This window comes from Onthophagus taurus, chromosome 1 (assembly GCF_036711975.1).
Source record: "Onthophagus taurus isolate NC chromosome 1, IU_Otau_3.0, whole genome shotgun sequence".
Lineage (NCBI taxonomy): Eukaryota > Metazoa > Arthropoda > Insecta > Coleoptera > Scarabaeidae > Onthophagus > Onthophagus taurus.
In genome coordinates this window covers 36,319,620-36,439,223 of record NC_091966.1, presented here as the reverse complement: position 1 = coordinate 36,439,223, position 119,604 = coordinate 36,319,620, and the positions used below count along the sequence as shown (strand labels likewise).

Genomic DNA, 119,604 nt, shown 5'->3' with positions numbered 1-119,604 from the left:
TCGATATGGTCCTGCTTCAGAAATTATGGATTGCCCTGACAGATGCAGGCATCAACAGAACTACATTCATGCTGTGAAAGCGTTATAAGGTGACAGAGGTTCAGGTAGGAAAACTCACAACTGGTGCTTTCTCTCCTACAAAAGGTGTCAAAAAGAGATGCTGCCTCTCTCCCACAATATTCAAGATCTATATCCACTCAACCCTAAAACATTGGAAAACGAAATGCAACCCGATGAGAATATGGGTAGGAGACAGCCACAACATACACACAAGACGAAGAGGATATGAGGTATATGTTAAATAAACGAAGAATACAATAAATGGGGCTTGGAAATGAGCAAAGATAAGATCCAATATATGGAAAGTGGAGGATAAAACATGGCAACTTTGGCACAATAAAATATGTAGTCCAATGGGATAGTTATAATCGAAGACGGAAAGGACAATAAAGTTGTAATGAGGAATAAAGCGATAAAGGCAATGCATTCAATTCTGTGGAATAATAACATAACGATACAAACAAAGAAAAATATTTTTAGGACTATTATAGAACCATTAATGACGTGTGGGTGAGAGACAAAGACACAACTCGAAGACTGCTAACAGTAGACATAATGTTTTGGAGAAGATCCTGCGGCATAACCATGCTGGACCGAGTTGAAAATGAGGAAATAAGACGAAGACGGCACAAAACTCAATAATAAATGAAAAGCAACTAAAATGGTATGGACATCTACGCCGAATGAGTAAGGAAGGAATCCCACTTAAGGTTTGGAACTGGGTGCCAGCACGAAGAAATAAAAGAGGTAAATAAATTAAATTCGCTTATGTCAAACGCTGTCAAAAGCCATGAAGTTGATGCCCAGGAAGACTGCTGCTGTGCGTTTATTTTGTAAGTGTGCTGTTTCGATGTTGTTGAATAAGATTGAGAGAGGAAGGGAATACCCGAATTGGTATGTGGTACCATGTACCGTCCAAAATTGCTAACTCCCCGAGATAAACGAAGCATTAGAGAAGAAGTTATCGTAAATCCTGGGACACGTGCCCCAAAAATAGCACCAAGCCGGTTTTGTTCATATTCCAAATCCACCCCTTAAAATGGATGATGAAACAAAACTATCTTCAAAACTTCTTCTTCATCTCTCACGCTTTTTCTCTATCTTTTCTCCAATACTTTCATATTAATACAATACTTCGCGATTCCATTATTCAATACTTTGTACATTTTGTCTCTTTTCTGCTCTTAAAGATTTTAATATTCGATAGAATAGTTTCTGGTTTTCTACGCAACTCTTCTATTTTCTCTCCAAATGTTTCTTATTGTTAATTTTTGCAGCAGTTGTCGTTTTTATCTCTTCTGGCCTCCATGTCTACTTTCTATTATCATTCTTCCTATTTATTCCACACATCTGCCGTACACAATATCCCATATTTTAAGTATTCCCACTTATCCTCTATGTTTCCACATTCCAGATAAATTTTGTTAATCTCCACTTTCCTATGCATTTCTCGCTCGAATTTTTCTACTGTTTCTATAACTCTCTAGTTATACATTTTGATCGCATGATTTATTTATTACTGTCTTCTGTTTGTATTGTTCGCTGGCCTTAAATACTACAAATTGGTCACCTCTTTGTCATTGCTTTTGTTCCTTGCCTTTTTCCACTTAATATTAGTACGTTTCCTTTCGGTAGTTTATAGTTTCTGTTATTCCCATGATATCTACTAAACTCAACCAACTCCTTAAACTCAAGTGCCATTTATTTCTTTCACAGCATCTGCAACATTTCATACAATCAGCCTTTAAGTCCCTGTACCCTCTCTACCTACAGTTTTCGTTTGCCTATTGTATGGCAACTAAAGCAACTAAAATGGTATTATGGACATCTACACCGAATGAGTAACGAGGGAATCCCACTTAAGGTTTGGAACTCGGTGCCGTTCAAAATTACTAACTCCCCGAGATAAGCGAAGCATTAGAGAAGAAATTATCGCAAATCCTCGGACACGTGCCCCAAAAATAGCAGCAAGCTTTCAAAATCAAGTTAATAAAACTGTAAGTGCAGAAACTAGAGTACTTTTAAAGAAACACTACATTAGCGATGTGAATAGAAAGAAACGTATTGAATTTGCATAAATGCACAAAGAAATGAAGGATATGGATTTTTGGAAAAGGGTGATGTTTACAGGTGAGTCAAAATAGAACATTTTTGAATGTGATGGTAGGGATAAAATTTGGAGAAAAGACGGCACAGCGCTTATTAAAAAAAAATCTTCTACCAACAGTTAAGCCTTATGATAATATAATGGACAAATGGTAATATTTAAATATTTTAAAGGCCAATTTAAAACAAAATGCTATACAATTGGACCTTGGAAATAGTTGGATCTTCTAACAGGATCAAGACCAAAACATATAGCGCATGTAGTTCACGAATGGCTTTTATATAATGTGCCTAAGCAGCTGCATTCTCCACCACAGTCACCAGATATTAACCCCATAGAACACGTGTAGGATTATTTAGAAATAGCAATTACAAAACACAACATTGGTAGTAAGGAATCGTTAAAAGTTGCATTGCAAGCAGAATGGAGAAAAATTCCGATTTCTTATACTGAAAAGCTTGTGCAATCAATGCCGGGAGGATTGAAAGATGTACTAAAAGCGAATGCAGATTTCATCGTTTATTGCAACATTTGGAACTGTACGATTACTTTTGTGAGGTTGCAATGGAACAATTTTGAAGAATGATTAATTTATTTTGCTATTTTCTTGGGTTTAAGAGTTTTTTTACATATAAATCTGTTTAAACTGAATAATTATTACTATTAAAAAAAAGCTTTTTTTACAATCTTATTTTAGAAATCGTGCAAAAACCGTTGATGATGATTTTTGGGACTAACTGTACATATATAATTATGGACCTTCGGATTTAATTTTCTTGCGATATTTTTTCCTCTGTAAATACGTATATATTCGTCTTCGCTAATATCCGAGATAGACGTTTTGCGTGTTGGTGCTTTTAACTAAATTTTATAATAAAATATTTATTTTTTATAATAAACGACGTCAAAAATAATATAAACAATATAGCGCCATCTATTAAGAAATAGAAATAATAAATACATAGATAACTAAACTCTCTTTCTTTTATTACTTATTAATAACGCAATAATTAAAATATAATAATTAATTAATAAATCTAATTTTTTCTTACAACTTTAATTTAACTCAAACATTTAAATTAAATAAACTAATTGACTTATAAAAAATGCGCCATCTATAAAACCCGTTATTTTTGACATAACATTTTTACGTCAGATTTGAATAGTTAGGTTATGTTACGTCAATCAAAATCGAACATTTTAAGTCCGTATAAAGCGTTATCTATATATTAACGGAAGTGAATGTGATCAACATTTTAAACGTTTCCTTTTAAAAAATGAAGTTTTTAACGAAAATCAACGTTTATTTCTTTCTATTAACAATTTATTTTAAAACAACCTTGTGCGAATCCGAATGGATAGATCCGTTTAACATCGACTTTGTTGCAAACGAACGACTTAAAGAGCCCGAAACAACTACGAATAACTTAAGTGGGGCTTGCCCTGCTTCTTCGAGTGGTGCAATGCTATATTATAAGAGAACGATTAATTTGCTGTTGTCTTCGGTGGTTCATGATGAAATTTCTGGTAATTATAAGGGTAAATTGGTTATAAATCTTCACATGGACGATTTTAATGTGCTTAAAGAGTTTAGTAATGGTGAAATTGACGAACCGTTAATGTTGAAAAAGATTAATGATATTATAACGAATACCCTTGAGATGACTTTTGTTGATCAGATTGAATTAGCTTTCATTAATTGGACTGAAATTTTTTATAATATCTTTAAGAGCCAAACAACTTGGTTCGTTTTGATTACTTTATCAGTTATTTTTGTTGTTTATCGTTTGCTCAATGCAAAATTTAGTGCTAAAGAAGTTTTTTGTTATGTTGCTTTATTGGGGTATGTTTTTGATTTTTGTATCACTTGGAAGAGGATATTACAAGAGCATGAAATTAATCAATATGCTGATAGCTTGCAATATAAAAATATACCTTCGGATTGTTTTCCTAAGGATATGAATGGATGGCAAGTTTTTATGAGCTATTTTAGTAAGTTAGTTCTAACAAATTTAAATATTGTTATTATTTTTTGATTTTTTAGAAACCACAACTGATTGTAGGCAATACTACAAAAACATGATGTACGATTTTATTTGGGAAGTTGGACCATTAGATGTAATCGCACACCAAACGCGCGTTTTTATACAAATCTTTGGGAATATCGGCGTTGCTATATCTCAAATGGTTTCTGGTTTTATGACGAATTTTCCTTTTCCTTTAAATTTAATCCTTTTAATTCCTTTATTACTTTTTGTCCTCACCTTTATGTGTATTATTTTTACTTATTTTACAAACACCCAAATTTATATTAATTTGATGTACATAATACAATTTACTTTAAAAAAAACTCCGACTCCAACAGTCGTGTATCGAGAGGAAATTCAAGAGATTTTGGCGCCAGAGAAAGAATCGAAAACAATTAAAATTGCGCCTAAAAATAAAGAATCCAAGAAGAGTGTTGAAACGATAAAAATTGAAGATGTTGCAAATGAAAGTGATGAAAAAACAGTGCGTTTAGTTGAAGAACCTTAATTTTTAATTAAATCATTATGCTTTGCATTCCTCATTTTGAATTAGATTAATTTAATTTATACTTGTAAATATTAATTTTTGTCTAATAAAAGAAATATTAATTTGATGCATTTAATACAATTCACTTTAAAAAAACTCCAACTCCAATAGTGTCGTGTATTGAGAGGAAATTCAAGAGATTTTGCCCTCAGAGAAAGAAATTAAAATTGCGCCTAAAAATTAAGAATCCAATAAAGAATGTTGAAAAGAAAAATTGAAAATGTTGAAAACGAAAGTGATGAAAAAACAGTGTGTATAATTAAAGAATTTTAATTTTTAATTAATCATTATATTTTGCATTCCTTATTTTGAATTAGATTAATTTAAGGAAAAATTCAAAAATCATCATGTGGCTTCAAAATCGACAATGTGAAATGACCCAAAAAACACGTTAAAAATAAAAAGAAAGTGCGGAAAAGTGTAGAACATACCGAAAAATCAAATCAAAGTTTCAATGTGACGTCACAAGCATTTAACCATGCATTTTCCTATTAAAGCGGTCAACACCTAACCCAGAGATAATACTCTATTATTACCTACAAATTGTTTATTTTATAGCCACGCACAAAATCAATTTGATAAACTTAAAAGTAAAGTTATTTTCACTAAACTGGGTGAGATTACAACGTATACAAGATGTCAAATGTCTGGAATAACTTCGCTATTTGTAGTTTTAAAAAAAATGTTTCAAATAAAAGTTTCTTTATTAATTGTGGCGCATTTTTTGGCGATATTTGCTTGTTTACATTGTTTTTGTTTCGTTGCTATGGCAACCAACATTGTTATTTTAAATGGGATGCATATGTTTTTTTACATATTTTGATAGAAGATAAATCCCTCTACGGGATGAACATATCAAATCATATTGGTTGCATAAGAAAAAAATCGAGAAAAAATGCGTTCTCTGAAAATATTAAATCAGCAAATTACAATTGATTACAATCAAAGTAGGCACCGAAATAGCGCCGTTGACAGCTTTAAATGTCAAAAAATGGACTATTTAAACAAATATGGCGCAATTAAGCGAACGACAAAGAATCCAAATATTAATGCTGTACGGTGAAGAAAATGGGATACACAATCCACAGTATCCAAGCCGAAATCGCCCAAGGTTCATATATTAAAGTACCCTTAAAATTCACTAAAGAATCACCCCTTGAAGTTTGTTGCAGTCATTCAGATACATCCTGTATACGGATGAAACACCCTTGTTTTTCTTAGGCTTGCGATGCATAACAACTATCTAACGATAGGTAGTTAGATAGGCTGTGCTAAACAATAGACTCTGTGTTAATACTAGAACTAACACTAGACCGAAAACTAGAAACATTTAGATTTAGTCCCACGTCTCTCAAGACTGCTAAACCCGAATGAGTCTAGTTCTAGGTTTTACACTAGAACTAACACTAGAGCTAGAAACATTTTACAGTTTAAAGACGCACGGCTAAACCCGCTACTTTCTAGGTCTAGTGTTAGTTCTAGTTTTAGTGCAATAAAAGTATGCAACATAGTGATATCTTATGCTAACTAGCGCTACTTACCACTGTCACTAAAACTAACATTAGACCTAAAACTAGAAAAAAGTTTAGCGGTCTTAAGAGACGCACGGCAAAATCGAATGTTTCTGGTTATAGGTCTAGTGTTAGTTCTACTTTTCTTTCAATCAAAATATACCACAATGTAACGCTAAATACGTTTAACTTTTCGGAACACTCGCTCTTAATGATACAGTACACGCGCGCGGAGTTGAGTCCGCACATTCAAAATAATGTTTTGTGATGTAATTTTAAATGGAAACTTATTGTAAATAATAAAATGTTCATCAATCACTATAAGAATCTTATTTATTACATATAAAAGTGCAATGTGCAAAACACATATTTATTAAATTGTTTGAATATTTTGTAGGGCACCGCAGTAGCTACAGCAACCTCGTTTTGTAGTGTTTTCATCTTGAGATGTTGTTTCTTGTTGCGGTTCGTCAAACCCGGTGATATCTCTAATTCGCGATAACAGCGGTTTTGATAAAGAACGTTGACGAAGATAGCCATCGATCAACTGCAGCGATTAATTTCGTAGGAACAGTCTTCTTCTTTCCGTACTAGCTGTATTATGTTTATGGCCTCCTAGTGTTTCTTACGCAGTCGTAAGATGCGCAAAGTTTAGTCTACAACGATTTCTGGTTTGCCAGTATTTGTATCTATATTATCAACACGGTGTGTAGACTTGAGATGGGCGACACATTCTTGTGTTTCAGTAGCATTTTCACGAAAACTAAACATACTGGATTTATCTGGGCGAGATTTATGTGGACGTGAAAAGTCTTCTGTTATTTCCTTTTTGTTCTTTCGAACTGTGCCCAGCAAAGTCAATTTATTATAGAGTGCTTTCAATAACTTTATACTTGTAAAACAATTATCGGTGGTGATGTTTCTTCCAGACCGTTTTATAGGTTCATAAAGTCTTTTTACAACACCACTTAGGGAGTTGTTTGACACATCTGGCTGCTTTTCAACATAAACTATCAAATTTGATGTAAAATAACATTTGGAATCTGCCAACGCAAAAATTTTGTTTCTATATTTATTGGGTTTATTCGGGATATATTGCCTAAAAAAGCAGCGTTCTCGAAAACCCTACAACTTATTGTCTATCATCATGTTATGGAAAGGAGCGTAGGCATTCTTACAATTTGTAACAAATGCATCAAACACTAACTTGTCTATCTTTTTTAGCTTCTCTCGTGTTTCAGGATTATTAAATCGTAGGTTACATACCAAAAAAAGAAATCTATTTATTAACATTACTAGGAGAAATATCTCTATTCCAGTTCCCTGAGTAGAGAATAATTCCCTAATTAATTAACCTAACTCAAAGTGGAATTTGTACACAAAATTCTGAAATAAATTAGTAAATTAGGTATATCCGAATGTAACGTTTAAAGAAGGGGATATATAGATGCCCCATCCCCTTCTTTAAATTCTTCTTTTACTCGTTGTGCTTCGAAAATCTAAGAAACAACTGTATTTCACCTGAAAATATGCGTTTTTACTAAATGTACTGCGAAAATAAATATCGATGACGTCACGTCGAAACTTTAAAGTGATTTTTCGGTTAAGTTTTACACTTTTCCGTACTTTTTTTTATTTATAACGGCTTCCTTGAGTGATTTTCCGTCGATTAACAAAGTTGTCGATTTTTAACCGACATGATGACTCTTGAATAAAACCTCTTCTCAAACAAAAAAATATTTTGAATAATAATTTTATTTCGACATAATTCAAACATATCTTTAAGAGACAGTGACACATTTTTTTTCCATATCAATCAATAAACTTTAATAAACAAAAAGTAAAAATTGGAAACTAAAATTAAAAAGTCAACACTATTATTTATAATGCGTAATCAAGCTCGTATCTAATATACTGATTCTTGGGATCATTACTTATCCTGGGATAACCAGCAACTAAAGCATCTTGTCCGCCGATATATAAAGAATTATAAATTTTCCAATAAACATCCCTAACTTTTCTAGCTGGATGGAACAATCCTTGTAAAGTGTATTGTAAGATTTTAATCGGCCCCAAAGCGACTCTCATCCCTTCGATGGCATCCATAAATGCTTGTACTAAATGTGGGGATGTCTCAAAGATATTTGGCCAAACGTAATTTAATAAATGAATCAAAGCGTCTTCACAACCGAATCCATAAACACCGAGAGCCATGTGTTTTATGGCCGCGCAAGCGGTTTGTCTGTGTACAAGATCACGATCCATTAATGCATCTTCCAATAATGGGGCAACGGCGTAAATGTAATCTTTACCCATTTCGCCGATATACTCAAACAGAAATGAGAGCGATTTTAAAACTCCATTTTGTACGTTTAATTCCGGTACGCGATACTCGTTCATTAAAGCGGGTAAAACAGTGAATGGCGAACAAGTTTCAGCAACAATAGCAATCGCCACTGTTGTGCAAACTCGATTTTGTCTTTCTTGTACTTTTAAATTATTCAATAAAGTCGCCAAGACATCATGGGGACCAATCGCTTTAGCGATATACCCAAAAGTATTTACGGTTGCTCTTCTAATAGCTTTTTTGTGCGCTTTTAACAATTCTAATAATTCAAAACAAATTCGCATCCATTCGCGAGCTGAGACATATTCGGGGCCACGATCGGCGATTCTTCCAACTAAATCAATACAGTTTTCTTGTACTTTTTCGTGACGGTTCTTTAATATCGGTGTTAAACGCGGCAAGAGATCTTTTATTGGAGGGGTCATTTTCGTCATTCCAATTACGTTTACAATCGCTTTTAAAGCTCCTAGGATTGATCCAAGAACTTCAGGGTATTCTTCACCTAAATATTCATACAAAACTACACCTAAATGACCCATTAATTTTTCTTCTTGACAAGTTTTCATCACAACAGCTATCCTTGAGATTAAATCAGCCGCTTGTTGACGCACTTTAGCCGATTTGTTGTTTAATCTATTTAAAAGAAAGATAATTAGAAATAATTTAAGTTTGTGATTGTTTTTAACATACCTCCATAAAATTGTACCACAAATTTGGGGTAAATAGGGTTTAACTCGTTTTCCTAATTGATTAACAATGGTTCCAAATCCATTTAACATAACTACATCTTCCGTAGTTTGTTCTTGGAAAGCGTATAAAATTCCATCAATGAGTTGTTCTTCTAAGCGCGAATCAATATCGGCGGCGCCTAAATTTCCCATAATTTTCTCAATACTTTCCATAACCATTTTTCTGTACTGCTCATTTTCATCTTTAAGGTCATCAACGATGCGGTTAATAATTTCGGAAGCCCCGACCTTATTCGCAATTTCAACCGTTGTATCAACTAATTGGCGATAATTTCTTCGATCGAGAGCCATGCGGTGGTTCCAAAAATGTTTAAAGAATTGCGGAAGAATTTCCTCTTTAATATATTGAGCTTCAACACCATCAGTAGCGCAACATTGCTTCACTACTTTTAAAACGATCTTTTTCATTTCTTCATCAGGAGATTGGAACTCCCTTATTAAAATCAACATCACCTCCCTAGTGTAATAATTAGCGTACTCAGCGTCCATCAAAGGGATTAAATAACCGATAGCTTTCAAAAACGCGGCCAAACCTTTTCCTCTGTGCGTACGAATACCTTTCCATAACGGTTTCAAAACCGAATCAAAACTTTCAATACCATACGGTGTAGCAGCTTCAGCTAAAGCGGCGATACCCAAAGCTGTAATTGTACGAACTTTTTGCTGTTCATCAACGAGACCGTGCTCAATAATTTCTACTAACGATTTTAAATGGGGTAAAATTGCGCATCCCATTAAAATGGCGATTTGTTGAACGATTTTTATGCCTGTATGTCGAGCTTGCCAAGATTTTTTTGAACGACAAACCGCTTTTAAGAATGGTAATAGAGAGGGAATTCCCAAAGCTGATGCCACAACAGCAAAAGCACGAGCTGTGGTGTTTCTGACATATTCATCAATATTATCAATATCAGGTCGCATTGTTGAAATCATCGTAGCTAACCCAGCTGCTTTAGCTAAATTCGAAATAATTTCGCGACCTTCAACTCTTGCGTAATAATCTTCGTCGATTAATAATGGTTCGATGACGACCAAGATTTTATGGACGTATGGACGAACTAAATCGTCTAATTTATAAAGAATTCGATCAATAACTTTCACCAATAAATGTCGTTCTTGATCTTCAAGTGTTGGACTCATCAATAATGGTAAAATTTGATTAAATAAAGGTCCCGCGCCGAATTCTCTCGCTTTGTCAGTAATTTGTCTTAAAGCTGCTTTTCTCATGGGGGGTGTTCCGTTCTTTATTTTTAAAAGCAACTTCATAATTTTCCTTTCTTTTTGTTCTTCTGGGCTTAAACTTTCCTCATCAACATCCACTAATAACTTATCAAAATATTGTGCGTCTTCCGGTTTCATAAACGGCAAATCTTGCCCTTTCGGTTGATTATCCAAATATTTGGCCGTTTTATCTTCTTGTTGAATAAAAAATCCTTGGGGTGTGTTTCCAATTAATGGGGTTGGCGTAGCTGCGAGTTTCCTCGAAGGTGTTCTAATAGGAATGTATCCAGCTGGAGGTGGTAAAATTTTAAATCCAGGCGGAAACATTGCATCTAACTCTTCATCAGTGTAAGGTCGATTTCTTTCATCAATTTCTCGTTCCCAACGATAAGCTTGTAATTGTTCTGGTGTCATTGATGTTAAATGACCTGGAGTTGGAGTTGCCATAGCCATTGCTTTTACACCGACGGGCGTTGAACCTCCCGGAGTTAACATTGGTGTGCTGTGACCTGGTGTTCCATGGGGAGTTTGAGGTGTCATTGCTCCAGGTGTCATTGAAACTGAAGGGGTTGCTGCTGAAGGTGTTTCATCCCAACGTGATCTATAACAAAATGTATTGCACTTATTTCAAGCTGTTTAATCAAAACAGTGTAGAAATAGTGTTTATGAAAAAAATATCACATTTGGCACTACAAGAAATAATATAATTTAGTATTTATAATGATATAATTTTATTAAGGTGAGTTATGAAATATATAAAGTATTAATAAAAGTACTCCAGTTTCATTTCTAACTTTATCGATATATTTTCCCCAATTTTATTTATATCAACAACTTTTTCTGTCTCAAACTTGGTTACGTACGCCTACGAATCTGGATTCCTCGTATCATTAGAGTACTTAGAGTTTCGTTTTAAGCTCTTTCAAAAAGGCTAATATATATCCTCATGCTCTAATCTTTAGCGGTTTAGCACATTCCCCTCATAGTACAAACCATGTCCAGAGATGTTTCAGCAATGCAGCCAAGTTAATTAATTTCCTCAAGTCCATTTCTACACTACTTCGCACTTTCCTCGAGTGGCACTGTACTTCTGCCATCTAAGATTGTTTGGTTATGATCTAGTGCGGATGAAATGTCCCATAACTAAGGAGACGTAGTTTTAAAGTGTTTTACCCGTAAAGCTGAAGATCTGATAGCTACTTGATAGTTATCTTAATCCCAGATATTAAGATTGCAAAATACAAATTGTTAACAGAGTATTAAGCCAAACTGTCAGAGCCTCATTTGTTAAAACAGGTGTCTTCACATCTTTAAAACAATGCAACCACCATCAGTCAGCTATATTAACCCTGTAAGAACCAGTATAAGCAAAATAAAGTGTCTCATAGACCAAAACCATAGATAGATATCGCAATATCGAAGGCACATATATGGATCAAAACGACAAAATTATAATATAGTGATGATGCTACAGAATCCATAAGAAAATCTGTCAAATGGTACAAAAAAGTTTCTTTCCACTTACTTGACTTAGCTGTTCTCAATTTATAAGCCTTATACAAAATGATATACAGTGTGTCCCCGGATAGGTGAAACGACTCTTATAAAATGTAATTTTTTTTCGATATTAACTGTCACCTTTTGGGGTTCAGGCCTGCTTGATTAAAGACTAATTTTGAACATATTTTCAAATTTTAAAAAACAAGTGAGTGTTGATACTGAAGCTAAAACTTCTTGTGTGTCAGGTAAAGTACCTTTTCTGTTTACAGTATGGTAAAATGTTACTAAGAAATTTTATTCAGAATGAAAAGTTATGGCCATATGCAAATTTTCATCAGCCTACTTTGATAAAACCTATTGTTTATTATTTTCGTCAATAGTACCTTATTACGACTTTTTGTTTTGAGATTCAGATTATTAGGGAGAAATAAACAAACCGTTCTGAAAATGTTCACAAGAAATTAAGTGTGTGTTCGCCCACAAAGGAAAACAGTTGATCATAGTTAATCAGTTTCATCATAATTTTTTTTTCTTAGAGTGAATACTTCCTGCTGTAAGAAATCTTTTGATTAAACGCCAACAAGTACTTCTTTTAATTGCAGTATTTGGAAATTTTTCACAAAATAAAGCAATAATCGGTTTTTTCCCGGTTCCATAACACTGAATCACGTAAACTTTTTCCTGTAATGTTAACATTCTGTTTAAAAAACACTTTAAGTTTACTAAATTACAGTTTGAGAGATTAACAGTGACAGGAAAGCAATTTTGTTTTTCCATGGCAGTCTTTGTTAGAAATAAAATTGTTTGATATGGATTTTTTCAAAGTAGGCCGATCAATCCGAAAATTTGCATATGCCCATAGTTTTTTATTCTGAACAAAACTTCTTAGTAACACTTTCACGTACTGTAAACAGAAAAGGTACTTTACCTGCCACAAAAAGAGTTTTTCTTTCACTGTCAAGGCTCACTTGTTTTTTAATAATTGATAATATGTTCAAAATTAGTCGTTAATCAAGCAGGGCTAAACCCCAAAAGATGACAATTAATATCGAAAAAATTTTACCTTTTATAAGAGTCGTTTCACCTATCCGGGGACACACTGTATATGAAAAGTATCAATTTATTAGATTTTCAAAGAGGACCAGTCAAAAGATTGATAAGCGAACATAAAGGTGAAGCTGATAAATCTATAAAAAGCTCAAGATCTGATGAATCGCACTGTTCCTTGAGATTAACTGCCAGACACTTTTCATTCATGACCTGTGTTCCTCAGGGCTCAAATCTAGGTCCCTTATTATTTGTTATCTTCTTGAATGACTTTCTAGACATATTCTCATCTAGCTTATGCGAATGATCTGAAACTATTCAAATCTATTTTTTCGGACCGTGATATTGTCAGTCTTAAGTCGGACTTGGACGTCTTGGTGGAATGGTGTAAGCGTTATCAGCTAAAGATTAATGCCAATAAGTGCGGTGCCGTTAGTTTTACACGCAAGCTGTCTCCTCTTCTATTTTCTAATTATATAGGTTTTCTTCTTGAGAAACTATCTACAATCAAGGATCTGGGAGTTAGTTTTGACAGCAAATTGCCTTTTGTACCGCACATTGAAGATATTGCATCTTTTGCAGCGAGGACGTTTCGTTTTGCACTCCTTGCGTGCCTTTTCTGACTTCGGCGTGTACAAGTCCCTGTTTTTGACCTTTGTATTGTCCAAATTGGAATGTGGCTCTGTAATTTGGTCATCACAATATGTGTGTCATAAACTTATATTAGAAAGAATTCAGATGACATTTCTCAAATATTTGTCTTTACTCTTGGACGGATCATACCAAGTTTGCTGCAACTTTTCTGCACTGGACCTGAGAAGAGATGACCAATTTATCGAGCTTTTACAGAAGTTAGTGCAAGGTGAATTGGGTTGTGGTTTGTTGTTGTCGCGAATCATTTTCGCGGTGCCTACGCGTACAACACGTAGTACCAATGAGTTTTATCTGAGGAATTGCAGATCCAATATTTTAGCCAACTTTTAGGCATGTGCAGAGGATGTGTAAACTAGCTAACAATAATAGTGTAGGAGTGATCCTTGTTGGGCAATAAAGTGAATTATTATTGTGACCTCAAAAATGAAACAACTAGTAAAACTGTAGTCAAAAGATGTGATGTTTTTGTGTTTTCGGCGTAAGTCTATAAACAATAACATTTTTCTTGTAAGTACATAAAGTGTATCCATTTAGTACTACTCACAGATTGAATTCAAAAATTCGGAACATAAATGTATCACTCTTGGTAATTGCTTGTCCATATTTAATGAATGATAGTTTTTGATGCATGTGCAGTTCAATTTTACTTGAATTATTTTTATTGTCCAAGCATTTTCGTTGCACTAAGACACTTAGAACATTTTTAAGCCTTTGCTAGCTATCTCTAACAGCAAGGTGGCAGAATGTGGGATTTGTGTTTACTGCATAATCTTTCGGACCACCCTTCTTTTAATTTTTTTACTCTCCTTCCACTGGATACCAAAATCAAGTTTCTTTAAAAGTTCCTCCTGAATTTTATTCAACTTTTTTCTAATATATTTTTATTTCTTTTGAGGTTTTTTAAGATTTGAGTTATCCCCCACAACACCGGGACGATATTTTTCTGTATGACTAGACTGACTTTCTCCTGTTGTACTACTACAACTAAACGACATCTAAAGATATTTACACAAAAGTGGTTCCATATCCTAAACATGATCGACCGCAAGCGATCTTGGCAAAGGTAAGCCATCATATTCTTGTCACACAAATAACTGTTGAGTAATAAGGCAGTGAAGATAGATTAATGCGAGTCGCGAGATGTTGTTGAAATCAGTGTCACTTGTATCTGATGCGCTACAATCAAGACCCTTAGTGATAAAAGGCGATCGACCTAGCACCTCTAACGCAAGCGACCTCAGCGAAGATAAAACATTGCAATCTTGTCATACTAATAAGTATTGTATATTAAAGCAGAGAAGTTATATTTTTGCTGGTATATTTGGATTGTTTTCGGGTTTAAACGAATTACTTTCGGGTTAAGTTCCTCTCGCGGTGAGTTACTTTCTGGTTCAACAGCATTCAGGTTGACTGGCTTTGGAATTGAAAGGCTTTTGAGATATGCAGCTTTTGAATTGATTTCATTTCATTTATGGTTGCTGTTAAGATATGGTGCTTTTGGGTTTGTTTGCATTCCAATTGTTTTTGGGTTGACTTGCTTTATAATTTGGTGCTATCAAATAAGGTTTCTTTCTGATTTGACTTGCTTAAAATTGAATTGCTTCAAATTCTGTACTATAGGGTACTTTTATTAAATACCTAATCCTATTTTTAACGTTTAACAAATTACTAAAAAATAGTCTTATATTTTTACCTTCTTTTTGAAGCCCCTGGTGTTGGTGTATCTTGAATCAAATCAGCCCCAGTTCTATCTGTTCTCGGTGTTTCGGCCCATCCGCTAGAATGTCCCGGTGTTTCCCTTTCTGTTTTTGGAGTCTCATCCCAACGATTTCTCCTAGATGTGCCTTTATCATGTGCTGGAGTTTCCCTTCCAGGCGTTGCAGCTCCTGGTGTTGCATCCCAAAGCCTGGTGGATTGCCCAGGTGTAGCTCCCGGCGTTTCACTTCCTTTATGCCCTGGAGTTTCATCCCAACGGTGATCAGCTGGCGTACTCTGCAATAAGAACGATAATTAACACCAATAATAGGATTTGAAATCTAATAATTTACATCTGCGTCCCAAATTGGAGTGGCTGCGCTGTTTGCGGTTGTAACTTGCAAAGTTTTCTTTTTAGCTGGAACGAATGATTCTTCGACAGTTTGATCCCAACGAGCGCGTTTTTTTGGTGCTGTTTTTGCTTCGCCGTTACTTACTTTTAATGAGCCGTCCTTAGCCTTTTCCAAAATCTTCTTTTGAATCTAAATTAAAAAAAAAATTGTTTTGGAAATTATTACTTTAAAAAAACGGTATAAAAACCTCGATATAACGGATTAATATGGGGATGGCAGTGCCCATTATAGTCAAAAGTCCGTTATATGAAAAAATTTTTAATTTGCACTTTAAAGCCGGGTTTATACATAATTTAGCTGTAAATTTAAAGATTTAGATTTAAGGATTTTATTTAGCTTTAAGAAAATAAATAAGAAATACTTTAAGAAATAAACGATACATGAGGTTTCAATAGATTTAACTCTTACAGCTAAATTGTTTGTGTAAACACAGCTTAACCCTTTCAATAGGACTTTTGGCTAATGCAGTAAATTGTGTGTAATTAATGTAATGTTGTTCATTTAGCTTCAAAATGTATGTATGCAAAGTTTAATTCTTTTATCTCTTAGTATTTAGAAAAAAGGGCCTGGAATACATATCTACATATGTCCCTGCAGTAATAAAATAAAAGAACAGTTAGAAAAGAAATTTATCTACAATGAAAAATGAATATACAGGTCGCTGATATGTATGGAAACGATCGATTATTTCCTAAAGTAAGATAGCTAGCGAAAAATGATAAGATAGAAAAGTTTTAGTATTTTTTAAAGTCTATTACAATAAAGACAAATTACCCTGTACTGACCCTGTGCAAATTAAATGTACAGGGTCAGTCAAAAAGTTATGACGAAGAAGAAAGTTACGTTTTCTTTAATGGAACACCTGTATATTATTCCATATTTCGGTTTATCTTGAAATTTTAAACAAGATTCATGTAGCACATCATAAACCTAAACTCAACTGTTTTTCAGATATTGAACTTTTTGAAGGTCACTCTTATAAAGTACACAAAAATTTTTTAGTCGTTTATGTTCATAATTCATCAAGCTACCTTTGAAAGTTTTTCATCTCCATAGCAACGCAGTGACATAACACGTATCGTCACTAATTAGATAAATTCGTAAATTTTGAAAAGCTCGATATCTGGAAGACGGTTAAGTTTAGGTCTATGATGTGCTACATGAATTTTGTTTAGCATTTCGAGACGAACTAAAATATGGAATAATATACAGGGTGTTCAATTAAAGAAAACGTAACTTTGTTTCGTCATAACTTTTTGTTTTTGACCGACCCTGTATACTTAATTTGTCCTTATTGTAATATATTTAAAAAAAACACTAAAACTTTTGTATCTTGACATTTTTTGCTAGTTATCTTACTTTAGGAGATAACTGACCGTTTTCATACATATCAGCGATCGTGTATAACTTACCTTTAGGCAATGTTTATAGAAACTAAGAGAAATTTATGTAAATATTATCACTACAGGGAAATAATCCTAAAAACAATAGCAGTAGGAGCCCACAAACACCCAACTGGTCTGTAAAAATCTGCTGATAGGAGCCACACGTGTTCATAATCTAAACTAAATGTGATTCACACATAAAGTGAAGCCAGAAGTACTAACAAATCCCATCCCAGTGTATTTTAAAGCAAACATTCTTTGAGATATATACAGGTTGATTCATGAGGAATGGTACATACGTTAATACATTATAGATTTGGTCATTTTAAGCAGAAAAGTTCCCAAAAACATGTGCTCAACAGCCATGTGTGATATCAATTTATGCATTAACTGGCTGTATCTCAGTTACCTTTGAGAATTGAGCACATGTTTTTAGGAACTTTTCTGCTTAAAATGAACAAATCTGTAACATATTAATATGTATACCATTCCTCATGAAACACTCTGTATATCCCAGCAGTATTGAAAGGGTTAAACTGTTTGTATGAATAATTTTAATCCACACAAATTGGGATAGATATCCCCACTGTGGGGGAATAACCAAGTTGAATATTTTGTCTGTTCTAAGGAGATCTGTTATATCAAGGTTACACTGCAATAATTTTACCTCTTTTTCTTCACTTTTGAGCATCTGCTCTTTCATAATCTGGGTGTATCCCCTGGCATTGAAATCTGGTGTTTTCCCACCTGCAAATCCAAACAAATAAAAATAGAATAAACGTAACGAGTTGTACAAAACAGTCATTGCTGTTATTGCAGTATCTGTTCTTCCAGTTTAATTACTTAAGATCCGATAGACATATTCACTTGTTACTAAATTATTAATTATTTTATTGTGGGACAAATAATAATAATAACACAGGATTGATATTTGCAAAAAGTGAAATATGTTGCTCGAATCTCGGATACGTACGTGCTGTGATTTCCAACACAGGGCGATCTCGTAATCTTGGAAACAAATCGAACCTAGAAATAGGCTGGGGTAATTAATAATTTTTCATTGGCAATGCACGCGATCTTTCACTCTCTTTTTACTTGAAAGTAGACAAGATTAGTTAGATACACGTATATAGACGTTGATAATAACGGCATATACATGTATATTGGGTACTGTATTGGCATCGTTACCGATCGTTCGATCACTTTTGCGATCTACGCCGTCGACTCCACTACAACTGCGCTCTTTCAGCTCAACTCATTTTCAGTGCTGATTCCCTACAGGTCGATAATGATGAAGAACAAAAGATGTATTAGTTTTTTCAATACTCTCTTTGGCGCATAGTTTTATTATTTATTTATTTACTTATTTTTGTATCTTTAATTTGTGTTGCCTAATCTAAGACTCTACAAAGCATACCTCTTCTCCTTCGACATATTATTTTACAATTTCTTCGTGTTTTTCTCTTTCTATTAATAACATTTACTCACTCAACCATTCAGCATTCATCTACCCCAATAATACAGCAAATATATCAAAATATTATCTGATATAAGATATTATTAAAAAATATACATCTGTGTACTCACCGTCTGCAAAAGGATCAACTCTTTCTGGGGATATTATCATCCTACGCCTTTTCTGACGATATTCATCTTCTCTATCAGCTATCGTTGGACGCCTTCTATCAGCAAAGGGATCAAAATCACCCTGAAACAATTTTAAGTTATTATTATAATTCAAAAATTTTATTATAAATCTTTTACTTGATTAACATCATTAAGGGGAGCTGCAGCCCCCAACCCAGGTCTCTTCTGATTATACCCATCATCCTCTTCCTCATCATCAACTTCATCATTAGGAGCAATGGAGGTTACATATCCCTCGTACTTCCCCTTGCCCATGCCATCATCGTATATTTCGCTATCAAAATATCCGCTCTCTCCTAAACCAACGCCTTTATCATTTGCTACTTCCGGCGGAATTTCTTTCTTTTTCGACTGGATTTCGCGAATTTGCGCTTCAATGTCTACAAGAAATGCACCAAGTTAGGGATCGATAAATAGATGCAACTTTCAAAATAACTTACCCTCGTGAGTCCTCGGGATATTATCCATTGTGGACAGCACGGTTTATACAGATAATACTCGATATGTTTGGATTGTGAGCCTTTTAAAACCTACGCGATTTCATTAAAAATGCTTCAGAAAACTCCGTAATGGAAACGTTGTTTATTGACAATTGACAGGAAGTGGTGCCAATAGAAAAATTTAAAAAGAAACAACTTATTAACTACTTTATTAAAATCAGAATTAATAGATTTAAGTAAGATAATTTATATTTAATTAATTCATGATACAATATTGATTTTATTTTAATTAAATCTAAATGAATAATTATTTGTGCCAATTCTTTAGGGATTTTCTTTGTAAAAAGCGCCCTCTACTTAGATTCAATAATTCATAGAAAGTGATAAACGTCAATTTCTTAGTTGTGTAGAATTGCGCAAAAGTTTTTATTATTAAAATCAACGTAAATAAAACCCGTAAAAATGGGTAAAGGATTCAATAATTACATGTGTAAAAAGTTCTTCCATCCCGCATCGCGAGATAACCTGAAAAGGGTATGGATGGCAGAGCAGAAGGCGGAGGCCTATAAAAAGAAACAAGAAGAGCTTCGACAGCAATATGAAAAAGAACAGGACCTCCACGATAATAAAGCGATGCTTAGTAAAGAAAGCAAAGACAAACTAAGTATAAGTTTTATGTATGAACCACCCCCTGGAGCTAGAAAGGAACGAGAACGTGAAGATAACGAACCCGAATATAAATTTGAATGGCAAAGAAAATATAATGCGCCTCGCGAAAGTTATTGCAAAGGAGATCAAGAAATTCGCGATCAACCATTTGGGATTCAAGTACGAAATGTTAGGTGTATTAAATGTCACAAATGGGGACACATTAACACTGACAAAGAGTGTCCTATGTATAGTTTATCGATGAGTGCAGCAAGATCTTTAGAAGCTGGTCCAATATTAGATCAAAAATCATTAGTACAACAAATGTTGGACGACGGACTTGCTTTAAAAAAACAGCACATAAACACATCAGAATCAAAACGACACGATTTGTTGTTAAGTGATGATGAAAATGATGATATCGATATAAAATTTATTAAATCTTTAAATAACGATCAAAAATTGCTTTTATTAGAAAAGTTATTAAAGATAGAAAAAGATAAGAAAAAGAAGAAGAAAAGGCGAAGAGCTTCGACGTCATCTTCATCATCATCAGATAGTAAAGAGGAAAGCCAAAGGAAACGCAAAAAAATTAAAAATGGGAAAAAGAAGAATAAGAGTGAGAAGGTGAAAAGGAATAAGAGGAAAACTGATTCAAATAGTCACGAATCACCAAAGAAGAAATCACGAAGGTCTCCTTCGAGTGATTCCTCAAGTTCTGATAGTAGTACTGGGGAGGAGAGACAAGGAAGAAGAAGTCGTAGCAGGGAGAGACATGGTGATCATAAAAAGAAGGAAAAAAGTAGGGATAGAAGAGAAAGATATACAAGTGGTGAAAGGAGATATCAATCTAGGCATTAATTTATTAACAAGATGTAAATGTTCTTTTTTTGTAATTAATAATAATAATCAAAGTTGAAATAAAAAAGTATATGAGGTATCTAATCTTTCAATTTTACTATAGTTCGTTTTTTTTTTCTATAATACTTATCAATGTAAATTTTTTAGGGTTTCTGTTGGTATTATCTAGGACCCTTATAAAATGTATGTTGTTTTCCTGATTTTTAGTAACATTATCAGTAACTAAATAGTTGAGGTTAAAATACTAGGTAATCAATTTTTAGATAAATACGATTTTAACGAATTACATATTTATTGTAAAAACGTGCTACAAAGTAATTAAATAGAACAAAACACCTTTTCTAGGTAAATAAATGGCAAATAAATCCCACAACATTTTTTATGCACCGTTTCTTTTTGAATAACGAAAACTCAAACGTCAGTATGACATATCTATTTCAAAACATGATAAAACAAAACTCCCTGTTAATTTTTCCAACTTTACAACAATTTGACAGGTATTATAGAAAAAAAATTAACTATACTTAAGATCTGCCAGACCAGTGTTTCCTAACATGGGCAATATCGCCCCCTAGGGGGAAATTATTTCATTAATAGTTTTTATATTTCTATTTTGCTTTATTGCTTTCCTGTGACCGGTCAAAAGTACACCATAACACATTCTGTATATGAATGCTTGAAACCCTATTTTGATCAAAATCGAATTCCTTAAAAAAACAATTTGTGCAACAAATGGTGCTTCTGTAATGATAGGACGTGGAGAAGTTTTGAATTAAAGAACACTATGTACTGCTACTTTAGTTCCTTCATTATTGGGTCAAGACTAGAAGTGTGCTTGATAAACGAAAATATTATATTCCTTATAACCTCCTTCATTTTTCTAAATTGAAAAAGTCAAAAAGATTAGCTCGTCAAAATATTGGTTGTATCTCTTGATTTTTGCTTATCAACATCATCGCGCATAATCTGGTTAGCTTAGTCTTTGTCTAATCCAATCCAGGTCGGTATGTTTTCATTACATATTCCTTCCAATCCGCTGATGCTGTGGACGTTATGTCTCGAATTAAGACTAGTAGTTTATCACGTAAACCAGCATCTTTATCGATTTCAGAATGTTCTAAGGATATTATTGTATTACATGTGTGTCTAATATGACTATATAATTATGAATAAGATCTTTTTTATAAAGTGTTATGATCTCAGCGAGTTGTAATTTAAACTTTGAGTTCTAGCATAACTCAGTTTCTGCTGTTTTAAGTCATAATCTTTTGTAATGTTTTCCAAATCATAGTAAAATTCTACCATAGTTAAATAAGTGCTAAATCATCAGCACTCAGTTTCTCTTCTTAAATGGGTTATTCTTATATTTTTCATCATCATTGGTTCTATAACCCTGGAAGCGTCTTGACCTGCTTAAGGATTTTCTTTCATTCTTCCCTATTACGCGTTACCGTTCTCAAATTTCTCACATCCCCCTCCACCTGGTCCATATATATCTCGTCTAAACTCCTTCCTACCGGTGTTTGTCTAACTATTTGTTTCGTTGGTTCCACCTTCTTCATCTGCTCCACATGTGCTATCCAGTCTTCCAATTTTTATAGTTGTCACTATATCCGGTTCCTTGTATTCTTGGTACAGTTTATGGTTAGAACGCCACTGTCCCTGTTCTTGGATTTCTTCATATATGTGGCTAAGTATATATCTTCCTTTCAAACGTTCCCGAAATCTTTCATCAGCTTGTGTCATTACCTAGGTCTCCGGACCATACATTATCACTGGTCTAATGAGTGTATTATAAGTTTTGCTGTTTGTTTTCTTGATGAATATGTTTGATTTCAAGTGCTTACGCAGCCCATTTCTGATTGCTCAGATACATTCTTCTTTTTATTTTTGTACTTGTGTCATTTTTGTTTGTTACTAATGACTCCAGGTATACAAAACTATCAACACACTTAATATTATAACCATATATTTTTAAATGTTGGGGTAGTTACAATCATACACATATATTTTCTCAACATTTGTATTTAGAGCCAGTTCCTTTGCTGCGTTTGTCTCTCTTAGTTCTACCTATGATGTCCACATCATCGGTATATACTAGTAGTATTTGTACACTCTTATTTATAATTGTCCCTCTTTTGTTAATACCTACTTGTCTTATAGCTTTTTCTAGCACTGTTAAATAAAAGGGTTAGGTTGGCGAGGTTGATAATGGATCTCCTTGTCGCAACTCCGTATACATCTGTTGTAAACGGGTACTCGCCCAACCTGTAGTCGTTAGAAACTTACCGACTTAAACTTTTGATAGTTTACTGATAAAAATAGGTTTAGTACTTTCTGCTTTTGTTATAAAGCTCAGTACTTATTCTTCACTTTCTTAGCCGCGATTTAGCCAAGAATTAATCATCACTGTTTTTAGATGAATTTGAACGGACTTGATACCGACCTGCCATTATATACCTACTGTTTTTTCTAGAACAACTGTTAAATTATTGTAAAGTTGGTAAGATAAACAGGGAATTTTAATTATATGCTTTAAAATTGACGTTTGAACTTTCAACATTCAAAAATACATAATTCAGTTTTCGATTTTATAATAATTATATTAAATAACTGAAATTTGATACCTAATTGTTTACTTTCATTGGTTGTAGCACTTTTTTACAGTAAATTTATTCTTCGTTAAAATCGTATTTCAAAACTGTTCTTAATTTCTTAACCTCAATTATATAATTACCAAAAATGTCACCCTAGGTAATACCAACAGAAACCCTAAAAAATTTGATTTTGACAGCTACTCTAGAAAAAGAAAATTACCATCAAGATGGGCATTATCTGCTAGTTTTTTTGAATTTTTTGAGCGGTTGTGGCTCAAAATTAGCAATTATGTATTCAGATAAGTAAACAAAATTATCTAACATTCATATTTTTACAACCACGTCTTCAAAATGTACGAAGAATAAATGGTCAGCACCCGACGTGAAAAGGGGTGAAAGTAATAATATGTGCTATAAAATATGCAAAATCCGTATTCGAACACCCTCCGAAATATTAGAAAATCATGATTTGCTCAAAAATGATAGTAGAAATTTCCAACATTTTTGATAATTTATTTCACTTAGAAGAGTAAAAGCAAAAGTAGATATATTAGTTATCTCTGCAGTTCGACAACCGAACGGTAAAGGACATTTTAATCACAATTGACAGCAAAAACCGTATTCAAACAGTACAAAGTTTAATAATGACTAAGAAAATTATATTTTTGGAATAACACAAATACTTTGCTGGATGCCTGCTTGCTTAACAACAGCACTTAGACACCTTGGCATCGATTTCGCTAATTTACTGGTTAATTGAGGTGGTATTTTAGTCCATTCTGTTTTCAACGCTATTTTTGTAAGTCGATTACGTTTCTAAAACCGTTAAATTTCAATTTCTTCTTGAATATTGACAATAGGATCAAGATCTGGGCTTTGTGATAGTGTTTTGAGGTGTTCTGAACAGTTGTACACGATCCAAAGTTCAGAATATAGCGCGGTATGCTTCGAATGATTATCCTGTTGAAACATAAAATCTCGTAAACATCCCAATTTTTCTGCATATTGCTCAACTTTTTTTTTAATGTTTATACATCCCTTCGCAGTTAATATTCCATCTATAAAATGAAGTTTTCGGACTCCTGTCGCAAAAAAACATCCCCATATCATCACCAAACTTCCACCACTTGTGCTTTGCATTTATTAAGCATACGTATGAATGATTTTCTAACAGTATACCGACTTTTAAAATCAAGTTTTCTTTCCAAGTTAATTCAACTGACTTTAAAATTATTTGTAAAAACCAGTGCTTAACAATCAAAATGGGGACAAAACACGATTAAAAATCTTGTATAACAGCAGTTATCTACACAAAAATACAATCTTGCGACCTGTTCGAATACAGTTTTTCCTGTTAAGTGTTAATAAAATGCTCTTTCGCGTACAGTTGTTCAACTGAATAGGTAACCAAGACATCCACTTTTGCTTTTACTCTTCTAAGTGAAATAAATCCTTAACAATATTTGAAATTTGTACTACCATTTTTGAATAATTCATGATTTTCTAATTTTTCGGTGGATGTTCGAATACGGAATTTGCATATTGTATGTATTTGTCACATTAATTGTTGATTGCTCACAAATTATTCATCTCTGCATGAATGATTTAACCGAAATTTGACCCCTGACAATTAGCGGAATTGAATCGATGATAAACGGAGTTGCGCTCCCCCGTGTTCTATTAATTTGTGGTCACAGTCAATCAACAACATGTAGATAACAATATTTCTTGGTAGATTGAGATGTTTTTCATCTCATTTCAGTTTTTCGAAGGAATCGGTATCTAGAAATTGGTTTCCTATTCATCATTAGCATCTACTAGTTCTAAAGATATAAACAGTTGTTTCTTCCTATAAAAGTCTTTAACATAAAACTGCGTCTAAAGTTAAAATCATCTTTCCTAATTTATGCAAATTGACTCTAAAAACCCGATTTGTTCGAGAAAAACATTTCGAAATCAATATACTATCATTTCAATTCTATAATGGAATAATTTTTATAATTTGCTAAATTGAGAACGTAAAATAAATTCCGATAACAAATCTTTATGGGCTTTAATTTAAGGATTTCAAAAAAATATCCCTCTAAAAAACGCATTGCAAAACGCCATTACAAAACCAACCGTATGGTATTACATGAATCAACGATTACTTTAAAAGTTAATCTTTTCACGTGATTTAAAACGACGCAAACTCCATTTAATTGAATCGAGTTCGTTTAATTATTTATTGCCACCGAATAAAACAGACTGACTAATCATTAAGTAACGTTGTCTTGTGTCGTTAAAAATTGGTCGACATCGCCGTCACACGCAGTTTATATGATGACCATGAATGACGTTTAACACCCAAATTTCGTACCAAAGTGCAAATTTTATTCAATCTAAAAATAATAGTTGTTTTTGTGAATTATGTTATGATGAGTATTTTTGGAAAATTTAACTCGATATTATATCACGATACCGATCAAGATGTCGAAACGAATTTATTCGATTCTTTCAAAGATAAATTACGAAATCTACTACTTGCGATGACATCTACAGTTATCGTTACCGAAGTAACGATTTTTAATTGGTTGGGATTGGGTGAAGATGATTTTTTTGGAAATCTTAATGTGCCACCTGCAGGTGGGTGAAGAAGACATATTTTTGTGGACTTAAAATATCGGTGAAGTTTGTATTTTGTGTATATAGATATTAAATTTGTTAAGAAAAAATCGATGTTTGCTTTAAAAATGTATTTGGGTTAATACTTTTAACCTTGATTTTATCGTGATTATATTAAAAATAAAATAAGGTTTTAAAATAACCAAAAAGAAAATCCTTTTGAAAATGTTTATTAACCACAAAAAATAAAGTCGTCTTTTCTTTTTCTTTAGGAAGGGGCTAATACACAGTATAAAAGGAAATAAGAAAAAAAAGTAGTACTTAGCTAAATCTTAAATCATAAACTTAGCAAAATAACGCGTAAATAAAAAGTAAAAACACTTTTAGTATTTTTGTTTTTGCGAGCAGTACATGTAAAATCGTACAATTTAATATAATTATTACATTTACATATATCACATGTGCGTGTATCCTTACATTACATATACCTTTTCGACTTTTTTATACGAGTATATCTCCTTAGTTTTAGGACAAATCACTTGACCATTATTTTCGGTAGCCATTTGTTCTAAAGCCTATAAAAGAAAATGTTTTATTTTTTAATTAAAAATGAAGTTTTTACGTACTTGTTCTCCGTATACAAAACCATTTGGTAGCATCATGGGTTGATTATTTTCATTTAATGGCAAACCACTAATATGACAGTAAAGTCTTGATTGCGAACAATGCGCAAAAGGAAGATTTTCAGCCAATTTATTTAAATAGTCATGACAAACTGGACAACTTGGGTTACGATTTTCACAATTTTCTGTGTAACACTGAGTATATATTCCGTTAAGGAAATATTTAATACATCAAAAAATTTAAATCAATTATCATAAGATTCATTCAGTAATGGTTAAAAGATTATCATAACGTCAGCAACGAGTTTTAAACCAACTCAGTTTCAACTTTTAAGTTTCTGCACTTATTTTTACCTAGCACAAAATAAACATTAGTAGATACATTACTTGGGAACTTTTATGTCTTATAATGGAATTTTAATCTTTATTTTTGATCCCTTACTGCAAACTAAGATAGCAAGATATGTTTAAATGTTCTTGCACATTTTGTAAATAATAACAGAGGGTTAATTCTGTTTCACAAAAGTATCTTTACCGTGATTGAAGAAACTTCATCTATTATATTTTCTAGACAGTGTTCCCAAACACAGATCTGAGGTAAAATAACGAAGAAATTAAGATGAATTAACTATAGAAGAGCAGGATTGAAGAAGGATTGAACGACGGGGAGACGTTTCGGGGAAGATATCTCAATAACTGATTCGGCGTGAGATAAAAAGCATTTTGAAGGCAACTTAATTAATATTCAACATGTGAAGATCTTTCTTTCAAATCATCAAACTACAACATAATAATTATTTAAATACAACTATGAATTTCGATAATCGATAATATTATATTGAAATTAATCAAAGTTTAAGATGTCGTATCTCAAGAACCAATTGAGATATCTTAACAAGATACGAAGCATTTTGAAGCAAATTTCATTGGAAATTAATGGGTGGAAGGTTATTTCTTCAAATCGTTAAATCCAGGTGTTATAATTTTTTGAATTCAACTCTTCATAATCATCATATTAAAACTTTAAAAATCATATATCTCAATAACTGATTGAGATATGGGCGTGTAATAAAAAGCATTTTGAAGGCAACTTAATTAATATTCAACATGTTGAAGATCTTTATTTCAAATCTTCAAACTGCAACGTCATAATTTTTTAAATGCAACTATGAATTTCGAGAATCAAAGAATTTTATAATGACATTTATCAAAGTTTAAAATGTCGTATTTCAAGAACCAATTTAGATATCTTAACGAGATATGAAGCAATTTGAAGCAAATTTTATTGGTAATTAATGTGTTGAAGATCATTTTTTTAAATCTAGGTGTTATAATTTTTTGAAGTTAACTCTTCATAATCATCATATTAAAACTTTAAAAATCATATATCTCAATAACTGACTGAGATATCGGCATGTAATAAAAAGCATTTTGAAGGCAACTTAATTAATATTCAACATGTTGAAGATCTTTATTTCAGATCTTCAAACTACAACGTCATAATTTCTTGAATACAACTATGAATTTCGAGAATCGAAGAATTTTATATTGACATTAATCAATATTTAAAATGTTGTATCTCAAGAACCAATCGAGGTATCTTAACGAGATATGAAGCATTTTGAAGCAAATTTTATTGGTAATTAATGGGTCCAAGATCATTTCTTCAAATCTTTAAATCTAGGTGTTATAATTTTTTGAATTCAACTCTTCATAATTATCATATTAAATCTTTAAAAATCATATATCTCAATAACTGATTGAGATCTCGGCGTGTGATAAAAAGCATTTTGAAGTCAACTTAATTAATATTTAACATGTTGAAGATCTTCCTTTCAAATCTTCATACAACAGCGTCAAAATTTTTTAAATACAACTATGAATTTCGATAATCGAAGAATTATAATATTGATATTAATCAAAGTTGAAAATGTTGTATCTCAAGAATCAATAGAGATATCTTAACAAGGTATGAAGCATTTTGAAGCAAATTTTATTGGTAATTAATGGGTTAAAGATCGTTTCTATAAACGTTTAAATATAGGTGTTATATTTTTTTTAATTCAACTCTTCATAATCATCATATTAAATCTTTAAAAATCATATATCTCAATAACTCATTGAGATATCGGTCTGAGATAAAAAGCATTTTGAAGGCAACTTAATTAACATTCAACATGTTGAAGATCTTTGTTTCAAATCTTCAAACTACAACGTTATAATTTTTTAAATACAACTACGAATTTCGATAATCGAAGAATTTTATATTGACATTAATCAAAGTTTAAAATGTCGTATCTCAAGAACCAATTGAGATATCCTGATAAGATACGAAGGATTTTGAAGCATATTTTATTGGTAATTAATGGGTTAAAGATCGTTTCTATAAACGTTTAAATATAGATGTTATAATTTTTTTAATTCAACTCTTCATAATTATCATATTAAATCTTTAAAAATCATATATCTCAATAACTGATTGAGATATCGGCGTGTGATAAAAAGCATTTTGAAGTCAACTTAATTAATATTTAACATATCAAGAAGATCTTTGAAGATCTTTCTTTCAAATCTTCATACAACAGCGTCATATTTTTTTAAATACTACTATGAAGTTCGATAATCGAAGAATTATATATTGACATTAATCAAAGTTTAAAATGTCGTATCTCAAGAACCAATTTAGATATCTTAACGAGATATGATGCAATTTGAAGCAAATTTTATTGGTAATTAATGGGTTGAAGATCATTTCTTCAAATCTTTAAATGTAGGTGTTATAATTTTTTGAATTCAACTCTTCATAATCATCATATTAAATCTTTAAAAATCATATATCTCAACAACTAACTGAGATATCGGCGTGTAATAAAAAGCATTTTGAAAGCAATTTAATTAATATTCAACATGTTGAAGATCTTTCCTTCAAACTGCAACGTCATAATTTTTTAAATACAACTACGAATTTCGATAATCGAAGAATTTTATATTGACATTAATCAAAGTTTAAAATGTCGTATCTCAAGAACCAATTGAGATATCCTAATAAGATACGAAGCATTTTGAAGCAAATTTCATTGGTAATTAATGGGTTGAAGGTCATGTCTTCAAATCTTTAAATCTTGGTGTTATAATTCTTTGAAATCAACTCTTCATAATCATCATACTAACTCTTTAAAAGTCATATATCTCAATAACTGATTGAGATATCAGCGTGAGATAAAAAGCATTTTGAAGGCAACTTAATTAATATTTAACATGTTAAAGATTTTTCCTTCAAACTGCAACTCTCTTAGGTTAGATACGCATATGGCGCCCAAGCCGCGGCGTCCAGGTTATATATTTGTATAATTTTTGAACACTGTAAACAATATCTTTAAAAATTAAATTTTGAAAGTGATAAATATAATCTAAAAATAAGACGTTTGTAATTTCTTTCGTAAAAAATCGATTTGTAGTAAACTAATGGACACTGTTTACCATAAATAGACAGAAAAAATGTGTGTTGTATCGAATTTCAGTATTTCTTGTACCAAATTTATTGGCTATAAACTTTAGTGCCTATTATTTTTTTATGTCTATCCATGTATATTGATTTTATCTGCCAAAATTTAAAAATACTATTTGTATAGAGCTCTCAAAGAGATGGGAATAAATTTTGACTTTCAACAAACAGTATTTTTATTTAATAAAAATTAATTATCTAAATGTTAGGTTCAATTAAAAAACAAAGAAAGTTAGATAGCTTTGTAACCAATACTCAATGAATCTTAATAAAAAATTATCATAATTAAATGTAAAAAAGGATATGGTGTTTTTAATGCAGATAATCCAGCTTGTAAAGTAACTGTAAATACCGATTGACTGGCCAATTGGAACAACCTATAATTTTCTTGTCTGAATTGTTCTATAAGCGTATCCCATCGTGATTCAGCAAAGAGAGCTTTATATGGAGCAATTGCTAACAAAACAAATCATCTTAAAATTCCAAGGAGAACCCAATATAATAATAAAAACAATCATACTTGTATTCACAGAAAACGCTAACAAAGCCATTACTTGTTGAATAGATTGTAAATGTTCGTCTTCGAAGCTGTGAAAATGTTTCCGAGAGTGTTTAATAGCGTCCATTCGTCTATCTGACCTAATCAATTCGACAAATTCTTGAACACGCAAGTTAAATTCCAAATTCGATTTTAATTTTCTAAGTTTTGAACGGTTATCATGACACCAAGATAAACATTTTGCCGTTTGACGATTTGCCAAAGATTTTTCTACTTCCCGAGATGTTAAGAAAATATCTAAATAAAATAATTCTAAATCTCTATCTTAAAAATCACAGGAAAAAAATGACTCACCAATATTAGTTAAATCTTTAACATTAGATCTTTCAGCTAAAGTAATAGCGGCATTATAATAACCATTTCTCAAAAAATACTCCACAACCATACGATCCAACCTCTTGCTTTTCCATTGATTAAGAGCTCCCTGTGATACCATTCCATTTGAAGATAACGAAACATGTTCTTTTAAATGTTCAATTCTCCTCTTGCAAACATTGGTAGCTTGAGATTCCTCTGAGATACTTTCTTCGGCTTTACGCTTTAAAACCTGCAACTTCTCAACCATACCTCCTAAAAGCTTAGATATATCCTTCGCTTTAACAGCTTCACCACCAAGATCTTTTTCGATATCTGCAGCGACTTGGTTAACGTGTGCCACCTCTCGATCGAGCGTCTTCTGCGCCGTACGGAATTTTTTATTTAAGATTTCGTATGGAACCTGCGAAAGCAAATTACAATGGTCGATTAGGGTTATTCGTTCAAAGGGTTTTATGGGAGGTTTAAACGACCTTCAAGGTGGGATGTTCAAGCGCTTTAACGTCTGCCATTTTGTCGAACGGCCGTTCGTTTTGGTTCTACGGCGATCGCGCGCGCGACAAAGGGAATTACAAAAACATAAATACAGATGACTGCATCTGTAGCTGAACAGCTGATTTTCTTTACAAAACGGGTGATTACGAACGACGGATTGACGTTTACGAACGATATCTAACGAACGGTATCTAAATTAATTACAGAAAACGTTATTTCGTTTATAGGAAATTGTAAATTTGAATTTAAATACAATCATTTTTTATTTGACGTTTAAAACGTCACTTTGACGTTTCGTTATGCGTCAATTTTGACGTTTAATAAATAGGTTTAAAAAATATAATTTTTGGAATTAATTTAAATTAAATGTTTTATAATTAATTATCTTAGAAATATTTTTTTTTCATTTTATCGTGTATTTGAAATATTATGACTATGAAATATGAAACCACTTTTTATACCCTCATTTGAACCATAAACATTTCTTTGAAATCATAATATGACCTAACGTTCTTATCAATTGACGTACACAGTACTAAATAAAATGCGTATTTAAGCCTAACCATAAAGTTTTCTTCGTAAATATTCAACTTAAAGTACTCAAAATCATCAAAGTGTTCTATCCCTTTTTTTTAGCATTCATACATAATTAGGGATTCTGGTTTTGAAGAAGGTTCAACCCCTTCTTATCCTTAAACGATAAAACCGGTATCCTAAATCTTCTAGAAATTTTCAATAAGAGTGTACACACTCTAGACGGTATTATTGTAACCCTTGAACCTTTGAAGATATCAGTTTCTCGACGACGTTTTTCAAAAAATTGGTGGGGCGCTTCCCATGCGGATCTTGCATGGGTTTAAAATAGTCGGATGTAAGGAACGGTCGCGAGGTGGTTTTAAGTGAGACGGTCAAGATTTTTAACGTGAAAAAGATATAAATGAAAATATAGAAATTAAAAATGATCTTGATAAATAGTACTTTATTTTTAAACACATTAATGATGGTGACCAACGAAACTGTTATTCAATCGAGTTATGGTCAAGATGAACTTACCACATACAACAACTACCTGTTGACTGTTGGGGAAGGTACTTTATAGGTTTGCACAAAAGTTTTTGGCACAACTATTTTAATTTAAAAACATTTTAGATGCCCCAAAACCGAAGTGTTTTGGGAGTTATGGCTGTTTTGATTTAAGTGATCCTTGGACAAGTAATTTTAGACCAGAAAGTCGTTTTCCGGAGCCTCTATTGAAAGTATGTGATGAAGTAAATTTGTGTTAAGATTATAAATTTATATAATTCTTAGGTTCACCCTCGTTTTGCGTTGTATACAAGAAGGAATTCTGTTGTACCTATTTATTTAGATATGTATGAGGTTTTTTTAGATTCTGATGCTAATATGGATCTTGAATTACCATTATATGTACTTATCCACGGATTTACTGATAATGGTAAAAAGCATTGGGTATGAAACGTTTTATATTTTGATTATGCCTTAATTTTTTTTTAATTATTTTTTAGATATTAAGTTTAAAAGATAAACTACTTGTTAGAGAAAAATGTAACATTATTATTGTTGATTGGGGCAATGCTTCAAATCCACCTTATCCTCAAGCAGTTGCCAATATTCGTTTAATTGGTGCTGTAACTGCTCATTTACTTGAAGCACTTTATGGAGAAGATGAGCATGGTTTTGATAGAGTACATTGTATTGGGCACTCTTTAGGTGCACATATGTGTGGATATATCGGTTATCAATTAAAAAAGGTAACAATTTAATATGTTACAACAACACAAAATCAGATATTTTTTTATTGAAAGGATTTTGGATTTACAATGGGAAGAATAACCGGAATGGATCCTGCTGGTCCTCATTTTTCAAACACTCAACCACCAGTTCGTTTAGACAAATCAGCAGCAAAATATGTCGATATCATTCATACAGATGCAGGAGATTTTACTAGTTTAGCATTTGGAATACAAGAAGCAATTGGTCACGTTGATTTTTATGTAAATGGAGGTTATGATCAACCTGGTTGTAGAAAAACGTTTTCTGATTTTGCCAGTACAAATGGTTTAGTATTGGGTGCACAAAAATTTATGGCTTGTAATCATGTGAGAAGTCACGAAATCTTTATAGATAGCATTAATATGAATCCATCTTGCCCGTATTTAACAATTTCATGTGATTCATATGAGGTATTTTATTTTTTATTCAATTGTAAAATGTATATCTAATTAATTTTTTGTATTTTAGGCATTTATGAATGGGACATGTTTTAAATGTGGTTATAAAAACCAACATTGCATTACTTTTGGCATAAATAGTTATCAAAGTTATTTAAGGCATTTAAAAAATCCACATTTTAAGCGTCAAGTGAATCATACACAGTTTTTTATGACAACTCCTAAATCTCCTTATTGCAGTAAGTTAATTTAACTTTTATGGTGTCTACATATCACAACCTTAATTATTTGTTATCTGAATTGTATTCTGACATAACCTTTATTTGATTTTATCTTACATTTAAGTTTTACTTCTCATTGACATAACAGTCTTGTAAGTTGTACCAGTTACAACTATTATTGACTCTCACTGGATTGATAAATTATGTTCTGTTGCATTTGACTTGTATCACATCCAACCTCAAAAAAACACTTGTTGCTGCATTATTCTCTTATATACAAAGAAATTTAAAGCAATAATAGATCTTAATCGATCTAGGGCGATAATATGGGTGGTATTTGCTAGTTTTTATTGATGGAGAATTATTATCAATACATTTACGCAGGTTGTCATAAAAAATACAGTAAACTGGCATCTTTTTGACCATCTAGCGCAATTGACAACAATTGTTCTTGAATATAAAACTGAAAAGAACAAACATACAAAAATAAGACTAATAAATAAAGGAACAACAGAACATTTCATAAGTAAATTAAGAATAAAAAAGAAAACATGTACTATCAACACTAAAATGAATTCAGATGACTTAAGAAAGATGAAAAACACTTTAGATGCTATCTACACAATAGCTGAAGTAATGAAAGAAAAGAAATACAAAGAATTGTATCAAATAAAAAAACGTGAGTTGAGAAGATTGATATTATTATATATTATACAAAAAAAGAAGCTTATAAACAATTTATGAAGAATTCACATAATAAAATAACTGCTGCCTGGAATATAGTGAAGTAAGAAACTGGAAAAACAAGGCGCAAGAAAGAAAATAGTTCTCTTCTGGACGCAAATGAATAAATTTTTTGTAAACAGTGGTAAAACTCAAACTATCAATATGGAAATAAAAGATCCTATTGGGCTTGAGCAAATTGAAGAAGAAGAAGGAATGAAACTAGAAGAAATTGGAGAAGAAGAAGTGGAAAAGATAATTAAAAACTTGAATAAGACAAATTCAAAAGATGTTTACAGGATGACAACAAAACTAATTCAGAACATAGAACCAACAATAAGAGAAGTATTATGTATATTATTAAACAAATGCTTGAGAGAGGGAACTTTTCCAAATGAATTAAAGTATGTTAGAGTCATCCCCATTCAAAAACCAGGTGATCCAAATGATAAAAGCAAATATAGACCAATGTCAATAGTACCAATAATGTCAAAAGTTTTCGAAACTATAATAAAAAACAGAATCATGAAACAAATAACGGAAAAGAAATTAATAACAAAGTATCAACAGAAAAAATCAACAATGACAGCACTTCTTACAGTAATTCAAACCATAGTAGCTGCTTTTGATATGCAACGTTACACGCATGTTCAGAGTATAAAACAATATCAAGTATATCAAAAGTATATATACTTTTTCATTAAATTTTTAACGTGGCTTGTATTTTTCGTCCATTTTACAAACAGTTTTCAATTTTAAATTGTTTAATTCTAATTTGTATAAAAGTCACCCCGACCTCATATGAGGACGTTAGGTAGTAGTATGGTAGGATTCAAAACTGCCTTTCTCGGTGCACATAGTTTTTTTACAGAAAAAAAATTCTTGGTGTCTTGGGCTAGAAATGTATTTTATAAGGTTTAGAACCACCTTCGCTACAAGTGGTATTCCCTTGAAATCTTCGGTTTCATTATGTTTTTTACCACAGTACACATAAAACCCATAGCAATTAGTAAGAAGCCCAGAAGAGCTACTTATCATCCAGTTTTTGTATCCCAATCTTACAGGTTTATTTCTTATAAATTGTTTTGCAGGATTGTGACCAAAATATTTCACCACAGATTCATCTATTGATATCTGCTTATGGAGCAACCCCACTTGCAAAAATTTTCAATAATTTTATTCATGAACGGTCGAATTATATACATACTATCTTGGGAGCTTCCTATTTGGGTGTTGTCTGTTAAATGTAAAAATTTTACTGCTTATGGAGCAACCCCACTTGCAAAAATTTTCAATAATTTTATTCATGAACGGTCGAATTATATACATACTATCTTGGGAGCTTCCTATTTGGGTGTTGTCTGTTAAATGTAAAAATTTTACATTATAGACAATAGTATATTAAAAAACAAATTTCGTAAGACACGCTTGAAATGCACGAATTCAAGTTGAAAAACGAGTGGCGAAGCCACGAGTTTTTTAATGAATGAGTGATTTAAATCTTATGAAACGTGTTTTTATGCTATTTTTTGCAATTCGCGTTTTTATACTTTTTTTTAACAAAAATAAAGTAAATTTTGGCAATGTAGGGAAATAGGTATGTAGCAGTTGGTAAGACCGGAACACTTGAAAATAGAAACTTTGAATTGACAATTAGAAACTGTCAAAACACAAAATATATTCACCTGAAAAAAATGTTTGATGTACACCTCCCAAAATAAGAGAAATTGCTCAGAGTCAATGTCCTCATCATTGTGGACTTTGTATTCGATGCTAAGAACGTGTTTAAACATCCATAGACAAAAATTGTCACATTGACAACAAGAAAAATTAATGACCCAATGTCACCAACTTGAACTGGTTCCATAAAATGTTACTAAAATCTCATTACAGCATCGGATGCTGTAAGGAGTCTCATTACAGCACCCGTTTGAGTACTGTTATAGCTTCCATTACCGTAGCGAATTACAAAAAGTACATTCCCAAGTCTTCATCTGTTGACTAATAAAACCGCTCTTGAGGTAATTTGTGATATCTTGTGAACAGCAAAATTGCTATAAATGTTAGCATTTTTTGCGGCTGTTTTGTGCTGATTTCTGCTGGTTTAACTCTTTCCTCCATTTTTTGGTCCACTAGAGTATTGCATTTCCGGCTGTTTATAGTTTTCCAGTGGATAACTCCTGAACTTGCAACTCTGGTATTGCACCAATATATAGCAGATACAGAGTAGAACCCAGTACAGTGCCTTGACGGACTCCCTCCTTCTATGCCTTTTAAGTCCGAGTGTTCATCTTCTTGTTTAACTCTGAAGAGCGTATTCGAGATGTACGATATTAATATCTATACGTGTTGCTTTTGAAGGCATTTTGTTTCGTTTGTGTAACAAACTTTGTCAAAGGCTTGTGCAACATCTAGGAAGGCTGCAGAGCAGACTTTATTTTCTTCCAATGTCCGTTCAATAGTATCGGTTATACTATACATTTGGTCTATTGTTGAGTATTTTTGCCTAAATCCAAATGGATACTTTGGAAATAGGTTATTAGTTGACAATTAATAACCTGATTGGCATCGTAATAATTCTGTCCATTAGAAATGTTTCAAAAATTTGGCAAAGCAATAAATTTTTCAAATTGGTTTGTACCCATTTTAGTCATTGAAATTCAGCATACTTTTTTTGCTAAATGACCTATAGGTTTTTCTACATGGTCATTTGCATCGATTTCATTAGTGATTTCAACGGTAGCAGGAATATCTTTTGGGGTAAAATAGGGTCGTTAAGGTCAATCGATTAGAAAGACCGTCTTTCAAAAAATCGATAATCTAAATTAAATTAGATGGATTAGTAACGTTTTCACGTTCGAAAATTGTTTAATTTTTAAAAATATAGGGCCAATCAATCTTAAAAAACTTTCGAATAAGCCAATAAGAAAAATATTTAACGGCCCTATTTGTATCAACCATAACATCATCATCGCGATCTTCGACATCCAAGATTGTCCAACTTTGCAGGAAGAGCACATAATTCAATTACCGCAGAATCATCTTGTAGCACAATATCATCTACGGCTTGCTCCAAACGTTCAAAAGTTTTACATCCATAAAACATTTTCGGATCCATAACTTCACTATCGTTACAGCCTTTATAATAAAAAATATAAGGACCAGGTCCGAGATATCTCGGAACATACTATATGTATTTGCATGTATTTGAAAAACAATTGGTCCTTAGGGGGTTAGAGAAAGTTCTGCTATCAATGCTTCCGAACTTTTATTAAACTCAATAAAAAAAAATCTAAATGTCGTAGTCGAGTTTTTGCACGATTATTTGGTTAATATGCGAGAAAGAAGTATTTTAAAATTAATTAAAACAATTTTTTTAGAGTCACATTATAAAATATCAATCTACGTTTCATCACACGAAGAAAGTAAAGCACATGGAGGCGAAATAGGAACTTTATTATTTACGATGCACACCACTGTAGATGGAAGTGGAAAAAAATCGGATAAAATTTCTTTGGATAAGGAACATTATCACGAACCCGGCGGTAATTATACCTACGTTATCCCCGGCGATGGTTTAAAAAATTTAAAAGCTGTTGAAGTTGAATGGAATTATAACACAAATTTTATTAACCCATTAACTTGGAGGATTATGGCTACTCCGAGGATTTATATCGATAAAATTGAAGTAGAAGCTTTAGAATCAGGAGAGAGGTAAATTAAAAATCATTTAAATACATTTATTAATAATATTTTTTTAGAATTACAGTTTGTCCAAAAGATCAAAAACCTTTAATTAATTCGGATTCACAAATATTATTAAAATCCTATTGTTCTAATACTTAAAAAGTATTGTTAAAAAAATTTGTTATTAGGTTTATAATAATCAATGCAATTAATTTTATAAATAATTATTAATTTAATAAATACAAGAAAACATCTTAATTTCTTCTTATATCATCTAAATGTAGCTGTTTCGCTTCAAAATTATCAAACTTATCCATCGTTTTAATACTAAGCATAGCATTAATACCAAAAAATAATCCAAACACAAAAAGAACCCCAACAATTAACGAAGCTGCCGTCGTCGGAGTTATATAATTAGTACACTCAGCAGCAGGGGAAAATGAACCTCCTTCACAATTCGGTTGTATTTGTATCCCGTGAAAAATAACTTCCATATGATTGTCTAAATCTCGAAATCGGATATCGTAGCTACAATGAAACGAAAAATTATTTTTCATTACTATGTTTATGTTCGATAATAAATAATTATCTCCATTTGCATCTGCAAGTTTCGTTGTTACCATATTCCAATGATTATTAAACATTAAAATAAACTTAAACTCTAATAAAATCGTAACGTTTTTATCGATTTCAAATTCAATGTTAAGATCGATTGTTCTCGGATGAATGTCCGATCGAACGCCAATACAATGGTCTAACACAAAAAATAAACTTTCTAATCGTAAAACAGGTGGACGATCTGTGTATAACATAACACCTTGGCTGTTATATAGCACTCCAGTAAAACGTGATGTAAATCGTTTTTTTCGTTTCTTCAAATCTTTTTCTTCGAACACAATCAAAGGATTTTCGTAAAGATCGTAAATTTCTTTGATTATTTCCATGTCGTTGTTGTGTTCGATTTGATTGAATTTTTTCAAATTAATTTTTTCATTCGGTAAATACGATGAATTTAAATTGAGGTCTTCTCGTATAGTTTTTGGTATTTTAGACAAATCCGTTTTAAATACTATTAAATGGGAGTTGTTAATTTTTTCGGTTATTTTTTGAAAATCTTCCGTTGTGTATTGTTTTAAAGCTGGAAATTTTAATTCTTCAGTACTCCATAAAAGTATCTTTGATTCGATATTCTCTATTTTTACTAATAACAGAAAAATAAATAACATTTTTGTTGGATTTAAGAAATTAACTTGAGAGAGGGTCATTTTACAATGAAATGTCAATTTTTAAATTACTTGTCAAAGTGTTGTCAAGAATATATGTATATTGTATATGGTAGCACTGTCTTTCAAATTTGACAGATTGATTATAAATGAGAAATGTGGAGAAATGTCAAGAAAAAGAGGAAGTGGGTATCAATTGGACCGTTATGCATCACTTGACTAAGCGGCAAATGAATAATGTTGAGAAAAACGGGTTTTCGTTTTCATCTCTCTAAAAATATGACTTCTCAGAATAGACAGGCTCAAACTATTGAAAATTGTTTGGTGCCTGTCCATTTTTGGTGCCTATCACAAGCACAGAAGCCGCTTGGTCATTCGTTACGTTTTACGATTATACAGGATGTTTCTATAAGTCGTGGCATAAATTTAATTACTAAAACTAGAGACAAAATGATGACGATTCCTGTAAAAACTTTTGAAGAAAATAATAATCTAGAGTTTGATTTTGTACTTTTAAACTGGTTTTTATTTTATATAGAATTTAAGTCTAACCAGTTTTGGCCATCTTCAGAGACTCTATAAATAGATTTCTAGGTTTCTTAATATTTCTTTTTGTTTTATTAAAAAAGATCACATATCAAAGTCGGATCAGATTATTAGTTACTAATTTACAAAATTAAAGTTTAAAAAGTTGTAAAATGAAATTAAGGACGAAACTTGGGAAAAATTCAAGAATCATCATGTGGCTTAAAAATCAACGATTTTTTTAATCAATGTGAAATGACCCAAAAAACACGTTAAAAATAAAAAGGAAGTGCGGAAAAGTAACTAACACTAGATTAACTTCAGTTATAAAACTTCTATTATATGGTAACTAACTTCAGGTTTAAGATGTCAACATCAATTTTGACATATTTGTAATCTTCATTAAAAATCCTTTAAAATGAGTACAAACACGACATATTTATCTTCAATATTAATGAAGTTATGGTCAACTTCCAGTTAAGAATGTCAACGTCAATTTTGACATATTTGTAATCGTCGTGAAAAATCCTTTAAAATGAGCCCATACATGATACGTATTTTGACAAATTCTTAATTTTTATAAAATGTCTTAATATTTATCACAAAAATAAAAATATAATAAAAAAAATAAAAAATTAAGGTAGGTATTAATATTTAAGAATTAAATTGCTATCTTCATTATTGCTAATTTAGGGGTTAATCAAGGTCCGTTGAGTAAACATACTGTATAAGGTTATCCAACTCCATATGAACACTGTTGTTATGAATGTATCCCCCCGCAAAGGCCTTGCTGTGACGTCATTGGAAGAATTGACATTTCTATGTTTTTATTTATACAGTGTATTTCACTTAAGAAGCAATATACAAAAATATAAAAAAAAAAGATAAAATAAAATTAAAAAAATATTAAAATACAAGCCAAATATTAACGGTTATAATTTTATTATTGTTAGGTTATCCAACTTGTCTCGGTTACCATGGTGATTAAGATCCAAATATTGCAGGTGCTTGTTAAAATTGAAATTGAATTTGTTTTTTTTTAAGGAAAAAGTCTTATTTAACTCAAAATTGGTTTATTTAGGGTATTATAAGCAAGGTAAGTGGATTAAATCAAAAAAAGATATTTTTAATTTATTTCTCTTAATTAAAATCGATTTAAATTAACTACAATTAACGAATTTGTTATGAATGCGAGATAATCGTAAAGAATTCGAATTGTTTTAAAATTAATAATAATTAAGTTAGAATTGATAAAAAAATCGGAATAAAATTTTATTATTTTAAGGTTATCCAATTTGACTCGGTTACCATGGTGGTTAAGATAAAATATTGCAGTTGCTTGTCAAAATTTAAGTTGAATTTATGTTTTTTTAGTGAAAAACACATAATTAATTGGATTTAAAGGTTGTATTTAATTCAAAATGGGTAAATGGATGAAATTATAAGCAAGGTAAGTGGATTAAATCAAAAAAAATATTTTTAGATCAATTAAAATGTACAAGAATTTAGGGTTAAATAACAATTAAAGCTAGAACTAACACTAGACCTAGAACTAGAAGTTTTAGGTTTAGCCGGGCGTCTTAGACAAGAACTTAGAAAAGTCATTTACACTTACAATCACTTCCGGTTTGAAACGTCAACGTCAATTTTGACATATTTGTCATCTTCATTAAAAAACTTTTAAAACGAATCTAAAGATGACGCATTTATCTCAAAAAACAAAAAAGTTAGAATAAAAAACGTTAAACCCGAAGTTAGCAACAATGAAGATAGCAATTTAATTTTTAAAAATTAATACCAAACTCAATTTTTTATTTTTTTTTTATTATATTTTTGTTTTTGTGACAAATATTAAGACATTTTATAAAAATTAAGAATACATATGTCAAAATGACATTGACATTGCAAATCGGAAGTTGCTTATATCTCGAGTAATATTGGAATTAAACGTATCATGTTTGGGCTCGTTTTAAAGGATTTTTCATGCAATTACAAATATGTCAAAATTGACGTTGACATTTCTAACCGGAAGTTGACCATAACTTCATTAATATTGAAGATAAATACAGTGAAATTCCCCTAACTCGAACTTCTATATCTCGAATTATCCTCTAAGTCGAATAATTTTCGTAAGATCAAGCGTTTGATTAGGCTTCAAATGTGTTTCTCTAACTCGAATTTTCCATAACTCGAAGTTTTCTTCCGCTCCCTTAGTAATTCGAGTTAGGGGAATTTCACTGTATGTCGTGTTTGTACTCATTTTAAAAGTTTTTTAATGAAGATGACAAATATGTCTAAATTGACGTTAACGTTTCAAACCGGAAGTGATTGTATTTCCATTAATATCAACGTTAAATATGTCGAGTTTGGACTCATTTTAAAGCATTTTTTATGAAGTTGACAAATATGTCAAAATTAAAAGTTGAAAGTTTGAACTTTTTAGTTTTTTGAGATAAATGCGTCAAGTTTGGATTCACTTTAAAGGTTATTTTATGAAGTTTACGAATACAATAAAAAAATTAAAGTTGACATTGACAACTGAACGACTAAACCCGAATGTTTCTAGTTCTCGTTCTAGTTCAATAAAAATATACAACATAGTAATATCTTATGCCCACTGCCACTAGAACCAACACTAGACCAAGAACTAGAAACATTCGGATTTAGTTCCACGTTTCTCAAGACGGCTAAACCCGAATGATTCCAGTTCTAGTCTTGTGTTAGTTCTAGTGATAGTGTAAAACTAGAACTAACACTAGACCTAGAAAGTTTTTTCTAAGATAAGTTACACCTTTATATACCAGACAGCATGAAAATCTCTAAAAACGATAAAATGTCGTTTAGTCAAGTGATGTATAACGCGGTCCAATTATCCAAATACTTAAGTCTTTACTTTTTCAAGGACGAAATCTTTAACAAAATGTTTATGACGACAATGTTCATACGTGAATATTGTTTGCCTTCTGACACAATCTTATTAAACTATTCAAGTGTTTTTTAAAGACTTATTGCAGTAAATGCGACTAAATGACGATTAAAGCAAATTAAACCAAAACGACTAATTTCGACAAGGCACAAATCACTTAATTTGGTTAATAGGTAGACGTATTCGTCTTCTTATTTAGGAGTTTCCCAATTTCTCAATCAATGTTATCTTAAATAAACGTCAAAAAGTTTAATCTATATCAGTTTATATTTTTATTAATAAAAAGTAAGTAATTTTTATAAACAATTGGAGGATTTTACAACATACACTGGATAAACTATATAATATAAAGAAATACGTTAAACACGATATAAGTACAATGAGATTTTCCCGATATCACGTACATACAGAGATTAATTAGATTAGAAACAAATAAATTATTACTCTTTAAATCAACATCTTTTAAGAATTACTTACACTGTTATCCAATTCTCAATAATCTAAAATAAGCAAGTTTTGAAATCGATAATTTTTTATATAATTTGTGTTGATGTTATTATAAGTAATTCTTACCAGAGCTTGCTCTAAACTCTAAAATAAAATTAAATGAAAAATAACAAATCTTAATAATATAGATTAACAATCGTTGTTCGTGTAAATAAAGAATTAATAAAATTGTACAAAAATGTTGAAAATTCTTTCTATTTCAGTTTTATTTTTCTGTATTCGTTATTATTAGAAGAAAAAATAGTTTTTCACAAAATCATCTATATTCATAACAACCCTACCAAGTTTAAAATTAAGCAATTAGAGAATATAGAAATGTAGAATTTTTCTTTGCTAGCGAGCGAACTCGTTATTTTCAAAGCAGTCATTCGGCTAGATTTATTTTGTTTTCACTCTTACATGTTTTCCTTTTTAATCTTCACCTCCCTATTCTACGAACGTTATACTTCGTGGTATATTCGTTGCATAAATTTTAATATGTATATTGTTAAATACGCACCGGGCGTTCGATGGAAATTTTTTTCTATAACTATTTGTTAATATAATTTTATATAAAAAAGTAAAAATTAAAAATTGTTGCTTTAAGTCTTGTTTGTTTTATCTTATTGCTTAAACAAAAAAAAATTAATAATATTTGTTTAACTTCCACCGAACGCATTAGCTATAATCAATAATTAATAATAATAATAATTTGATCACAATTGCAGTTCATATAGTGAACACTATAAAGCGTAAATAACAAATATATATGTATATATTATATTATATAATTTAAAAACGCATACAAGATGTTCCGAAAACTAATGAAAGGACCTGTGCGTTTAGGAGTCACACAAGGTCGCTTATGCATAACTCATTTATTTACATTTTTCTTTTTATTTCGTAAATTTAATGTAGCTAGGCAGGTAACCCGTAAAATGCTTAAATATATTATATAACTTGGAATAATGCAATACAAGTCTTTTAATTTGTGTTTTTATAATGAGAAAGGGAGCTTAAATTATTTATAGGATACCTGCGGGTGCGTGTTTTATCTATAATTTTCTTGCAAAACAAAAAAACTTTTCTAATTTTATTGTAATTAATTCGTGCGAATACAGCACGAAAGCACCATGTTGTCTATATAAGTCGAGTGGGAAAACGTCGACCGCAAAAGGAATCATGAGCAAAGATAGCAATAACTTTTAACATTTTAATTTAACACGTTCATTTTTCGTATTTTTTTATTAATTTAAAATTCGTGTCTCGTACGTTTTAGCGTTTGGTTCTCTAAATAACAACAACACCTAAAATGACGAGGGGGGAGTGTGCGGCTTTTAACAACTGTCCACAAGTCTCGTTTTAATCGACTTTCGGACGTTTAACGATGTTTTAAAAAAATTAAAAAAGCACTACAACAATATTCGCTCTTTCTTTCGCTCTCTCTGTTTTTCTCTTTCAATCATTCTAATCCAGCGGGAAACGAATACGGAACAATAAAGAAGGTATCCAACGTCCGACACACACCTAAAAATTCACAATCCAAGGCACGAGTACTTTAAAGCTAAAAATTTTGGTTCCACTAACAAACAAACCATATAAAAATCAATAAATTTTTATTTTATAATTACGCCTTCTTAAACGGTGGTGTAGTTATAAAATAAAATTTCATTTTTTATCGATACGCGTTGTTTATTATTCTAAAAATGTAAACGTTAATAACGATCCAATCGACAAGAGGAATAGACACGTAATTACGGTTTCACCCTTATTTATTTTTTTTTAATTGCACTTTTTTATTTAGACAAAATTTAACGTATTTTTTTTTCTTATTTTTGCCTCCGCGGTCAAAACATTTTCCCACAAGACCCGAAAAATGTTATTTTTTTTATTACTTTTTATATATTTTTTTTAATTAATTTTTATTTAGCATAAATGGCAAATTACAGGTGTTTCTATAATAATGTATCAAAAGAAAATCTTCCAAATTGATTTAAAAATCAAATTAATCCTGAATTTTTATGAAACGATCAAAAAAATTGACGTTTCTTTTGATACATCACCATTAAAACACCCACAGTTACTAACAAAATTGAGTATAGGGGAATGGAAGATAGATAATTGTGAATATTTCAAATAATTATTAATTTATGTTAAAGTTTGTGATGTATATGTTACGCTGAAAAACCGAAATTGCTCTGTGAGCAAAAAAAAAACCCCACAACGTGTTATAGACAATGTTCAATGTCCATTAACCGAAATCAAGTAGATTTATATTTAATTATCAAAATCACGTGATCAAGTTTACAATTCTGAAACCACTTAAAACTAAAACTGCTTTGTAAATAATCCAAAATTTAACTGAAATGTGCGAGATAGTATCCTGGATGTTAGATAATAACACAAATAAATGGGAAGAACGATAAAGGCACAGAATAACTACTATGTTATTCTGTGGTTAAGGGTTGTTCAAAGCAAGAAAAATCGTTCCTTTCATGAGGGAATTAAAAAAAGTCCCTAAAAGACATGTTTGGTAGCATACAACGTATTGGACTGGCAGATTCGTCACTTGAAAAGAATTTATATCAATCTTTAAAAACAGGGGATTTAGAAAAAGTTTTGGTTGGAATGGCTTCAGAACTTAATAAAGAAAAGGAGAGTAGCATTAATGTAATTCCATATATGAAAACTATGGGAATCTCCAATCATATAATAAATGTAAAGCAAAGGTACATGCGGAATGTGGGGTTGAATTTGATGAAAAAATTGAGTCGCGAAGGTGAAACAAGTTTTGAAAATGTTAAATATGTCCCAGCAAAAATTTCTTCTTGCAGAAATTGGGCAAAATGTTGTGGTTAAAGTTCCAGAGGTCGGCAGGGGACAACTTGCGCCTAGAAATGTACTAGCTGTAGTAGTTAATGTAAATGAATCGGTCTGTATAAGTTAGCAACGAATGAAGGGGAACTCGACAGATATTATTCTCGAAATAATTCACCTCTATAGATTCAAATTTAATTAGCCAGTCAAATGTGCCTAGTTCTTCGTTAATTTTAAGAAAAGCGTCTCCAGAGACTGTGGTGGTGTTTTTGTTGTTTTGAAGTATTGTATAACAAACATTCCTTCATAAGGTATGATGTATGTTAAAGATCATTATCTTGTTAGAACCAGAACACAGTCGAAAAGTTGAGTTTTTGAGAGCTTGTTGATTTGGATGTTTTAAAACGTAATTTATGTCAAAGCTGCTCTCTAAAAACTCAACCTTCCGACTGTGTTCTGGTTCCAACAAGATAATGATCCTAAACATACATCATACCTTGTGAAAAAATGGTTATTATACATAACATTCACATACTTCAAACTTTCACTACATTCACTACTTTGAACATACTTCAAAATAACTAAAAACACCACCACAAATTTCGGATATGAATGCTATTGAACATTTATGGGAAGAGGTTAAGTTTTAAAAACTAATTGAAAAATGAAATTTATAACATTTGGGATAAAATCTCGATACTACACCAAAAAGTTAGTGGGCTACAGCATATTAAAACATAAGACCAACCTAAACTTAATCACTTTTGCTTAATATACTCAATTTTATGGCGTGAATCTCCTATCATTTGTTATCATTGTCATTATTTTATTTTATTAACATTGTTGTTAATACATACATGTCCAAATTTAAAATAAATTAATAATTATTTGAAATATTCACAATTATCAATCTTCCATTGTCTTGAATACTCAATTTTGTGAGCAACTGTATGTATATGTACTAAAGTTTCATTCTCAACAATATAACATACTCTCTTTCGCGCACAATGATCTATGTATAAATATCTTTTTTTTCTTTAATTTTTATTTTATTTTTTGCTGATATGCTAATGAAATATGTATTGAGTTTGCGTTTTTTTGTTTTGTCTTGAGGCTGTCTTTATAAATTGTTAATAATTTTATCTATTTTGTTTTGTTTCGTTTTATTTGTTGGCACAGAATATCATTTAAAATTCATTAATTCAGCGTCTACGTCCTACTGAAAAATGCAGCAATAATGATCGATGTGTCGAAATGAAATTTACGCGATCTTTATGTAAAATTTCTTAATCAATTTACAACTCAAACTGGTCTTTTCACTAATAACATTGTTCAACAACATTTTTATTCCCAGGTTTATTTTTACATACGATTATTGTTTTTTTTAGCTAAAATAAAGGAAAATCATAAGGTGTCAAAACTTGATTATCTACATTTTTTTGCACACAAGCTCAAAGACGATTTCGATACATTAGAAATGTTATGGTTTATAAATAAAATATGTATAATGACGTTTAACAGTATAAAGTAACACTATAGATTGAAAACCTTTTTATACCAAAAAATATGTTAAATGGTTGATTGATTATGTTGAAATTAGTTAATAAATAATCCAATAATTTTCAAGATCAATTACCAAAGTTTATGTAAAAAATATTTTTCTGTATCAATGAAATTCTCGATTTTATTTAACATCAATCCTTTCTATAATTCACAGTAATACACAGAATACAGGTTAAAAACTGCGATCTAGAGTACCATACAAATAATATTTAATGTAATTATTTTGGTCGCCATATCAGATTTTTCAACTTTGTTTATTATTTACCAACCTTGTGAAGCTGTAAACGTTGTGAGTGCAAGACAAAACTTATTTATTCACCCATCATTAACTCAGCTTATTTGCCTGATCGGTGAATTGAGGTTGCAATGTATTGTTTCGAAAAGCTTTATTTTTGAAGACAAAGGACAAAATGTATGGGATAAACTGACCGATGGAAACCCCCCACAAAATAAAAGATAGATCTAACGGCGACATAGCTCGTAACACTTACTACAAATTCTATGAAGATGTCAATCTCTTGAACGTTGATTTCTGCAAATTTTCTATTTGTTGGTCCCGAATATTACCAACTGAATATACTAATTCAAGAAATGCCGACGGCATTCGTTATTACAAGTACTTAATTGACGTTCTTATTTCGAACAATATCATCCCAGTTATTACAATATTCCATTGGGATTTACCACAATCGCTACAAACAATGGCGGATTGATGAATGAACATTTGATCGTTGCCTTTAAAAATCGCGTAAATTTATTATTTTGTTATACATTTGATGATCCTAGCAAGTTTCGTTTCAACAATTACTATCAAGGTGACACTTTTGGCGCAGGGTTAATACATGAAGGAAATAGCAATTATTTGTGTGCTTATACCGGTTTGAATTCCCATGTAACTTTCAATACTTCGGTTCAATATACCAACATACGTCGAGAATCAGGCCTTCAGTTTCGCGATGCTTCATCGTTTAAACTTAAAAAACAGAAGCTCTAGGACCATTAGAGGCTAGAAAGCTAATCTAAAAGTTATACAATAATTTTATGAACTGATTAAATGTTGAATTATGATCATTTATTGTATGTAAAACTTGATTCGTTAAATCCAAGAATCACCTCAGCCGTCCAAATTTAAAGTTGATGCGAGAAGTTTCCTCTAGCCAATTACAAAGCAGCATATTTGCATTCAAAATATCTAATGAGGATAGTTGAAGGTGGAAATGCCCATATTATCCGCCGTTTCCCTAGATGTATAATAAGTGTATGTTAAAACTTACATATACTCTAATATTTCTATTTATGCGATTTCTATTTGTGCAAGATGTTCCCATACATTGAAGGTATTCCAAACTCTACAATCGTGTACCTAAATTTGCAACGGGCCTGATACATCAATTACGCTAGCTTTATCAACACATTAATTATATGCAGCAATCAATGAGGTGAGAACCGAAATATTGAAATTGTTCTTATACGTTTATTATTAATCACAAATTCATAAGTTTCCTCAGCATGGTCATTAATCCAGTTTCCAGTGAAATACCAAGCGACCACATTAAAGTTTCTCTATACTATAAAAATTGGGGTTACTCTCCCATGGAAAATCACACAAAATAAAGGTTAAATCTATCGGTAATGATGTTCAACTCTTGCGACATATAAAAGCATCCAAATCAAAAATATATTTTATAATAACCATTAACAGAGAAAGGCGGATGAATAAACGCTCAATTTTATATGAATTTAACGATCGTACTAGATTTTGTTTTGAAAATGGTATTTATTACACGCAAGGAAATGGGCATAAAGATAATTACTATTTCCTTCGTGTATTAACCCTTCGCCAAAGTGTCATCTTGATATTAATTATTAAACCAATATCTACTACGATCGTTAAATGTATATATAAAATAATAAATTGAATTAATTTTCAACGGCAACGATCATTTGCTCGTTCATCCAACCGCCATACTCTTGTTACAAGTATGGTTAATCCCAATAAAACATTGTAATAACAGTTTTTGATAGTATTCGAATTAAGCTCGTCAATTAAGTATTTGCAGTAACGAACACCATCGGCATTAATTGAATTAGTATTCCCAGTTGGTAATATTTGGAACCAACAAATAGAAAATTTGCAGAAATCAACGTTCAAGAGTTTGACATCTTCATGGAATTTGTGGTAAGTGTCACAAGCTATGTTACCATTAGATTTGTCCTTTATTTTGTGTGGATTTACCTAGGTCAATCTACATCACGTATTTTCTCTTTAACCCGCGAAAAATAAAGTTTTTCAATAAAAAATACGATTTGACACGTTAACATCTTGCAAGAGTTGCATAGCCGTTAAATTTGTCCTTTATATTGTGTGGTTTTCCACGAGTAAATTCATATCCATATTTTTATATTATAAAGAATGGCAATGTGGTCGCATTGGAATTTTACTTGATTTACAATGGATTCAAATTAACTAATTGGTGTGAACATTGAAGTAAAATAATAAAACCATATTTATTCCAATTATTAAGTTTTTCTGATTGTTGGATTGGTTTATGAATCCAATTTTTAATTATTTATCCTAATAAGCTTTTGGATAGAGAGTGACATGACTAAAATTTGATCTGTAGTTGTGTAAAAGACTATGTCTAAGATAATCTTTTATTTCTTATTAGTTTTTGTGGTGGGGTTAATGTTGTTCCATGGGAAATTAAAATTTTTTTGAAGGGAAAGAAGATTTTCGAACACAAAATTGCTAATTTGATCTTTTAGACTTGCACATTAGTCAGTATAAATTTTATTTTCTTTATAAACATGAGATATTTGTAATAATTGTTTTGGTTAGGTTTACTTGGAAAACGTTTTACAGCTACACACGAGGCTGGTTCTTTAAACAGTTTCTAGTTATCTCTGCAATTTTCAATGGTATCAATGATACGCCTAAGATATTTAATATTTTATAATCAAATTAATTAATAAGTTCAGTTCTATTCCTGCTAGATATTTACGGAAACATGCTAAAAAACATAGCTATATGATACAAAAATATCAAAATAGTTGCTACTTCTATAAGCTTAGTTCAAGACCCTTGGATAAGCATAAAGCTGTGGCTAGATTAAAAAAGGTGAAAGCGTGATAACTACAGAAATCATTCAAATCAGAAAGTTATACAATACGAAAAATCTCTTACTGATCCCTATGTTACAAACGGTGATAATAATAAAACAGCTACTAAAAATGAAGATAAATAGAAGTATAAATATTCAAACATATAATAATGGTGAATAGTAAAACTGTAAATTAGATAACGTTTTGTACATACTCAAAGAAATATTAAAAATTATAAAACAAGATATATACAAATGAAGTGGAAAATGTTTTTACGCCACAAATTAGAAGTATTTAACAATTATATTAAAACGGTAGAAAATAATATTAATATTAAAATTAAAAGATTATATACACATAATGGAAAATTTCGTGAATTTATTGCATCTAAGGGAATTGAAACAACAGAATTAATCTCCAAAAAAGTAAGAGTTGTGTTATAGACAAAGAAACTACTTAAATATGTTTGTGCAATTAATACTGGTGTATATATTAACTAGAATACTGTTTAAAGATGAAACAACACCACATGAAACATTACATGGATCCTTTTCTTTGCTACATGCGAATTTTTGGATCAACCGTCTATATTGCTGATATTCTAAAAAAGATAAGGAGTAAATTATGTACCTTAAATTTTAAAAAAATAAAGAAAGCAATACTATGAAGAGACGAAAATTGTATATATAAATTTAATATAAACAGAGAAATTAGATAAAAACACAGATAATAGAAATTAAAAAGAAATGAATAAACATAATAGTGAAGGATAAAATGATGAATGTAATATAATTATTTACACCTGAAACTTATGAAAAAGTTATAACCTATCTTAAGTTGAAGCAATGAAAAGGCTTATAGAAGATGAACTTAAACCTCATGAAGAAATTATGAAATAAGGAAGATAATTCCAAAACCAGAAAATGTTAAAGGAATTGAAATTAAATTTCTTTTCAAAATAAAGCCTGATAATACTAGAATAAGATATAAATTAAGAGTGAGCAAAAGATTTTAAACAAATGCATTGTATACAGTGAAATAACATTAAAACATGATTCATTGCAAATATTATTATTGATGGCAGTTAACAATGATGTGAAATCATGCAATTTGATGTTAACACCGAATTTTTTTCTGAAGATTTAGGTGAAGGTATTTATACAAACATTTCAACAGGTATTGATGATAACACAGATGTGGTTTGCAAATGAATCAAGTTTTTCTACGGTTTAAAACAACCTCGCATTGTTAGAATGAAAAATTTACAAGAAAACTTTAAGAAAATTTGGTTTTAAATGAAATGAAGCTGCTAACAAATAATACTATAATTCATTTATTATACAGATTGTCTCTGAAATGCGTGTACAACGGAAGACCACAGATTCCTTGGCTCAAAATAAGTCGATTTAAGTTATCTATATCTTAAGTTGCTTCGTTTCGCCGCTAGAGGACTTCAAAGTTAGCAAAATAAATTCTTTTCTTTTTATAATTCATAAAGGCGTATATCAATTTAAACCATTTTTCAGAAGTGAGTACAACTTTAGAAAAACAGAAATGATGGAAAAATCATGTGTTCAGCGGGGCCCCATATTTTTTTTACTGATGAAGCAACGTTTGGAAACCTTTTTGTCTCCTATAAGATTTTGATTACGTAAAGCCAGAAAAAAGGCATTTTTAAATATATGCAAGCCTTGTTTACGTCATAGCAATACAAAATCTCATCGTAATTGGCACTGTTTTAAGAATCAACTTTGGATATAGATAACTTAATTTAAATCGACCTATTTTGAGCCAAGGACTCTGTGGTCTTCCGTTGTACACATATTTTGGAGATACCTGTATATTAAATACATCAACTTAATAATAAAAAATAAAATGAATATTACAAAATTATTTACACCTGAAACTTATCAAGAAGTTATACCTTGTCATGCATTCAAATAATGAAAAGATCTATATAAAATGAACTCATGTTATCAATATCATGAAGAAAATTAAACATAGACTGGAAGAAAGCTTTAATTAAACAAACGAATTGTTTATTTATTATTAGATGTTCATTTAGTCAAAGATGAGTTTTTAAGGGAAGCTGAGAAAGTAGCATATCAATGCTTGATTTTTAAATTGTTAGAAAGAAATCCTAAAAATTTAACGTTGAAAGGTACTATAGAAAACAAAGTAAACTTTAATTAAGCATTTAGAATTTCGAGCTTCTTACAAATATTTAAATAAGGATGCTAAACTTTTAGCATACTCAGATTATGGTAATAATCCGCATAGAAGACCATCAAGTTCTAATTACATTTTAATATTAATTAGTAATGACAGAAACTAATTCACCTCAGTTTATGCACCAAACAATTTTCTGGATAACAAGTACTAATAATTTATTTAAAGTTTATAAATCAACGCTAAATTAAACATTAATATTATTAAGTGTAATGTTAAATTTCTTGTTTAAAGTATTCATCACAAATTTCTTTTTTTGATCATTCTAATTAAACCATATTTTATTTGAGACATAAGTCATCGTTTTCAAATGTATTAGTAAGCAGCACATGTTCATATTATTTTAATAATGACAAATCCAGTCAATATTTTAATTTAAAAAGAAAAGTTATTGTTAAATCCTGTGTTATTTAAATCGAAATCTATCATGACTTTTTGATTAATAATACGTGCTAAATATTTTGTTTATCATATGGCATGCAGCATACTTTCAATGTTATCTGCATAGTTAACTGGAATGTAACGTGATATTATAGAAACAACTTCTAGGAATTTATTTGGAGAAACATATCAATTCTTTTTGTAACCTTATCAAGTGATTCATCATTGTTATTCAACACGTTAGAGATTATTCTGGTATTAGATAGAATTGTACCAGTAACAACATGGTAATTGATAACAGAAAATAAATTAAAATCAATCCCATTTATTAAAGAATGATTTTCTTTCTTTGCTAGAATAAAAAATCCTCTATGAGATTTTTGGTAAAGGTTTTCAATGTCACATTTCTTACTATAAATCTATGTAACTGTAAAGGCGAATCTTGGCACTTAATTTTTCTATATTTAAAAATCAAATTATCCCTTGTAATAACTTTTCTAATGTAGACTCGAATAAATCACTAGTTTGTCCTTGTGGTTTGAAATGTTTAAATATAAGCCATAAGAAACAAATATATCAATGAATATGAAAATTTTGAGACTAATATCTTGATTGCAAACCTTTAAATCATTAATTTTCCTTTATTTTAGGCAAAAAAAAACAAAAATGCCTAAAAACACCTGAGGAATAAATAAAGAATTGAACTTGTTGAACAATCTAATCAAATAACAATTAGGAAACGTTTAATTTTCGTTTTCCTCTACATCAGATCGCATTTATCTTTCGCTACGCGACTCGTCGTCTTACCACCAACTTGTAAACTGACGTTCCTTGATTTTTCCATATTCAGCAACTCTTGGAAAAGTTGTTTTACATTGTGGTTGGTCTTAGCTGAGGTTTCCATAAAATTTACACCCCAACTTCCAGCTTGCTCTTGGCCCTCTGTTGTAGTCACCTATTACATTTAACATAATTAACAAAAAAAAAGTTGAAAATTTAAAATAACAATTTTATTACCTCTCTTAATTCCGCGCTTTCATCGCACTTGTTCCCAACAAGCATAATAGGTATTTGACTAAGATCTGGTCCCTTGATCTCTTTAATCAGTTCCCATATTGGTTTAAGTTCTTCTAAACTTTGCCTACTCGAGACTGAAAACACCAAAATAAAAGCGTGTCCTTTGCTAATCGACAGTCGTTGCATTGCTGGAAATTGATGTGATCCTGTTGTGTCCGTTATTTGTAGAGTACATATGTTTTTATTGCAGCTAATAACCTAAAAGTTATTTAAAAAAAGGGCAAATTAGTATCAAGATGAAAAGGTCAAATAACTTACCAAAAAGAAAATTAAATAAACACATCAAGTACAAGGCACAACATTAAATAACTAAAAAGGAAAATTAAAATAAATAAATACTATAAAAAAGAGTACGAGAAGGAATAAAAATGTTATTGGAATATAATCAGAAAAAGAAATTAAATTGATTTGATATTTACCTGTCGATAAGTATCTTCTATAGTTGGTATATAACTTTCCCTAAAAGTACCCTTAACAAATCTAAGTACAAGAGAACTTTTACCAACACCGCCGGCTCCAAAAACGACGACTCGATAATCATTGCTCTGTTCCGGCATATTTACAAGTTCGCAAGATTTCTAATTCGGATGAAATAACCGAGATAAAACAACTAAACTCACACTAAGTTAACACGCATCGATGGCATCTTGAGCGGTCGTCGGTCATAATACTTCTGCAACGACAACGTTAACGGTACGTAATAAAACAACGAGGGGGGCGCCGGAATTAAAGGAAAAATAAGTCGTATTGATTAGCGACACCAACGTCAATTCAACTTTCAAACCAAATTTGACAAACACCATCTTTCAAAAACTTTTAATTGTCATTAATAGAGGGCGAATTACGTCAAATTGGCACAAACTTAATTTTTGATTTTATGCAATAGGTGTCGCGACGAATTCTACTTTAAAACTTTGAAGTGAAGTGATTGAAGTTAATTTTAATTGTCAAAGCTGATTATAATTAGCAAGAAAATCTTATTTTATTATTAGAATAATTTAAAAAAGAATATTTAGTTAATCCATTTCTGGATATAACATTTATTAAAAGATGTATTCGAAAATATTACGTCAAATTGACGTAACGTTAATTTTTGGTTTTATGCAATAGATGTCGCGACGAATTCTACTTCAAAACTTTGAAGTGAAGTGAATTAGGTTAGTTTTAATTGTCAAAACTGATTATAATTAGATTAATTAGTAAGAAAATCTTATTTTATTGTTAGAATAATTTAAAAAAGAAGTTTCCATTTCAATTTTGAATTCATTTTTATTCTAACAAGTTAATGTATTACAAAATTATTTTATCGAAGTTAACCCAAGATAAAAGGATTTATTTCCTAATTATCCAACAAAGCCATTTATCACAAAACTCGTCACCAATAACATTTTAGCATTCAACCACTAATGATAATGAACAACGGTTCTATAAAACGAAGGTTGTGATCAAAGTTCATTTTGCACACAAACTTAACACCGACCAGTTTTTACTTTCATCGGCGCTTGCAGTAGCTGTTCGATTTTTTTCAAGTGTTTGATTACATTTTTATATTGTTTACTTTCGATTTAATAACGGTTTTTATCTTTTCAACAAAGATAATGAGAGACGATTAAAAAGAGATTTAAGCCACCGAACCATCGCCTTGACAGACTTATTTTTGTTTTTGTGTTCGTCGCGTTGTGCGTGATCTGTGTATTTAGAATGAATATTTCCCGGCTAAAATTAATTACTTTCGACGTAACGAACACGTTGTTAAAGTTACGTTCCAGTCCCGGCAAACAATATGGTGAAATTGGCGCGATTTACGGTGTATTACGAGATGATAACAAGTTAGCGGAGAACTTTCGGAAACAATGGCAAAAAATGAACAGGGAGTATCCAAATTTTGGATTAAGGTCGGGTTTACATTGGTCGGATTGGTGGAAACAAGTCGTTAAAGGAACGTTTGCGGATACATCCTATTCCATTGAAGATAGCAAACTGGATCATATTTCAACACATCTTATTGATTTATATAAAACTTCTATATGTTGGCAACCGTGTTTTGGTGCTAAAGACTTGTTAATTTATTTAAGCAAAAAAGAAGGATTAACAATAGGAGTTATTTCAAATTTTGATCCTCGGTGTAGTACAGCTTTAGAAAATACCAAGTTGAGGGAGTATTTAAAATTTGTTTTGACATCTTACGAAACTGGTTATGAAAAACCTGATCCTAGGATTTTTGAAAAAGCGATGGAAACGTCTGGAATTCCCGACTTAAAACCTGAACAATGTTTACATATTGGGGATAGGGCGATGATTGATTATTCCGGGGCTAAAAGTGCTTATTGGAACGCTATTTTAGTCAATGATAAGCATCCTGAAGAGATTCGCCAAAAATATCCTTACGTCGACTTAAAATTAATTTTTCAAAATTTGTATGATTTACATGTGTATTTTAAAAATATGAAATAAATGTTGTTAACAAATAAAATGCTTTTTTTGACTCCTTCAGATAAAAATTAAATTATGTCCAAGTGTCTTTTCCTTAAAAAATAAAATTCGAAGAAGTAAGAAGAACAATATTGCCAGAATGGTTTGTTTGCAGAATTAATTGCTTTAAATGTACATGCGTAATTCCATATTGATTACAACCCATTCCATATTGGCAAGGTTCATAGACAGAAACTAACAAAAAAGAACAGCCAAGGAGCAAGATGAAGAACAAAACGCAAATAAAGAACATTTTAAAATAACTTAAATATCAACAAACAAAATGTTGAAATGTAAAGGAAAAAACTTAACTTGCCAGTACTAGGTATTTGTCCATTGACGAATTCCTCCTGCAACACTGAGATTCCAGGAGAAATTCCTAAATCTGACTTCAAAGTTGTACACCGGTAGGATCCAACCCTGACATAACCTTCAGTTTAAAGTCATTTACTACAACTGGTGTGTGACCTTCACCTTTATTAGCTGATTGCCGAACCTTCTACTTGAAACTTAAGGTCAAGATTATGCGGTGTAATCTTAAATGTTCTTGAGGTCAAGAGTATCGTCATTGGCGTTACGCGAATTATATAAATTTTTTCTACATATAGTGTAAGAATCAATTTTATAAAAATATACACCAAGAGTGTTTTAACCAGTAGATATTTTGCTTTCTACTTGTAATTTAAAACTTATGCTTTTGATGATGTACATAGATAACCAAATCAACATATCATTATAGGCGCCATCTTAAAGTGTACTGTTGAACTATTTAACAGACATGATGTGGTTGAGTATCGCAATTAAATTTTTCTAATTATTATGTTACATAAGAAAAGTAAACTATAAATATGAATGTATTTTGAAAATAAGATTTTATACAATCTTCCCTGCATCCTTCTCCTGTTTTTTTTTGTAAAATTGCTTTGTATTACCGACTCCTACACAAATCCCTTTAAAAATACCGCCATCTAGTGAACAAAAATGTAACAAATTAAGTATGGTCGAAATTCGCATTGATTTATATAACTAATGATTTACTGCATAAATAAATTAATCCTAATTATATAAAACTAATAAATTAAAAATAAATTCCAAAAATGTGATAAATATTTACCTGTAAAATATAAATAAAAGCACGCTCTCTATCGGATAAATATTGCACCAACGTAATGTTATCAATCAACAAACGAAAATTCAAAAGTCAGCATAGATTTTTAGACCGGCAAAGTTAAAACGTGCGTTAGTTTGGTGCCAAAAATTTCAAAAGAATCACATCCAGGAATCTAAAACGGGCATGCCACGGTTAAATTCCTAAGGTTGGTACCTGAAAATCGATGGAAATCGATTTTCCCGGGGTGATTCATCCCCACCGACCCTTGTTAAACGTAAAAACACCCCTGTGTCCGGGTCAGTCCTTTAAATGCCGACGAAGAAATTCGGAAAAATGCCCCCCGAACAAGAAGATTATCACAAATTATTTCACGAACTGTACAAATTGCATCCCGACACGAATAGGTGAGTTTTTAAAACACTCGACATAACCTCGAAATGTTAACAACCCCTTGGGTTATTTTTGTCATTTAGAAAAAAATTAGAGTGGAAAAAGAAGAAGAAAATGAATAAGGGGAAGTATAGAAATAAGAATAAGATGGAATTATTGAATGACAATGACTCAGTCCCTCCCCCAGATATGGAATTACCCTCAAATGCATCGTCTTTTGCTATGTTCGCATCTGTTCGATTAGCTGTTTTGGATAGATGGAATCGATATGCAAACCAAGAATATATTCAAAGTAGTAGTTGTATCCCCGTACCAATTATTGATGATATTGCATATCAACAAAGTGATGATAGTGATGATAATGATGATATTAGTGATGTCTCTAAATATCCAGTTACACCTCATGTGGTTGGTTTAGGATTAAAATCAGTTTTCACATTAATTAAAGAGAGTCGAAACACTTATCCAGGTTTATGCACCAAAGCTTTAGTAGCTTTATTCAATGTTTTACAAAATCAAACACCTGAAAGTTTAAGATTGGAATCAGATGAAGTATGTGATTCATTATTTGAGATACTACAAGATTTAGCCACTTCACATGGACCGGAAAGTTCTGTACCTAATAATGGAACTCATCTAACAGCTTTAGCATGTGCTTGTTTATTATCTTTGGTTGTTGCACGTGGAAATACTGGGAAATTTTTGTCCGCAGCAGCTTCATTAATAATGTGTCCGAGAGCGTTAAGTTTACAAAATATTAAGGTAAAATTATTTTTGATGGGAAAAATAAATAATATTAATATTTCTTTGTCATTTTAGATGCCACATATTTTAACGGATTTACAAAGAAGCGTTCAAAGTGTCTTTTTAGGAAAAACAATGAAAACGGATTATTTTCTTTTTGGAGTTCCCCATCAATCAAAAATGTTGACATTTCCAATAACTTTTCCATCCAGTGTGGAAAAAAATACTTTTGAATTTAAATCTATGACATGCGATGGTCATTATTTATTTATTTTCACCAATCAAGGTTTATTTAAAGTTGGTACAAGTTATGGTGGAACTGTTAGGGGTCATGTGTACATGTATAAACCTGATTTTTATCCTAAAGATACTGGAACCATTTTGTATTGTGAGGTAATTTTGTTATCAGTTTACTTGTGGTTTTGTTGGATGTGGTTTTGTTTTAATTTTTAATTTTTTTTATCAGGGAAAATTATATATTAAATTGGATGGAAGGAGAGGTTGTGAATTCTTGATAATTGATAAAGATTCTCTTTTAATAACCGGATCTGTACAACTTCATTCAAAAGATGCGACTGCTTCGGCGGTTTTTTCTTGTGGGAATTTCCTTGGAACAATAACACCAGCTAAAGAAGTAAAAAATATTAAATTAATTCATGTGTTTTAAGAAATTATTTTAAAAATGATTTTAGGATGGATTTTTAGTAAGAGTTTTGGATCAAAACTCAACCCCAGCCAGCTTAAAATCAGAATTAAGACTAGATTTAGCAAGGAAATGTGTTGATGCTCTTGGTATGGCTTCTTACGACGACGATGTGGGCCCTCAAACATTAAACATAAAAGTTGATGAAGAAATTGGAAGCGTTCACTCTGGGAAAGAATTTGGTTTACTCAGAACGACGACCGGTAAAGTTTATTATTGTGGAAAAGCTAGCGCGCTGGGTTTAAAACAATCTGGGCCGGGAATTGGAAAATGGAGGGAATTAATTTTACCCAAAAACTCGATTGTAAAACAAATAGCTGTTGGGCACGACGGAATGCATGCTATTTTATTAACGGATGAGAAAAAAGTTTATTTTGTTGGTACATCGCGTAGAGGTGAAGATGGGGATTTAAGTAAAATTCGTCGCCAACCGAAACCAAGTAAAATCAAGAAAATGACTGATTTTGATCATATAGCTCAGTTTGTCGCTTGTAATTCTGGTACAACAGCTATTATTACTGTGCAAGGAGAATTAAGAATGTTTGGAAAGGATGCTAGTCATAATGACCAACATGGTTTGTGATAAAGATTAAAAAAATAAAAATGAATAAATAAAAAAAAACATTTTCTTTTGTAGGGCGTTTAAAATATCTTAGCGATAAATACATAAGTAAAGTCGCTTTGGGAAAAGCTCATGGTGTTGCTATTTGTAGTTCAGGTCATGTTTATACTTTTGGAATAAATAATAAGTTTCAATGTGGAAGAGATTTTATTCCACCAAACAAAGAAGGTTAATTTTTAATTTTTTTCCTTAAACTGTCATGTAATGTTGTAATTGCAAGGCTGTTTTGATAAAAGAAAGTTGATTATTTCGCTTCATACCTTGATATGTTCCTTGCCTGCAATACACAACATTCCAGACTTTTATGTAAATAACTATTATGTTATTATATTGTTTTATTGGTATTTTCTTTAGAAACTGTTATGGCTATGGATACTTGCGGTGCTCAAGATGAATTGGATGTTTATGACGATTTGGAAGATGTTAAAGAAGAGTTACGAAATCAGCCAGGTAGTTCAGAAGGAAACGAACCTGATGGAGGATTCTTAAGAAGGCAAATGTGTCCCCCCAATATGCATTCATGGCTTTTTAGCAAATGTATGGTTTGCACTGTTTGTAAACAGTGTACTGGTTATTCTTCAGGATGTCATTCTTCAGCATTACCTGGCCGAATTCCTGGAACGTAAGAGAAGATTTAAAAAACAATTAACAATATTAACTTTTCTAATTTATTTTTAACAAAAAATGTATTTTTATAGTGAATGTGGTTGTGGTGAAGGAGCATCAGGTTGCGTTTTATGTGGATGTTGTAAAGAGTGCAGCCAGTTGCAGAGTATCGATAATAACTTGGAGGTGGCGACAAACGACGTGGTAGGTGGTGGTGCTAATAACGCGGGCGGGGTCGTACGGCTGGAGCTAATGTACAGGGAGAAAGCAAATGAGACGGCGCAGCCCCGCCACAGGGCCAGACTACAAGAGCAAGTTTGTATATCAACCGCACTTATTTGCTCGCTTTGCCTGTTACTATTTTAGAGTCTTGTGTAACTATCCTCTATTTTAAAGTAGATTTTATTAACGGACATGTGTTTATCTCAAATTTTCTTTTCCTATAAATCGATTTGAATTGTTCATAAAATTTGTGGATTAAATAAAAATTAAAGTTATTATTTACAGCTAAAAAGCCGATTGGTTGAGGCACAAAATAGGCGGAAAAACTTAGTAGGAGTTGGTGGTAAACAAATTATTAAAGGGAAAAGTATTAAAACCCCACCTTCCGTGAATTCATCGCCTAGTCATATTTCAAATTGTCCTATTAAAAGATCTAACGGCTTAGGTAAATGTTTTTGTTACACAAAAATAATTTTTAAACATTTCATATTATTTTAGCTAAAGAACATATTGGATCTGATGTTGAACGCGACACAACTCGAGTTGCTTCTTTAATACCCGCGAAGATTTGCATTCCTGATGAAATCCCAGCTGTTCAAGTCGCGTGTGGATTACATCATAGCGTGGTTCTTCTCCAAAATGGCAACGTTTACACTTTTGGATCTAATCAATACGGTCAATTAGGTTGTGGAGATATTTTAGCCAAAGCAAGTCTTCAATTAGTTAAATTACCATGTGCTGCAGCTCAAGTTGCAGCAGGAAGTAATCATACTATTATTTTAACAGTAAAAGGAGAAGTTTATACTTGTGGCGCACATCAGGTTTGTTTTCTTTTATGTATAAAGACTACCAATATTGCAACTGAATCACAATTTTTTTTTCTTATAGAAAGGTCAATTAGGTCGTATGCCACCACAAAACTCTATACATGATTCAACCCAACCTGGTGGTAGCACAAAACAATATCAAAATCCAAGATATCCTTGGTACGCAACACCAGCTCCAATTCCAAATATTGGACCAAGAACAAGTAGAAAAGCAACTTGGATAGGTGGTTCGGGTGATCAAACATTTATTAAAGTTGATGAGTGTTTGATAAGTGCTTCAAGTTTATCCTCATCAACGATCTTAGCGAATAAAGATACATTATTAATAACCCCAAAGTTTGATAAAGACACGAATAGATTTAAATGTTTAGCAATTCATAAACAAGATGGGGAATGTGTTGCGTTTAAAGGAAACGATCAAGTAAATTTTCGAAACAAATTAGTTTGTTTAGACGGGATTTATAATGTGCTTTGGGTGTATAATCCAAATGGAAATTTGATTGAGTTGTATAACGTTGGTGCCAAAGAATTGTTACAAAAAAATCTGATTGATCATAATGAATCAGAAAGAAATAAAATCCCATTGATTTTAACACCAGAATTATCTTTACCTCTAATTGCTGAGTGTCAAGTTACAAGAATACAAGCAGCTATAAATTTACTTTGTTGTTTGGATACTTTAACAACAAACGATTTATTATTTAATTATCGTAAAGATGAAGATGTTACTATGGGAAGTTATAACGTTTTTGGTAGAAACGATTACCAAGCTGTTAATAGATTTGAAAGTCATGGTGGTGGGTGGGGTTATTCAATACATAGCGTTGAAGCGATTCGGTTTATGGTTGACACTGATATCTTATTAGGAGGACTTGGATTGTTTGGGGGAAGAGGTGATTACACTGCTAAAATAAAACTGTTTGATTTGGGAGCTGAAGGCGGTGAACAAGAAGGTGATGGACAACTTATAGGAGAAAACGATGAGACTCCATATGATTGTGCACCTAGACAAAAATATCAAATGATGTTTGAACAACCAATACCATTACAAGCTCATCGGTGGTATGTTGCTTGGTGTCAAATAAATGGTCCAAGTAGCGATTGCGGATCATCAGGACAAACTATGGTCACAACAGAGGATCAAGTCGTTTTTTATTTTAAATCATCTAAAAAATCTAATAACGGAACTGATGTAAATGCTGGCCAAATACCGCAATTACTTTACAGGGTAATAACTCCAGAAATAAGACAACCCAACAAAAAATATCTCGGAATAAATGATAACCCGGTTACTTTAAGTCAAGAATTTTCTAAAACCGTTACCGTTGAATGTTTTCATAGTCTTCAATCTTTATTACAATGGGCATGGAATACTTTTAAACGCGGTATATCGGATGGTACACAACAAATGTACACTTTACTCGAATTAGAACGACTTGTTTATGTATGTAGGGCAAGTTTAAGACTTTTAACAACGTATACAATCGAGATTTATCCAAATAAAGTGTATCCAAAAAAAGAGATGCAAGAAACGAATCAACTAGCAGAATGTATCGCGGATGTTAGAACTTTATTAAGACAAATTATGTCCGATAATTTACCTTCAATATTACAAAATAAGAAATCCTCCAAAGCAAAAGGCAAAATAGATATGTCTTTGATTCTTATGAATAGTATTTTAGATGAGTGTCATGAAACTTTCGTAACATGTTTTCATGCATTTTACCCAACAGCTTATTTAAAATGGACGTGTTTATGTGATTTATTATTCGATATAGAACATGTGAGTTCATCAGAAAAAGAATTAATTGTTATAATTTTATGATATTTTAGGAATCAACAATGCCTACTGGTAGAAATAGCCAAAGATTACTCAGTGCACTTTTAAGAGCTTTATCAGGTCCTACGGTTCGTTTAAGAAGTACATTTCCATTACTTTCGACTTCAATTGGAAGAGAAAATATTCCACATAAAGAAATAAGTCCGTCGGATAATAATTTTCCGGCTTTAAATGTTTCGGAATCACATTATTATCCTCTACTTGTAGAACAAATGTCTTATAAAAGTCAAGTATGTATTTTTATTGCAGTAATTAATTTTTATTAGCTTTAGATAATGTAGGTCAAAGTTGTTATAGGTTATGTCATATCAGTTTAGCCATATTACGTTGTTTATAAGCGGCTCAATGGTCTAGGGGTATGATTCTCGCTTTGGGTGCGAGAGGTCCCGGTTGAGCCCAATTTTTTTTCTTTTTATTTATTAAAATAAAATAATTTATATTAATTTTATTTGATTTTAGCTGGATTTAAGTATGGGAGATTGTTTATCATGGAAAGATGTTTTAAATAGACTCTTAAATTTAATTAGCGAACCCATAAGAAAAGAATTACTGGATCAAAAATCTTCTTCTTTACCAAGTTTAACCAAAAATTGTTGTCATTTACTTGCAAGGGTCGTCTCTGAATTGGTTACACAATGTACCACGAATGATGTATGAATAATTTTTTTATGGTTTTAATTAAAATAATTTGTTTTAAAATTCCAGGACGATATTTATAGCGTTTATGGTCATACAGTTCATATGACACCACCTCGATTTACTAGAACGAATCAATCGAGAACTTGGAATACCGGAAATGGATCTCCTGAAGCGATTTGCTTACAAGTCGATCGATCTGGAATATCTATCGTTGGTATTGGAGTTTATGGAGGTGTTGGACATTACGAATGCGATTTAGAAATATTAGAAGATGTAATATTTTAGATATTAATATTTCTTTTGGGATTATTTTTTTTAAATTTTTAGCAAAACACTGTTGGTGTTACTGAAGGTGCTCATACTCATACCCAACGTTGGAATTGTATAGAATCAGTGAAACATTGCTTTGAAAGTACCGATTTCAACCCAGATATAGCAGAATTAAAATTCCATAGACCAGTTTCCATTAAGGAAAATGTTAAATATGCTATACGTTTAAAAAATCATGGTGGTAAAACGAATAATGGCGATGGTGGGTTGAGTTCTGTTAAAGGCTCGGATAATACTACATTTACTTTTTCAACATGCCCCTTGAGTTTTAATGGAACTACAGTTGCGCGTGGACAAATTCCTGTGATTTTATACCAAAGGTGATTATTTTTTATTTTAAATTATTTGTATGTTAATTGAAATTGAATAGTAATCCAGTTGAAACTGCCAGAGCTTCAAGTACTAAATTAGAAAAATTAGCCCGACAAGAAGCAATGTCCATGACAAAATCAATCGTTGACACATCATGTAATCTTCTTTCAATGGCAAGAGAAAAAGCTGATGAAGTCGCCTCTGTGGATATTCTCAGTAATACTTCAATCATTAAGATTTTATTACCACTAGTTATGACTCATATAAGTTCATTAGCTAATAATAATCCAAGAGTAAGTTTATATAAAATTTAGTTATTTATTAATTTCTTCTTTTATGAATTTTAGTGTGCTGTTGAAATTTTAAACTTAATACAAGAAATGTTACCCCACATCGCTGCGTTAAATTTAATAGCAGGAAGTACAATACCTGATTGTATGGGTTCAACAAATTTCGATCTTGATAATAACATAAACACTACAAGTCAGCATTATGCGTGCGTACAAAGCGAACACCCTTATAAACCAGCCACTGTCTCCAATTATCGGTAAAAAGTCGTGATAAAAATAATTATAACTATTATTTATTATAATATATGTTTAGCGTAAAATTCCCGGAAAGTGTAAAATGGATTGGAATTGAATTCGACCCAAATTGTTCAACAGTCCAACCAGAAGACACCCTCCAACTTTACGTTCCTTCCAACAACGACTTTTGTCTTGAAATAAAGGATTCGTCAGAAATGGTGACATCACCCTATTGGCCTGTAAGCCAAAAATTTTCGTCCGCGTGAGTAATATTAATTAAAAAAAATAAAAATGGATTGATTTTTATTAATTTATTAGAAATCCTTGGCCTCAAAATGCGCTTCTTCTACCCGGAAACGAAGTAATATTTTCTTTAAAAACTGCTTCAGATTATTTGAAGAAAAATGATGTTAGCGCTTATGGATTTAAAGCCATGGTTATTGGTTATGAATGGCCTGCGGTTATTAACTCAGAATTGAAACATTTGGAATCGGAATTGTCGTTTTTAGGGGGAATGTGTGCTGCTAATATGATTAAAAAAGATTTACAACTTCCAAATGTACCAGGTAAATGTATACAATTATTAGAGTTATTTGCTTTATAATTATTACATGGGAATTATAAATTATATATCTCTGTGGACATGACAGATTTTTTTGTCAAAAAGATAGTAATATATATTTTCTTATGTGTGTTATTGGCTACTAATATTATTACTAATATTATGTTAGTATATTTATGTTATTTTCTTAAATTATGTGACTATACTGTCATCATAAGGATGAGTGTGGCATCTACAGAAAATTATGAAATTCAGATTTTAACACGGTGGAACTCAGAAACAAACATTTTTCTCGATTTACTAATCACAATTTTTTTGCCGTATCTACAAACTTCTGTCAGATTGTAAGCTAAACTGATTGTGAGACAACCTTGCTTTAATAAAAAAAAACAGTCACCCACATCTGCACATAGATGCTGCTGTTATAGTATTACTATGATACATTAAGTCAGTATTGACTTGTAACAAAGCAATAAACAATATACATTGTTAATACTAATTCAAGAATTGATTCCAATAATAAAGACATAACAGATTTCTTTTTGTGCCTAGATCTACTGGATAAAACGTAACCTATTAAATTCATATCCGAAATTATTTTTAAATTTACCCACAGAATTGATAGTTCCAGAATCAAATAACATATTAGCTGCAGAGTCGAGCAAGATGTCAGATGCATAGTCAATACGTGCGCATGAATTGAATATTAAAAGTTATAAAATTGAATGTGTAAGGAGACGTAATGTGTAGTATGTGTAGAGTTGGCAATAATATGAGAAACACAGAAACCAATAAAAAAGTAATTTATTAAAGTTTAACAAATTGATGTTCATGCAAAAAATGTTTAAAGAATTTGATACTAGTGTAAATTGCTAACAATTCTCTATCGAATGTTGAATAATTTATTTGGCTTGAAGATAATTTTTGAGAAAAAATGCTAAAGGGTTGTGTTTTATTCTTTATAGTCCGTGATAAAACTGCTCCCATGCCTTTACTTGAGGCGTCTGGCGTCAGTGAAAGAGTAGCTTGTGGTGATGGATTTTGATAAAAGTTCTTTGGCTGTAGTGAAGGAACTGTCGTGATGATGTGTCTAGGAAGTGATTGATTTCAGTTTTTGTGAATAAAGCGTTTTTGATAAATGATGTAACGGAGCTAAAATGTTTGAGATGTTTGGCAAAAATCTGTGATAAAAATTTATCATTCCTAAGAATCGTTGTAATTGTTTAAGTGTGGTTGGTTTTGGAAATTCAGTTATGGCATTAACCTTAGATTGCGAAGGGCGAATGCCGTCTCTAGAAATATGATGACTTAGGAAATTTAAAGTTCTAACTTCAAAAACACATTTTGTTGATTGAATTTTGATATTACAAGAGCCTCTCAAACAACTGTTGTAAATGAAGTTAATGTTCTCCTTTATTGCGACTGGCTACTAGAATATCATCTATATATACAGAAAGGAAATCTAAGCCAGAATGAAATTCGTTTATAAACCTTTGAAAGGTTTGTTATTACGTAAATCGAAAGCCATTCTTGTGAATTCGAATAGACCAAACGGTGTAGTGAAACCGTTTTAGGAATATCGTCTTCTTCTACAGGAATTTGGTGATACGCTCTTACCAGATCTAATTTTGAAAAAATGTTGCAATTATCCAAATGTAAATTAAAAACCTGTATGTGCGAGAGAGGATAACGATCTGGTACAGTGATGTTGATATTTAATGAATTTTTTGAAGTGATAATAATAATTTTTCATATAGCAACATGTTTACTTGTTTATACATGTCGTGTGCAATAATATGGCATGAAGATCATTTAGACAGAAATAAAGAGGATATCATTAGTAACTTTTCTTATGTGGGAACTTTATTAGTCTCTAGCCCTTGTTGTTTTTTAATAATCTAATTATAACTATTCATATTGTACTTAATTATGTTATTCTCAATGGAAATGATAAAACATTGACTTTTCCGAATGCGCTAACATTAACTTCCGGTGCTAAATTTTCATAAACTAATATAATATTCAAGGACTTTACCCAAACTCGTTTAGTTATATAAATTTCGTTCTTATAATATTTCTTTGTTCCAGGTCATTCCAATGATATTGAAGCAGAAGAAGCTGCTGAAATCGCCGCCCAAAGGACGTTGACGAAACATGGTGCTTTACTCTCAAAAGGATTAGCTTTGAGTTCACCACCAACTGTTCTACAAGCTTTAGATGGAACACTTCCTTACAGGTAAGTTAAAAGTATATTATCCATTTTAATTTTCTCAAATTGTGTTGAATATATTTGCGACATTATGTGAACCGCAAGTTTAATGATTTGATTAATTTTGCTTCATATACATATACTGCATTGAAATTTGTATGCGTTAGGACCGAGTTGGGTCATTGTAAAATGAAATTTGACTATTCATGAGAAAACTTTGGAATTGGTATGTAAACTACATGTACAACCGCCACTAACATTTGAATTTCTATAATTGAAAAGTACACCAACAAAACAGTTCGTCATAGAATTTAAATTGCGAAATCTAGAAACATCTACTTTAATTACATTCTATTTACGTTCGGTTAAAATAAAAAAACAGTAAGAACATTAAAGCCTCACTTTATTATTATCTTTTTAACGTCTAGGAATACTGATGCTACAACACAGAAATAACATAATAAATAAAAATGTACAAGAGATCTACAACTTAACAAAATAATATCTACAAATCCGTAGTGAGCAAATCAGTTCGTTCTACAATAACATGTAATTCAGTTTCTCTATATGTTCTTCCATCCGGTACAATCATATTTAATTTTCCTGATTTATCGTTTTTTTCTTCTCCATATTTATCGCATCTATAAACCTTTTTAAAATAACACCATAATCCGGTGCCGATTAAAATCACTAATATTAATGCCGTACATAAAACGATGATTAACGTCGCGTTGCTAGCTAAGATGGAACAACTCGAGCCTTTGTATTCTTGGTAACTAGTCGGGGTGTCTTCGAAACAATAAATACTTTCCAATTGGTAGTCGTCTTCTAATTGAGTTATTCTCCTACAATCACACGGTTCTTGAGTAAATATGTTGTTGATCTTTAAATCGAATCCGGTGGTGTTTATTTTAAATGTTTTTGTTGTTATCTCGTTGAACATGACGTTATCTAATATAATCAGCTTTCGTACTGAAGTGTCGCGGAGGTTTAAGCTGATCCCGATAAAGGGACTATAAGTTGTGTTAAGAATGCAGCTTCGAAAAACAACATCGCCTCGAGTCATTATTCTAAAAGCTTCGCCGTCTAAATGGGAAAAATTACTATTGGTAACTTCAAATCTTTGTGGATTATCTATTATAAATGCTCCTGGGTGGACCGTTGTCATATTAGTATTGCTTATCATAAAATTGTCCCATACGATTAAATCCGAGAATGATCGACTGGGTAAATATTCAAATTTCGAATTATGAATATTTAAATTTTCAGTGGAAAATTTTTTAAACGCTGAAGGTTGCATGTTAATTATATGCGAATTGTAAAACGCTATGTTTTGACTTTGACTAATCGAAGAAAACGCAAATGGGGCTATATTTTCTATTTTAGTTTTGTCAAATTCTATCCTATTGATTTTACCCATAAAACTGTAACTGGCTATTTGTTTAATCGTTGTGTTTCTCACTATTACTTTTAACGAAGGAGTGTTTAAATCAATTGCCGCTGCATATCCTTCCCAATGAAAACATCTCTCATTTAAATTTAACTCGGAAATATCGCTTAATTCAATTTCTCGAAGGGTGCGCATTGTTTTAATTGAATTTTCACCAAATGTAACCACCGGACATTTTCTTATTCTTATGGCGTTAAGGTCGTGGTACAGAAACGAGTCTTCTTGAATTACCATTACCTAAAAAGACAATGTTATTAGATCTAAATGGGTGCTGATAACCATACTTTGTATCAATGTCAAATGCAACAAAAAGGTGCAACAATGAAATTACGAGTTACGCATATTTAGATACCTGCGTTGTATCATCTGAACATGTACATTCAAGGGCAGATCCCATTCCTCCTAACCATTGACATCCGAAAGACGGTTCGTCGTCGATCTGCTGCATCTTCGAATTGCCATCTCCCGACCCATAACCGTGAAGAATCGCTTCGCCGGTGGCGAAAAACAAAAGGAAAACTTCGACCGCAGCGAAGCCCGCACTCATTTCTCCCGTCGTAAGTCCATCTCTTTACCGAAACGTGTTCTATTCGTCCGAAACGGGTCTCATCTGAAAAACAGAGACAATACGATTTGAGTCGGCGTTAGATACCACTCACAGGTGACTCATAATCAACAGTGGTCGTGTTATCTTAAACCTTAGAACATCGACCTATATTAGTAATGTTATAGTTTCAAATTGCTTTTAAGTATTTTTAGATCATCCGAAAAGGAATGTACCATTATAAAGAAAAGTTCTTAAACTTTACACAATTAACTAAAAAAATTATCAAAAGTACAAAGGAGTTTAATTTGAATTTTAAATTTAAGTTTAAAATGTAAAGGTAAAAAGGTAAAATGAAAGGCAAAGGGGTAATCTACTAAAAGTCAAGAGATTTGCGTTTTAATTTAAACCGAACCTTTTCATCCGCCCTAAAAAGATTTTTTCCTATACTTCATAAAGGCTCAAAATAATTTACATACTTATCCCCTTTTTGTATTAAAAGAAAAGCTTTAGAAATGATTAATTTTAAATATGCTATGGGTTTCTTTTAATATGTCATCACCGTATTAAGATGTGATGTCAATCTTTTTTCTAAATTTCCAAATTCATAAATCATTACGAATGAATCATATATTTCAAAATATGCAAAAAAAAAATCTATTTTATTTTTATAAATTACCCTCCACCTTAAAAGAAAAAATGAGATAATCCTATCTTTTAAAGTGCTGATCCGCACACTTTGAAACTTTGCCAAAACTCTTCCTTGCCAAAAAGTCTCATTAAATTTTTACGAGAAAAAAGGGCTATAAACACTTCATACCGTTTTTGTGAATACAAACTTTCTTTATCTTATCTCCCCATTTTAGATAATATTTGATCGTAAGTTATTGTTGTCATACCTTATTCTTTTAAGTCCGTTATTAATTACATTTTCTTTTAGGTATATTCAAACTTTTTATTTTTTAATTTTCACTCAACACTTCAAATACAACTTTGAAAATTTGTTCCGAACGACAATCGTTGAGACCGTTCTTATCACCTCGACGCTGAGAACTAAAGCACACGACACAGTCAAGGATTTTGTTAATATCCTAAGGTGCACACTCAGCAAACGTGCGCACTGGTCAAACGCTGTCCAACAAAATTTATATTCATAACTTGCTGTGTTTAAAACGACTTGCTTTTTACAAAATCCGCTGATGATTCCAGTCTTTATCTCTTTTATCGGACCGATTAAACAAATTCTATGTGCGCAATGGGTTACAAATGGACGCGTTTTACTCCGTTTTATCGACTGACACAATAATATACACGGCAATGAGTCAACTTTTATTTGATAAAATGAAATATTTCTAAACTCTGTGGTTTTGAAAGGTTTTTTTTATTAAAAAAATTATTTTAACAATTTACACAACTGTGGATTTTCATCAAAAAATAGGTCAGATACAAATCGTAAAATTCTTTCGTGGTCGATGACTAAAAAACTTACGTCCGTCGTTAGGAAATGTTGTTGATTGAAAATGATTGTTATAGTAGCGAGGTGAACTTGAAATTATTTAAACGACAAGGTTCTATTCATCGCTCTGATATTTTACGACAATTTGAGGCGGTTTATGTGGGCACATCACCGTTCGCCGCGCAGTCTTGTTTGCATACCATTTTCTCACTTCCAAGCATCTGACTTTGTTTGTTGATGTACCTTTACAAACATACGTATATAGTTTCCTTTTTTTAAACAACGTTGTTCCATTCAGTCTGTTAAGGTGCAAGTTTTAAACCTATTTTTAGGCAAGAAGACAGTATCCAGTGTTTTTGCCTTGTCTAACTTATTAGATGAATCATCCTCAGCGCACCAAAAATAACTATTATAACATTTCAAATAATAACAAACTTTTTTGCTTCATAAAAAAACAGTCTGCCTAGCACCATTAAAAAACGCATTAAATTTTGTAGGCTGTTTGCGATTTATTTATTATTAGTCATAGTGACTGAATTTTATAATATATCTTTTGAAATTGTTTTAAAACTCTTAAATCAAAGGAGATAGTTTAAGATCTTCTTTGTTTTTTTTTTATTTTTTATCAAATTGGTGTGACTAATGTTTTAGATTATTAGTAAAAATTAGTGTTGTAATTTTCTACTTTTTCCGATTATATGTGACGACTAACAGAGATTCTGGAGATTCCTGCACAATATCCGATTATGCAAAACCACATAATAAAGTAAAACTCGAACGCGCTTTGTCTTGCGCTTCAATAAATGATGAGAAGTGACTAAGAAAAGAGAAACAAAAAAAATAGCACTCGAATCAGGAAACAGCGTTGATTTTCATTCCCTTAAATTGACGCTATTAGGAACAAGGTTATGAAAACAGATTGCACCACGTCAAAGAAGCTGATAGAGTTTGTTTGATTCTGTGGTAAACCGCTAATCTATCGCTACTGCTTTTTAACGCTGGTTGGGTTGAATAGATCGGTGAGGTGTTCTTACTGTTGCTATAAACGCCAAAGACACTTTTTACAAGTTTGGAACAACAGATTAAGATGTGAAGTTAGAGAAAAAAGAGTCACTATGATTCTTTGAGGTTGCTCAAAAAATTCCGGGACATCGAGGCTATTAAGGGATAGACAACCTGGGTTTCTGGTTTTTACAAATGAACTTGAATGAACTGAACTGTATAATTGAGACAGCTTTTAGAACTTAAACATAAATTCCAGAATTCATAGAAACAATTCTTATTTAATGGCGTGACAGAGAAGTGGAACTAGATTGTGCAAATACAAAATCTAAAAACACAAGTTTATGGTTGCATTATTCCAGAACTCAGTCATAAATTCTTCTGTAAACCTAGGATCGCTTAAGTAAGTACCAAGTGATTATAAGATTCCAGAACTCAGAATCACAGATAAGTCAACAACAGAAGATGTTACCAGATTGGTCATGAGCTCCCCGAATTCTGGAACTCACGTTCATATCAGAACTCAAGTCTATGATTGAGTGATTTTTGCAGCTGTTCCTGCAAATTCTTGACGTACAGTTTGAGTCGCAATGTTAAAAAATTTCAAAACTAATTTTCGATGTATGGATCATAGGTCGCGAATGTGTGAAATATTAACTGAGAATAATAGTGGCACAAAGAACATTTCGTACTCATTCCAATGTCTGCTCATTCCGATCATCCCAACATAATGAAGAAATAAATTAACTTTAAAAGTAGATTGCCTTCCACGAACATCAAGGATGGCAGAAAGGCTACGGGGTTGCGAATAGTTTTGATCATCAGTCCTAGACGGTTCAACTCGACAGTATGTTGTATTATACATAAGACATGAGAAAATTAAAAATGTTTTGAAAACGAACCTCAAATTTCATCCGTAATCGATATTGTAAGACGAACATAAGTGTATTCACTATGAATCTGATGCTTTCATTTTCATGAGCAACGATGCTCATTCGTATTTCAAACTTTGAAAACTTGAGTTAGCTTCATGACAGAGCTGTATCATTGGCTTCTTCTTTCTGCGAAAGGGTAGAGGAAGTCATATAGATTTCAACAAAATGAGACTCTTCACACAATAAGATTCTCAATTAACGGGGATTTTAGAATTCAACCATAATTTTCTTGGAATAACCTTGGTGACTTGAGCAGTTAGTAGCTAGATATTCAAACTTCTGAATCTGGAGGATCATTGCCTACTCGATGTAAGCTCACCAAAACAGTTAATTTTTGCATTCCACTGATCAACCCACTGCTGGTGACAATTTCGCTACCCAAAGCCTAAAATCAGGAAACGATTCGACCTCGCTGATTAAATTTGTCAGTGAATAACTTTTAAGTTGTTTGTTTTAATGTTTAGTTAGTCACAATTATTTGGATTATTTGTTTAAAAATAGAAGCAAATTTAAAAAATTCTTCATGAGACTGGAAGAAATTATTTCATAGCAATTAAAATATGTATAAAGAACTTGAACCAAAACTGATAAGAATAACCTATTAATATTGATTTCCGTTTATCACATAATTACCTTGACTCACAATTAGCGACATACCAGAAACGTCTAAAATTATTGCATTAAATGAACATCAAAATAAAGTTGAAGAAGATAGGATATATATAATGATATAATATATTAATTCTTCTCACGTTTTAATGTCTTTATGAAGATTGCATACCAAGTCAATATTTCGCCGCCCCATCAATTTGTTTTTTTTTTATACGACATACAAAAAACTGTCGAAGTACAAACCAATAAACGTCAAAATGACGAACGCATTGGCTAACAGGAGCGAATCGCATGATTAATTTGCACTAGAAATACATGATAGTAGTTTACATGGTAACCAACTTGTGTGATTAAACGCTTCGTGCTGTATATGCTCTAGGCAAATGGTACCTTAATATTTGTGGGTGTTAATCATAAAAATGGTTCGTAGCGATTGTGGTGTTTATATTTATTTAGATAGAGTTATAAGCTCCCAAGACTCACGACAAAAAATCCCCATATGTGTCAATATATTGGGGCTGCAGATGGGATCATCAACTGGCGACGCGTTTGTTTGCTCTTTTGGATACGCAGCGGTCTGGAACACGTGTATTTCCACCCGATCAGGCGTTTTATTTGCTTTTTCTTCACCACCGTCGGATGTGTACTCAATTAAAATGCTGGGAAAAATATCACGAACGTCATAATATTTATAGGTATAACAAATATTCAAATAAAGACAATCTTTTTTGTTTTTAAAAGAATTTCATGTACATATTTTGATCATATTTTTAATTTGCAGTTTATTTTTTTCTGATTATTTGCGTATCTGTAGCATTGAACTGCTTCGAAATACAGAATTGCGAATAAACCCTAATAGAGCGTGCCAACTACAACGAGATTATGATCAGGAAGGCGTAAACTACGCCCGAAGCCCATATTCCATATCCATAGAGTCACGTTCGGAGCATCGAATTACGTCGGCAAATGGAGGGGTATTTTCAAGCGGAAACGCACGCCGCCGATAAAAGCTAATAGTCCCCATTCGAATTAAAATACCTCACCACTTGAAATCGAAAATTGCAATATCATTCTTAATACTAATTTAAATCGTCTAGATTAATTGAATAAAAACTCACCAACACGATACAATTAAACGTTGTAAATAACTTAAAAAGGAATGAACAAGAATGCAATATAAAACAATACCGGGTTGGGTATAATATATAAAAGAATAATGGTACTGTTAGAAGAATCTTTGCTCTCATCTGATCAATGGGAAAACAAACGCGAGCGGGCGATTGTTCTTGAAGTAGGCGTGTCGTAGATCAAAGAGGCCGCGTACAGTTTGCGCAACTAGCGTTTCTTCAGAGTAAATATTTGCCGGTCATTACTCGAAACGAACGTTTTAGATAATCATCCGTACGTATGCCAGACCACAACTCATGTAAAATTGATATATTATTACTCGGCAAGGTCAAAATTGCTTCGTTAAATTCGCGTGGAAAAAAATGTGTTAACTTGTATGTTAGTACTCTTAAGTCAAGGTTAATCAAATTGAATAAACAATTTATATAACGATCTACATATTAATATTTGCTCACTGGTTAAAGTTCATCTATAAAGATTATAAAAAATTTGTACTTTTTAAATTCTTTTTGTTAAATTTTTTTTCTTGGAAGAAATAGATTATTTATTGACCAAGATCGTATTTGCAAATTCTTATTTATCTCGCTGTCGAAACGTGCAATGTTTTATTCATCCATGATACAACCCGTAATCGGATCTAATCATCGCCGTTCGGTTAACGCGCGCAGTTTGCGATTTACAAAGCGACCTACAGAAAACGGCATTGTCGACGCGCGTAAAGTTCTAAATATAGGAGTTATGCGATTTAGATATGCGTCGAGAAAATAAAATGTCAAACGTGCGCTGAGGAACAATGGGCTTTAGAAGTTTTTTGTTTGAAAGAACTTTTAAGAACCAGCGCGGTAAAGCAAAAAGAATTTATTATCTATGTACCTCGTTAGAACGGGTAAAATATTATCATATCATATTATTAATATTATCAATTTAATACATCAGTATATTTAAATATAAATGTTTGCGCTTATAGATAGAATCCACCTCGGGTTATTTCCCAAGTTGCTCTATTCAGTCTATTCCATGTTCTTAGATAAACTTCGGGGTATTCCCCGAGTTATCTATACGATGAAGTTCTAGTTTTAATTGTTATTCAGCGTTAGGTTGTTGTAGTTTTATTTGTTGTTTAGTGCTAGATTGTTGTATGTTTTTATTGAAATAGAACTAACTCTAGACTTAGAACTAGAATCATTCGGGTTTAGCCGTCTTAAGAGACGTGCGGCTAAACCCGAATGATTCTAGTTCTGGGTCTAGTGTTAGTTCTAATTTTATTTGTTGTTTAGTGCTAGAATGTTGTATGTTTTTATTGAACTAGAACTAATTCTAGAATTGGAACTAGAATTAATCGGGTTTAGCCGTCTTAAGAGACGTGCGGCTAAACCTGAATGATTCTAGTTCTGGGTCTAGTGTTAGTTCTAGTTTTATTTGTTGTTTAGTGCTAGAGTGTTGTATGTTTTTATTGGACTAGAACTAACTCTAGACTTAGAACTAGAATCATTCGGGTTTAGCCGTCTTAAGAGACGTGCGGCTAAACCCGAATGATTCTAGTTCAGGTGTAGTATTAGTTCTAATGCTAGTGTTAGTTTTAGTTGTTATTCAACGTTAGATTGTCGTATACTTTTCATTGAGCTAAAACTAAAACTAAAACTTGACCTAGAAGTAGAAGTCTGAAGACGCACGGCTAAACCCGAAGCTTTTTACTTCAAGGTTTAGTGTTAGTTCTAGTTTTAGTTGTTATTCAGTGCTAGAGTGTTGTTATTGCTAAAGAATATTGTTAAATAAAGAACGCAACGGAAGCAAGCCGAATTTGTGTGTACTATTAAATTTATTCAAACACTTTAAAGTACAAATCAACAAATTTTCATATAAAGGACATTTGGCTATAACGGACACTCCCTTCCTTGTATTAATCCATTATATCAAGGTTTTACTGTACTCAAAATACACCACAAACTGTAGTATTATTATTTGTTTAGAAGTGGTGTGTGCTTAGATGTAATAAACTGAGGTGTATTTTCGTGAAAGAGAAGTGGAGATGAATTTAGGACAAGGCTACAATATTTAACATAATTGGACCTTTTTGAAGTAATTTATTGTAGCAAGATACACTAAAAGTTTTGAAATTGTATTTAAGGCCATTATGTTAAAACTTTTACCTGAACTGCACGAATTCTACCTTAACTTTAAGTACTTTCTCTAAATTCTAATAGACCGTTGAAATAAGCTTCTTAGAAAATAAAGATTTGCTACCGGCCGTAAAGTCTGCATTGTGTACTGTTAAAACGATTCGATTCGTATGCAAGCACATTAAGGGACATTGCTTTTAGTGAACTCTAGAATGTTTATAGATACTATAAAATGCATTCGAAACAGCAAATAACAATTAATTAAATTAAATTGGTGAATTTATTTCCGATTTCTTACATTTCCATAAAGATTAACCATTTCAAAACACATAAAGCGACTGAAATATCATGAATATTTTGTTTGCTGTTTCTATAAACACTTGCAATTACTTTTTGTATTCTCAAAACATTACCATTTGAAATTTAATTAAGTTTAGTTCGAATTGTTTATTTTCAATTTTGTTTTTAATTAATTTCATTTGTGGTGATATACATTAAGGAGATAACTACAGCGTCAAGCAAAAATTAATTTAAATTGCCTTTTACGATCCGAAATGTAATCACTTTTCGTCTTGGCTATTCTTAGGCTTTAATTGAGGTTTTTAAATTTTATACAGCGAATGGACAAATTCTGTTAAATCACGCGGTCGTAAATCACTTTTAACAACGTCAAGTCTAATAACAATTAACAATCACTTTTTTTAATTAATGACGAAGATGTAAAATAGTATTTTTAAACAAAAATAAAAAGAAACAAATAATAATTATACCAATGACACGTGATAACATGCAGATTAGATAAGTTTAAATTAAAAAAATCTTGTTAATAACGCTTTGTATCTTAATAATAATTACATATAATTGTAAATTATCTTACCTTTATAAGTTAAGATACTTTAATTGTAACAAATCACTTTCAGATATCAATTATAATTTTGAAATAGCTGGCGCGTTAAAGAAACAATTGGTGAAGGACCACAACGACACTCATGGCACACTGCGTATAGACGTCTGGCGTCTGGTCGCGTTTTAGCGCACTGTTTTGACGCTGGGTTTCCTTGGCAACGCTTCTATCGCGATCGAAGCGCACTCTCTTGGACGACGTTGGCCACGTTAACCACACAAGTAACATAAACGACCTACCACAATGCATTATAGTGAAAATCAAAAGTATTTGACCATTAATTGAATGAATTTGTTGCTAAAAAATGTTATGCTTAGAATTACATATAAAATTATTATTATCATGAATTATTCAGTTGATAATGAATTTTATTCAAGCAAAATGGTGCGTTTATATATTTGTTACATGCAAATTATGTCTCAAATCTCTGAACATGGAAATAGAGAGAAATGTATTGAAACGAGAAGGAAATATACAATGTATTTGCGATAGAATGAGATAACGTCCTGCGGAACGAAGTAGTGCTGCCTGATGTCAATAAATTGATGTTTATAAGTTCTTCTTCTAAGTTCGATGTCTCACTTCAAACTTGTTTCTGAAGAACGTTGCAATCCGAAACGATAAACACTTTTTCAAAAGACGCATGGCTTAACCCGTAGTGTTAGTTCTAGTTTTAATTTAATTAACACCGGTCATGAAAGCCTGCCTACTTATAAATTGATAACACTGTGCTACAAGATTTTTGTACAGTTGATGAGTTAAGTATTTTTAGTTAATTTTGGGTTGCTGATTTCAAAAATGCCTACCATTTTTAGAAACACGTCACGTTTTTTTTTTATTCAGCTAGATCTCTTCACCTTATATCAAGGTGCCAAATATCAAATTCATTGCATCTATAGTTTCTCTATAAAATCCTAAGTCTCGCAGCCGTGAGCAACCTGAATAAAAAAAACTAAAACCAAAAAACCAAAATTAACTAAAAACACTCAACTGAACACAAAAAAAGGTTAACAGCACAGTGTAATTATTAGACATCTGTGTATAAATATTGAAAAGGGAGATATTTATGGTGAGCAGAATTAAAATTAAATTCCAATAATAAAGTGTCAAAATAATCCATATCACATCTATCAAGTGATAACAACTGGAAAAAAATCGTAAGGGAAAATGTGTGAAAAACCACACATTACAAAAACCTTACTGCCATTTTATCATATAATAAAACAAGAAAGTATTTCGATGTATCTTGCCAAGTGTCATCCTTTTATAGCAGCTTAAAAAAGTCTAAAATGGCACAAAAATGTTATTTTGAAGTAATGCTATGAACATGTGTTGTGAATATTCGGATAATTTACCTCCACAGTAATAACAGTAACAGAAAAATGATAAAATGATCATTTTTACGACAAAAAATAATAAATAACATGTTAATTGTAGGACATGAAAGGACCAAGTTAGATGTAGACGATAATGTAAATGATGATTCCAAAGGTAACATGAAACAATCAAATAATGCCGAAACAGCGTCCATATTATAAACAATTACGATGATACAGCTAGAAAATGGAGGGGAAGAAGTAGCAAAGAAGTAAAACGCAAGTGGTCAAAGTTTTCACATTTTGTGAAAACTGTGATGGACGGCGAATAATGCGCATCCTTTGCTTCAATAGATTTCCTATTTTTTGTTTAATGCATACTAATGTATTTATTTTATAAACTTTAATGTACAACACATTTATCTTGCATAACTATATTACTATGCTTAGAACTGATAAAATCTTATGCAGACATAGATTAACCTTTTCTGACATAGTGTACGTTACAAGCAAGGCTGTCTGCAATCTTTGTGGTATAAAGTGCTTATAAAATTCACTGTAACACCTTAGTAGTTGTATAAGTATTCGTAAACTATCTTTTTGGCTGTTAGTAATCCTCAACTTTGTCTAAGCACCTTATGAACTTCTTGTGTCTTGTATGCGATATGTCGACTACGTAGCAGTAGGTCTCCTGTGGAAATCCTCCTAAAAAAAATGAGGCTTTTTTATCCAACCCGGCTGTGAGCTACAGAAAAGCCACTTAAAACAGGTTATCGATAGATGGGAGGTCTTAAAGGTAGCCTTACGCTGGAAAGAACTTCCAGGTCACAGACAGGCGAAGAGTATAGGTTTTATATCTCAGCAACGGAGACATTCAGGGTTGCTCTCAGGCTTCCTGACCAGCCCTGCGCCCCTAAAATACTATCTGTTCCACATTGGACAAGCTGAGGATCAAACTTGTCGACTTTGCAATAATTTACGAACATTTACTGTGTGAATGCGTCGCGAGAGGCCTCTTAAGACATAAAATTTTCAATAAGGTTCGCCTGACCCCTATCGACATAAAGGAACAGAATCTTGGAGCAATACTAAGGTTCATCAAGGACCTACATTTGCCCTAAACGTTTGGAGGGCTTCGGTTACAATAGATTTTAGAGTCCCTCAGCCCGGCAGCAATAATAATAATTATAAATAAATAAATGATGTTTTTCTGACTAGCTGCTGGAAGGTAGCAGCTGTAGTATTACCATTAGCATAATCCCATCACAATTGTGATACATTAGTAACAGTAATAGTGTTGTCTTCAATATGATAGATATAAGAACATTTTTCCATGGAGATGGTTTGTGCTTAGTGCTAAGCTTAGTTATACCTCAACCATACCCATCCTAACCATCCTAATATCTCTTCAGGACAATACTTACAAGTTTCAATACTGCGCTTAGGTTATTAATTTCTTCAAAGGTTTTGATGTGCTTTATCATGAAAGTCTCTTTATAATTTTTCACTTCATTGGGTCGTCAAATTCCTCGATATACTTCTTTAAAAGTATCTACGATAGTGTTGTAGCTGATCTTAAAATTTTAGTATTCCAGGAACATTTTTTTTTTGTGTAAGAAGATTTGTTTGCTGTGATGATTTTTGTATTCATTTTTATTTTGTTTACAGCAATTTAGTTTGCATTGATTCTACGTTTTGTCTTAAAAATAAATCATTATTAGTTAATCAAGCTCTTGTGATGAAAAACAAAGTATTTGCGTACAAGGCTTGGCATGAAAATTGGTTGAATTTGCGTAAGTTCATTTGTTTATTATTGTGTTCAAAGACCTAAGACTTTGTCTAACGTAAATATTTCTATCAGAAAAGATATTATCGTGTTGATAGATAGATTTATTACCAGAAAATATCGTGATCTAATTATTAGAAGTATTTTGTTAAAAATGTTTTGATTTTCACTGTACTTGGTATACATTTAAAGTTTCTTATTCGTCCCTTTGGTTTTCTTTTATCGACCAAAGGCGAACTAGGGCATTTTAATGGCCACCCAAGGCACACCGGGTACGCAGGAGGAGAGTTTTTAATCGGCCCCATCTCAAATTGGCCCAGGAACGTTGCACAAATAAGCGGTCGACTTAATTTTATTGTGGAAAACGCGAGGTTTATTCGTTGTACGCTCGTAAATACAAAACGTTTCCTGGAGCTTCTGAACCGGTTGCAGGATTATGGGACCTGTGGCGCCACGGGGCTGTTTATTTTCGGAATTATTATTACCTTTTTCTCAAAAGTAATGGTAGTCCAGTTTAAGACCAACTTGAAATATGTAGAGATTTAATTTTTTTACACATTTATTATACAACTTTTTAGTCAACCTTAAAGAAAATTACAATACTACAACTAACTGACCTTAATAAGTTGCTGAACCCAATTTCTTAACTGATAGATAGCACTTTAAATAACTGACAAGAACGTTCACGCTCAAAAACGTCTGGGGAAATGATCGTAAAGAAGGGACGTCTTATTTCATCGGGTTAAATTAATTTAAATCAACTAAATTAACTTTATTAAGTAGAATAATTTAATTATAACTTCCTTTTACGAATTAAAACCTTTTTTTAATTTAAATTAGTGAATTTCAAAAATTTATATATTCAAATGAAACATGAATGTTACTACAACTTTGTTACTAATATATCTAAATTATTTCGAATTGGCATAATTATGTTCGGGTCCACTTCATCACTGATTTCCATTTCCTGCACCATCTCGTTGTGTTCTCGTTCGTCTGGGTTTAACGAGTGAATGGTAACGTCCATAATTGACAAATTAATGGTAGTTAGTCAGTCGACCCGAACTTGTGCACCGTCGACATACTTGTTCTTTTTGTCTCATAGGTATTTTAAAACTTTGCGTTCCAACGGCAATTCTTGGCCACGTTCCAGAATTGTTTCAGATCGTATGTATTTATGGGATCAATTAAAATTGCAATCTTGTATTGCGGGATACGGTAAAGCTTATTGTAATTATCCCTAAAATTCGTTTGGGTTTCAACGAAAATAAATGAAATATTAATTTTCTAAAAACATTTAATTATTAATATTTACAATATTAAACGTTTTACATTAATTAATTTTTCTTTTTATAATATTGTTAATTACCTAAAATAAAAATACAAAATATACAAAATTCGTTGCGCTCCACGTAGCGCTATTATTAAAAATTCGGTCGCATCGCCGCTCTGTATCACAGTTAATAATGTAATGGCATTTAACGTACTCGTTTTAAACGTGTTTCGTTAATATTTATGTACACTTAGTTTCTTTTTAAGGAAGATTTAGGAATCGCTTAATAATTCCGAGATGGCCCTGGGTTTTCAATGTCTCTAGGTTTTTCAGGAAGCGGCCTAAAAGCCATTTTCCCGGACGCATTCGATTTAAGCGATGATTTATGACTGATATCGTCTTCATCGCTTTTATTCTGTTTTAATTCAGAGTAAAAATGGACGGCTGCGTCTGTAGGTTCCGAGTAATCGACTACGACTGGTTTGGATTGAGTCTCAATGTGTAGATTTGTTAATGTTTTTGGTTTGCCGTTTTGCATATTTCCTAATTCTTCGTATAAATGCGTTTCTTCTTCTTGGCGGTTATTATTTGTTGCGCTGAACTGTTCGTATAATTTTTGAATGTGAGTTTCTGCTTGGAGGCGTATATCATCGTCTGGACTCTCCATATCTTTTTTTAATCGGTCTAAAAGCTCTTTGAGTCTTTCTAAATCGTCTCCTTCGTCGTATTCTTCTGTCGTGCAAGGTTCTTGTTCAACCATGTCTCTTTCGTCGTCGAAACTTTGTTCTGCATGATTTAAGCGATCCCTGAAGTGGACACAATAACCTTTCTTCTTCATCCAAATTCCTCCTTTTATTAAAAGGATAACGATCGTTCCACTGACGGCTATTAACACTAAAATTATAACAAAAATTCCCCAAACTAATTGAGTACTTGGTCCACTATCTTCTTCATCAAACAACATTGTGGCTGTTGTATCTAAAATTTTCGTTTCCCCGTTGTATTCCTCGCAGATTATTTTATCACCATCCCCACAAACTAATTCGGTAAAATTTTCCATGTTTATTAATCGCTCATTTATTTTGAAACAATTTGAAATTATTGGATCTACCGTACAAAAGCTTGTATTTAACGCAAAGAAAACGTTTTGCGTATCAAATAAAGCACCCAACCAGTCGCTTATTGTACAATGGCACGTTTGGTTAAATAGATTATCTTTAAAGACGCTCGATGGCTCGATTTGTAATAATAAAGGCACGAAAGCTAACGCCCCTGGATTTGTGTGATAAATTTCATTTTCAACGAAGTGAAATTCTTTCAAAACGTTTGGATTTGTAAATGTGAAGTTTATAAACGATTTATTTAAACTTGTTATAATGTTATTGGTGAAGAGGAGTTGATTGAAATCTTTCAATATTATTGCTTCGCTTGCTATGGTTTTTATTTTGTTGTACTTTATTATTGCGGTTGCTGTGGTTGAGACGACTGCCTCAGATCCGATTTCTGTTATCCTAAAATAAAATAAAATAAAGCAGATTAAGATGGATTAATTTGTAATTATTTCGAATACTTACGTATTGTTTATAACAGTTAAATTTGTAACCGCTCCTTTAATAGCGTTTGATTCCCAAACGGCTATTTTGGAATTGTTTAATACAAATTTGATGATCAAAGTTTTATCACTGAAAGCTCTCGCTTGCATTTTATTGATTGTTGTGTCTCTTATCGATATGGAAGCGATTAGGTTCATTCCAAAAGCTTCTGATTGTATATTTCTGATTTCACATTTATGGATTTTTATTTCTGAGAGGGATGCGACGAATGCTCTTCGAGGGATTTCGACTATTTTTACATGTAAAAAGGAAAGCTGGAACAAAAACAAGTTGTAATAAATAATAAATAAATGTTTGTATTATTATTGAGTATTTACATTGGTTACTGGACCGTGGTGATGATCGTTGTGGTTAATTTCGAACGAAAAAGTTGTCTCTTCCAAGATAAGACTTGAAATGTGTTCAAAAGTTCCGCTTGATAATTTACTAAACGCTGATGTTTTTATGGCCACTTGGTTGCAGTGTTTAACTTCAAGGGTTATTGAGGTCTGAAATAATTGCAATAATTATACATGTTTATTGAATATTGTCACATTTAACCTTGCTTGTTTTAATTCCATTACTTTCCAAAACAAACTTTTGGCAATCTTGAACTTGAAGGAAAAACGTGGGACTATCTATGCTAAAAGCTTGTTTATGTATAATAAGATTTTTTGTTCCATCGACTCTCAACAGACTCAATCCTTGCGCCATTTGAATAGTAGCGGATTTGAAAACTAAGACCTCGCCTCCAATGATGGACATCTCGATTATATTTCCCGGAACTGACCCTGGCTCGAGTTCGATTTCCTGCGGATGAAAACAAAAAAAAACCTTGATAAATGATCGTCATGTCGATAGATAAATGAACAGTTATAAATTAAATTGAATTTCTGAGTAACGAGACGCCACTGGCGCCGTTTCTCCCACCACTATCCCAACACGCTCCATTGTAAACAAAGCGCCCGACCTGAATGGCGCTGAATATGTATGTGTTAACGCAGATGAATGTCTCCGAGAACTAAATATATATCGAAAAACAAATAAAGTTGTTGATAAAAAAGCTTTACTTAGAAGAAAAAATTAATTCCAACACAACATTTTTATTTGGCTCAAATTACCAGACTAAATCATCTGTTACAGAAACAATAAGAATGACGTGTTTGCCAATCTTCTCCTTTGCAATACATCTTCCGTTTTGATGATGTAATTCGTTATAATCTCAATCTCAAATGTAATTATGCGATAGAAGAGTGACTAGCCCATGCAATTTGCAAATAAACAGACCGTATTTATGTCATATGAAATGTGGCATACAATAACGACTGGAATCCTGCTTGTATAAGATTTCCTTTTAAAGTATAAAATGAAATTTGTGGTAAACCACTCGAGGATATGATATAAGTCATTTTTTAAACGTAATAAATGAAGATAATGATCTAATAATCAACTTCGCGGATAAATTAAAATGTTAGGTGTGCGAGTGCATTGAACCGTGGAAATATTTGCATTTCAAACAAGCCGCATGCTCGGTTGCCAAAAGGATCTTTGGAACAATAACTAAATCGACCGGTTAGCACGTTAGAAATGTGGTTCATCAAAACAACCGTGTTGCAAAACTAAAAGCAAGTTAAACGAAATACTTGGAATCGTATTTTATAGAAAAATGTGTTCGTTGTGCAACTCGATATTACGTCGCATTTTGCGGAATAATACATTTTGCTCTGGTTTTCGTTGCAACCTAAATCGAAAGTGACTCATTACAAAGTTTTTATTTCAACGCATTAAAAACAAATAAATAAATAAGAAAAAAAGATGAGTGATATCCTTCAATATTTCTTCTTGGGTTTAACAATCCACTCGAAATTTGTCCCCCCATTAAACTTCGAGTCACGTTTTCTTAAACGCAATATATCCATTCTTAAGTTAATTATCCGGGAAATTTATTGAGGTCCTACAAATAGAAAAAACGCCTAAGTGAATTCTTACAAACTGAAACGACAACCGAAAATAGCTGTCGGTCGTGGATTATAAGGTCCCGAAGAAGCAAAACGTCGGCGATTCGAACGGAATTATAAAAACAAATATTGCGAAAGGCAGAGTTTGCGGTTTGTTTGCGGCCGGAGAATAAGGTCATAACCACACCGGTTCCTGCTGCTGCCATAAACTGGTCTGCAGGAACGGACACGCCCGATCGGCCAGTTAATTACTTTTAATTGAATAATGTCCAGAACGAACAGTACGTGGGGGATTAGACTCAAACCTTATACAATAAATGCGAATTAATGCAAACCTAATTTGTATTTCTTTGATATGTTAATTTTAAAGTTCATTTATATTTTAATTAATCACGATCCAAAGTAGATCCTTGTGATATTAAAACTTTACTGCTTGTAATTTTTATTTTACTGCAAAAAGTGTTTTTAAAATATTCTACACTAAATTTTTTTACATGAAACAATTAGTTTCTATCGAATCGGCGAACTGAATACTAAAGTTTTTTTAATTAAAAATTGTATATAGGTCTTTTCATAACGTAATAGCAATCAATATATTATACCGTTAATAAGATGTTATATGTGTTTTATGTTGCAACTTTTTAATCCTCCACACATTAACGTTGTATGATAAATAAATTATTTATAAATACAAATATAAATTGACGCAAATCAATAAGCAATAAATCAACATATGAAACAAATAAAAAAAAATAAACAGTTTATTCTCAGAATCTTGTTGCATAATCGTTGCACATAGAATTTAAGTGAAGTCATATGATGGTTAATCATGGACAAATTAACATTTGTCATGGATTAAACATTTGTATGTTGTCCACTTGTATTGGATTGTTGATTTTCCTTCACGTTAGTAACATTTAACGAATTGTTCTTGGTATATTTTTTGTAGTAAATTTATTAAATGAAATCCCAGCTTTTCAGTTTTTCTAGATAATTCTATCCAGCAATACTTCCATTGTTGTTAACTGTATACATAAACTTGTCTATTGGTAATATCAACTTCGTCCTTAGTTTGATTATGATTTAAAACAATTTGCTGTTTTCCAGTTACTTCACCAATCTCATCGAGAAATGTAACAGATTAGAAGTATGTTTTTATTTACAAAAATCATTATCCTCTTTTTGTTCTCCAAATAAGTTTACTAAGAATTTAAGAACTACCGCGATGTTCGAGCTTTTATCTTTCTTAGATATAACACACTTTTTCCTGCCAAAAAGATGTATATTTTTATATAAACATATAATAAAACTCTACAGTGGCGTATTGAAATAAGGAATATATGTTATCCAGTAATCAAACACTTTGCGGATGGCAGTCGATTTATTTAATTCATCTCGCTTTACAGTGCCATTTTATTGTCAAGACTAAATAATAAGCTATTGTTTTGATGAATGCTATGCGAGGCTTCAGATATGTAACATAATACAATAACAGCTTTGAACTCAATGAGATCTGTTGACTATCGAATACACAAACCGATAGAACAACTTGTGTTTTTATGATGCTATACATGTCGAGAAAACTCACAACTTTTTATCAAATAATAACATCTTTGGTAACTTATATCCTTGATTTGCATTAAAATCTATGACTTCACTTATTCTAGATACAAACACACAAACAGCCAAAGAAACATACAGATATAATTCCAAAAACGATTTTTTTAACTGGAATCTTCGAAATAAGGTCATTGTTGTAAACTGGTTTTATAAATTTCTTTTGGATTAATTATTAATTTAGAGGTTTCATTTAGACATTTAGAGAAATTGCGGAGACTTTAATGATGAAAAGTTGTACTGAGAACTTCGGTTTGCACAGAGCGTCTATTTGCTTTTCTCTCCAAATACAAGAAAGTAAAACCGTTACAAACAATTTATAACTGTTAGTGTCGAGCTGCGTGCCGTATATGCAACAAAGTGTTGAATAGATATGACTCTTTAAACATGTATCTTATTGTTTAAACAACTGTTATGTTTATACTGTTAATGACTGAAAGATGTTACGGGCTATTTTTCTTTTCTTACTATATATTTTGCAATACAACTTGATTTTTTCAATTATTTTTTAGCTCATAATTAACATTATATATTTGGCAACAAAAATATAACTGTATCACGTTTTGAGTGAAGTATTGCTTATTTAACTCTAATTGTAAGACTAAGATTTTCCAATAATAGCGCACTGGTAAACCTGTTGTCCATGGTCACATTTCTTCGTGCTTTAGCTGTTCTGACAGTATTTGAGAAATAAATTCCGTCATAAGGTCCTGCTGGTTGCTTGCTTATCCAAATAAACTTTTATTCTATACAGCTTCTTCTTGTTCATATTAGGCTTTTTAGGTAAATATTTTATAAAAGAATAGGTACTACATTACGGGAGTACTCTTTTGAATGTATTTGTAAAACAGCTTGTGGCATGATAGATAACCTCAAACAGTGTTTTAATAGATATGCCGAAAGTTATGCAGACTATTGCCATACCAATATTATAAGTTAACGACATACTTAACGAAAGTAGACAAAGTGATTTTAAAATACTTTATACCTATATAAAAAATCTTTTTTAATTGTAGAGGTATTAAGGAACCTACTTGTACTGTAAACTTTAGTAAACATTATATGTATTATCATAGTGTTTTACTAAATATCTTTGACATATTACCCGGTAACCGAATTTTTGGCATCCTTTACTGCACAGTGTAAATAAAATAGTAAAGTAAATATAGCCAAAAATCTAATTCCAGCCGAACTAGGTTAAACATTTTTAATATTATATGATGAGACAGATTCGAGTCCCGCCAAAGAAATGTTTTTAAAACAAATTTTAGGTAAAAGAAATAAATATTTAAAAATAAAAATTAAACAAACATGAATTGGTATCATTATGTATGTTTAATCAATAATAACACCGGATATGCATTACATATCTTTTAACAATACTTATTAAGTTGTGTGATAAACCATATTTATATAACTAGAGATTATAAAAACTATTAAGCATTTTTCTAAAAGAATTTTAATGGGGGAAGAGTTAAAACAAAGTTATTTACAAGCGGGGCTGCATTAAAATTTTATGTGCAGCCGTGTACCAATTATATTGAATGAATGACTCTCATAAATATTTTAAGTGCGGCAGTGTTGATATTTTCTGTACAAAAAATTACCCTTAGGATTATTAGTAATAAATAATGTTCTGCAGTATATTTTATTCTATGTTTTATGGTCACAATTCTTTCTATACTATGCACATGCAGTATTATAAAGCTAAAGCAGAATAGGGATAAAAAAATCTTTTTTTGTTGAAAATATGCTTTGACTGAAATAAAGTCAAACAATTGTAAATATTCCAACTATTGAAATAATGAATTTTATCCCCAATATTAAAGAAAACATTGATGTTTTTTAGAAAACGCAAACTTTCTCTATTTTTGTATACTATTTTATGATGTATTGATAACAAGTCATAAATATAATATAATAGAGAGAAATGTTATAACAATATGTCAAGAAACATTTGTAATTGGCGAGTAACGAAACCAGAAACAACAAAGAAAAAGCATATATCACCAGAACACGACTCAGAATTAATCAGAAAACTTTTATTTGCATTCTTTTTATAAAACCACAAATAAAAGAAATTTTAGTTATCTTAGTCTAGAGTCTAGACTTATGTTTGGTCTAGACTTTTATTACTATAATAACCACACAAATTTTAACTTGGAATTTTGTCTTTTATAACCTCCTAAAATATTGATAAAGAAACTTGAATTATTCTACTATTCGATTTAATGAGTGGACTAATAATTTTAAAATTGACTAAAGACGAAAACGACGTTTAAAAAATGCGTTAAATAATAGTTATGTCAGGAAAAGCATCTGATGATGTAATAAGGTTTTAAATATAGGAAAAAGTGACGTTTTTCTATCTTACAATAGGATATTTCTTCAGAGAGTCTTATCTGATGGAGCGATTCTATTTTTAAACTGTCTGCTGTACTTTTAACATTTCTGTTCCATATTTATTACATTCAAGATCTCGTCAGTGAAGGTATAAAAGCGACTTAGAGCTAAAACCTAAATGATACTCTATCAATGAAACTAATACCTTTTTCACTAAAATTATAATAGAAATTGAGCGGATAACATTTCCATATAAAAGTAATTTTTTGATCTTTTATAACATAGATGGTTAATTCCCTTTTGGTTAATTTAGTAAAGTATGATAATATATTATTACACATGTAACTTAATATTAAAGGAAAATAAGATACATTTACGGGATGGAATCTCCTTTCTTGGAATGGCGGCCTTTTTATCATCGTTCACACGGGAATTCTGTGATATATTACTATTTAAAACAGATAGAAATAATAAATAAATAAATGAACAATCTACTTAAGTATCTCTAAAAAGAGATAGAGTCGTTATAAACAAAAACAAGAATCAAATGAAGATCGAGACAATTTAGATGAGGTTCTTAATACAAAAATTAATAATTTATTTTATATAGCCTACACAACGACAAAGAAAAATTAAAGGCCATTTCGGTGATAAATATCAGGGAAAATCGTTGTATCGTTTCTTGTCTCGTGGATATCAGATATACATACTACTGTGTGATATATTTTTCTCTTTCGCGATTTTCCATACACCAAAGTTGTGTATGGAACAGGTGTATTCTTGACTTTTTTAATGCTTATTAATGTATAAACCATCAGGGACATTAAAAACATACATTCATATGTAGAGTTTAGATTTTATTTCTCTTCGTCAACGTTATCAGGGAGTATTTATGCTCAACCTCGTCGTCTCAGAACATCTCTAACTCAAAATCTTACTCCAGAAATATATCACATGTTCCCACATTCAAATCACTTACAGAAACAACGTAGCTGAAGGGCTACATCTCTCTCCGAGTACCTTCTCCACTTTTAAAGACCTCCCCCGGGTTAACACGGTAGTTTGGCCATCCGGGATTGTTTCGTTCTTCAACAACCCGGGGGCTAGAAGGTCAAGTATCCTATCTCCCAAAGTCAAGTAAGGACGTGGTATTATTGGACGCTAAAGCATTCTACGTTGAAATTTCGTATCATACAGCACATACTTTTAGAAGTATTACTTCACTCATCACCAAACTCTGATTTTATTCGTTTCTACATAGGAGCATCCTTTGCTCAATTAATATGGGATCATTTTAGGAACATTGCAGTTGTATGGGCCAATGCCGTGTGGTCTGCCGATAGTCACGTCAGATACTATTGTCAAGTACTCAAAGCACTTTGTCCAACACTTCAAACTGTAGAGTAGACCATTAGGTAATGAACACAGCTATTAACACTAGGACAAGTATCGATAACAACCTTTGGCATAACATAGTTTTCAATAATGATCTTGTAAGCAGTGGGATGTAGGATGGCTATAAAAACATATTGATCGCACACGATGATCCATTTCTAATTTAATAAATAATTCTATTGTTATAGATAAGGCGTTAAATTTATTTTGTAATAAGTAGAACGACTGGGGCGAAATGAGCATTGAGAATCACTTTTTGAGTTCCAATATAAACAAACTCATCTATCAATTTCTTGAAGTTTAATGATATATGGTCGACTAAAATAAAGACTCTTATGACAACAGTTTATCTGTAATTAATTGTTGAGTTTGTACTTTATTAGTGTCAATTATAACAACGTTGTTGAAGCGATAATATAATCTCACCCATGTATTATTTGAAACAATACTAATTGATATTTAAATTAATCATATGTATATGATGGAGATTTCGTTCATGAGAAACATCTCTTTTCTTTTATGATACAAGGATGGATATTACCCCATAAATTAAAGTAGTATCAAAATCGATTATTAATAAATACCACTATAAGAATGATTTGTTATTTAAACATTATGCATTAAAATATATAACACTGAATGTATTATTTAAATTATCCATTTTTAAGTTGAATGAACTTTTATAAAATTTCCTTTTTTATAATCTCGAATAGTAGAGGTGTTCAAGACCTCAACAAGGTCCGAAGCTTAAACGGTCTCGTGTCAAAGGTCAACGAGGATCGGGGCCGTGACCCAATGCCACGCGGGTTCGCCACGTCGTCAGCCACCAATTAGCTTAACTCACTCAAACGCGAATAAAAGCCTGATCTTCTTCTATCTACTTTGATGATAGGGCGATGATGATTACGGCGACTAAGTGAGTGCTTTTGCCCGATCTCTAGGAACGGTCCAGTTCGTAACTCAAAGCCGTTTTAAGATTACTTTGAAAGACGACCATCTGCGGCGTGTGGTACTTCTTCGCGCACCACTTGTTTGCAGTTATCTGACGTAGTTTTGCTGAGTTGAATCATCTAAAAGACGAGTTTTGTATTTAATACGTTTGAAATTTTTTTAAAAGCTATTAAATCAAACTTTTCTAAGACCCCGCTTTGTTGTAGACATATTAAAAGAAGGGTGAAACCTTCAAGGGGTTAGAACATAAAACCCCCATTGTTTGCCGAGATTAAAAAAAGTATATCCTCCAACCCGCTTAATGGATCCACCTGGTACTGTTTAGTTACTCAGCCGGAAGTAATGGTGTAACATCTCTTTTTTTAGATATTTGATCGTTTTTGTTTTCCACGAAATAATGTCACGTATTCTTCGACATTTTCGGCTTTAACGATTTATATGGTAACGTCCTTAGTGAAACGTTTTATGGTAAACACCGGACAAGTAAAACACGTGTCCAACACATGATCTGAATTTAAACGAAAAACCTTAAATCGTCGGTTTTGTTTGTTTGGATTCGTTTAAAGAGGAATCGATTTTTATTTCAATTCACACTCACGTCCAACGTTTTGCTAAAACGGGATTTGAATTGATAATGTTGACTCCTTCTTTAACCGGAAGGCGATTACCATAACAGAGAAATTAATTAGAATTATAAACGTGGGTTTTAGTTAACGAATGTTTCGTGGAAATTAACGTTTTGATAACTCGACCCCTATTACGATGATGACGTGTATATTATTAATAGTTCCCCCTTATTTATTTATTCTACCAATTCGTTTTAGATCAATCATCACCACCACCTTAAGCGATCCTCTCTTTTAATGGCGTTTATTAGATATTTTTGAATGATAATAATTCAAAAAGGATCAGATGGCGCGGAGATGAGAAAGGGCTACGAGAGCAACGTCGTCGTCTGTATTTATAATTTTAGATGCAGCTATTTCCTGTGGATTTCTCGTCGTCGTCGGCGGCGCTAAAAGAACGACGACGACGAAGAAGTCTTATATTTTTGGATGGTGGTCATTCCTATGGACTAGAACTTGGGCACCGCCCCGATTCTTTCTATCTCCACGTTCCAGTTTTTTGTGGAATTCTATTTTAAAATTATTGTTGGAAACTAAAAAGATCCTAATCCATAAAGTTCACGTTTTCTAAACAGAAAGAATTTAACGAATTTCTTTCTACAAAAAAAAGGAAATGCTTCAAATTGAAGAGATAGTAAAGCGTTTAAGTGTTTGTGGTTATGCTGGTGGTAGATACATTTTGTGGATGTACTCGACGTCGTTTAACGTCACAATTTTTTTTTTTATTTGGGTTCGGCATTTTTGTCTCGAGAAACAGCCGCAGACGCGATACGGCCATGTGTTCGGCAACAGGGGCGAATTGTTCTTTGGACTGCATCTGCCCTGCGCACTTTCATCTGTATTACGAGCATCGAAAACATCACCTGGATTCTTCCGGTCACCTCAAAAAAAGGTGTTGTAGAAGAAAATATAAACGAACGACGATAGACGAAGACCATAAAATGCTTAGGAATTTCATCGAATATTTACCCAAACAAAAACTTAAGAGGCAGGAAGTTCAGTGACGAAATTCAGTTCAGGAAGTGAAACGGGTTTTAAAGTAAAAAACAAACAAGAACGACGAAGAAGAGAGGAGATTTTAAAGGCTGCTTCTGGTGAATTAATAAGCACGCTCCGCTTTTTTAGACGTGATAAGTTTCTAAATATGGATATCTGGAAAATTAAATTCCAACAAAACCTTGAAACCAGGGTCAATATGTGTTGAGATGATTCATAATCTAATCAACTAAACGATATAAAACTTTTTGTTACTAATTTTTATAAGACCTACTTTTCTTTGTTAGTCACATCCATTAATATGCTAATCCAACCGTAATAAACGCTGCAACGGCAGCACTCAGACGAAGAAGGAACCTGTTCGTCTGGTTCGGCTGAAAAGTATCGTATCCCCTTGGGGGAACACCATTACATAAAAAAACTCCTCCTTCTTTCATTCGTTTAACATTACTTCTATATACAAGAAATGAGTTCGTAACAACGCAGCGTAACCCAAAACCGTTGCGACTATTTCGAGACCAAAATAAGAAAACGTTTTTCGAAAGAAAGAGTAATCTTTCTTGTCCTTGGTGACAAAACGTAAGAAAGGGGTGGCGATGTTTGCTTTTCCATCCGGAGATGTTGACTAACCTTTAGAGTGAAAAGAAGGAATTTAAAATACTTTAATGAAAGAAGAAAACAAATTTTTTTTGTGTTCTATATTAATTTAGTTTTGTTTTAAACCGAGTAAGAACAAAGACCAATTAATTCCATAATTGTTGATTACTAATCGGCGAGCTCTTTTTATCATAACTTTATCAGCTCGGTGAACGTCGAGGGTCACATCCTAGGCGTGTTTGGGTCCAAAGCGTTCCTTCGTTATCATGTGTCAATAATTCCATCTAGTCGAAAGAGTTATGAGTCCTCAAATAGACTCTTAGAATGTTGTTTACGATCGTTTCTTTTAAGAAGAAAAGGCCAATAACAAAATAAACTAGCAACAATAAAAGATTCGATACGAGTGAGTCAGAAAATCGGGGACAAAGAACGCACATTTGAGGACGCTAGTCCGAAAATAATCACATATGAATCACACACCAGCTGAGAAAAGCTCACCTCAACATTGCCGTTGAGAAGTAATAACCTCTTTCGCTATAGTTTTTGTCGCGCTTAGAAACGCATGGAGCTTTCTCGTTTTCTCGAGGAAAGGTGAACGAGTGAGACTAATATTTATTAGTTACGAGTTTCTCTTTTTAGTGATCGTTGTTGTTATTTTATTACTCAAGTTTCCGTTAAGTAATCAATGTTTTAATCAATAAGGAGATTGTTCATTTTAATTTTTATAAATAGGTTATTTCTAGTGTTAGTTTTAGTTTAAATTGTTATTCAGCGCTAGATTGTTGTATATTTTTCATTAAACTAAAAGTAGAACTAATACTAGAGCTGGAACTAGAAACATTCGGGATTAATCGTACGTCTCTCAAGACGACTAAACCCGAATATTTCTAGTTCTAGGTGTAGTGTTAGTTCTAGTGCTAGTGTCAGTTCAAGTTTTATTTGTTGTTTAGTGCTAGATTGTTGTATGTTTTTATTAAACTAGAACTGACTCTAGACTTAGAACTAGAAACATTCGGGTTTAGCCCTCTTAAGAAACGAACAGCTAAACCCGAAGGTTTAGTGTTAATTCTAGTTTAAATTGTTATTCAGCGTTGGATTATTGTATATTTTTGTAGAACTCAAAGTGGAACTGACACTGGACCTAGAACTATGAATATCATCAGCCTGCATGTGTACTGACGAGTGTCTAACCAATTTGGGCAGTTGAGAAGTGTACAGAGTAAATTGTAGCGGAGCTAACGAAAATCCCTGAGGCACACCAGCCTCCACAGGTAACGGAGCCGAAAATTCCTCATCTAGTGTCACCACCTGAACTCGGCCAGATAAGAAGCTGTTTATAAGAAGCACTGCCGAATCAGATATACCAACATAATGCAAGAGGGATAACAGCATTCGGTGGTTGACTTTGTCGAAAGCCTTGCTGTCATCTAGGAGCACAACCACTCCACTCTGACCATCATCGCGAGCCTTCAAGAGATCATCCATGACGTTTAATAAGGCAGTGGCACAACTATAACTAGGTTTATTTGTGCCAAGTGTTGTTGCACTGTCTTGTGTTTTGTTTTTGGCCATCAAACCATTGAGGCATAGGCGACCATGGGTCCGATTATTGCTAGGTCCCGTAGGCCTAGTTCCTTCCAAGCAGCTTGTGACAGATCTGGTTAGCCATGATGGCCTTTTTCCTCACCTTTACTAATTGTAAGTGGGAGTTCCAGTTTTTAGTTTACTGTCTACTATTACCCCTAGGTATTTGACTTAGGTTTTGAGGTTAATTGTTCTGACTTCAGTGGAGGGTGCTCTCAATTGTAGCTTCCTTCTGCGAGTGAAAGGGACTATTTCGACTTTGTTTGAATTAATGCTGAGCCCTTTGCTTCTGCACCAAGTGCTAGTAAGTAGTAGGGCTTTCTGCATTAGTTGGGTTATGATAATCAATGAATCATGAATCCTTTTTTCATCAAGTCCGTTTTTTTCCGGTGTTCATCAAGTCATCAACCAGACACCATAGGAGAAGTGAAAGCACTCCCCCTTGGGGACACCTCTATCCGACTTTTGGCTATAACGGACACTCCCTTCCTCATATTAGGTCATTATATCGCGATTTTACTATATTTGTGATAAACCAAATAAACAACAATGATTCATAAACGTTTAATCAGCTTTAAAAACCTCAAGTTTAACTTGAAAATGTGGGTGTTTGCGGTTTAATTTAAAGAATGTATTAAACATTTCCGATAAGATAGTTGAACTCGAACGTTTTATTATGATTTGCATCGCTTCGATTCAACTTGGTGGGTTCTGAAAGATTTCAAATAGCGTCACAATCTATCACTGTGGTCGCACCTACAAATTTCGCAGATTTCATTTCGGAATCTACATGCGTGCTAGACCGAGCGCGATATAAATAGCGTTAAAACGCACGCGTACGGACCCATCCTTGTTTACAAGATGCGCTCGGGCAATTGCATTGTGGTCTTTGAACTTTGCGTTTACGTGGACGTTATGAAAGAAATAATTCTTGATAGCAATTAAGATAAAATCGTTTCTTAACAAGATTTGTTAAAAATTGATTTATTTTTTTCTTATTTAAATTGGTCCAAAATCAATTTCGACTACTAGTAATAAAATGTGGTGAACATAAAATATTAACGATTACTAAAGAGTATGAGGTCCATTTATTTATTCGATATGGTTTAAAAATAGAAGTGGAACGGATTGCAAGGACAGCGGGGTTTGCGCTAGATTGGAAATGTAAACGTTTTTCTTTACAGCAAAATCAATAAATTTAGATTTGTTAGGTCCACTAAAAACGACATAATCCTTCAAAAAAATATCTTAGCATAAAAATTATTTCTTAAAAGGATAAAATCCAATTCGAAGATTCTATCTATCTATTTCCAGTAGGTAACGGGATAAAAAGGGATCCAACCGAAATGTTTTTAAGGATTCAATCGTTTTAAAATCCAGGTAGAAACCCAACTGAAAATATAATGACCAAAAAGCGACGTGGCCAAACTCGTTGGGAACATGGGATCAGAATAGCTAGATAAATCACCCACTGAACAAAGAAAAATTGCTGGAACTCGTTTTACACCTGAACGTAATTGCGTGTTAACAACAAATTAACTCATCAAGGATTAAACACGCGAAACAAAATAGTATTAAAATAAAGATAATAGAACAAAAAGAAATAACTTGCCTGTGAGCTATTAAATGTACAATTAACATATTTCCATGTGGAAATTTCTGTGCAATTACACCCGGGCACCTGGCAAATATCAACCACCGACTTGAGAGGTACAGGAAGGGTTTCCGCCCTTTTAACCTTTCCCAATGGAACGATTTCTTCCGGGCTTGAACAGGCCGAAACAACGACCAAAAGGGGCACCAGCACGTAAAGAAGCACTGCGGTGATATCCATGGATGCACGGCACTTTGCGCAAGACATGGTATCCTATCATCATCTTTTTTGGAAGCCGTTTGAAAACCGAACACGGAGGCACATAGCACTTAAAAAAACTTTAAGGAATGGATTAGGATTTTTTCCGATTTTTTTTTGATTGGGTTATTAAATTGTTTTTCGAAAATGCACGCGCGCTTTTTTTTCGGATCGTGACGTAGACCGTACGACGCGATGTCGGTTCGGTGAATGGAGAGGCTGGCGTGGGGAAGTGTTAAAACTAAAAGAAACACCGCTGGATGGACGATCGCCGCCGTTCCAAGACGTGGTGGGGTTCGGTTGTGGACGCCAGTGGCGTCGGGACGGGAGGACGTTGACTTTTTGATCTCAAAAATTGTGGTGAATCTGGGTTTTGGTGGTGATAAATTTGGGTTTATGTCGAAATGAATTTTTAATTAAATTAATAAAAATTTTAATCTTAATTTTTGGTACATTTTTTAGATCCCAACCTCTCCAAGACTCTTGCTCCACATATTAATGTAGGATTTGATATCCAAGTGCTTCCATCTATTCCCATCATATCGGAAATTCATATAAATTTCAGTATGTTTAGGGTCACTTTTTTGTTTAAAATTGTTTTCCTGAAAGTGTATGGTTTTTTAGACAAAAAATTATTTTATTATTTTTTCTTAAGCTTGTTAATGTTTGATAATTAAATCTTTAGTAATTGCGGCTAAAAGATATAGCTCTTAGAAGGTTGTGCAAAGAAATACGGCAAATGAAATGATTCAATTAAAGGTTGTTTAGTTCACCTTGATCCGTACATTCTATTTACATAATTTACAAACATAAATACCCGCACTGTGCTTTATATATAACCAGCATAACACAAGATTCTCGATTCCCTCTGGGTTTGTGGCTTGTTGAGTCTTCATTTGTAACGTCTCGAACACCCAAATCTCGTTCAGCAATTCATTTTGAAAGTATTGGAGAGGTACTAAATGAGCAAAATTACACATTTTGAAAACCACAATGACATTTTAGAAATTACAGTTTCCAATATTCATCACAAAGTGTCTTGTGTCGTGTTAATTAAACATTTAACAATTATTTTTTGAACATTTCTTTATTTGTATTGAAAAAATCCAGTATTATTAACACATAAACGATACGATGAAAGCTTAGATGACTAAAAGCCTTTCTCAAAATGGTTGAGTAACCAATTTTGACTTGAAGTAAAAGAATACAATTGCAAGAAGAATTTGCGTCAAAGAATTCCGCTTCTCTTGGATAATGTTCCCGGAGATCCAGCTAACATATCAAAACTCTGAAGATGTGAAAATTGAAAATCTGCTTAAAAAAACAAGCGTCCTGATTCAGTCAATGGATCAGGGAGCAATATCAATATTTAAACCTTATTTAGCTGAAATCTTTTCTATAACTTGTTACTGTAACCAAGGTAAATCATTTATTCTTGAGTTTTGGACAAAAATCAATATTAAGGATGTCGTAGACAATATTGGCGAATGATTTGTAACATTAAACGGAGCGTGGAAAAATATTTTGCCTGAATATTTATAAAAGTGAAGCTTGAACTTCTAGATATTAAACAAAACATTAAGTTTTGCAAAAGAAGTTGGTTTTGAGAAGTTAGAAGAAAATTATATCGTAGATTTGTTGGATGGTGATTAGCAGTGAAAGAAATAGTTGAGCCGGAAGTAGAAGAAGAAGCAGTTGACAATTTGATAATTCGACAATTATGTTTAAAAAACATAACCATTTTGAAGAGGGAACGACCATCCTTCTTGAAATGATGTTTTTCATGGTATTATTGTAGTTATAAGCTATTGTAAAGAATTCAAAAGAGAAAAGGAGAGGATGTAAAACAACAAAACTTAGACAACCTGTGCAATGTTGGTTTGCGAACAATAATGGAAACTGAAGAAATATGGAAGTCATCTGAATCAGAATAGTTTAACATTTATTATTTTGCTGCATTATTTTTTATTTTTATACATTGTCAAATTATTACATTAAAATATTTTGGGATCTGTTTAATCTGGTCAAGATCGTCTACATTTTTCTCCAAGTCGTTTTCAGTTTTGACGCTTCCATTTTAAAGAACCCAACCCTGTTTCTTATACTCACATTTGAATGTGATTTATCACTGTCTTGCATCCAATTAGTCAGGATGTTTTAATTTCCTCTTTCTTTGATTTTGCGAATATCTGAGTATACTGAATTTTTAAAAGATGGAGTTTTTAAGTTTCAATCATTTTGTTAGAAAACTCTGCCATTGTCGGACTGTAAAATGCTCAGCTTATTCAGATTTAAGTGATCTTAAAAGAACAAATTCTGTAAAGTTGTCTTGACAAACAAATGTGAATTAGTTTTCATTGTGTAGTTCAGGCTGAAAATCTATCAAACCCGCTTTAACATAGTGGGCTTTACAGAATATCTTTACGTGTTATATTTTTGTGCTAACTCTATAATTGTTTCATTATGTGACCTTGGTTAATTCTTTTATAATATTCGAGCAATGTGTCAAATAATTTGCTGTTACATAGTAAAGTTACATTGTTTTCAGTATCTTTAATAGAAAATAATAAGTTTAGTATCAGAATTCTATATGGGTTGGGATGTTATAAGAGCTGTGTCCTTGACCAGATTGTGTCACTTGAATCTTATTCTTTTTTCTTACAAGGTGCATTCATCAAACAATATTTTGAGGTATCCCAACTTTAAATTAGGTGGGGTCGTTGGTCTAGAAATGTCGAAATGACTATCAACGCAAGGGGCAACAGTTTTTCGCTGACCATCCAGCGCTTATTTGTGTTTAACAATGTAGAGACTGCCCCTTTAGAATAAAGAATTGTGCATGCCTTATGATTTGACTTCTTTGTTTACTGGTATTTATGCAATGTGTCAGTACTCATACACATCCATGTTGGGCTGCCTATTCTTCACATTCCGTTTTTTTATTCCAGGATATACAACAAGGATGTCAACTATCTCGCTTGATAGCTATCCGGTCGAATTGGCTAAATTACTTGAATAACATATAGAACTGAAAGTAATCGAAAAATGCAAGTCTTATAAAAACAAGTGTTGTGAAAAGTTGATTATAACTTCAACAGACCATTGATCAACTACAATTCAACTAAGTTTCGTCTTCGCATGAGTTAGTATGACGAAGCAAATGATGAACTTAAACTGTGTATAAGTTGATCGAGAAACTTTCTGATTGGTTAGTAAACTCCTGAATTTGCCAATTGTATCAGATAAGTTCCCAACCACCGAAAACGCTTATTGGAACATAGCTATTATAATTGTCAAATATCGCCTGGAATCCAAATTGCTATTTCAGAAAAATCAGAATATCAGCTCTAAAATTTTTCAAGCTCTTGTTAGCAAATTTTTTCTTGGGAAAATCAAAATTATATCAACCTAATTATAGTTTGATATAAACTTATTTATGTATCAACGCCAGATAACTGTAAGTTTTATGACGACCTTTAGATATAACTTTCATGTGTGATATAAGCTGGAAATTACAGACCACGTCCAATATTTTTACAAAATGACTTTAATGCATTGAATCAACTGTATGTGTATAATACCATATCTTTTGGCGAAAACTAAGGAATATGTAAAAAATCTCAAACCGATTTACAAAATACAATTAAAGCTATTTCTTAGTTTTTATTTTTGAGCTTTTAAGGTTAAACGAAAGAGAAATTGTTTTCTTAATATCAGCAGGAGGAGATTTTAAATTAAAAGAGAAAGCGAATAATAATATAAGCAACCCACCCAAACACATCCGTATACATATCCGTTATACTTATAAAAAATTCAAATAGGTACTTTTTGTTATTTCGTTTAATATTCTATGATTCATTTTAAAACCTATTTCGCTTAACTTTAAAATTCTCGTTATAAACTCGTATTTGTTGAGAACATTAAACACACACACAATTACCTCTAAACGACAGAACCGACGGAAACGCGTCGTGCGTTCGAATTGTGGCTTAAAGATTCACATCCGGAACAGGAAACAGGAGGGCACATCACGTACCGCGTTTGTAACAGGAGGATCTTAAAGGATTTTTTTAATATTTGTATGGGATTCACATTCTTTTGTCATGATATTAATGACTATGCATTATTGCGATTGTAGTTGAAATTTAATTAGAATCGGAAATATAATTTTCCTTTATTATTTATTAAGGTATTTATTATTATTTTTTATTTTTTGTTTCAGTGTTCATTCAAACGAACGTATGTTTCTTCGCGATTTTGTAAATTGCGTTGAAGGAACAAGCGGCGGTCGGTTAGCGCAATGGCTTCAACCAGGTTCTAGATTAGATCCATCGAAATCCCACGTGATCTTTTCCCGTGAAGAATTTCGTTGCGGTTGGCCGGCGATGATCACAATTCTCACTTGCGATCAATACGCCGATGTAGTTTACGTAAATCACGTAACAGTTGAGGCGAAAGCGATTCCGATCGACAAGAAAGATCTGGGCGATTCAGATGCAGCCAGGAAAATGCGTAGGGTCAGTCAACCGGATCCGTTAGCTTTTGGTGGACTTCCCGTACCAACTCTAACACATCCTTACGAGCCGACGATAAGAGATAAAATGTGTTTTCATGCCATAACGGCAATGAAGCCGTATCAGAATTATTCATTTGAAGAATTACGGTTTACGTCGCCTCCGGTGAGGAGATCAAGCGAGAATATGTTAGTTAGGCCGAATGGTGATGGGTCTTATAGTGCTACGTGGACGCCAGCTTCGATTGGCTGTTATTCAGTGGTTATTACTATCGATGGTTATGAAATGGAGGAGGTTTTTAAAGTCGAGGTGAAAGAACCTCCGCAAGGATTAACGCCACCTACGCAAAATTTCGCGAAGAAATCCGCTCATCAACCGAGTAAATTAAGAAAATTTATCGCTAAAAATTCGGCGGGATTAAGAATAAGAGCTTTACCTTCTTTACAAAGCGAACAATTAGGTATTGTCCATGTTAATGGCACCATAGCTTTTATTGATGAAGTTCATAATGATGACGGTGTTTGGTTGCGTTTATCTGCTGAAACAATAAAACAATACGGGTGTATTGCCACTGGTGAAGCATGGTGTCTTCAATATAATCAACATTTAGGAAAAACTTTATTGTTACCGGTTGAAGAACCGAAATCGACGTTAGATGAGGTTAACGTCCCAACAAATAGTTCCGTTAGAAAACAAACGGAAGTGATTGAAAGAAAATATCAAGTTATTAAATCAGGCGCTTCTGGTCATAACGTTCGTAGTGGACCAACTTTGGATTCGCCAAGCATTGGGGTTCTTGTTCTTGGAAGTATTATCGGGGTTAAAGATTACATGGTAAATAAAGATGGGTGTTGGGTTCTTCTTGATGAATCAACAAAAAAACGGTATGGATTTAACGGAGATTACGACGCCTGGTCTTTAGCTATTGGACATAATAATAAGTTATATCTTGGAAATGTAAATCAAATCGATAATGGTAAGATCAAAATAAGTATAGTTCTTATTTTTTTATTTCTAATTTGTTTAGATGAGTTTTCACCACAACTTCCTCCGGAAACTGATTTATTAAAAATATTTACCAGCAAAGGTTACAATTTCAACCCCGCAATAACACCACATGACACCCAATTTTCTTTCACTCAATCTCCAATAGCTTCAACGGATTTACCAGCTTCCACAAATCCTTTTGTTTTTGGGGACGAACCGAGTAAACCGGAATCACCCAAAATCCCGCGGCGGGATCGAAAGGATAGTAAATTGATGGGGTTGCCGAAATGGTTCAAAGACGAAGCAAAGAGGTTTGTTATACAAAAAAATGATTGTTTTGATGAGATATTTTTAATTTATTTTTTTAGTAGTGAAGGTTCCGAATTTAGTGGTGTTTCCGTGAAAGAATTAGTAAAAGCTATTGGCGAATCTCGAGCTAATGGAAATGGAGTAACTCCTCCAGATACACCCAAAAGATCTTGTAGCCCTCGAGGGGGGCGATTTTCACCTAAACCAATGAGTAGGAGTTCAAGCCCAATTGCAGTTCCGGGTAAATTTATTTTTTTTTTAAATTTGATATTTTAATGTTTTCATTTTGATAGTGGGAAGGATTTTATTGCAAGATAGTGGAAGTGGAAGTCCACCCCATTTCGGTTCTCCACGAAGTATTGGAATATCACCTTTAGGTAGCCATAAAATAATCTTATAATTTTAAATAATAAATTATTTTTATTAGTTTCAGGGACTTGTCATGAATTATCAGTACGCAGAGGTTCAAATCAATCAGATACCAGCGCTTTAGTCAGTAGTATAACTCGAGATATTTCACAATCACCGAGTCAATCATCACATCCTCGAGATTTAACTCCAAGTCCTAGCAGTTCTAGTCACACAAGATCAGAAATAAGCCCTCCAAGGACGCCTAATAAAAGAGATACATCAAATCTCGAACAACCCCAATCTTCGCGAGTTCTCACACAAACGGGGACTCAAACATCCCCCGAAAATAATGCACTCACAGACGTTTCAGTTAAAGGGCACTTCTCAATAGGAACCGTACACAAAGAAGAACGACTCTCGCCAAAGTTAAATCGAAAAGATCGTTCTTCCTCAAAACCGAGATCGAAACGAGCAATATCCCCGGCAAATGTTCCTTCTGTGTCCTCACCAAGAATAAATTACCCCACAAATCAACCATTAAAGAAATCTTTAAGTCCATCTTTAGCTGAGTCATTTAGGGCAATTTTTGCCGCATTCGTTTGGCACGAAGGAATCGTTCATGACGCGATGGCTTGTGCTTCTTATTTAAAATTCCATCCAACGTTACCCAAACAAGGAACGCGAGTTGTCACAAGACACGGGCATTCTGAATCTCCCGTAGATAAACGTCGCCAAGAGTTATCGAAAGAAGAAAAAGCGCGCCAAAGACACTCTGTGGAAGTTGCAAACGCCGGAAATTATCTCCACATCCAACCGTCCACATTAGAATCATTAACTCGATCAGCTGCCAACGCAAGTGCTAATAGATGCCGAAGAAGAGTTGATGGAGTATTTAAAGAAGATACATTAGAAGGGGGAGTTGGATATCAAACTGTTAAAGTTCTCCCACCAGCTTTAAAATGTTTGGTGTTTTTATGGGAACAAGTTACCTATAATTCTTTACAAACTATGGCGGTTGCTAAAGATATCTACATTTCCTCATCGAATAATTGTGGTGGAAATGATGGGCAAGCGAATAATCGGAGTGGTTCCAGCGGAACCGTTAAAAATGGCGAACAAAACATTCAAGATTTGGATCGCTGGAAATGGAATAACGAAGCTGGATGGAGAAAAAAATATAAATGTCGACCTGTAAATTGTGAACTTTGTGGTATTCGAGGTTATGACCCTATCACTAAGCATATGAAGCAAAATCATCCTGGTTGTGGTTTATCAGCTGGTGGGAACGGGTTTGGTCCAGATGGAGTGTTTTATAATGAAGGTTGGGCGGGAAGTTGTGGCTCAACTGGAGGTAAGTTTATTCGAAACAATAAATTATAAAAATGTTTTAATACAATAAAAAATGAATGTTTTAGTTGCTTCAATGGTACCTAAAGATTGGTACTTAATGTGCATCCGCTGCCGTAATAAATACCATTCATTAAGAACTCTCCCATCGACCTCAACTCATAAATCCATCAAGCCAAAAGAAAAAGAGAAACCTCCACAACAACTTCCTGCTACAAATTGCGATTTAAAACCACACCTAATTATGCGTAATAACGCGTTATTCCTCCTAGACCTTGCGAGTGCTTCTGATACAAATGTTGGAACTCGTCAAAGAAGACCTTCATCAACAGTTATGCCAAGCGTTTCTGAACATCATTCCCCACCAGATATCGGGGGAGGTCCGTTTAATCCCGTTCCACCATTTCAATGTCTTCAAGCTCTCGGTGCGGATAATGAAATGCAAGAAAGACAATTCTACGAGGAAGTACTAAGGAGACAAGATGTTGTTGTTAGTGGGCAAAGACCGCTTTCAGAAGTTTCTTTATCTGACGAAACGGATAGTGCTAAAGGAACCAGGTTTCATAGGTCCATTTCTATGGGTACTAATGGAGTACCTTGGTCTAGAACTGGACTTGATGGAAGAGTTATTATGATGAGAAAAAGGAACAACACCACAACAGAAACAACAAGTGAATCAGAATCTTTGTTATTATGTAAACCATCTCCTGCATTATTAAAATTAATGCCCAATATGGATGGTTCCTCAATTGTGTCTAACGTAACTTCAGATTCGGAAACTCAAGAACAACAAAACGAACAACGTCCTGCGACTTATTATTTAATGGAACGACCCGTAATGGAATTTATTACTGTCCCACAAGATTTAGATTCGCTTCAATTAGCGATGAGACAAGCTTTAAGAAAAGCAATGTGTAGAGTTTACGCTATGCAAGCTTTAAACTGGTTGTTAAGATCCGTAACTCAACCGGTTTGTTTACACGATTTATTATGGTGGTTTGTTACTTCCTTACAACAACATCCCGTTATGGAATTGGAAGAGAATGAAGAAAATAAACCGCCGAAAAACAAAACGGACGAACAAATTTGTGACCATCCTTTATCGGATATAACCATAGCTGGTGAATCTGTTCATCCACTCCCAACCGCTTTTCACACTTTATTACAAACGATAGCAGATTTGATGGTTTTATTACCAATGGGTTCTGCATTACAACAAATGGCGATGCGATGTTGGGGTATCAAATTTACTCCAGCCGACCACACTTTCTTGCATCGCTCCCAAGTCTTTAGCAATATAAGTAAAATCTTATCGAGGAGTGAAGAAATTGATGATAACACAATTTCGATGCACGAAAGTTCGTTGAATCAAATTTTTCATTCCGTTGAGGCTTTGCAGGATTTAACGCAGTACTTGGATATCAAAGCGTCATCAAGACAAGCTATGGTCGTTAGTTTAATAGATGGATCGACGGAAACTTTTTGGGAATCTGGAGATGAAGATAGACATATGAACAAACATTTGGTTATCAGTTGTAGACAAGGACATCAACCTAAAATGGTTTGTGTTCATGTTGATAATGTAAGGGATTTAAATGTAAGTTATTGCTTTTCTTTGTTTTATGTAATTATTAGAGAAACACCTCTAGAATGCCATGGTTGTGGTTAGAACAAATTCATGTGTATTGTTAAGGTAACATTAATTTATTTTGCATATTACAAAACATGGCATAAAAAAATTGTTTCACTCCCTGATATTCTGCCAAAAATGAATTATTTTTAATAATATGAAAAGTCCTGTGTATCATCTCTTTTACTCGCTGAATTATCTACATTATCCTCACTTTTATTGCCCTTTATTTTGACCTGGTCATTACCATCATGATCATCATGGTTTTCATCACCGTCATTTTTGTCATCATAGTTTACGCCTTCTACTTTCTTCGTTGAATGACTCATCTTCTGCTTTTGCTCCTTGTAGCTATTTTAACCATAGACTGGGATTTTTAGACGTAATTTTGATACAATCAATTTGTCATCTATCGATATACGGAGATAAATTATTTACACGTTCGTCTCAATGGATGGTTAACAGAATATAAGCTAATAAAATATTAGCTTACAGTTTATAGTGATTATTGTTATGTATGATATTACTGAAGTGTTGATGCGCCTGTTGAAAATGGAAATATGCAGTCCGTGGTATTTTCCAAAAGTTATCATTTAAATTGATTTGTGGTCATAGCAAATCGCAACATCACCTAAAACCAGTCCCTTTTCATTCAATATTAGCCAAGGTTATTGTCGCGGGTTTCCCAAAACATTTTTCGTCTAAACAAATACACTCGTTCATTAGATGTCTTATAAAAGTATACTTCTCATTTAGAACTAGTTCCTACAGTTTAAACAGTTTAAACTACTACTAGATATCAAAACCTGAAAAATTAACCCACATGTCTTATGTATTGCAGGTTTAGGAGCTAAAGGGCGATACAATATAATGTTAGACTCAGTATATATCGTTACTCTAGTTAATTTTATTGGTTCTGCTTGATCAATTTCTGTCAAATTAGTTTGATTTTCAGCAGTTAACTGATTTGAACTAAAGTTGATGGGATTGTTGTAGTCTTCACCTTCGGAATTTGAATCTACATCACCATCATATTTATTTCGTGGAGTAATAATAATAGATCGCATCGGGAATTATATCTTATAACTTGTTAGTCATACGTTATTTGCGTTGCATAAATAGCTATGAGGGTGTCCCCTGTTTGAACTAGGTCATTATAAAAAATTGACAATTTCCCTAGAAAATACTTGCTCTCTAATTGGTGATTTGCAGGAAATGTGATCATGTCAGGAACGATAAAAGGATTTTACTTGAGGTATTCTGAAATACTTAATTTGATGATCTTGTGTTTTAGTCCATTTAACCATGTTGTACCATAAGCCTGCGCGATATGCAGGAATAAACCCGTTGTGTTCATTTTATTTTCTTATCTATCCTCTATTGAGTCGACTAATCTCTGATTTATTGATGTCTTTGTTTGAAGCCGAACGGAAAGGGTGGTAAAACCTGATCTTGTATCTTTTTAGTATTATATTAGTATTGTTTTTTCTAAAAGTTTGATTGATGATAAATTGCGTTTTGATCAACACGTTGATGAAGTTGTGGCTAGAGGTAATAGAATGCTGGGATTCGTAATGCGTTTATCCGAATCTTTTACTAACGCATTGCCTATAATTTTTATGTATCATGCCTTTGTAAATACTACTAGTATTTTATCTTTCGGACGCATTGTTTGGAATCCTCGCTTTGATATTAATTTTATAGAATAGAGAAAAGGGTTCAGATTAGGTTTGTGAAATACCTTTCCTATCAATTCCACCATACTTATACAAATTATTTGTCTGCCTGCCAAATGTATCATATGCCCACGCTTCAACACTGTAGATGCTGTAGTGATGTTTGCTTCCTGTTCACGTTAGTCACTGATTACTGCGACTCCCCATATCTTTTATCAAGAATTGACTTGTATGTTCATCCTCGTCGGTTAAGATATTATTTCTTATTTTACGCACAAACAACTCGAATCAGTTCTTATAAGAATTCTCCAATCGTGCTGATGGAAGGACCAGTAGACTGCCTTAGGTTGGACATACAGTCGTGTTTACGGGAAATGCGTACCGGAGGTCAAGATCCGACAAGCCGCTTACCTGCCCGGGACCGCCACAAGTCTCTTCTCCACGAGCTTCGTGTGCGCTTGGTTCAGCTGGTTTAGCCAGCGACATATCGGATCTCACAACAGCTCTTGACCTTCGGTACGCATTTCCCGTGAACACGACTGTACATACAGTGTGTTAATTAATTATTGTACCCGACAAAGTATGCAACCAATATCACAGATCGGTATTGCAACGCAACGAAAGTTTCTAAAAACCATAACGATGGCGACAATTCATTAACTTTAAAAGCCGTTTAAAATATATTTAGATTATATTTTAACAATTAAAAAAATAGCATTAATATAAAAAAAGGTCTAGCTTTCTGGCCTTTTATTTAAAATAATTTTTAGTGATTGAAGTTAATGTTGAAAGTAGTGTTTATTTTGATTTTGACCTCTTAAACCAACCGCTGAAAACAACGATAGTTCTAAAAAGAACTGTTTCGAAAAATATAAAGGCAGCGAAAAACGGCTAAAGAACAAAGAAAATACGGAAACTCACAAAGCGTACGACAAACACAATAACGTACGATCAGCTGTCAACATCTGGTTACTAATTTAAAATTATCCAAGCTATCACTACCTATTGAGATATGCAACCAATATTACACAGGTCACGTGGGTTACGATAATTAATTAACACAATACTTGCCTTTAATTTTGTGGGGTTGCTCCTAATGAGACTTGTCCTGTCGCTAACTCCATGGATAAAAAGAAGTTTTGGGAAAGGTGCATAGCAGGCTGATTGGCTAAACCTTTCCAACTTTGATTTGTCTACCAGGTTTATTAAATAGTAAAATATGAGCATGTTTTATATTTCTCGAAAGTATCTGAGCTTTTAGTATGCATGGAACATTCTCGCTAAAAGAAGGCAAAGTATTTAACTACCACCAGATGATAATCTGAGTTAAATTAAGCTAAAACACTTTGCTGGATTGTTGTACTTGGTTAGGTAGATGTCTAAAATACCTGCTTGGTAATCGGATCTATATGGGTAGGATGTATAGTCGGTTGGAGCAGCAATTTGAAAATAATGAGTACTAAATAGATTAAGCAGATTTTATCTGAAAGGTTTGAAGCTCTGCCCCCATGTTTGGTTCTTCGACTTTGAACAATTCTTATATGCCATTGGTTGTACTTTGCGGAGGTATTTTCTGATGTAATATTTATCGACAAGCTTATGGTTACCAAGCACATAAGAACCAAGCACATTAGATATCCTACTTTGGCAAGAGATATTTTTAATATAAGTAATAGTTAAGTAAGATAATAATTTTTCATGGCACTTTAAATTTTTTTTTATTTTATATACTTTTTTTATAACAATTTTTATTTTAGTACAAAATAGGATCAATTTATTTCCATTCTGGCCAATCAGCCGAAGATTTTCATAAATTAAAAGCTGTTGATGTGGACATGAGTCTAGTTGGAAGTTGGATTACATGTTCTATTCCAGGTAAACTAACACTATAAGTATTAATTTCATAGTATTGATGCTTAACTAGGATTATATTTAAGATTAACTCATTTACTTACATTTATATTCATTTTTGTAGTTTCTGATCATTCAGTAATAAAAATTGAATTAAAAGGCGTCGACAACACGGTTCGTTTAAGACAAATATGCGTCTTAGGCGAAATAGACAGCGAACCAATAAAAATTGGTAAACAATACAGCGCGACAACAATCCAACAAAGAAATTGTGAAGCAGAAACGCTCCGAGTTTTTCGTTTGATAACGTCTCAAGTTTTCGGAAAATTAATTTTAGGCGATCAAGATCAAAATAATCCCGATTCTGGTTCAGTTTCAGCAAGCGAAAGTTTAGATCCTTTAGAAGAAAGTAATGATCTTCGAGAACATATGGTTGGAATTTTATTCAGTAGAAGTAAATTGACCCATTTACAAAAACAGGTTATCGTTCATATTGTGTACGCAATTAAAAAGGAGACGATTAAAGCTAAAGAAGATTGGGAAATGATGCTGTGCAGTATCACCGGTGATTCTGCAAGTTCTGAACTTAGTCAAGATCCGACGAAAAGTTCGGATACTTATTGTTTTGAGATGTTATCGATGGTTTTGGCGTTATCCGGAAGTGCAGTTGGACGAACTTATTTATCTCAACAAGGGGGGTTGTTATCGGATTTACTGAGTTTACTTCATATTGGAAGTGCAAGGGTTCAAAGACAAGTTACTTCGCTTTTAAGAAGAATGTTACCTGAGATTCCACCAGAAGCTTTAGCTTCCGTTATGAACGTTGAAAGTTTACCTGTGAAAGATTTTAGTATTGTTTCGGCAGCTTCTAAAGATAATAGTCATTTCGACACGAATAAGTAAAAATTTTATTTAAAACAACAGTACACATTTAAAGTTTTTAATTTTTAGGATCGGAATCTTAGATGTTTTCCTTAGTATAATAGCGAAATCATTAACTCTTCAAGTTAAATTAAAAAGTAAATTGAGTAAAACAACCGGAAAAGAAATCAACACTGTTAATATTTCTTCTTGTTTAAAAACGAAAGACGCTTTTGGTGCAAGGTGGTGGTTAAGAGGAAGCGTTAGCAAAAAGCTTTCAGAAGTAATAATACATTTAATAAAAGATATGGCTTCGGTAAATTTTTTTTTGAGTATAACCAAAAAATTATTAAAACAAGTTATTTTTCTTTTTAGGGTAAGTTATCCGAAGCTTGGGCAAATGTAACAAAAGCGGCGATTGCTCAAAATATTTTAAATTTAACCCAACTTAGCGAAGAACAAAGAAATCCATCAATATGTCTTCAAACCCCAACGTTATGGATGGCGTTAGGGTCTTTATGCGTTTTGGAAAAGGATCACGTCGAACGATTATCTTCAGGACAATGGAGTCAAGCTGATGGGCAACAACAAGCACCTCCTGGTCCAACTTGTACCAATCATGATGATGGGGAAACTAACGCGGTCGTTCAATGTAGTATTTGTGGAAATTTATGTGCAGATTGTGATCGATTTTTACATTTACATCGTAAAACTAAACATCATCAACGACAAGTAAGTATCTAAAAAGGGTCTAATGGAAAAATTTTACTGTAATGAATTGCATAAATTGCCTATCTGAAGAGATGTTTTTTATTGCATTTTCACGTGCAACAATTAAATATTTCAATTTCTCCATTTGTTATCGTGTACTGGTTATCTCCATTTGAACTCATTCCTTAACAAAAAAAAACCCTTTTTACAAAGTTTAGGTGGCACAATAGATATGGTAAAGATATATTCTAAAACTAACCCAACCCAACCCAACGTTTTGTGCCGGGATGATTGACATGTCCAAAGAAAACTAACCTTACCCAACATTCTTTGTCGGGATGATTGTCATTTCAAAAAAAAACTAATCACAACAAAACGATACGTTTGCCTGGGTTTTGCTTGAAAAGACTTGAGGAACTTTTTAAGGAAAATATATTCCTTGTGGCTCCATTCAGTCAGGGGATGAAAAACTGTAGCGATCTTCAGGGAGAGATGTGTGTCAAAATAGTTCGAAATTATTGCAAGCATCTTCTTATTACTCAACAATAGGGAACAAAACAAAGCACTTAAAGGAGATGTTTTTCAGAAAATTTAAAGTGATTAGAATATGAGAAAAATTGCCTGGTGAGAATCAACATGGTTCTAATCACTTAACAATAACTAGACGACAAAAGAATTAATTTGGTGTCATTTGAAAAATGTTTCAAAAATAATAGGAGGTAGAAAAAGCTTGTTGGTATGTGTCAAAATAGTTCAAAATGGTTGGAAATATGTTCTTATTACTTGAAGAGGATGAAGATGTTATAATAGTTAAAGAGGATATTTTCCATAAAGTTCAAAGTATTGAGAATAAGGGAAAAGCTGACTGGTGTGAATCAAAATGGTTCTAATCACTTTAGCAATAAGTAGAGTACATACAGCTTGTACAAAAGAATGAATTCGGGACAGAAAAAGCTTGTTGGTATGTGTCAAAATAGTTCAAAATTGTTGGAAACATGTTCTTATTACATAAATGCAATCTATTGGAATTACATTTTCCATAAAGCGCAAAGTATTGACACAATCAGTGCATAGCACGTTATAAAATTATATCATCAATGTGTCAGTGTTATAGTTTCAAATATAGTAATTGATTTGAGAGGTTGCACTTAATCTCGTTGTGTCATCAACAAAGCAAACATTCGAAGCATTTGATTCAAGCATATAAGCAAGATGTCATTGTTAAAATTCAAGTCAGCGATCCCACCTAACTATGGCAACTAGCGTTTGTAAGACAACAAAAATGTGAAACACTCTGTGGCAAATTAGGTAAATGAAAATTAATATGCAAGAGAGTCATTTGAAACTGAGTCATTTGTACTCATGATAGAAGCTTGATTGCCAGATAAAGATATATATTTTTTATAGTTTTCCATAATTTTTGAAAAAATTTGCTTATTTATTTATTCAATGTAAAGGTCATTGGGACACGTAAGGTTCTCAAATTTTGAAACCAAGATGGAAATTGTGTTGACCAGGTCAGCTGAATGTGCGAAATTCGTTCGATATTATATTGTACGGCGATTGCCCAGGATGATACCTGGTTGTCTATCTTCCCTAGGTTGTGAACCTCCTAAATGAAGAGTTTCAGTATGGTTTCAGCCTACAAGTATCGTAAATTTTACTTTCTCTTTTGTTTACAAGAACGGTGACATTGCATTTATTTTGATAACCGTCACTGAGGGTTTCATTGATATATTAGTCTTTGTTAGATTAACAATATATACCTGCTCGTCCATTTTCTGTTGAGGTTGGATATTAAGTTGTTGCAATTACGAAGACAGTAGACGTTGAACCTCAAATTAATTTACTGATCGCCATATATAAAATAGAGCTAGGTAGAATAGCACTAGTAATGTTGAAAATAAGTCATAGAATCATGGAAGAGGAAAAGCGTTTCGATATACTTTATGGGTAGATACAATGATTGCTCTAGCTTGTATTACAAATAACCTAAACAAGAAAAAATTGTAAATGTTAATAGAATGGTAAAGGTGAGGCACAGACATACAAATTGAGAATTTTACCAAACTAATTCAAACTAACAGCTGCTTACAATAACAGCAGAGAAATAAAGCATACCCAATACAAACACGTAACCTGGCCAAAAACAAAAGGGCAGTAAAAAGACGTTGCCAACAGAACCCAACCGATGAAAATGCAAAATTCGCAAATTGAAAGGAATTAAGCAAATGGGCAAACAAACAGAAAGCTGACATCTTATCAAAATATGCAAGTGGAAAGGTTGCTGAAATCGTTATGCTATCCAAGTAAGGCATATGATTCCTACCAATAGTTTTCAAACTGTATTTGAAACACTGGTGCTAAAACAAATTAAACCAATGATTCAACATGCCTGATCATTAGTTTCGCTTCAGATAGATGCATAGGACAAGATAGACAGATACATAAATATACAAGAGGATGTATGCAGAGTTAAAGGAAGTGCAAGCAGGAGTACCTCGAGGAAATGTCTTTGGGGCTCTACTGTATGTGTTGTATACCAGTGATATACCCGACCTACACGATATAACATTGGCTACCTTCGCAGACGATATAATGGCACATATTAATTTTACAAACAAAAAACTAATTAACCTTCCTTTGTTATAAGTGTTTAAACTAGACACATTAAAAAGCGGTGCACTCTTTTGAGATGGGGCTTTCAAGGATAAAACAGCGGTTTCAATTTTTGACTTGAAAGGTTTTCTGGTAGAGGAGTAATCTGAAGTTCGAACGTACGATATAGATCACCTCCTTGGTGATTAAAATAAGAGTTAACATTTTATATTAATAGCTGTTATTGCGCATATTATTAAGTATTATTATTATTATTATTAAGTATTAAGCATATTTCTATATACAGGCTGTCCCGAAACTCAACGTCAAGCGGGCACTGGGTGAGAGGCCAACCCATACCTGTTTTGGTAAAAATGAGAAAGAAAATCCATGTCTCTTAGTTAAGTGGTAAAGGACAAATTTTTGAAAATGTTAAAAACCGGTCCCGTACATCATATCTTTAGGTGCTACGGTCAGAAATGTCCGCAATTTAATAGTGATCTTTTTAATATTTTTTTAATTTTGGTCAAATGCTCAAATTATTTGCCGTCGGTATTAATACAAGCTCTACATCGTCACAGAAAAGATTTTTATACTGGTTGTGCAAATCTCTTTGCATTTTCTGCTGCTGTATACATATTGTGGCGCAGTTCGGCAAGATTTTCAATCGGTTTTTAATACACTGTTTCTTTTATGCAATCCTAATAAGAAAATCAAGTGGATTTAGACCCAGAGAATGAGGAGGCCACGTAATCGAACCACGAAGCCCAACCCATCTTTCTGGGTATTCTGTATGCAATCCCGTGCAGGACAAGCATAATGAGCTGGGCAACCATCTTGTTGAAACCACATTTCTCTGTAGATATGGAGTGGCACATCTTCTAACAAAGTTGAAATCATTTTGGAGGAAATACAAATAACATACGAATGTATGAATTTTTTAAATAACGCGTTTTTTTGCAGAAAAACACGCAATAATATTTTTTATGAAAAGAAAGATAGCAAGTGTTACACCATTTTGGAATCTTGACTAAACAGACCATCTTTTAAAATAACTTGCCAAGGGTGTTGTACAACTCCTATGCTTAGAAATCGTGTGTGCAACTTAATTCTTTCAACCTTAACTAAATCAAACTAATACTTTTTTTTTGCAAAACTAACGACTTTTGTTGTTTGATTTGTGACTGCTATAGTAGCATTGTTCATGAGGAATACACTATTAAATTGCGAACATTTCTGACCGTGGTATCTAAAAATATGATGTACGGGAACGATTTTTAACATTTTCAAAAATAAAATTACTTAACTAAGAGACATAGAATTTTTTTCTTATTTTGACCAGAACAGGTAAGGGTTAGCATCTCACCCGGTGCCCACTTGACGTTGTGTTTCGGGACACGCTGTATATAAATATGTTTAAATTACTTCGTGATAGGTTTGTAAAGAAGAAGAGGAAGCTATAAAAGTCGATTTACACGAAGGTTGCGGTCGAATGAAACTGTTTTGGTTATTAGCATTAGCCGATGCAAGAACTTTAAAGGCTTTGGTTGAATATCGCGAGGGTGGACCAATACAACGTACTATTGGAACTAGTGGACAGTGCAGATTTTGTGGAGCAGTTGGTACTTCTGGTTTATTAGCAATTGGAAACGTTTGCGCAGATCAAGAATGTCAAGTAAGAAAAAAAATATCCATCATACTCATTCTGAAATTAATCCTAAGTACGAACAACTAATTGTATTTTCATTTTTTTAGGATTATGCTTTATCAGCTTGCCAAAAACTTCTTACATGTGGTCACATGTGTGGAGGCGTTCAAGGTGAAGCAATTTGTTTACCATGTTTACACGGATGTTCTTCAGAACCCTCTTTAAGACAAGATGCTGATGATATGTGTATGATTTGTTTTACGGAAGCTTTATCTTGCGCACCAGCCATTCAAGTGAGTCATCCCCACATTACTAGTATATTATCATCTTATTCGCATTCCTTTTTTTTTCAGTTACAATGTGGCCACGTATTCCATCTTCATTGTTGCACAACGGTCCTAATAAAACGTTGGGTTGGACCGAGAATAACATTTTCATTCTCACTTTGTCCAATTTGCAAAGTAGCCATCGAACATCCGGTTTTAAAAGATCTCCTCTTACCAACTCAAAATCTTTTTAAAGACGTCAAACGCAAAGCACTTATGCGATTGGAATATGAAGGTCTGCATACTTCTGAACCAATTTTAACCCCGGGAGCGCGATTTTTTAATGACCCATCTGGTTACGCGATGGATCGTTATGCGTATTATGTATGTTTTAAGTGTAATAAAGCTTATTACGGGGGCGAAGCTCGGTGCGATGCTGAAATTGGTGAAAATTACGACCCCGCTGAATTGGTTTGCGGGGCGTGTTCGGATGTAACGCGAGCTTGCGTTTGTCCGAAACATGGAACTGATTTTTTGGAATATAAATGTAGGTATTGTTGTTCGGTGGCGGTATTTTTTTGTTTCGGAACGACGCATTTCTGTAATCCTTGCCATGATGATTTTCAACGCGTCACTACATTACCGAAACATCAACTTCCGGTTTGCCCTGCTGGTCCCAGGGCGAAACAACTTGAAGGAGATGAATGTCCGCTTCATGTTCAACATCCACCGACGGGTGAAGAATTTGCTTTAGGATGTGGTGTTTGTAGAAATGCTCATACGTTTTAGAAACACTAAATGATATTGTTGTTTTTTTTTGGGTAAATCATAATCACTATCAATAATAAATGTTTTATTGTTAGATTAGAATGGTAATCACCCGCTGTGATTTTAGTTCTTTTTTGTGCCATATGTCTTTAACCTAATCAAATATAAACTTAAAATAAACACGTTGTTTTTTTTTAATATTTTTGTTTAAATAACAAGTAAATATACAAACCAGTTTATAAAAAAAAGAAAGTAATTATTTGAAGAAAAATATAGTAATAAAAAATTTCCCGCCCAAATAATTATACCTCCTGATACTGGTAATAATTGGGTTAAATCTTTTTATGGATCTAGTCTGTATAGTCCATTATTAAGAATTTATGTATAAAAAATAATTCTCTATCGCATTTAGCTTTTGAGTTATGATTGAGTTAATTTTCGAAAATCAACAATTTTGATGTTTAATCGATTTAGAGCTTATAAATGAAAAATAGTAATAATTGGGTTCAATCTTGTTATGGATTTAGTCTTTATGGCTCATTACTAAGGTTTTATGTACAAAAAGTATTTCCTATCGTTTTTAGTTTTTGAGTTATAATTGAGTTAATTTTCGAAAATCAACAATTTTGATGTTTAATCGATTTAGAGCTTATAAACAAAAAATGGTAATAATTGAGTTCAATCTTGTTATGGATCTAGTCTTTATCGCCCATCAGTAAGGTTTTATGTATAAAAAGTTTTTCTCCATCGCTTTTAGTTTTTGAGTTATGATTGAGTTAATTTTCGAAAATCATCAATTTTGATGTTTAATCGATTTAGAGCTTATAAATAAAAAATGGTAATAATTGGGTTCAATCTTTTTATGGATCTAGTCTTTATGGTCCAATACTAAGGTTTTATGTATAAAAAATATTTCCCCATCGCTTTTATTTTATGAATTATGATTGAGTTAATTTTCTAAAATCAACAATTGGGTTTAATTTTTTTATGGATCTAGTCTTTATGGTCCATTACCAAGGTTTTATGTACAAAAATTTTTCCCCATCGCTTTTATTTTAAGAGTTATGATTGAGTTAATTTTCGAAAATCAACAATTTTGATGTTTAATCGATTTAGAACTTATAAATAAAAAATGGTAATAATTGAGTTCAATCTTGTTATGGATCTAGTCTTTATCGCCCATCAGTAAGGTTTTATGTATAAAAAGTTTTTCTCCATCGCTTTTAGT

At 32.5% G+C, this 119,604-nt stretch overlaps 10 protein-coding genes across 16 annotated transcripts; 5 read left to right on the top strand and 5 right to left on the bottom strand.

The window, feature by feature from the left end:
* The first annotated feature begins 3,327 nt into the window (after positions 1–3,327).
* LOC111421110 (uncharacterized) lies at positions 3,328–4,808 on the top strand. Its single transcript, XM_023054246.2, has 2 exons — positions 3,328–4,159; positions 4,212–4,808. The coding sequence occupies exons 1-2, from the start codon at positions 3,445–3,447 to the stop codon at positions 4,700–4,702; spliced, it is 1,206 nt and encodes a 401-aa protein (XP_022910014.2). The 5' UTR covers positions 3,328–3,444; the 3' UTR covers positions 4,703–4,808.
* A 3,183-nt stretch (positions 4,809–7,991) lies between these two features.
* Positions 7,992–19,497, bottom strand: LOC111421139 (splicing factor 3b subunit 1). 2 transcript variants are annotated; one of them, XM_023054275.2, is made up of 8 exons: positions 19,351–19,497; positions 19,028–19,290; positions 18,851–18,971; positions 17,931–18,010; positions 15,819–16,007; positions 15,464–15,762; positions 9,290–11,170; positions 7,992–9,232 (listed from the first exon to the last, which is right to left on the bottom strand). In XM_023054275.2, the coding sequence occupies exons 1-8, from the start codon at positions 19,376–19,378 to the stop codon at positions 8,134–8,136; spliced, it is 3,960 nt and encodes a 1,319-aa protein (XP_022910043.1). In that variant the 5' UTR covers positions 19,379–19,497; the 3' UTR covers positions 7,992–8,133. The 2 variants fall into 2 exon arrangements, with proteins under 2 accessions (XP_022910043.1, XP_022910046.1); XM_023054278.2 differs by lacking the exons at positions 18,851–18,971; positions 19,028–19,290; positions 19,351–19,497 and adding an exon at positions 18,237–18,638.
* Positions 19,498–19,707: 210 nt separating this feature from the next.
* LOC111421115 (corepressor interacting with RBPJ 1) lies at positions 19,708–20,938 on the top strand. Its single transcript, XM_023054252.2, has one exon. It carries the CDS (start codon positions 19,813–19,815, stop codon positions 20,857–20,859), a length of 1,047 nt encoding a protein of 348 aa, XP_022910020.1. The 5' UTR covers positions 19,708–19,812; the 3' UTR covers positions 20,860–20,938.
* Positions 20,939–26,274: 5,336 nt separating this feature from the next.
* Positions 26,275–31,658, bottom strand: LOC111421085 (E3 ubiquitin-protein transferase Katazuke). Its single transcript, XM_023054216.2, has 6 exons — positions 31,536–31,658; positions 31,042–31,465; positions 30,709–30,984; positions 30,494–30,644; positions 26,687–26,882; positions 26,275–26,635 (listed from the first exon to the last, which is right to left on the bottom strand). Exons 1-6 carry the CDS (start codon positions 31,572–31,574, stop codon positions 26,534–26,536), a joined length of 1,188 nt encoding a protein of 395 aa, XP_022909984.1. The 5' UTR covers positions 31,575–31,658; the 3' UTR covers positions 26,275–26,533.
* A 483-nt stretch (positions 31,659–32,141) lies between these two features.
* On the top strand, positions 32,142–38,635 carry LOC111421125 (pancreatic triacylglycerol lipase). Its single transcript, XM_023054265.2, has 8 exons — positions 32,142–32,645; positions 32,707–32,813; positions 32,866–33,024; positions 33,081–33,326; positions 33,381–33,758; positions 33,817–33,985; positions 38,071–38,404; positions 38,452–38,635. The coding sequence occupies exons 1-8, from the start codon at positions 32,516–32,518 to the stop codon at positions 38,534–38,536; spliced, it is 1,608 nt and encodes a 535-aa protein (XP_022910033.2). The 5' UTR covers positions 32,142–32,515; the 3' UTR covers positions 38,537–38,635.
* A 4,664-nt stretch (positions 38,636–43,299) lies between these two features.
* Positions 43,300–55,468, bottom strand: LOC111421047 (GTP-binding protein Di-Ras2). Its single transcript, XM_023054157.2, has 3 exons — positions 55,126–55,468; positions 54,647–54,904; positions 43,300–54,584 (listed from the first exon to the last, which is right to left on the bottom strand). Exons 1-3 carry the CDS (start codon positions 55,261–55,263, stop codon positions 54,390–54,392), a joined length of 591 nt encoding a protein of 196 aa, XP_022909925.1. The 5' UTR covers positions 55,264–55,468; the 3' UTR covers positions 43,300–54,389.
* A 558-nt stretch (positions 55,469–56,026) lies between these two features.
* Positions 56,027–58,693, top strand: LOC111421065 (Rhythmically expressed gene 2). Its single transcript, XM_071201177.1, has one exon. It carries the CDS (start codon positions 56,408–56,410, stop codon positions 57,158–57,160), a length of 753 nt encoding a protein of 250 aa, XP_071057278.1. The 5' UTR covers positions 56,027–56,407; the 3' UTR covers positions 57,161–58,693.
* LOC111421061 (MYC binding protein highwire) lies at positions 58,599–118,556 on the top strand. Of its 4 annotated transcripts, none has more exons than XM_023054181.2 (33): positions 58,599–58,693; positions 58,763–59,441; positions 59,499–59,816; positions 59,890–60,057; positions 60,116–60,701; positions 60,764–60,916; positions 61,103–61,370; positions 61,447–61,558; positions 61,862–62,021; positions 62,075–62,397; positions 62,465–64,186; positions 64,237–64,473; positions 64,703–64,894; positions 64,949–65,155; positions 65,210–65,532; positions 65,583–65,817; positions 65,872–66,071; positions 66,128–66,313; positions 66,370–66,617; positions 68,702–68,849; positions 103,082–104,349; positions 104,401–104,671; positions 104,729–104,910; positions 104,963–105,046; positions 105,097–106,371; positions 106,436–107,964; positions 111,431–111,548; positions 111,649–112,423; positions 112,476–112,701; positions 112,761–113,117; positions 117,130–117,369; positions 117,450–117,635; positions 117,696–118,556. In XM_023054181.2, exons 1-33 carry the CDS (start codon positions 58,599–58,601, stop codon positions 118,395–118,397), a joined length of 13,773 nt encoding a protein of 4,590 aa, XP_022909949.2. In that variant the 3' UTR covers positions 118,398–118,556. The 4 variants fall into 4 exon arrangements, with proteins under 4 accessions (XP_022909949.2, XP_022909948.2, XP_022909947.2 ...); XM_023054180.2 differs by having other exon boundaries at positions 61,447–61,669; positions 65,604–65,817; XM_023054179.2 differs by having other exon boundaries at positions 61,447–61,669; positions 104,732–104,910.
* On the bottom strand, positions 69,209–82,767 carry LOC111421063 (uncharacterized). Of its 3 annotated transcripts, none has more exons than XM_023054185.2 (3): positions 82,693–82,767; positions 70,625–70,882; positions 69,209–70,509 (listed from the first exon to the last, which is right to left on the bottom strand). In XM_023054185.2, the coding sequence occupies exons 2-3, from the start codon at positions 70,817–70,819 to the stop codon at positions 69,328–69,330; spliced, it is 1,377 nt and encodes a 458-aa protein (XP_022909953.2). In that variant the 5' UTR covers positions 70,820–70,882; positions 82,693–82,767; the 3' UTR covers positions 69,209–69,327. The 3 variants fall into 3 exon arrangements, with proteins under 3 accessions (XP_022909953.2, XP_022909951.2, XP_022909952.2); XM_023054183.2 differs by lacking the exon at positions 82,693–82,767 and adding an exon at positions 78,947–79,096; XM_023054184.2 differs by lacking the exon at positions 82,693–82,767 and adding an exon at positions 71,716–72,037.
* On the bottom strand, positions 83,355–99,084 carry LOC111421062 (ben). Its single transcript, XM_023054182.2, has 5 exons — positions 98,620–99,084; positions 85,502–85,750; positions 85,279–85,449; positions 84,923–85,215; positions 83,355–84,859 (listed from the first exon to the last, which is right to left on the bottom strand). The coding sequence occupies exons 1-5, from the start codon at positions 98,866–98,868 to the stop codon at positions 83,632–83,634; spliced, it is 2,190 nt and encodes a 729-aa protein (XP_022909950.2). The 5' UTR covers positions 98,869–99,084; the 3' UTR covers positions 83,355–83,631.
* Positions 118,557–119,604: the final 1,048 nt, after the last annotated feature.

Bases quoted from the DNA above. Each gene is read 5' to 3' on its own strand.
- LOC111421110 (XM_023054246.2), top strand. From the start codon at position 3,445: ATGAAGTTTTTAACGAAAATCAACGTTTATTTCTTTCTATTAACAATT. The intron at 4,160-4,211 runs GTAAGTTAGTTC...TTGATTTTTTAG, and splicing joins AGTTTTTATGAGCTATTTTA to AAACCACAACTGATTGTAGG.
- LOC111421139 (XM_023054275.2), bottom strand. From the start codon at position 19,378: ATGGATAATATCCCGAGGACTCACGAGG. The intron at 19,291-19,350 runs GTAAGTTATTTT...CATTTCTTGTAG, and splicing joins TATCCCGAGGACTCACGAGG to ACATTGAAGCGCAAATTCGC. The intron at 16,008-17,930 runs GTAAAATTATTG...TTTTTAATTTAG, and splicing joins TCAAAAGTGAAGAAAAAGAG to ATTCAAAAGAAGATTTTGGA.
- LOC111421115 (XM_023054252.2), top strand. From the start codon at position 19,813: ATGGGTAAAGGATTCAATAATTACATGTGTAAAAAGTTCTTCCATCCC.
- LOC111421085 (XM_023054216.2), bottom strand. From the start codon at position 31,574: ATGGCAGACGTTAAAGCGCTTGAACATCCCACCTTGAAG. The intron at 30,985-31,041 runs GTGAGTCATTTT...TATTTTATTTAG, and splicing joins TAAAGATTTAACTAATATTG to ATATTTTCTTAACATCTCGG. The intron at 30,645-30,708 runs GTATGATTGTTT...TTGTTTTGTTAG, and splicing joins AGCGTTTTCTGTGAATACAA to CAATTGCTCCATATAAAGCT.
- LOC111421125 (XM_023054265.2), top strand. From the start codon at position 32,516: ATGATCTTGATAAATAGTACTTTATTTTTAAACACATTAATGATGGTG. The intron at 32,814-32,865 runs GTATGTGATGAA...TATAATTCTTAG, and splicing joins TTCCGGAGCCTCTATTGAAA to GTTCACCCTCGTTTTGCGTT. The intron at 33,759-33,816 runs GTATTTTATTTT...TTTGTATTTTAG, and splicing joins TTTCATGTGATTCATATGAG to GCATTTATGAATGGGACATG.
- LOC111421047 (XM_023054157.2), bottom strand. From the start codon at position 55,263: ATGCCGGAACAGAGCAATGATTATCGAGTCGTCGTTTTTGGAGCCGGC. The intron at 54,905-55,125 runs GTAAATATCAAA...AATAACTTTTAG, and splicing joins TAGAAGATACTTATCGACAG to GTTATTAGCTGCAATAAAAA. The intron at 54,585-54,646 runs GTAATAAAATTG...TAAATGTAATAG, and splicing joins AAAGCGCGGAATTAAGAGAG to GTGACTACAACAGAGGGCCA.
- LOC111421065 (XM_071201177.1), top strand. From the start codon at position 56,408: ATGAATATTTCCCGGCTAAAATTAATTACTTTCGACGTAACGAACACG.
- LOC111421061 (XM_023054178.2), top strand. From the start codon at position 58,599: ATGCCGACGAAGAAATTCGGAAAAATGCCCCCCGAACAAGAAGATTAT. The intron at 66,314-66,369 runs GTGAGTAATATT...TTAATTTATTAG, and splicing joins AGCCAAAAATTTTCGTCCGC to AAATCCTTGGCCTCAAAATG. The intron at 117,370-117,449 runs GTAAGAAAAAAA...TCATTTTTTTAG, and splicing joins GCGCAGATCAAGAATGTCAA to GATTATGCTTTATCAGCTTG.
- LOC111421063 (XM_023054185.2), bottom strand. From the start codon at position 70,819: ATGAGTGCGGGCTTCGCTGCGGTCGAAGTTTTCCTTTTGTTTTTCGCC. The intron at 70,510-70,624 runs GTATCTAAATAT...TTGTCTTTTTAG, and splicing joins GTTCAGATGATACAACGCAG to GTAATGGTAATTCAAGAAGA.
- LOC111421062 (XM_023054182.2), bottom strand. From the start codon at position 98,868: ATGTCTTGCGCAAAGTGCCGTGCATCCATGGATATCACCGCAGTGCTT. The intron at 85,751-98,619 runs GCAAGTTATTTC...TTTCATCCGCAG, and splicing joins GTACATTTAATAGCTCACAG to GAAATCGAACTCGAGCCAGG. The intron at 85,216-85,278 runs GTAAATACTCAA...TTTTTGTTCCAG, and splicing joins ACCACGGTCCAGTAACCAAT to CTTTCCTTTTTACATGTAAA.